General features: G+C 46.8%; 5 protein-coding genes across 6 annotated transcripts; 3 read left to right on the top strand and 2 right to left on the bottom strand.

Annotated features, from left to right (window-relative positions):
• Window positions 1-4,641: 4,641 nt before the first annotated feature.
• LOC308674227 (ER membrane protein complex subunit 6) lies at window positions 4,642-13,995 on the bottom strand. Its single transcript, XM_081338546.1, has 2 exons — window positions 13,867-13,995; window positions 4,642-5,329 (listed from the first exon to the last, which is right to left on the bottom strand). The coding sequence occupies exon 2, from the start codon at window positions 5,277-5,279 to the stop codon at window positions 4,947-4,949; it is 333 nt and encodes a 110-aa protein (XP_081194672.1). The 5' UTR covers window positions 5,280-5,329; window positions 13,867-13,995; the 3' UTR covers window positions 4,642-4,946.
• Window positions 13,996-14,177: 182 nt separating this feature from the next.
• On the top strand, window positions 14,178-36,118 carry LOC308674208 (tax1-binding protein 3). The gene is made up of 4 exons (XM_081338515.1): window positions 14,178-14,451; window positions 30,362-30,481; window positions 31,568-31,645; window positions 34,801-36,118. Exons 1-4 carry the CDS (start codon window positions 14,413-14,415, stop codon window positions 34,948-34,950), a joined length of 387 nt encoding a protein of 128 aa, XP_081194641.1. The 5' UTR covers window positions 14,178-14,412; the 3' UTR covers window positions 34,951-36,118.
• Window positions 36,119-39,929: 3,811 nt separating this feature from the next.
• LOC308674044 (cystinosin-like) lies at window positions 39,930-63,849 on the bottom strand. 2 transcript variants are annotated; one of them, XM_081338200.1, is made up of 11 exons: window positions 63,798-63,849; window positions 56,906-56,989; window positions 54,509-54,593; window positions 53,331-53,418; window positions 51,635-51,738; window positions 50,865-50,996; window positions 49,823-49,922; window positions 49,615-49,734; window positions 46,590-46,760; window positions 43,362-43,479; window positions 39,930-40,645 (listed from the first exon to the last, which is right to left on the bottom strand). In XM_081338200.1, the coding sequence occupies exons 1-11, from the start codon at window positions 63,832-63,834 to the stop codon at window positions 40,515-40,517; spliced, it is 1,170 nt and encodes a 389-aa protein (XP_081194326.1). In that variant the 5' UTR covers window positions 63,835-63,849; the 3' UTR covers window positions 39,930-40,514. The 2 variants fall into 2 exon arrangements, with proteins under 2 accessions (XP_081194326.1, XP_081194327.1); XM_081338201.1 differs by having other exon boundaries at window positions 63,663-63,814.
• Window positions 63,850-64,160: 311 nt separating this feature from the next.
• Window positions 64,161-81,606, top strand: LOC308674022 (sedoheptulokinase-like). The gene is made up of 8 exons (XM_081338169.1): window positions 64,161-64,293; window positions 66,857-67,064; window positions 69,054-69,195; window positions 72,666-72,849; window positions 75,498-75,650; window positions 76,344-76,519; window positions 79,381-79,581; window positions 80,335-81,606. Exons 2-8 carry the CDS (start codon window positions 66,885-66,887, stop codon window positions 80,766-80,768), a joined length of 1,470 nt encoding a protein of 489 aa, XP_081194295.1. The 5' UTR covers window positions 64,161-64,293; window positions 66,857-66,884; the 3' UTR covers window positions 80,769-81,606.
• A 9,367-nt stretch (window positions 81,607-90,973) lies between these two features.
• LOC308673887 (transient receptor potential cation channel subfamily V member 1-like) lies at window positions 90,974-119,927 on the top strand. The gene is made up of 16 exons (XM_081337933.1): window positions 90,974-91,330; window positions 92,820-92,986; window positions 94,975-95,127; window positions 96,622-96,762; window positions 98,115-98,413; window positions 99,199-99,375; window positions 102,741-102,905; window positions 103,849-103,944; window positions 104,952-105,022; window positions 105,961-106,126; window positions 107,783-107,849; window positions 109,764-110,080; window positions 112,000-112,127; window positions 112,873-112,991; window positions 113,835-113,964; window positions 119,827-119,927. Exons 1-16 carry the CDS (start codon window positions 91,038-91,040, stop codon window positions 119,837-119,839), a joined length of 2,502 nt encoding a protein of 833 aa, XP_081194059.1. The 5' UTR covers window positions 90,974-91,037; the 3' UTR covers window positions 119,840-119,927.
• The last annotated feature ends 4,105 nt before the right edge of the window (window positions 119,928-124,032 follow it).

Here is a 124,032-nt window from a genome sequence, read left to right as displayed (position 1 = left end):
ATTGTCCACGCTGAATTATTATTATTGTTCATCATGCAGTCAGCCAGATGTTCAGACTGGATTTGGCATCCACCTATTGAGTCCTTCCCAAGGACCCGGGATAGGAAGATGTGGATATTTGATGGGTGTTTAGAGATATTGTTGCAGGATGTCAGCTGTTCCCAATCAAGCTGCCTTTTGCAATTGACCGATGGCCAGTTTGTCAGTTCAAGGGGTGCTCCAGATGTTTTGGATTTGCTTATTATGGTTCTTTGCAGAGTCAGCCAGATGTTCAGTCTGGATTGGGCCTTTTTGTCCGCCCAAGGACCCGGGATAGGCAGATGTGGATGCTTGAATGGGGTTAAAGTTTCATCACAGGATTTAAGCTCTTTTGAGTAAAGCTGCCTTTTGCAATTGACCGATGGTGAATTTGTCAATGGCAGTGGCATTCAAGGGGTGCTCCGGATGTTTTGGGATTGCACCCAAAGGGCCCGTCGCTATTGGTACTACATTTGCTTTCTTTTGCCATAATCATAATCATCATCATCATTATTTATTTGCCATTCATCTTTGCCCTTCAAAGCGACTCTGAAAATAATCCCATTCTGGGCATCTCGTCTGCAATTATATGATGAATAAGATTTTAATCATTCTGCTATCCGTTTTGGATCTCTCCCTGCAAAATTGTTAAGCCTGTGGGATTATGCCAGAATTCGAAATAAAATTCTTGCAAGCTGCGTAAACATTTCTCCAGCCTGTGGGATGAGGCAGGAATTCTGAATAAATCCCTGCAATGTGCATAAACAATTCTCCAGCATCCAGCCAACTCATGAAAAATAGATCACAATGAAGATAGGTAGTATTGTGGGTTGGTCACTGGTGTGTCTCGAATCTCTACTTCAGGGGAAGGAGACAGACTGAATTTTATATTTTTCTGACTATGGCATGAATTTACATACAAACCCAGGTCTCGCTTTATGACCCGTGCACAGGGTGGGCAAGTTGCAGGAATTAAATTAGAAGGTTACCTGTGCAACCACAAGCCATATTCCTGATTGTTGCTTCACCAGGAATTTCTGCACGTTTTTAAAAAAAAATAAATGAAGTTTTTTTAAAAATAAACACGATTTCGATGAGAAGAAATAGATCGTAAAGATTTTTTTAAAGAAAACTATAGAGTAAGAGATAATGTTGCATTTGTGTTTATAATTGCTGCAAAGAAAATTGGAAGCTACTTCTATTGTTTTAATTTTGTTTCTTTTTGCAGTTTGGGCCTTTTTTCCCCCCTCATTTCCTTTCCTGTCTTTCCTTCACATCCTCACGGGATTGTTGTTGTTAGGAAAATAGGAGGAGGAAGCAGTATTGTTTGGCGCCTTGAGTTATTTATAAGAATAATGAAGGAGGAACATATTACCCCCAGAAGAAATCGTGGGCGCTCCCATCACTGGAGATTTTTAAGAAGGGACTAGACATTCACCTGTCTGATATGGCATAGGTTCTCCTGCTTGAGAACAGGGGGCTGGACTAGAAGACCTCCAGGATCCCTTGTAGCTCTATTCTACTTGCTCAACAGTAGCATGTGTGAGAGGGATCTCGGAGTCCTAGTGGACCATCCCTTAGATAGGAGCCAGCCGTGTGCTGCAGCTGCCAAAAAAGCCAACACGGTGCTAGGCTGCGTCAACAGAGGGACAGAATCGAGATCACATGAAGGGTTAATACCACTTCAAAACCCCTTGGTTGCCTGTCTGAGATCATATAGGTCCTCTTGCTTGAGCAGGGGGCTGGACTAGAAGACCTCCAAGGTCCCTTCCAACTCTTTTCTATTCAGTGTCTGAAACCGGAAGTAAATGGCAAAAATGTCGTAAATCAGGGCCATGTAACCACAGGATACTGAAAATCACGTAAATGAGGCCTGGTTGCCGAGCAGCTAAAAATTCAGTCATGTCTGTCTGTCTGTCTGTCTCTCTCTTTGTGTGTGTGTGTGTTGCATTACAACTTCAGAACTGGATCATACGTTTCGCTGGAGAGGCCATATTCACAGTCATAATTTCGGTCGTAAAGCTAAAACTCAGGACCAAGCTTACGTTTTTGTAAGCTTTTTTTAAAAAAAGGATTCCTATAATTAGGCATAATTAGCAAGATGAATTGTGCGCCAGGAGAATAAAGCAGTTTTCTAAGATCTGGAGAATGATTATCAATCTCAAACCAAAGCAGTAGAGCGGGGATGTCCAATCTTGGCAACTTTTAAGACTTGTGGACTTCAACTCCCAGAATTCCCCCGCCTGGGGGAATTCTGGGAGTTGAAGTCCACAGGTCTTAAAAGTTGCCGAGATTGGTCACCCCTAACATAGACCAAAGTTTACAGTTTCTTTGCTAAGACACAGAAGCAATGAATGCAAAGGGGAGATTGCGACAAAAAAACCGCACATATTCCCCCCAATTTTATTTCATGAAAATAGCAGTGAAGAAGCAATTGACGCAGTTGGAAAAGGAAGAACTTTTTGATATATTTTTTTCCCCAAGATCATTGACGCTCTGTGTCTCCAAATGGACCTTGCAAAACTATGCGCGCATGAAAAAGTTATTTGCTGTGTCTTTATGAAAGTTGGATTATGAATGTAAAGAATAAAAGGAAGTATGTGAAACATTTGCAATCGTTTCTGTGCAACTTCGACGTTTCCTAAAAAGGGAACTGTCGAAAAAAAAACCCCAAAAAACAATTTAACAGCCTGTTTCTCATCACATCCAGCCAGGATCCTCCATGAAGCCTAGACAGAGAACGCAACATCTCGGTCTGTTGTTGATCTGGACAAATAAGCCTGTTTCATGGCACTGTTGTTACTAGCAGCCATTGATTAACTCAAACTAGAGCAGTGTTTTTCAACCTTTTTTGGGCAAAGGCACACTTGTTTCATGAAAAAAATCACGAGGCACTCCACCATTAGAAAATGTTAAAAAATTTAACTCTGTGCCTATATTGACTATATATAAAGTAATTCTCTTGAATAGGAATCAAATAAACACAAAGAAAGTATTTTATAATTACTTTTCAATTTTTCCCACGGCACTCCAGGCAACATCTCGCGGCACACTAGTGTGCCGCGGAACAGTGGTTGAAAAACACTGAACTAGAGATTCATCTGTTCCTCCTTTAAGGTAAAAAAAAATCTGGAGACTGGTAGTACCTTTCCCACCCACATTTAAAATTAAAAAACGTACGTTTTGTTTGGGTCTTTTTAATATTTCTCAGGGAAAAAAAAAAAGCAGATACCAAAAGAAGCCTCGTTTTAGGTGCCCAGAAAAAAATTGCTTTAGGCTAGAGATTTTTTTCTTGCGTGTCACCAGGTCTGAGAGGGAAATTCAATGAATTTTCACTGCCTTAATATCTTCGTCCAGAAATCCCTATGCAGAGAATACTAAATACACAGAAATATAGGAGGATTTCCTCCCCAAATCTCAAAAAAAAAAAAAAGAACGAATGAAAACTAAAACTGTGGCACATGAAACCGTGACTGTGATGTAACTATAGCCAGAGAACTTCTGCGAAGCAGTTAAAGGTGTTTTTTTAGTTAAAGGATAAAAAAAAAATGTAAACAGAGGAAGAGGGATGCATGATTAGACAAAGTAAGAACATTTAACCCAACCTGAGTTCTTCTACTAAGGGGAAAAAAAATGTAAGACGATTGTAAAAAATAACACACAGAAGAACACACACGAGTGAGAGTATTGGTAGCTGAGGGTTGAATTGTGGGGTCCTTGGCGCTCTCCGAGTTTGGCGGTTTTCTTGCAGACATTTCGTGACCCAACCAAGGAACATTATCAGTGTGACGGTGAGGATTGTTCCCTATTTATGTATATAACCATCAATATACAGGTAGAGGTAAAGCACATTTAAGCAACGGATGGAAACTCATCAAGGAGAGAAGCAACCTGGAACTAAGGAGAAACTTCCTGGCAGTGAGAACAATTAACCAGTGGAACTCCTTGCCTCTAGAAGTTGTGGGTGCTCCAACACTGGAAGTTTTTAAGAAGAGACTGGACAGCCATTTGTCTGAAATGGTATAAGGTTTCCTACCTGAGCAGGGGGTTGGGCTAGATGACCTCCAAGGTCCCTTCCAACTTTATTATTATTATTGATCATCGCACAGCCAGCCAGATGTTCAGACTGGATTTGGCATTTTCTATGTGGATGTGGATGTTTGATGGTATTACAGATATTATTATTATAACTTTAGAGCTATCGTGGCATGAGAGTTAAAAGGATAATAGAGAGTAATAAATTATCTTTCCGATTCTTTTTCTTGAATCCAGTGCATGTAGGCTGCAGTCCTACATGCACTACTAGCCCAGGGGTCTCCAAACTTAGCAACTTTTTAAGATGTGTGGACTTCCAACTCCCAGAATTCCTCAGCCATGGCTGGCTCAGGAATTCTGGGAGCTGGAAGTCCACAAGTCTTATAGGTGCCAAGTTTGCAGAGCCCTGTACTACGTTGGGCGGCGATGAGAAATCTGGGTCTCCACGGGTCTTGAACTGATGGACATTGAACGTTAAGATCCAGCATCAATTGCCTTCCGCCACACTGGCTGGGTTGTGAACATGGAGACAGCTACAAATGGTCCCCCCCCCCTCCCTCCCTCCCCTCAATAAAACTCCCACTGAACTCGTTGCAAATGTTTACTTGGTAGTAAGTAGTAGCTCCAGGCCACATCCTCTGGATTGGAGGACAGGTGTTTTTTTACATGTCACTTTTAAAGGTTTTTTTTTGGGGGGGGGGAAAGGGTGTTTCACATTCTGTTTAATTAGCAGGATTCTACATAAGTTAGGGAGCGTGCGAAGAGGGCAAGCAGCGAACCAGGATCCTCAGCGTTAGGGCATCAGAGAGGAAGGATCTGTCTGGGGCCACGCTCCTCAGAGGTGTCCTGGCTATAGCTTCATCTTCTTCTTCCTCCTCCTTCTCCTCCTCCTCCTAGTAAACGTGCACCATGCCGTAGAGGAAAGTCCAGAAAAGAATATATGTGAATAAGCCTCCGATCAGCCCGCCGGTAAAGAGTGGCCGTCGGGATTTAAAGTACTTGCTCCATCGCCGCCCGGCTTTTAACACCAAAAGCAGCGAGAGCAAAACGGAGGCCAGGAAGTAAAAGATGAAGCCGCAGAGGCCATTGAGGCCGAGAATGCCGGCCGTGGCTCCCGACAGAGCCGAGACGGAGGTCCTGCAATAATCCAGGATGGCTGCGTTGCCCCGGACGGCTGCTTCGCTGATGAACTGGGGGCCTTCCCGTTTGGCCACTACGGCGGTCATGGCTTCGACTGGGTGGGGCAGCTCTCCTCCTCCTTCAGGACCGTGGCTTCCTGCGAGGAAAAACAGAACCGTTCACGGAATGCAGATGCGTTTCTCGGAAACCCAAGATACTACCGTCCCTTCAACCGAGCCAGGCAGAACAAACGAGAAACAGATTTTATTCATCTTTACTAAAGAGGTCAAGGCGGCAAACATATCCAAAACATTTTTTTTTCTATTTTCCCCCTCAACTGTCACTCCCGAGAGACAGGTTGGTCTAAGCCAGGACTTTTCAACCTTTTCACCCACTGTGCCCCTTTTAGGATAGGGCAACATCCGACGACCACCAGTCGCCTAGCAAGGGGTCAAAAACTTGATGACCCCCCCCCCAAAAAAAGAAAAAAGTGATGAAGCACAGGTAGTCCTCGACTTACAACAGTTCGCTTAGTGACTGCTCAAAGTTACAATGGCCCTGAAAAAAGCGCCCCCCGAGCCACAGCCGAGCAAGACGCCTGCCTGCCTGCCCGCCCGGCGGCGCTCTTCCTCCTGTCCGAGGTTTTCATGGTTGGGAGCATTTCTCTTGAGGATTGGCAGCGGGGGTAGGGTGGGGTGGGTGTTTGCTTTTTATTCTCCCCCCGCATCTGCTGGGTGGTTGCAGCAGGTTTTGGCCACTTCACCTGACCCTGGGACATTGTGACCGTCATAAACATGAATCAGTTGCCAAGCGTCTGAATGTAAATCACAAGACCCTGGAGATGCTGCAACATTCCAGCTGATCGGCGCTTCTTCTGGGCTCAGCAGAAGCGCCAGGATCAGTGCCGAGCTCCAGCCGGATCCTGGTGCTGATCCTGGCGCTTCCGCTCAGCCCCGACAGCCCAGCAGCTCCAGCCGTCTCTCGCTCAGGCTTGGGCGGTGCTGCCACCGGTTCAGCTCATTCCCCTCCCCCGCTACCACTTTCCTAGGATGGTCACGAAAGGGGGCAGGAAAAGCCACTCCCAATAAAGGGGAATATTTGTAGCTGAGGGTTGACATGAGGAGTCCTGAGTGTTCTCTGAGCTTGTTTTTCTTGCAGACGTTTCATGACCCAACTAGGTAACATCATCAGTGCTAATGTAAATGGGGTTTGCTCTCAATTTATATTCTAGTTCTAATTTATATTCTAATTGTGAGCAAGCCCCACTCCCTTGTACACCCGGTTACATTCCCTAGTTTGGTCATGAAACGTCTGCAAGAAAAACACTTAAGCTCAGAGAGGACCCCCATCAATATATGAATAATGTATAAAACCACATTGAAATACAAGTTAAAACTAAAGATGGGGAGGGAGGCATAACACATCGGAAAGGCCGCGGAGGGAGGAACAGCCCCTGCCCTTCCCTGCCCCTCCAATCAATCCCAAAATTAACCAGAAGTGGTGCATGCTCCAACAATGGAGGTTTTTAAGAAGAGATTGGATGACCATTTGTCTGAAATGGTACTATAGGGTTTCATGCCTGAGCAGGGGGTTGGACTAGATGACCTCCAAGGTACCTTCCAAATCTGTTATTCTGTTATTAACGCTGGAGGTTTTTAAGAAGAGACTGGACGGCCGTTTGTCTGTAATGGTATAGGATTTCCTGCCTGAGCAGGGGGTTGGACTAGATGACCTCCAGGTTCCCTTCCAACTTTTTTATTAGTGTTACTTTTTGCGACCTTATGACCATCAAAGTCAATGGGGATGCCAGATTATTATTATTATTTAAAACTTTTATTCATAAAACATGAAACTCAGTCAACCGAACACTCAAATTGACTGGCACTAATGGTTGACACGGGTTGCTGCCAGCATCTTAGGTCTCAACCAGGTACCTCCTTAAAATGTAAGATGTTCCGAGCAGCGCAGTTTTTTTTTTTGTAGCTTTGCTGGAGTTATTACAGGAAGCTGCCATTTGTATTTTGCAAAGTTTTGTTGCATAGTTCCCAGTGCCCCGATGAATGTTATTATTATTATTCTGACAGGCAGAAATTCAACAGGGCTGCTTCATGCTGACTTAATGCAAACTTTCAGGTCTTCCTTATACAGGTCGTCCACGACTTACAGCCGTTCATTTGGGTGACCGTTCAAAGTTACAAAGGCACTGAAAAAAGTGACGCGTGACAGGTTTTTCACATTCACAACCATGGCAGTATCGCCACGGTCATGTGATGGAAATTCTTTTTTTTTATTGAAAAGTTTTAAAATACATTTTAGAAACATAAACTCCTTTCCTCCCCCTTCCCCCCCACTTTCCCTCCCTCCCCCCCCCCCTCGGACTTCCCAGAGCTGAATACAGGGTATTAACTTTTACCAACTTAAGCTAAAATATGCTAACTAAAAAAAACATTTTAAATTCTATCACACTTTAACTCCTCTTAAACATAACTAAATAACTAAACAATATTAACTAATTAATAATACATCATATAATACTAATACCTATTCATAATGCTAAATGAAACTTTTTTAGTCCCATATTTATTCTGAATATAATCGATCCGTCTTCTCCATTCCAAAATATATCTCTGTTGCGATTGTTCTTTCAAATATGCTGAAATCTTTGCCATTTCCGCCAGGTTTGAAACTTTCAAAGTCCACTCTTCTATAGTAGGCAGTTCCTCCTTCTTCCAATATTGCGCTACCAAAAGTCTTGCTGCCGTAGTTAAATTCAACATCAATTTAGTATCTATCACAGTACAATCTGTAATAATACCCAACAGAAATGACTGTGGAGAAAACCTTATCTTTTTCTTAAATATCTTCTGCATATTCCACCAAATTTTAATCTTTTTTACAAGTCCACCATATATGATAATACGTTGCATCATCACAACCACACCTCCAACATTTAGGCTGGTAATTCAGATACATACATGCTAATTTTTTAGGATCTAAATGCCGCCTATAAAACATTTTATAAAAATTCTCTCTTAAATTTTGTGCCTGTGTAAATTTTACATTTCTGACCCATATCTTTTCCCAGACATCCATCGCTATGGGCTCCTGAAAATTCTGGGCCCATTTTATCATACAATCTTTAACAAGTTCCGCTTCTGAGTCAATTTCTATCAATGCATTATATATCCTTCTTATATGCGCTGGACTTTGATCTCTTATTTGTTTAACCAAATTTTCATCAGTTGTCGAAATACCAACTTTCTGCTCTGCCTTCCATCTAGCTTGTAACTGCCCATACTGGAACCAAGTCCGCACTATTCTTTCTTCTTTTAAAATATTAAACGGCTTTAATTGCCATACATTCCTTTCCCTTCTAAGAGTTTCTTTATATGTAGTCACATCGTGTTTAAATCCCACACTTATATTTTCTATTGCATGTTTAGGTATTGCCCAAATTGGTATAATTTAGCTTATATCGATATTTTTTCCAGACTCGCAACAGGGCATACCTTAATATATGTATCTTAAAAACATTATCCACCTTCTTATCATACAATAAATATGCATGCCAGCCAAATAATAAATCACATCCTTCAATATTCAATAATCTCCCTTGTGTTAGATTAAACCAATCACTAATTGATGATAAAGCAGCAGCCTCATAATATAGTTTAAAATTGGGCATTTTAAGACCACCTCTTTCATGTACATCTTGCATTATCTTAAATTTTACTCTTGGTCTTTTCCCTGCCCAAACAAATTTATTACCTTTCTGCCATTCTTCCAAATTTGAATCTTTTTTCAGTATAGGTAACATTTGAAACAAAAATAAAAATTTTGGTAAAACATTCATTTTCACTGCTGCAATTCTTCCCAATAAAGATAACTGTATTTTTTTCCAACTATCTCTTTTTGTATTTTTAACCATAACAATTCATAATTATTTTTATATAATTTCACATTTGAAGCTGAAAGATATACCCCCAAATATTTAGTCTTCTTAACTATTTCAAATCCCAAAGCATACAAGTAATTCAACAAAACAATGGCTTCAACAGAACAGAATACGCCTTCTGGAGTGGCCCAGTCAGAGTCCTGACCTCAACCCGATTGAAATGCTGTGGCGTGACCTTAAGAGAGCGATTCACACCAGACATCCCAAGAATATTGCTACACTGAAACAGTTTTGTGAAGAGGAGTGGTCCAAAATTACTCCAGATCGTTGTGCAGGTCTGATCTGCAACTACAGGAAACGTTTGGTTGAGGTTATTGCTGCCAAAGGAGGGTCAACCAGTTATTAAGTCCAAAGGTTCACATACTTTTTCCATCCTGCACTGTGAATGTTTACATCTTATGTTCAATTAAAACATGACAACAGCTAATGTTTGTGTAGTATTATTTTAAGCAGACTGTTTTTCTATTGTTGTGACTTACATGACGTTTAGAGCATATTTTATGGCCAATTCATGCAAAACTCCACGTAATCCCAAAGGGTTCACATACTTTTTCCTGCAACTGTATTTTGCCAGTAGTGCTGTGGAACATCCAGGTGCTCTTTTGCAAACTTCAAACGTGCTGCAATATTTTTTTTGGACAGCAATGGCTTCCTCCGTGGTGTCCTCCCATGTACTCTATTCTTGTTTAATGTTTTCCTTATTGTAGATATGTCAACAAAAATGTTAGCGTGTGCCAGAGATTTCTGTAGGTCTTTAGCTGACACTCTAGGATTCTTCTTTACCTCATTAAGCATTATGCGCTGTGCTCTTGCAGTCATTTTTACAGGACGACCACGCCTAGGGAGAGTAGCAGTAGTGCTAAACTTTCTCCATTTGTAGACAGTCTGTCTTACTGTGGACACATGAACATCAAGGCTTTTGGAGATACTTTTGTAACCGTTGCCAGCTTTATGCAAGTCAACAATTCTTGATCGTAGGTCTTCTGAGAGCTCTTTTCTACGAGGCATGGTTCACATCAGACAGTGCTTCTTGAGACCAGTAAACCCAAAACAGGTGTGTGTTTTTAAAGGGCAGGACAGCTGTCAGCAACACATCCAATATCATCACACTGATTGGAGTCAAGGTTGGCTCACTCCTGGCTTCAATTAGCTCTTGGAGAAGTCTAGGGCAGGGGTCGGCAACCTGAAAAAGGAAAAGAGCCACTGGGAACCGGTTCCATCACACATAAAAAAAGTGGGAGCCGCGTGCGTGCATCCATGCACACGCATGCGCAAAAAACATTTTGCGCATGCGCAAAACATTTTTTCTTGCGCATGCGCGGACACTTGCCATTTTTTAATGTATGATGGAACCGGTTGCGCGACGGCGACGGCCCGTTTGGAGAGCTACCGCCTTCGGAGGAAGGCGGCAGCTCTGCAAACGGGCCGCGGCACCTTTCCTAACAAGCGGCGCCACTGCCCGTTCTGAGAGGTGCGCGCGCACCTCCGCCCGAACGGGCAGTGGCGCCGCTTGTTGGGAAAGCTGCCACGGCCCGTTTGCAGAGCTGCCACCCTCGGCAGCCTGCAAACGGGCCACCGCAGCTTTCCCAAAGAGTAGCGCCGCTGCCCGTTCAGGTGGAGGTGCACGCGCACCTCGGAGAACGGGCAGCGGCACCGCTGGTTGGGAAAGCTGCTGCGGCCCGTTTGCAGGCTGCCGCCTTCCTCTGAAGGCGGCAGCTGTGCAAACGGGCCGCGGCAGCTTTCCCAACGAGCGGCACCACTGCATGTTCGGGCGGAGGTGCGTGCGCACCTCTGCCCATTCGGAGAGGTGCGCGCGCACCTCTCCAAACGGGTGGTGCCACTCTCCATTTGCAGAGGTGCGCGCGCACCACTGCCCGTTCGAAGAGGTGCGCGTGCACCGGGCGGCTGGGAGCCGCAGGAGATGGCTCAAAGAGCAGCATGCGGCTCCGGAGCCGCAGGTTGCCGACCCGTGGTCTAGGGGTTCACATACTTTTTCCACCCTGCACTGTGAATGTTTACATGTTATGTTCAATTAAAACATGACAACAGCTAATGTTTGTGTAGTATTATTTTAAGCAGACTGTGTTTTTCTATTGTTGTGACTTACATGACGTTTAGAGCGCATTTTATGGCCACTTCATGCAAAACTCCACATAATCCCAAAGGGTTCACATACTTTTTCTTGCAACTGTACAACCGACTGAGTCGGTTGGCTTAATGTAATAACCAAGTCATCCGCAAACGCTCTCAATCTGTAATCTTGATCTTTTATTTTAATTCCCTTAATTTTATTTGAGTCACGTATCTTAATCAATAATATTTCCAGTGTTAAAACAAACAACAAAGGTGACAACGGACACCCCTGTCTTGTACCCTTTTCAATATTACATGCTTCTGTCAGACTACCATTAATTATTATTTGCGCTGTTTGCTTCTGATATATTGCTCTAATAGGTTGTAAAAACTTATCCCCAAACTCCATCTTCTCTAATACTTTAAATAAAAACTGCCAATTCAATTGATCAAAGGCCTTTTCAGCATCCAAAAAGATCAGCGCTGCAGAGACCTGGTTATTTCTCTCCAAAAATTCCAATAAATCTACAATATGTCTCACATTATTTTTCATTTGTCTACCACTTATAAACCCTGTTTGGTCACTATGAATCATTTGCTGCATAACCTTCATTAATCTATTTGCTAAAATTTTAGGAAATATCTTATAATCAGTATTTAAAAGCAATATTGGTCTGTAATTTTTGGTTTGGGTAAGATCTTGATCTTCCTTTGGAATCAACGATATAAAAGCTGTTTTCCACAATGGAGGCACTTCTCCTCCAGATTGAATTGTTCTAAATAATTCTTTTAAAGGTTCCACCATTTCTAACTGTAAATTTTTATAATAAATGGCAGTCAAACCATCTGTTCCTGGTGCTTTACCCACTTTTAATTGTTTAATTGCTAAAATAATTTCTTCAGCATTTATCAATTGATTCATCCCTTCCCTTTGCTCTTGTGTAAGTACAGGGATATTCACTTCTTGTAAATATCTATCTATATCTAAACCTTGAGTTATATCCCTAGCATATAACTTAGAATAAAATTCAACAAAAGCCTTTTCAATATAATTTTGCTGAAACACCTCTTTTCCCTTATATTCTATCTTATCTATGTTACGTGACCTTTGTTTTTTCCTTAACAAATAAGCTGACCACCTACCTGGCTTATTAGCATTGCAAAAAGTATTGTGTTTAACATACCGTAGGTTAGTTGCCACTTGATCTGCCATCAACATATTAAACTGACCTCTTAACAAAGTAATTGCTTCTTTCACCCTCTTATCAGATGGGTTCAAAATCAGAGCCTTCTCTTTCCTCTTAATTTCCTCCTCTAACTCTTTACGCTTATATTCCAATCTACGTCTATATTTATTATTCAAATATATTAACACTCCTCTCATATAGGGTTTACTTGCATCCCAAACCATTTCAATAGGGGTACCCTTATGCATATTTATATTAAAAAAAAATTTCATCTGTTTTTTACATTCATCCACATTTTCTTGATATCTAAACAAATTTTCATTTAATCTCCAAGACCTCCTATCTTCCCTCTCCTTATCCAATTCCAACCATACTGGACTATGATCTGATAAAATTCTTGGACATATCTTAATCTTCTTAACCCTAGGAAAAAATATCATTAGTAGTTAATACAAAATCAATCCTAGAAAAAGATTGATGTCTATCAGAAAAAAAGGTAAAATCTTTTTCTTCCAAATTTCGTTCTCTCCAAACGTCTCTCAGTTCCAAATCATCTTTCATCTCAAAAAAAGATTTAGGCAATCTGGTATGATTTGGAGTACTTTTAAAAAGACCTTTTTTTATCTTTCTGTGTGTCCAGCACTCCATTCCAATCTCCCATCAAAATGCACGATTTATAATCCCATTGAATTATTTTGTTAAGTACAAGTTTATAAAATTCTCCTTGTTGTTGAGTAGGTGCATATAGTCCAACTAAAAGTATTTTCTTGCCTTCTATTAAAAGTTCAATTATAATATATCTTCCTTATCAGCTTCAATTAGATTAGCTGTTAAATTCCTCTTCACATAAATAACTACTCCATTTTTCTTATCTGGAGCAGACGCACTAAACTGTATACCCAGTCTAGAATTTATCAAATATTTTTGGTCTGATACGCCAATATGCGTTTCCTGTAAGCACACAACATCATTTTTAAATTGTTTCAAATAGTGAAATATGTGATGGAAATTCAAGACACTTGGAAACTGGTTCATATTGATGAAGGTCACAGCGTCCTGGGATCATATGACCCCCTTTTGCAACCTTCCAACAAGCAATGGGGAAGCCAGATTCACTTAACAACCGTGTTACTAATTTAACAATTGCAGGGATTCACTTAACAACTGGCATGAAAGGTCGTAAAACGGGGCAAAGCTCCCTTAACAAGTTTCTCACTCAGACACGTTGGGCTGGATTTGTGGTCGTACGTTGAGGACTACAGTAGCAGGAAATGCAAAGGGGACATTAAATCTTTGTTCTTAAGGCAGAGAAGGCCCCCTCTGCCCAAGCCGGACCCCCTTTCAGGCCCCTGTGATGACGTCAGACCCGTGGGAAAGTTCTCACTTAACGACCTCGACGCCGCCCCAATTTATAAAAATGAAAAGCCTCCTCTTTTTTTTTTCCTTTCCTTCCGCGTTTAAACCCAAAATTCCTCTTACCTCGCTCCGTATTTTCTCCTCCCAGCTCTGGCCCAACCGGTTTCGCCTTCTCCGACCTCACCGTAAAAAGGCAGCCGGCGCCATCTTGAAACGGAAAGGATCCTGGGAGCGACGGCGTCCCACGCTCAGACGTCGCGGCCGTTCTCTCCGCGCGTCTTCCATAGAGTCTTGGCAACACCCCCCCCCTCCCTCCCCTGCCCTCGATGGCCCTTTTGCGTCTGAGGCGTTTGGAGCCGTCGAGAATGACAGAGGCCTAGAGCGTCGCCGGATTTCCTTCCTGTGAAACGTGGACACGTCCTGGGGAGAGGGAGGAAAAAAAAAAAAAGCTTAGGCTCCGCCCACTGTGTTAACCCCCTCCGAGGAGGCTGGAAAGGAAGAGTGAGAAGGGGGCGGGGCCGGCGGGGACGAGGGGGCGGGGCCTGACAGGGCGGTGGGCGGGGCCGCCAGGGGAGGGGCGGGGCTCCGCCGCCCCGCTCCCTCCGCTTTTGTTCCGCCGGAGGCGAAGCGACCGGAGCGGCTTTAGCACCGGCGACGACTCCCGGAGCCATGTCCTACATCCCTGGCCAGCCCGTCACGGCCGTGGTGGTAAGCCGACCTTCCCGCCCGAGCCCACCCCAAACCCCACCCCCGTCGGACTACAAAGCCCATCCTCCGCGGCCGGCGGGAGAGGGTGATGGGTTGTTAGGGTCCAAAGCCCTCGAGGCGGCGGTCTCGGGAGGGGTGTGTGTGTGTGTGTGTGTTTCCGCGACGGCTCTGGGTTTAGTTTGCGCCTTCTACCCCCTTCCAGCCCGTTCCCACGACCGGCAGACACGTGTCAGGCTTTCCCGGCGTGGGGAAGGGAACCCTGGCGTGCGGGCGTGGTCCACACGTGGAAGGAAGGAGGGAGGGAGGGGAAATCCGGCTTGTTGGGGGCGGGAGAGGAGCCCGAGGAGGCAGCCCCGTCCCCACAACCTGCCGGGAAGGGGACCCCGCAGCCTGGCCGGGCAGGCGCTGGCTCTCCGGCTTAGCAAAGTTGAGGACGGGTGGACTTTAACTCCAGCCTGTGATTAGTCACCTGCCGACCTTTTGGAGGGGAGGAATGGGAAAAAAATCCGGCCGTCTGAAAGCGGCTGAGGTTGAGCAAGTCCCGGGACAGATTTCCTGGCGGGGCTTTTTCCCTTCAGTGCCCGCAGCTTTTCCCCTTTCTTTGGGGTCCTCCAGAGAGCCTTCCATCCCCCTCCCCTTTCTCCTTCCTCCTGCTCTGCTCCCTCCTTTCCTCCCTCCCTTCCTCCTCTGCTTCTTTTCTTCCTCCTTTCCTCCCTTTCTCTTTCCTCCCTTCCTCCTCTGCTTCCTTTCTTCCTTTTATCCGTTTCTCTTTTCTTCCTCCCTTCTTTCCTCTCTTCCTCCTCCCGTTCTCCTTCCTTTTATCTTCCTTCCTTCCTCTCTACTTCCTTCCTTTCTCCCTCCTTTTCTCCCTTCCTTCTGTTCTCCCGTTCTCCTTTCCTCCCTCCCTCCCTGCCTTTCTTTCCATCTTTCTTTCCCTTTCTCCTCCCTCCCAGCCTTTCTCCTTCCTCATGTTCTTCTTCCTCTCTCCTTCTCTCCCTTTCTCCTTATTTCCTCCCACGAAAACAACCCCATCATCTGGGTTGGGCTGAGATAGAGGGACGGGCTCAGAGTCACCCATCGGGCTTTCATGCCTAAGGCAGGACTAGAACTCACATCTCCTGGGTTCTTGGGGCCTCCCTTCCATCCTCTCTTCTCCCCACTGAATCCCCCTTTGAAGACCCCGCCTCATCATGGCCGCTGTCCTCGCTTCAACCCGCCTTGAGATGTTTTGATTCGCATCTTGTACAGCTAATTTCCCGGCATGACGGGGGTTAAAGGCAGCTGGTCCTCAGCTTAGCGACCGTTCGAAGTTCCGACAGCACTGGAAAAAAGTGAGTTACGGCCATTTTTCACCCTTAACGACCATCTCAGCAGCATCCCCCTGGTCACGTGATTCACATTCGGCTGCTTGACAACCAGCTCACTTATATGACAGTCGCAGCGTCCCCGGGGTGGTGGTTGGGGGGTATCACGTGATCCTCTTTTGCGAACTTCCGACGAGGAAAGTTAATGGGGGGGAAGAAAGCCGGATTCACTTAACGACCGGGTTGCTAGTTTAGCCACCGCCGCGATTCGCTTAACGAACTGCGGCGAGGAAAGTCATAAAATGGGTCAAAACTCACTCGACACGTTTCTTCTCCCTTGAAACACTTCTCACTCGACGTAAATTTTGGGCTCCATTGTGGTCGTAAGTTGAGGACTGCCTGGCTTCCACTCTGTGCAAGAAGATTAACTCGACCATTCCCAGCAGGTGGCTGAACAGTCTTTCTTGAAAAACTCCCATTTCTGCAATGGAAGGCTATCCAATGTCTTTTTAAAAACCTCCAGTGATGGAGCGCCCATGATTTCTGGTGGCAAGTACTTTGGAGAATAGCTTGACTCCCTCTTCTTTGGGGCAGCCCCTGAGAGATTGGAAGTCTGCTATCATGTCCCCCCTCATTCTTCTCTTCATTAAACTAGGTAAAGGTAAAGGTTCCCCCGCACATGCGTGCTAGTCGTTTCCGACTCTAGGGGCCGGTGCTCATCTCCGTTTCAAAGCCGAAGAGCCAGCGCTTGTCCGAGGACGTCTCCGTGGTCATGTGGCCGGCATGACTAGACGCCAAAGGCGCACGGAGCGCTGTTACCTTCCCACCGGAGTGGTCCCTATTTTTCTACTTGCATTTTTACGTGCTTTCGAACTGCTAGGTTGGCAGAAGCTGGGACGAGTAACAGGCGCTCACTCTGCTACGCGGCACTCGGGATTCGACCCGCCAAACTGCCGACCTTCCGATCGACAAGCTCAGCATCCTAACCCACTGAGCCACCGTGTCCCTTTCATTAAACTAGACATACCCAATTCCAGCAACCGTTCCTTATATGTTTTAGCCTCCAGTCTCCCGATCATCTTCGTTGCTCTTCTCTGTACCCTTTCTAGAGTCTCAACCTCTTTTTTACATCGTGGTGACCAAAACTGGATGCCGGATTCCAAGTGTGGCCTTACCAAGGCCTTGTAAAGTGGCATTAATACTTCACGTTGTCGTCCACCAGGCTATTTGGCTATTGACAAACTCCACCCTTGTCCTGCCTTGGGGCGCTTTGGAGAATAGCTTGACTCCCTCTTCTTTGGGGCAGCCCCTGAGATATTGGGACACTGCTATCATGTCCTCCCTCATCCTTTCCAGGACCGTTGTAACTTTGAACGGTCACTAAACGAATGACTGTAAGCCGAGGACTCCCTGTACTTCCATGTTTTAATTCTTGCAAGGAGTCTTCAGCAGCCTCGGGCAATTTAATCATCGTCATCAAGTTGACAGGGACCTTGGAGGTCATTTAGTCCAACCCCCCGCTGAGGCAGGAAACCTATACCATTTCAGACAAATGTTTGTCCAATCTCTTATTAAAAACTTCCAGTGTTAGACCATAGGGACGCGGTGGCTCAGTGGGTTGGGATGCTGAGCTTGTCAGTCAGAAGGTCGGCAGTTTGGCGGGTCGAATCCCGAGTGCCGCGTAACAGAGTGAGCGCCTGTTACTCGTCCCAGCTTCTGCCAACCTAGCAGTTCGAAAGCACGTAAAAATGCAAGTATAAAAATAGGGACCACTCCGGTGGGAAGGTAACAGCGTTCCGTGCGCCTTTGGCGTCTAGTCATGCCGGCCACATGACCAGGGAGACGTCCTCGGACAAGCGCTGGCTCTTCGGCTTTGAAACGGAGATGAGCACCGGCCCCTAGAGTCGGAAACGACTAGCACGCATGTGCAGGGGAACCTTTACCTTTAGTGTTGGACCATTCACAACTTCCACTGATTAATTGTTCTCACTGTCAGAAAATTTCTCCAGTGATGGAGCGCCCACGATTTCTGGTGGCAAGCAGTTCCACTGGTTAATTGTCCTCACTGTCAGGAAGTTTCTCCTTAGTTCCAGGTTGTTTCTCTCCTTGATCAGTTTCCATCCGTTGCTTCTTCTCCTGCCTTTGGGCGATTTGGAGACTAGCTTGACTCCCTCTTCTTTGGGGCAGCCCCTGAGATACTGGAAGACTGCTATCATGTCCCCCCTCGTCCTTCTCTTCATTTGACTAGACCAGGGGTAGGCAACCTCGGCTCTTTTATGACTCATGGACTTCAACTCCCAGAATTCCTGAGCCAGCCATTGTGGCTCAGGAATTCTGGGAGTTGAAGTCCATGAGTCATAAAAGAGCCGAGGTTGCCTACCCCTGGACTAGACATTCCCAATTCCAGCAACCGTTCCTTGTATGTTTTAGCCTCCAGTCCCCTGATCCTCTTTGTTGCTCTTCTCTGCCCTCTTTCCAGAGTCTCAACATCTTTTTGACATGGTGGCGACCAAAACTGGATGCTGTATTCAGTTGTTACGATTGTCCCAAAGGTGTTTTTCCAAAAAAAAACCCCACCCCAATAGGACTTTCTTGTTTTGTTTGGGTTTTTTTCCTTTAAAATGTTTCGCTTCTCATCCGAGAAGCTTCTTCGGTTCTTTTTGAAAAGCGCCTTTGGGACCCCTTCTTCATAAGCAAAGTCTGGAGTGAAAGTCATTTACAGGCAGTCCTCTGCTTACAACCGTTCATTTAGCGACTGTTTCAAGTTACAGCGGCATTGAAAAATGTCAACGGTGACCGCTTTTCACAGCGGTGACCTTCGCAGCCTCCCCGTGGGCACGTGATCCAAATTCAGACTGCTTGGCGAATGGTTCGTACTTATGACGGTTGCCACGTTCCGCAGTCACGTGATCCCGTTTGGCGACCTTCTGACAAGCAAAGTCAATGGAGGGGGGGGGGAGGGGGAAGCCAGATTCACTTTAACAACCGGGTTACTAAGTGAACAACTGCAGCGATTGCCTTCACAACGGTGGCAAGCAAGGTCGTAAAATGGGACAGAACTCACTTAGCAACTGTCTTTTTTTTTATTGAAAAGTTTTATAAAAGTTACAATATTATCCCATCCCCAACCCACCCCTAAACCCCCCTCCCCCTCCCCCACTTCCCAAAGCTGATTACAGGGTTACAAATATATAATAATCATAATCTAACTAACATTAACCAACTATATAAATAACCAAATACATAATTTTTTTTATTTTTTTTTTTTATTTTAATTCCATTTATATCCCGCCCTTCTCCGAAGACTCAGGGCGGCTTACAAGCTTAGCAGTAGCCTTCATTCTATGTATATGCCTGCTTATTAGGGCTTTCACACACACCCAAGCGGCATTATTACAAAGTCAACTTAATTGCCCCCAACAATCTGGGTCCTCATTTTACCTACCTGGGAAGGATGGAAGGCTGAGTCAACCTTGAGCCTGGTGGGACTCGAACCTGCACTAATTGCAGGCAGCTGGGGTTACTTAAGGAGGCATCAGCCCACTGCTCCACCAAGGCTCTTTTAATGCACTTTAACCCGCCTATAACATAATTACAAACAATCTAAAAGTATTCAACTTATACTAATACAATAATAATACCATATAATATATATATTATTATAACTAATTAAAAAAATAAGTTATAACAATCTAAAATTTACTCCTAAGCTAAATGGAACTTTTTAGTCCCATGTTTTTTCAGCAACTGTCTTAGCGATGGAAATTTTGGGCTCGGATTGTCCTTATAAGTTGAGGACCACCCGTAATTCCTTCCTTAGAGGTTGTTTTGGTTTTTTTTAGGGGTGGGGGCAGGAGAGCTGTTCAGTCTTGACCTAGATGGCCTCTTTGACCCCCCCCCCTCTTTCAAACCAGCGGTCCTCTCTGTCCAAAATGTGGACTTTGCTGTCTTCGAAAGAGCGGCCTTCGTCTTTTAAAGGCAGATGGACCGCTGACTCTTGTCCTGAGGGGTTTGTTCTGCTATGGTGTGCCACGCGGTTGTGAAGTGGTTGTTTTGTTTTGTACAGATCTGCCCCGTGCCAGGGGTCTTCCAACTTGGCCCTTTTGATGACTTGTGGACTTCAACTCCCAGAATTCCTCAGCCAGCGTGCCTGACTGAGGAATTTTGGGAGCTGAAGTCCACAAGTAGGGGTCTTCCAACTTGGCCCTTTGATGACTTGTGGACTTCAGCTCTCAGAATTCCTCAGCTAGCGTGCCTGACTGAGGAATTCTGGGAGTTGAAGTCCACAAGTCATCAAATTGGAAGACCCCTGTCTTAAAGCATCCTGGCTGAGGAATTCTGGGAGTTGAAGTCCACAAGTCCTAAAAGGGCCGAGTTGGAAGACCCCTGTCTTAAAGCATCCTGGCTGAGGAATTCTGGGAGTTGAAGTCCACAAGTCCTAAAAGGGCCAGGTTGGAAGACCCCTGTCTTAAAGCATCCTGGCTGAGGAATTCTGGGAGTTGAAGTCCACAAGTCATCAAAGGGCCGTTGGAAGACCCCTGCCCTATGCTTATCCCCACTCGTTTCCCTCGCCTGCTTGAGTTTCCTTTAAAATCCTGAATTTGGATCTTGAGTTTGCCTGCCCCCACAATCCAACTCTTAAGCCTCCTTCTCTTCATCTCTGGAGGATTGGATCATTTTGAACCCAGTTCCTCTTTTAAACTCCTCTGGGGGGGGGACCGTCTGGTTTGCTTCACGCAATAGCCGGGAGGAATGAAATGTGTTGCAATCATGAGACGGGAAGGACTTTATCGTGTGTGAGCTATGATTAGTTGTGTTCGCTTTTCTGCATGCAGCAGATTAAACACATGTTTTGTTCTAACCTAAAGGAGTGAATTATGCGTTGGGTTAGTTAGCTCAACCGGAGGAATGTTGTTGCTTGCCCCAAAACCTTGTGCATGCTTAGGTGCTGATTCCCTTACCTGTGGGATTAAAACAAACAAAAATGATTTGATATCTGTAATACGAAAGATTAGACATAAAAAAAAAATCCAGGTTGTAAAAAACCAACCCGGCTGCAAAATTCAGGGAAGAGCTATTAGCGAGAGACTCAGCTCAAATCGGTCCTTTTGGTAAATGGGTAGTTTTTATTAATTTATTTATTCAGAGCTGTTGAAGAGAGGCTTAGCTCGAGTTCATTATTTTGGCAAAGGGGTGGTTTTATTCATTTATATTTTAACAGCTGCTAGGGAGGGGCTGAGCCCAAAGTAGCTCGGTGAGTAGATGAGTGGTTTTATTTATTATGAGCTATTAGAGACTCAGCCAAGATTGGTAATTTTGATGGGTGGTTTTTATTAATTAATTTATTAAGAACTGTTAGAGAGCTCAAAATCATTTTACATGATTGGTTTTATCAATTTATTTATTAAGAGCTATTAGGGAGAGAGTCAGCTCAAAATCATTTTACATGAGTGGTTTTATTAAGGAGAGAAGCAACCTGGAACTAAGGAGAAACTTCCTGACAGTTAGAACAATTAACCAGTGGAAGTCCTTGCCTTGAGAAGTGGTGAATGCTCCAACACTGGAAGTCTTTAAGAAGAGACTGGACAGCCATTTGTCTGAAATGGTATAGGGTTTCCTGCCTGAGCAGGGGGTTGGACTAGATGACCTCCAAGGTCCCTTCCAACTTCTTCTTCTTCTTCTTCTTCTTCTTCTTCTTCTTCTTCTTCTTCTTCTTCTTCTTCTTCTTCTTCTTCTTCTTCTTCTTCTTCTTCTTCTTCTTCTTCTTCTTCTTCTTCTTCTTCTTCTTCTTCTTCTTCTTCTTCTTCTTCTTCTTCTTCTTCTTCTTCTTCTTCTTATTATTATTATTATTATTATTATTATTATTATTATTATTATTATTATTATTATTACCGGTATTTATTAAGAGCTATTAGGGAGAGAGTCAACCCAAATTAGTTATTTTGGTAGATGGGTGGTTTTTATTTATTTATTTATTTAATTGAATTTTTATACCGCCCTTCTCCTTATTTATTTATTAAGAGCTATCAGAGACTCAGCCAAGATTGGTAATTTTGATACGTGGGTAGTTTTTATTAATTAAGAGCTATTAGAGACTCAGTCAAGATTGGTAATTTTGATAGGTGGGTGGTTTTTATTAATTAATTTATTAAGAGCTGCTAGGGAGAGAGTCCTCTTAAAATCATTTTACATGACTGGTTTTATTCATTTATTTATTAAGAGCTATTAGGGAGAGAGTCAGCCCAAATTGGTTATTTTGGTAGATGGGTGGTTTTTATCAATTTATTTATTAAGAGTTATTAGGGAGAGAGTCAGCCCAAATTGGTTATTTTGGTAGATGAGTGGTTTTATTTATTAAGAGCTATTAGGGAGAGAGCTCAAAATCATTTTACACGAGTGGCTTTATTTATTTATTTATTAAGAGCTATTAGGGAGAGACGCAATCCAAATTGGTTCTTTTGTTAGAGGGGCAGTTGATACCTTAAAATTTGTTTAATGAATACACACTTGGAGGGCAAGGAAAGAGGAACTACTTTGCCCGCTGCTGAAAATCATAAAAATCAGGATTCATGAGAAAGTCTTAAAAACTCCCATTACCTGAAGGATTTGAAACTTTAAAATAACCCAGTTAAAGATTTCCTTAGTGATTACATCTATGATCTGTTTTTCAGTTGATTTTGCCAGCTTTTCTCTCCAGCTCCCCCCTCTCTTAGAAGTTTGACAACGAAATAAATCAAACTTGGTACCTGCAAATGTTTTTTTTTTTAATTTTAATTCCATTTATATCCCGCCCTTCTCCGAAGACTCAGGGCGGCTTACAAGCTTAGCAGTAGCCTTCATTCTATGTATATGCCTGCTTATTAGGGCTTTCACACACACACCCCCAAGCGGCATTATTACAAAGTCAGCTTAATTGCTTAATTGCCCCCAACAATCTGGGTCCAAGATGTTCGAGATGTATTGGACTATCTGTAATGGTACTGCGTGCATGATGTATCTTTATATACATTTGATTTTTAATGACCTCACATGGCCAGACTGGGACAGCCAAAGGGCCGGAGGTGGCTTGGAGACTGTAAAATGTCCAGGTCTAGTCTAGATCAAGTGATCCCTAAGCATTCCTGGCCAAATAGGGGCTTATAATCTGGCTTTTTGTGGTCCCAGGCCAAGAGTTTCACTCTGACATGGTCCCTTATCTTGTCAGTAAAGTAGGGAGAAGCAGAGAGAAGGTTGAATCCTGGCCAGAGAAGAGAAATATTGCAGAAGAGTACTAAAGACATTACAGCCATGTTTTTCAAACTTGGCAACTTTAAGATGGGTGGACTTCAATTCCCAGAATTAAAGCATGCTGGCTAGGGAATTCTGGGAGTGGAAGTCCAACCCTCTTAAAACATGCTGACTGGGAGATTCCAAGAGTTGAAGTCCACTTATCTTAAAGCATGCTGGCTGGGGAATCCTGGGAGTGGAACAACAACCCTCTTAAAGCATGGCTGGCTGGGGAATTCTGGGACTGGAAGTCCACCCCTCTTAAAGTATGGCTGGCTGGGGGATTCTGGGAGTCGAAGTCCACCCCTCTTAAAGCAGGCTGGCTAGGGAATTCTGGGAGTGGAAGTCCAACCCTCTTAAAACATGCTGACTGGGAGATTCCAAGAGTTGAAGTCCACTTATCTTAAAGCATGCTGGCTGGGGAATCCTGGGAGTGGAACAACAACCCTCCTAAAGCATGGCTGGCTGGGGAATTCTGGGAATTGAGCTCCACCCATCTTAAAGTTGCCAAGTTTGTAAAACACTGCTTTATAAACAAAGTGAATAGGTGAGTCTCACCCTCTAAACCTCTTTGTTAAATTTAACTTTTGCAGTATCTAAATGGCTGATACGGTTGCTAAAGATAGAACGGGCTTATCTTATCCTACAAGGGTGAACCACCACAGTCCTAAAAAGGCACTTGCTGCACAGATTTCTTTAAGAAAGTATTTCTCCCACAACACCGGAGACCAATCCCTTGTGTGTCTAATCACACTTGGCCAAATAAAGCTGTTCTGTTCTGCTCTACAAGTAGTCCTCATCTTGCAACCGCAACTGACCCCCCAAATTTTTTGGTTGCCAAGTGAAACATTTGTTAAGTGAGTTTTGCCCCGTTTTATGACCTTTTTTGCCACAGTTAAGTGAATCACTGCAGTTAAGTTGTTAAGTTAGTCACACTGTGGTTAAGTGAATATGGCTTCCCCACTGACTTTGCTTGTCAGAAGGTCGCAAAAGGGGATCATGTGACTCCGGGACACTGCGTCCGTCATAAGTATGAACCAGCCAGGCATCTGAATTTTGATCACGTGGGGATGCTGCAATGGTCATATCTCTGAAAAACGGTCATAAGTCACTTTTTTCAGTACCGTTGTAACTTTGAACAGTATTCTATTCCAAATTCTATTCTATTCCAAATTATATTCTATTCCAAAATTCCTATTCTATTCTATTCTATTCTATTCTATTCTTATTCTATTTTCTATTCTATTCTCTATTCTATTCTCTATTCTGTTTTATTCTAACTATATTCTACTCTGTTTAATTCTTATTCTATTCTATGCTATTTGTTCTATGCTTTTTTCTATTCTGTTCTATTAATATTATTCTATTCTACCTCATTGTTCTATTAATATTCTATTCTATCCTATCCTTTTCTATTCTATCCTTTTTTATTCTTTTTCCCTATTCTGTTCTGTTCTGCTCTGCTCTGCTCTGCTCTACTCTACTCTACTCTACTCTACTCTACACTACTCTACTCTACTCTACTCTACTCTACTCTATTCTATTCTCCATTCTATTCTATTCTCCATTCTTATTCTCCATTCTTATTCTTCTATTATTCTATTCTATTCTATTCTATTCTATTCTATTCTATTCTATTCTATTCTATTCTATTCTATTCTATTCTATTCTATTCTATTCTATTCTATTCTATTCTATTCTATTCTATTCTATTCTATTAATTTTCTACATTCTATTCCTGTTCTGATTCTCTTCTCTTCTAGTCTACTCTAATTCTCTTCTAATTCTATTATGCATCTTAAGTCTTGTACCTCAAGACGAGCGGTTTTGCAGGATTTGGATGCCCCCAAACTTCAGGGTTTCTTTATTTTTTTAAATAATAGATTCCTCTACTCCCTTGGACTTCCATGAGAGACACCTTCCAGCTTTTTTTTTTCTTTCTCCAAAAAAAAAAAGCACATCCAACTCCAAAATGAGAGGAAAGTTGGCATTCTGGAAGCCGGCCGCTTGCCAGCCCTTCTGGCAGCCATCTGGTTTGAAATGCCCCCGCAGGATTCCTCGTCTTGTTTCAGATGCTTCCAATTTGCCAGCCGTCCGTCCGCCCGTGCTGCCAAGGGCCTCGTCTGCTTTTATCTTTCTCTCCAGTCAGTTCCCAATTTATTTGAGCCTCCGGGGAGGAAACACATAAATGGGTCCTTTTTTACAAGAAGCCAAAAAAAAAAAAAACCACCGCCCCAGCTTCTTCTTAAATAGATATTTGGCCTCCCTGGGGGGGGAGGGAGGAAAAAAACCCCATCTTCTCTAAAGAAGAAGAAGATGGGGCGGGAAAGGGGGCACGTTGCAAAAAAAAACACCCAATTGATCCTGATGGTTAGGATGCCACAGAGTGCCCACAGTCCTTGCGGCAGTCTCTTGTCTGACCCACATGAACTGGGGACAAAGGGTCTCTGTGAATTGTAGCGGGGGTGGTGGTGGTCTTCCCCGCTGTCCTATAGATAGATAACTCTTCCGTTGGGGGCTACAGGATTCTTGGTGCCTTCCGCATCCTTTTGCACGTCTGGCCTCCGTGTACGGGGCTCAAAATGTCCAACTATTATATAGCAATAGCACTTAGACTTATATACGGCTTCATAAAGCCCTCTCTTTACAGAGTCAGCCTATTTGCCCCCAACAATCTGAGTCCTCATTTTACTGACCTCAGAAGGACGGAAGGCTGAGTCAACCTTGAGCTGGTCAGGATTGAACTGCTGGCAGTGGGCAGAGTTAGCCTCCAATATGGCATTCTAATCACTGCGCCACCATGGCTGGCTTGCTTCCTTCTTTCTTTCTTTCTTTCTTTCTTTCTTTCTTTCTTTCTTTCTTTCTTTCTTTCTTTCTTTCTTTCTCTCTCTCTCTCTCTCTCTCTCTTTCTTTCTTTCTTTCTTTCTTTCCCTTTCCTTCCCTTCCTTCCTTCCTTCCTTCCTCCTTTCTTCCCTCCCTCCCTCCCTTCCATACTTACCTACTTATTTACTTGCTTAGCAGTAGACTTACTGCCTCACAATGCTTTACAGTCCTCTCCGAGAGGTTTACAGAGCCGGCCTATTTGCCCCCAACAATCTGGGTCCTCATTTTACTGACCTCAGAAGGATGGAAGGCTGAGTCAACCTTGAGCCGGTCAGGATCGAACTGCTGGCAGTGGGCAGAGTCATCCTGCAATGCCGGATTCTAACCACTGCGCCACGACAAGGAAGGAAGGAGAAAAGGGAGGGAGAGAAGGAAAGGAAGCAAGCAATAACAATAGAACTTAGACTTATATACCGCTTCACGATGCTTTACTGCCCTCTCTAAGCAGTTTACAGAGTTGGCCTATTTGCTCCCAACACTCTGGGTCCTCATTTTACCGACCTCCAAAGAACAGAAGGCTGAGTCAAGCTTGAGCTGGTCAGGATCGAACTTCCTGGCTGTGGGCAGAGTCAGCCTGCAATACCGCACTCTCACCACCGCGCCACCATGTCTCTAGGCGGGATTCTAACAGCCTGGCCTGGCTCCAAGTCAGGCAGCAGCAGGATGGCCCAAAGTTCAGGTAGTCCTTGCCTTACGACCACAGCTGAGCCTCAAATTACTGCTGCTAAATAAGGTGACTGTTGTTCAATGAGTTTTGCTCGCTTTTACCACCTTTCTTGCCGCAGTTATTCAGTTATCAGCAGTTGACGGATGGTAAATTTGTCAATGCCCGTGGCACACAAGTGGCACTCCAGATGTTTTGTGACTGCCCCCAACTCCTCTATTCCTAGCGATGCTACCTCTCTGCTTTCTTTTGACACCGTCGTCCTATTTCTGTTTGCCGGCCTTTGCATTTTGCTCTGTTTTGCTTTCTCTTTCTCTTCTTATTCTGCCTCCAGAACTTGCCACATTCCACTATCCAAGACTTTTTGGTCTTTCTTATTGACAATTGTTCAAGTCTGGGGTGTTGTGTAGCAGGGGCCTCTCTCTGTTTGAATTCTAAAACCCCAGAGCAATTTAAGCTTGTTCTCAGGGGCTGCCCCAAAGAAGAGGGAGTCAAGCTGTTCTCCAAAGCACCCGAAGGCAGGACAAGAAGCAACGGATGGAAACTCATCAAGGAGAGAAGCAACCTGGAATTAAGGAGAAACTTCTTGACAGTGAGAACAATTAACCAGTGGAACTCCTTGCCTCCAGAAGCTGCGAATGCTCCAACAGTGGAAGTTTTTAAGAAGAGACTAGACAGCCATTTGTCTGAAATAGTATAGGGCTTCCTGCCTGAGCAGGGGGTTGGACTAGATGACCTCCAAGGTCCCATTCCACCACCACCACCATCATCATCATTATTATTATTATTATTATTATTATTATTATTATTATTATTATTATTATTATTATTATTATTATTAAAGAACCTGCCTCCAGAAGCTGTGAATGCTCCAACACTGGATGTCTTTAAGAAGAGACTGGACAACCATTTGTCTGAAATGGTATAGGGTTTCCTACCTGAGCAGGGGGTTGGACTAGATGACCTCCAAGGTCCCTTCCAACTTTAATAATAATAATAATAATAATAATAATAATAATAATAATAATAATAATAATAATCATCATCATCATCATCATCATCATCATCATCATCATCATCATCTTGTTTTATGGTCCCACCAATTCCTACTTATTTTATACATACGGTAATTATTGTGTTTGTTTGTTTTTTAAAATTTGTTGGATGACCCCAAGGATGTTGAAAGTGGTGGATTTAAATTTATCGTTTTAAAACATTAAAAGACCTGTCCATCTTCTAACCAGCTCTGAGCCTTTCCCAGTGCGACGCTAAACCGGCATACAAAGCCATATTAAAACTATAAAAACCCGGCCCATTAAAGACATGAAAAGCATTGGCGCCGAGCCAGACGTCTGATGCGCAGCATCTAATAAGGTTCTCGCAGCGCTCCGAGGAAAAGCCGGCACTTCAAAGCTTTACCGAAGGCTATAAAGGGTTGAGGCTGTGTAGTGGTTGCTTGCCAGAGTGACAAGGCTTCACCAGATGGGTTGACCACCAACCACGCTTCAGTTCCTTTCTTATTACTGAAAAGACTCTCACTGTTTTCAAAATGGCTGTACGGACAAAATGAGGACAACTCCCCCGGTTGTTTTCCAGTAGAATAGAGAATAGAGTGGAATGGAGTGGAATGGAATAGAATTTAGAATGGAATGGAATGGAATGGAATGGAAGACTATAGAATATTACAAAATATTACAGAATAGAATTACAGGATAGAATATGGAATATGGAAAATAATAATAGAATAGAATAGAATAGAATAGAATAGAATAGAATAGAATAGAATAGAATAGAATAGAATAGAATAGAATAGAATAGAATAGAATAGAATAATAGACAAAATGGAATGGATGGAATGGAATGGAATGGAAGAATATAGAATAGAATATTACAGAATATTACAGAATATTATAGAATAGAATTACAGGATAGAATATGGAATATGGAAAATAAAATATGGAATGGAATGGAATGGAATAGAATCTGGAAGGGACCTTGGAGGTCTTCTAGTCCAGCCCCCTGTTCAAGCAGGAGAACCTATACCATCTCAGACAAGAAACTGTCTAGCCTCTTCTTAAAAACCTCCAATGATGGGGCGCCCACAATTTCTGGAGGCAGGTTGTTCCACTGGTTAATTGTTCTAACTGTTAGGAAGTTTCTCCTTAATTCCAGGTTGCTTCTCTCCTGGTTGAATTGCCATCCGTTGCTTCTTCTCCTGCCTTCAGGCACTTTGGAGAATAGCTTGACTCCCTCTTTAAAAAATTTTTTCATGTCTTGGGCTACAAATGTACAGGTAGTCCTTGACTTACAACCACAGTTGAGTCCAAAATTTCTGTTCAGTTAGTCAATCTGGCTTTCCCACATTGACTTTGCTTGTCGGAAGGTCGCAAAAGAGGATCACGTGACCCCGGACACAACAACCCTCAACTTACGACTTTAGTTGAGCCCAAAATTTCTGTTGCTAAGTGAGACAATTGGTAAGTGAATTTTGCCCCCTTTTGTAACCTTCCTTGCTACAGTTGTTAAGTGAATCACTGCAGTGCTTAAGTTAGTAACACGGTTGTTAAGTGAATCTGGCTTCCCGGTTGACTTTTTTGGAAGGTTGCAAATGGGGATCACATGACCCCAGGATGCTGCAACCGTCATAAATACGAGTCAGTTGTCAAGTGTTTGCATTTTGATCACGTGACCACGAGGGATGCTGCAGCGGTTATAAATGTGAAAAATGGTCATCAGTCACTTTTTCCAGTGTCGTCGTAACTTTGAACGATCACTAAATTTACTGTAGTAAGTCAAGGACTACCTGTACTCCCTCAATTGTTTTCCTGGGGTGTTTTTATTTTTATTTATTTTTCAAGTTTATATATAAAATTGATATAGTCCTCAACTTCAACCATCACAATTAGGGCCAGAATTGAAGTCGGTTTTACAACGGTCATAGGTTACGACGGTGATGGATGGTCTTCATTAATGGCTGTTACTTGAGCACTACGTATACAGTCCTTGACGTACGACCACAATCAAGCCCCAAAATTCTATTGTTAAGGAAGTGAGTTTTGTCTCATTTGACGACCTTTCTTGCCACAACTGCCCTCCTCCACTCCGGAAACACCATTTCCTTCCAGTCCTAAAGTTACCTACTGTGTTTCCCCAAAAATAAGACCGGGTTCTTTTTTTTTTTTTTTGGCCTCCAAAAGAGGCACGAGGTCTTATTTCTGGGGTAGGCCTTATCTCACCTCCAGCACCACCCAGCCGGTCCACTTCTTCTGGGGCCGAAGTTCTGCAGCTGCATTCGGGCCTGCATTTTACAGTCAGGCCTTTCTGGAAGGCCTAAGCAGCCGAGTACCGAGCTATGGCCTTCCAGAAAGGCCTGTGACTGAGAAATGCAGGCCTGGCTGTAGAAGAGACCTCAGAAGAAGTGGGCCGGCAAGGGGAGACTTGGCCGCAAGGTTGTTAAGTGAATCCGACTTCCCCCATTGGCTTGTCTTGTCATGAGGTCGCAAATGGGGATCACGCGACCCCGGGACACTGGAACTGTCACAGGTACATGCCAGTTGCCAAGGATATGAATTTTGATCACGTGAACACCGGGATGCTGCAACGGTAAAAACTGTAACTGTAAAAAGAGGTCGTAAGTCCCTTTTTTCAATGCCGTTGTAACCTTGAACGGTCACTAAACAAATTGTAAGTCGGGGACGCCCTCTGTAGCACTCAAGACCACACTGCTTGTGTTTTGAGCTGTGATGGAGTCATAGATGAGTGCTCAGATTTGGCTCTTCTTTTCTTTCCTTAGCAAAGGGTTGAAATCCACAAACTCCGTCAAGGCGAGAATCTCATCCTGGGCTTCAGCATCGGAGGTGGGATCGACCAGGATCCTGCTCAGAATCCCTTCTCGGAGGACAAGACAGACAAGGTTGGCACGGAGCCTCCTTTAGGGATGGATATAATAATAATAATTAATAATAATAATAATAGTCACCAAGCATCTGAATTTTGATCATGTGAACATGGGGATGTTGTAATGGGCGTAAGTGTGAAAAACAATCACTTCTTTCAGTGTCGTCGTAAGTTTGAACTTACAAACGTTTGTAAATGAATGGTTGTTAAGTCACAGACTTACCTGTATATATAAAAAAGAGGACAGAATGATTGCCTGAGTTGGTCTTTCCCAACCTTAGCAACTTTTAAGATATCTGGACTTCAGCTCTTAGGAGTCAATCAGCAAGAGACAGTGAGAAGGCGAGTTCTAATTCCGTTTTAGGCAGGAAGGCTGATTGGGTGATTTTGTGCCAATCGCCAGGAGATGGTGAGTTCTAGTTCCACCTTAGGGTTGAAACCCAGCTGGGTGACTTTGGGCCAATCGCCAGGAGACGGTGAGTTCTAGTCCTGCCTTAGGTAGGGAAGCCAGCTGGGTGACTTTGGGCCAATCGCCAGGAGATGGTGAGTTCTAGTCCCGCCTTAGGTAGGGAAGCCAGCTGGGTGACTTTGGGCCAATCGCCAGGAGACGGTGAGTTCTAGTCCCGCCTTAGGCCTGATACCCAGCTGGGTGACTTCGGGCCAGTCAGTAGGAGACTGGGAGTTCTAGTTCCGTTTTAGGCAGGAACTGAGCGATTTTGTGCCAATCACCAGGAGACGGCGAGTTCTAGACCCACCCCTAGACCTGACGGCAAATTGGGTGGCTTTGAGCCAGTCCTTCTCTCTCACAGTCCAACCCACCTCACAGGGTTGTTTTTTTGTGGGAAAAATAGTAGGGTGCAGGAGCATTAGGTGCGGGTTCCCCAACTTGAGCTACCTAATTAAAAAGAATAAAGACCGGAACAAAAATAAAATGACATAAAACGGAACCTCCCACGTTGTATTCCTATTTATATGTCTAACAATGGCTGGAGAAAGAGGGCAACAGAGTAAGCAACCTGTGGGGGAGGGGGGAAGAACAGTTTCATGAGATATCATCCAGGCAGTGACCCCCCCCACCTCCTGTTTTTTCCCCCTCCTCCAGGGCATATATGTCACTCGCGTGACAGAAGGTGGACCGGCAGAAATGGCTGGGCTTCAAGTCGGCGACAAAATCATGCAGGTAAAATTCTGTTCTGATTAAGGGCCAGCTGGACGCTTTGCCCTGCTCTCCCCCTCCCTTTAAAGCCAAATTGATGGAGATTTTTTTATTATTATTAGCTCGCTCCCCCAGAATTTGGGGACTTGGCTGGGCTGATGCAGGTGTCTCAATGCTGCTAACATCGGATGTTCTTGCTTGACCACATAGGGAGATGTAGCCTTCTTTTAACTCGTATATTACTTTTAGAGCTAGAATTAGTGGACGCTGGTGCGGGGCGGGGGGAGTAGGGAGAACGCATCTCCAGACTGTTTGTAATAAAGAGAAGAGAAGAATTTGGCGGGTTGTTAAACAGGAGGGGAAGCTTTGCCTTTTCAACGAATTGGAGAATGTGATTTAGGACGTTTCAATTAAGGGAGGGAATTGTGTTTGACAGGAGATGTTCAGGGGAGGAGAATTCAGACTCTGGCTTCTAATATGTACCTGCCGAAGCTATGCAATTATAATAAAAGATTCTTTAAGGTAAACAATGCCTTGACGGTCTTTGAAGCACTGCATTTGTCGGAACCAGGACAGCAGGATTTAAATTATATTTTAATATAGTTTGCTCTCTTTGGGAAGAAGAATTGTTCACGGTGTCGCAAAAATCAGGAGGAGCCGCAGTGCCTGTTCTGACTCCCACGTTTTTATGAAACAAATCACTTTTGGTGAGCCGTTGTGAAGGGGTTCTAGACTAATTTGGGGCTTCAAATTATATTAATTGAATTCATTGCACTTAAGAGTCGCTTTGAAATGAGATGGGTGGCAAATCAATTTAACAATAATAATAAAAATAATAATAACAATCTTTTGTTCATGGTGTTTTGCTCACCTTCTCGCAAAGAAGAGTCCCTGATCCATTTTTGCCCAAAACCAGAAAGGGTTTGATAGCTAGCAAACCATTTCTGGTTTTGGGCAAAACGATCGGGGACTCTTCTTTGCAAGAAGGTGAGCAAAACACCATGAACAAAACATCGTTCTTTTTTCCAACAGAGCCTCTTATTTACCACAGAGCCCAGAGTCACTTTTTTAACGGAGGTAGACATTTTTTTTATTTTAATCCCATTTATATCCCGCCCTTCTCCGAAGACTCAGGGCGGCTTACACTCTAAGCACAAATCAATGTGCTTAGTAATAGCCTTCATTCTATGTATATGCCTGCTTATTAGGGCTTTCGCCCCCCCAAGCGGCATTATTACAAAGTCAGCTTAATTGCCCCCAACAATCTGGGTCCTCATTTTACCTACCTCGGAAGGATGGAAGGCTGAGTCAACCTTGAGCCTGGTGGGATGCGAACCTGCACTAATTGCAGGCAGCTGGTGTTACTTAAGGAGGCATTAGCCCACTGCTCCACCAAGGCTCTTTTCTAAATTTGATATATATTTTATTTGAGGGAATTGACTATTATTAAGAGCTTAAAGTTTCTTTAGAAAAGGTACCGCCTGATTTTTAGCTACTATAGTCTAATATAGCGCTTCTGGAAAGTCCATAAAGTCCAGAGATACTTGCGCCCTCCTGATTTATTTATTTACCTACTTACGCAGCAGGAAATGCAGTGGTCTTAATGTGGTAGGCAGCTAATTTCACCAAGGGGCTACAGGAGAAAATGGGCTGTTGCAATTGGGTTGCAAAGGATGATAGGAATGCATGCACTCACACCTGTAAATTGCAAAAAAATAACATTAAAAAAAACATAGTCACCTTCAAAAATAGTCCTCAACTTACAACCACAATTGAGCCCAAAATTTCTGTTGCTAAGCAAGGCAGTTGTTCAATGAGTTTTTGCCCCATTTCACGACCTTGCCGCCATTATTAAGGGAATCACTGCAGTTATTAAATTGATGATGATGATGATGGAAGGGACCTTAGAGGTCACCTAGTCCAACCCCCTGCTCAGGCAGGAAACCCTATCCCATTTCAGACAAATGGTTGTCCAGTCTCTTCGTAAAAGCTTCCAGTGTTGGAGCATCCACAGCTTCTGGAGACAAGGAGTTCCATTGATTAATTGTTCTAACTGTCAGGAAATTCCTCCTTAGTTCTAGGTTGCTTCTCTCCTTGATGAGTTTCCATCTGTTGCTTCTTCTCCTGCCTTCAGGCGCTTTGGAGAATAGCTTGACTGCCTCTTCTTTGGGGCAGCCCCTGAGATACTGGAAGACTCCTATCATGTCACCCCAGGTCCTTCTTTTCATTAAACTAGGTAAAGGTAAAGGTAAAGGTTCCCCCACACATGCGTGCTAGTCGTTTCCGACTCTAGGGGTCGGTGCTCATCTCCGTTTCAAAGCCGAAGAGCCAGCGCTTGTCCGAGGACATCTCCGTGGTCATGTGGCCGGCATGACTAGACGCCAAAGGCGCACGGAACGCTGTTACCTTCCCACCAGAGTGGTCCCTATTTTTCTACTTGCATTTTTACATGCTTTCGAACTGCTAGGTTGGCAGAAGCTGGGACGAGTAACAGGCGCTCACTCTGTTACGCGGCACTCGGGATTCGACCCGCCAAACTGCCGACCTTCTGATCGACAAGCTCAGCGTCCTAACCCACTGAGCCACCGCGTCCCTTTCATTAAACTAGACATTCCCAATTCCTGCAACCGTCCTTTATATCTGGAATTAAGGAGAAACTTCCTGACAGTGAGGACAATTAACCAGTGGAACAGCTTGCCACCAGAAATCGTGGGTGCTCCGTCACTGAAGGTTTTTAAAAAGAGGATAGACAGTCACTTGTCTGAGATGGCATAGGTCCTCCTCCTCCTCCTCCTCCTCTTCTTCTTCTTCTCCTCTTCCTTCTTCCTCCTCCTCCTCCTCCACCTTCCTCTTCCTCCTTCCTACTCTTCCTCTTCTTTTTCTTTTCCTTTTCTTCTTCCTCCTCTTCCTCCTCTCCTTTCTCCTTCCTCCTCGTTCTTCTCCTCCTCCTCCTCCTCCTTCTTCCCTCCAGTCCCCCCCCTCCTGTTTGTTGCTCTTCTCTGCACTCTTTCTAGAGTCTCGACATCTTTTTTTACTCCTTTTCAAAATAAAAGCAATCCATGCAGGCCAGACAGGGACAGCCAAAGAGCCAAAGGTGGCCTGGGGTGGTGGTGGTGGTCATGAAATACCCAGGTTTTGATCTTGAGGCTTACCATAAAACCACTCTTGAATTCTTGCAGGTGAACGGCTGGGATATGACCATGGTGACTCACGACCAAGCTCGCAAGCGGCTGACCAAGCGGAACGAGGAAGTGGTCCGCCTCCTGGTGACCAGACACTCTCTGCAGAAAGCGGTCCAGCAGTCGATGCTGTCCCACCCGTGCCACTGAGTGGCAGGGGGATGGGGGTGGGCGCAAGCGATGGTCTTCAGGACAAGGCGGAGAGATGTCGAAGGGTGGACCACAGCTCTATCCTCTGTTGACCTGAGAAACTTCTTTTTTTTTTTTTTGAAAGACACCTCCCAACACACCTATGCAAAGATGGCTCTCGTCCATTCCAGGGGTTCCCCCACAGAGGGGGCAGTTTGATGCCCACCTGGATCGGAGACCGTGGGCATCAAACCGCAACTAGGGGAAAACCTGGTTCTGATCCACGGTGAGCACCTTCCGCCTGAGAGGGCTCGGCCTTTTGTCCCAGGAGTTCTCCAGCGGATACGAGTCCGTTCTTAAATTCCGTTTTTTGTCAGGTGGCCATTTTGATAAGACGAGATGGCCTATGCAGGGTGCTTCTTGCAGTCCTCCTTATCTAAACCAAAGTTTTTAATGCCAAGAAATCTAGAATCCTGCCCCGGGCTGTGTTTGTAGAGGCAGCCAACCGTTGGCTTGTGTCTTCGGATCCTTAGCGGAAGGCCGAGAAGCCAGGCATTTCAAATCAGTTCCTCTTTCCGGAAGGGCTTGGCAAGTCCTCAAATGAAGGCAAACAGTTTTGGTGGCCTTAAGCCTTCATTTGCCTGGCCCTCTGCTCAGCCAGGATTCCTGTTAACCGTCATCTGTTGGAAACGGGCCGATGCTAGTGACTTCCACGCTTACGAGACGCCCTTGAGCCCCGTTCTGTCCGAAGGCTGCGGTTTCCACCCTCGAGTGCGTCTCTCGGCTTTCCCAAAGTTTTAGCTCCCCATCACGACTGTCGTGCCGATTTCTCCTTTTGTACGTCTTGTAAATAACGTCCCTTCCGACCTTTTGTATCACTAACTTATTTCAGTATATTACTGCCGTTTTGACTCGTGCGCTGGTTCTAACGTCCGGGCCCTTGAATCTCGGCCCGTCTTGTGAAGAAGATGTGTCACAAGACTCACAACTCTCCTTACCTGCTTCTTCATCCCTGTGGTTTGTCTTTTCGAAGTGGAAACGGCGGTGGGAAAGGACGGCCCCTTTCGACAAAGCCTTGTGGTTTGTTATTTTTTTGTACCGCCTGATCACATCAATTTAATTTGGAGGTTAAAGCGACCAACTTGCTGCTCTGGATTGTTTTACACAAAATAAACCAAGCTGGACTTCTGATCTGTCTCTTCCTTTTTTTAAAATAATAATAATAATAATTAAGCTAGAAGCCTGGAGCCAATAGAAAAATTGCATATATGTCCAAGTAGATTAATGAGAAATGTCTCATTCTGTGGAAACATTGTAGAGGTACAAATAGTTCTCGACTTACAACCGTTTGTTTAGTGACTGAAGTTACGACAGGGACTTATGGCTGTTTTACACACTTGACTGTTTCAGCATCCCCGTGGCCACGTCATCAAAATTTGGATGCGTGGCAACTGGCACGTACTTATGGCAGTTGTAGCGTCCCAGAATCATGTGATTTCCCCTTTTTGCGACCTTGTGACAAGCGAAGTCAACGCATGTCATTAATTTACCAACTGCAGTGATTCAGTTCACGGTGGCAAAGAAGGTCATAAAATGAGGGCAAAACTCACTTAACAATTATCTTCCTTAGGAACGGAAACTTTGGGCTCCGTTGTGGGCATATGTTGGGGACCACAGACAATTCTTGACTTAAAGCCACAATTGGCATCAGAGTTTCCGTTGCTCAGCGCGCGCCCCCCCTCCCCCCAGGGCTTTGTTAAGTGAGTCGTGACTGACTTTACAACCCTTTTTTGCCATGGCTGTTAAGCAAATCATTGCAGTTGTTAAATGAATCGTGCGGCCATTAAGCAAATCCAGCTCCCCCACTGACTTTGCTCAATAGAATAGAACAGAACAGAATACAATAGAAAAAAGAATGCAGAATAGAATAGAATAAGAATATAATAATAGAATAGAATATTAGAGTAGAACAGAACAGATTAGAATAGAATAGAATACAGAATAGAATAGGGAATAGAATAGAATATTAGAATAGAACAGAATAGAATATTGAATAGAGTAGAATAGAATAAAAATAGAATTAGAATAGAATAGAACAATGAAAGAATAGAACAGAACAGAATAGAATAGAATAGAACTGGAAGGGACCTTGGAGGTCTTCTAGTCCAGCCCCCTGCTCAAGCAGGAGAACCTATACCATCTCAGTATAAGTGAAGATGGCTGAGAATGTCACAAATGGCAGTCACATGAGCCAGGATACTTTAACCAGGATAAATCCATGGTTAGTGACCATTCGAAGTTACAGAAGCACTGGAAAAAAAGTCACGAGCAGTCCTCACACTTAATGACCATCGCAGCATCTTCAGACACGTTAAAATTCGGGCAACGTGGCAACCAGCATGTATTTATGAGCATCGCAGCATCTCGGGTCACCATTTCTGGCCTCTTGCACCTGGCTTCCAACAAGGAAAGCCAAATCAATCAACAGTCGCCCGATTCACTTAACAACTGCAGTGATTCGCTTAGCAACCGTGGCGTGATAAAAGTCATAAAATCAGTCGAGAATCAATTAACCAGAGCCCCGATTAAGAATCGTAATTCCGGTCCCAATGATTTTATTTTAAGAAATTTACACAGCAGCCCAATTCCCACATAAGTGACACCGGATGGCTTATGACATGGTCGTAAGTCGAGGACCACCAGTCCTGAAGGTTCCCTCCTAAATTAAAGGCTTTTGAGGTTGAAAGAGCTCAAGTGCCATTTCATGCTAGAGAAGAGGTCCCCAACTTTTTGGGCACCACCAGAGGCCCGTTACATGGAGAGAGGTTTTTCCACGGACCGGAGAGCGTGTGGTTTTGTGTGCTGCCTGCATCCCACGGATGGAGCTTTGCTTCTTTGTGTGAACCGGCTGCTGGCACGCTGTGGCCCGGTACTGGTCCACAGTCTGGGGGGGTGGGGTTTGGGACCCCCGTGCCAGAGAACATCTGAAGGAGGGATGGTTGGAAGGAAGCCATATTGGCGAAATATCAGGATTCTGGAGGCAGCTTTTTGAACTGACAGGTAACCTTGGATAAAATGATGTCTTTGACTAATTCTTTGAAAAGATTCCTCTTGATTTGATCCCAAAGGAAGCGACCAAGCTTTCATCTGGAGCGGCTCTGTCCGGGATTTATCCTGGACCCAGCTTTTCCCCACAGCCTGTTGGGCTCTAGGATGGGCTTAGCATCCCAGCTGAGTCTTCCTGAAGTGGAAAGTCAAAAGGCCCATCCTCCCCGCCCCCACCTTGGCTAGGCCACAATTAAGCCCAGATAGGGATCTTCCAGATCCCTTTGTTCCTAATCAATTGCAACAGTAGAAGAGCCTATTTGTAGCTCAGGATTGAACTGTGGGGTCCTTGGTGCCCTCTGAGCCTGGTGGTTTCCTTGAGGACGTTTCATGACCTGACTAGGTAACATCATCAGTGGCAGAAGGGAGTGGGATTTGCTCCCTGTTTAGATACCAATGGCTGGCCCTGTCAGGGCAATACTGCAATCAAGGAATTATCAACTCAAGACACACACGTTGCCAACAAGTAAACAACAGCCCAGTCAAAGAACCATCAAGAATATTCCTACCATAACTTGACAGGGCAAGCCGTTGGCAATTCCCCACTCCCTCCTAACACTGATGATGTTACCTAGCTGGGTCATGAAAGGTCTGCAAGAAAACAACCCAGCTCAGAGAGCACCTGGGACCTTCCTCTTATCCATCCATGTCTCTCCTCCTCCACCACCACCACCACCACCATCTATCCAACAGCCTAATCAAGGAACCACGAAGATAGTGATGGCGAACCTTTTAGAGACCGAGTGCCCAAACTGCAACCCAAAACCACTTACGTATCGTCGGGGCCCAGGTGGGCGTGGCTGTAGTAACGGAAGACTGGGTGGGACTAAAAAGTTCAATCAATCAATTCCAACTTTGGAAGATATTTTTTTCCCCGCGAGAAGTTGAAATTGATTGAATCCTTTTTTATTTTTGCACACAGCGGCGAAGGCCTAAAGCGAAAAGATTTTATAAAACCCAGCTGAAGGCCTAGGACTGGGATGATGGCGTGCGTGCGTGCCCACAGCGAGGGCTCTGCATGCCACCACGGCACTAAGAACATTCTCACCAACAGTGACAGGGCAAATCTATAAACAGCAACCCTCCGCCCCCTTCTAGCACTGATGATGTTACCTAGTTGGGTCATGAAACGTCTGCGAGAAAACCACCCAGCTCAGAGAGCACCAAGGACCCCACAGCTCTCCTTCTCATTCTTCCCTTCTTCCTCATCACTCCCTTTTCTTCTCCTCCTCCTCTCCATAAACTCCTCCTTCCTTCTAGCACTGATGATGTTCCCTAGTTGGGTCATGAAACGTCTGCAAGAGCCTTGGTGGAGCAGTGGGCTAATGCCTCCTTAAGTAACACCAGCTGCCTGCAATTAGTGCAGGTTCGAGTCCCACCAGGCTCAAGGTTGACTCAGCCTTCCATCCTTCCGAGGTAGGTAAAACGAGGACCCAGATTGTTGGGGGCAATTAAGCTGACTTTGTAATAATGCCGCTTGGGGTGTGTGTGTGTGAAAGCCCTAACAAGCAGGCATATACATAGAATGAAGGCTACTGCTAAGCTTGTAAGCCGCCCTGAGTCTTCGGAGAAGGGCGGGATATAAATGGAATTAAAAAAAAGAAAGAAAACCACCCAGCTCGGAGGGCAGTAAGGACCCCACAAACTGCAACACCATCCCCCTGAGCAGATCCGTGTCTTCAATCCCGGTTAGGTCAAGTGGGTCTTAGTGAAACCCAACTACAGGCTTGTCACGGTTACAGACGGGGACTCTGCGATCCCTTCTGGAGGGACCCACAATCTCTCTCAGCTTTTCCTGAACCTCTTCAAACCTCACTCGGGTTTCCTGATCCCCTTCAAACCACAACCAGACCACCTCTCCTTTCAAAAGGAGCCTTCATCAACCACGTGTCAAGAACCTGTTACACACTCTTTAATAATACCAATCCCTGAATTCAGCCATTTCACATAGGTTAGTGCGCTGTTCTTTGACGCCAATGTAAAGCTTTTCGAGGTAGTCCCACATCCTCCATCCATTTCTCCCACTGCGCAAGAGAAAAGGGGACACCGGAGGGTCCTGAAGTCACGCGGGATGTCTTTCAAGTTTAACTGATTTAAAGAGGACAACCGTTTTTCCCTTCCTCGTAGCCAGCCTTCTCCTAAAGCCCGTTCTCGCTGGCTAAGATGCCTTCAATGTAGGGTTCCTGTCGCACCTCTGTAAGAAATTGGATGGCAAAACAGGTGCATTTATTCTTCTTTTGCAGACCATGACTTCCCCGGGAGCTTTTGAGGACTTCACGCCTGAGGAATTCAGGGGAGGAGGATGACTTTGGCAAGGCCGCACTGCCGGATTGCAAGACGCAAAGGCACAAAGTGGAAAAGGAGTTTTGGTGCAATTAAGGTGGCGCAGAAACTCGAGTCGTAGCAATTTTGCCAGTCTTGGTTTTCTTTGGAATAAAAGCTTCCCGATGCAGCGGGCACCCTTGGGACAGGCTACCGAGCTACTCAAACTGATCGTAAACCTGGGTGCGATACAAGCAGTAATGTTGGATCATAAAGACAATGTCGAAGATGATGGAGAAGAGGCCGAGGCCAAACTTGGTGGGGTCTCCAAAAATCAGCTTCCATGCGTCTGAAGAAGAAGAAGAAAGAGACAATGAGAGCTTACAAGAAGTGGTTGAGTTAACCGTCGGAGACTAATAAATACTTGGAAAAGCATAAATAGATTTCCCCCCCTATTTATAATTCACCGTGCAATGAAAATTTTGGGCATTTTCCTGAACAGTCTGTAGTTTTGTAAGGGGAATTGCGCAGCAGGTGTCCAAGTGAAGTCAGAGAAGCTGACATGAACTTTTATACAAATAAATATATTTTACATCTGCATATACAGAAAACTAGATAGTCAGGGGCACTGTGAGTAAATCAACCCAGGAGGAGCATCATGAGGTAAATCACAGCGCACAAAAGGGCTCGCAGAAGAAAAAGGCGGGAAAAAAGGGAAACTCCCCATCCACACCCACAGCAACCAATCACAGCACAAACTACCTCATGCAGGAGCCAGCACTCTCCAACCAATCAACTGCAAGATGCCAATATTAAGCTAAGTTAACTAAGACAGTTGTTCTTCGCTGTTAACAAAGGAAGGATAGGAAGTAACTTGAGATCTACTAGATTATTAGTTATGAATATGTGTGTATCCATCATTTTTCTCTCCTTTTCAAAATGGATAAACATAAGTGCATCTCTTTGCCTCAGGGATATGTCTCCCACCATACTTTTGGAAGGGACCTTCTCCAATCTCTAAACTGTCAGGGAATTGCTCAGCCGGTGTCCGAATGCAGTTTAGAGACACTGACACAAACTTGTAGCTTTATATAAATAAATATGTTTTACATCTACATATACAGCAAACTAGAGAGTCAGGCAAACAGGAGCATCGTGAGGTAAATCACAGAGCACACAGAAGAAAAAGGCGGGAAAAAAGGGAACCCCCCCCTCCACATCCACAGCAACCAATCACAGTGCAGATTGCCTCATGTAGGCACCAGCACTCTCCAAACAACCACAACTGTGGTCACTGCACAGCCCCACTGCTCCAACTACTAAATTCTTAAATATCTTAACAAATTTCTACTGCTTTCCTGAGGAATTTACAAGCAGGATTAATCCATCACCAAAGAGTGCAGATGGTCCTCAACTTACAATCGCAATTGATACCAGAACTTTCATGGTTAAGCAAGGCGGTTGTTAGGCTACAAAAGCACTGAAAAAAGTGACCTACAACTGGTCCTCACACAACCACCGCTGCGTCCCCACAGACACATGATAAAAAGTCAGTTGTTCGGCAACTGACATGTATTTCTGATGGTTGCGGTGTCATGTGATCCCCCATTTGCGACCTTCCCAGTCGGCATATGACAAACAAAGTCAATGGAGGAAAAGCCAGATTCGCTTAAAGACCATGTGATTCACTTAATGACTGCAGTGATCTGCTTAGCAACAGTGGCCAAAAAAAAAATCATAAAATTGGGCACGCCTTGCTTAGTAATGCAATTTCTGGTCCTGACAGATCATAAGTTAAGGATTACCTTTAGCTATGCAGTGAAGAGGGATTATGGATAGCTCCTGAGGGATGCATACTAGACCCACAAAGTATAAGTAGTCCTCAACTCACGACTATTCATTTAGTGACTGTTCAAAGTTGCAACTGCACTGAAAAAAAGTGACTTATGACAGGTTTTCTCACTTATGACCTTTGCAGCTTCCTCGCAATCAAGTGATCAAACTTCGGACGCTTGGCAAATGGCATGTACTTATGACGGTTGCAGTGTCCTGGGATCATGTGATCCCCTTGTGTGACCTTCTGACAAGCAAAGTCAATGGGGGAAACCAGATTCACTTAACGACTGCATGATTCACTTAACCATGGCGATTCATTTAAGAAAGGTCGTAAAATGGGGCAAAGCAAACTTAACAGCTGCCTCACTTAGCAACAGCATTCTGGGCTCGATTGTGGGCGTAAGTCGAGGACTACCTGAATGTCACTGTCATGCCTCCATCTGCGGAGGAAAATGAGCTGGAATGGGACCCTATGGAGGTCGAGGGAAGAGGTGTCTGTGGTTTCAGAGGAACGTGGGGAAGAACAGGCCGAGGCAGGCCAGGGCCCTTCAGGATTGGGACAGGATGAACAGGGGAGACAGAGTTCAGGTGATGAGCAAGGGCCACCCCCACCTGATCCTAGAGCATGGAGAGCGGAGAAAACAACGCAGGCAGGCTCAACTACTCGGGAGGAGAGCGTCCTGCCCCTCTCCACAAGACACACCTGTAGACTGAGACTTAAGGAGACACTGTGGAGAGAGGCATTTGTCGGGAACAAACGCTGATTCCTTGGAGCGTTGTGTGTTGTTGCTGATCTCTTGTTCTGTGACTTCTGCTTGGAAACCTGGAACCTCTGACCATTGGACTGACTGACAACATGGCTTAGATGTTCAAAGACCTTGGACTGTATTTTGGCTTCCCTTCTGAAACTGCTCAGGCCAGCTTGTATTCACACAGACTCGTTAGGTTGACGGTGTATGTGTCATTCCTTGTTATCTCCGTGGCCTGGAGTAAATTCCCCTTCTAATCAAGACTGTATGCGAAACTACTTGAAGCCAGAGGTGGCTGAAGGTGTGTGTGTGTCTTCCTTTGTTCGGAGGCTTGCCAGAAAAGTGGGAGCATTTGGGGAAAATTTGGAGCAATTAAAGGGCGGTTTGAATTGCCGGCTGATTGCATTGCCTTTGTGCTGTACGCCCTGGGTCATCACAGTCATCTTTTCTGACTTGTCCGACTCAACGGGCCACTCTTACCGTTGTTGTAGGATTGGAGGAACATCTGCATGAGACTGAAGGCACCTCCAGTGAAGTCCAGCAGAACGTTGCCAATGCTCCACCCCATGGTACTCTTCCGGCGAAAGTTTAGATAGGCCTAAAACAGTGATGGCAAACCTTTTAGAGACTGAGTGCCTGAACTGCAACCCCAAACCCACTTATGTATCGTCGGGTGCCGGGTGGGCATGGCCCATTGGGTGGGTGTGGCCATTGGGTGGGCGTGGCTACGGTGGTAACAGCAGACTGGGTGGGACTAAAAAGTTCAATCCATCAATTCCAACTTTGCGAGATCTTTAATTTTCACGCGAGAAGCTGAAATTGATTGAATGATTGAACCTTTTTTTTTTTTGCACACGGCGGTGGAAGCCTAAAGCGAAAAGGTTTTATAAAACCTAGCTGAAGGCCTAGGACTTGGGTGATGGTGCGCATGCCCACAGAGAGGGCTCTGCATGCCACCTGTGGCACGCGTGCCATAGGTTCGCCACCACAGGCCTAAAACAAGACCAGGATGTTGGATAAGTAGGAAAAGAACACCTCTTCCACAAACAAGATTTCAAACAAGTTAGCATCTTGTCTACAGAGCCTTGGTGGAGCAGTGGGCTAATGCCTCCTTAAGTAACACCAGCTGCCTGCAATTAGTGCAGGTTCGAGTCCCACCAGGCTCAAGGTTGACTCAGCCTTCCATCCTTTCGAGGTAGGTAAAACGAGGACCCAGATTGTTGGGGGCAATTAAGCTGACTTTGTAATAATGCCGCTTGGGGTGTGTGTGAAAGCCCTAATAAGCAGGCATATACATTGAATGAAGGCTGCTGCTAAGCTTGTAAGCCGCCCTGAGTCTTCGGAGAAGGGCGGGATATAAATGGAATTAAAATAAAATAAATAAAATATGGAGCTTCTCTCTCTTCCAGGTCAGGGTTGTCCCAACGGTGCTTTTTCAGGAGGCAACTGGACTTTCTTGTTTTTCTCTGAAGACGTTTCGCTTCCCATCCAAGAAGCTTCTTCTGCTCTGACTGGATGGCGGGGAATGGGAGGATTTATACTCCTTGCAGACAGCCGGTCGTTTGCCTTCTTTTAGAGAGAGGACACAGGGAAACCTCCAAGTGGCTTCAACGACTCTCCAAAAAAAGGCAAATGACCAGCTTTCTGCAAGGAGTATAAATCCTCCCTTTCCCCACGATCCCGTCAGAGCTGAAGAAGCTTCTTGGAGGAGAAGCGAAACGTCTTCAAAAAAAACCCAAGGAAGTCCAGTTGCCTCTTGAAGAAGCACCGTTGGGAAAACTTAGCGTTTTGTTTTCTGCAATGTCACACAATGCGCCAGAGAGAAAAGGCCTTCAGGTAGTCCTTGACTTATGACTACAATCGAGCCCCAAAATTCTGTTGTTAAGTGAGACGGCTGTTGAAGCGAGTTTTGCCCCATTTTACGACTTTTCTTGCCACCGTTGCTAAGTGAATCATTGCACTTCTTAAAAATTAGCAACTCGGCTGACTTGGCTTGCCAGAAAGTCACAAAGGGGGATCGCTTGACCCCAGGACACTGCAATCGTCATTAAATGTGAACCCGTTGCCAAGCATCAGAATGCTGATCACATGACCCTGGGGATGCTGCAACGGTCGTACGTATGAAACAACGGTTAGAAGTCACTTTTTCCCATGCCGTTTTAACTTTGAACAGTCACTAAGTGTATCATAAGTCGACGACTACCAGCATCCCCACGATCAAAATTTGGACGCTTGGCAACTGACTCATATTTATGACGGTTGCAGTGTCCCCGGGATCACGTAATCCCCTTTTGCGACCTTCTGACAGGCAAAGTCAATGGGGAAACCGGATTCACTTAACAACCGTGTTGCCAACTTAACAACTACAGTGATTCACTTAAGAGCTGTGGCGAGAAAGGACGTAAAGTGGGGCAAAACTCACTTAGCAATAGCAACAGCACTTAGACTTATATACCGCTTCACGGTGCTCTTGCAGCCCCCTCTAAGCCGTTTACAGAGTCAGCTTAATTGCCCCCAACAATCTGGGTCCTCATTTTACCGACCTCGGAAGGCTGAGTCAACCTTGAGCTGGTGAGAATTGAACTCCAGGCAGTGGGTGGAGTCAGCCTGCAATGCTGCATTTTAACCACTGCGCCATCGTGAGAAGGAAGGAAGGAAGGAAGGAGAAAAGGGAGGGAGAGAAGGAAGGAAGCAATAGCAATAGCAGCTAGACTTATATTCCGCTTCCCAGAGCTTTTACGGCCCTATCTAAGCGGTATATAGTCACCATATTTGCCCCCAACAATCTGGGTCAGCAGAGGAAGGCGAGTGCCATGGGGGCAATTCCTTCCTTCCTTCCTTCCTTCCTTCCTTCCTTTCCTTCTTTCCTTCCTCCCTCCCTCCCCCAATCTTCTTCCTTCCTTCCCTTCCCTCTCTTCTCCTTCGTTTGCTCCCTCCCTTTCCTTCTCTTTCCTTCCTTTTTCTCCCTTCTCCTTCCTTCCTTCCTTCCTTCCTTCCTTCCTTCCTTCCTTCCTTCCTCACCCTTCATCCCCCAATCTTCTTCCTTCCCTTCCCTCTCTTCTCCTTCCTTCTTTCCTCCCTCCCTCCCTCTTTCCTTCTTTCTTTCCTTCTCCTTCTTTCCTCCCCCCAATCTTCTCCTTCCTTCCTTCTTTCCTCCCTCCCTCTTTCCTTTCTTTCCTTCCTTTTTCTCCCCTCCTTCCTTCCTTCCTCCCTCCCTCCCAGTCTCCTTCCTTCCTTCCTTCCTTCCTTCCTTCCTTCCTTCCTTCCTTCCTTCCTTCCTTCCTTCCTCCCTTCCTCCCCCCAATCTTCTTCCTTCCTTCCCTTCCCTTCCCTCTCTTCTCCTTCCTTTCCTCCCTCCCTCCCTCCCTCCCTCCCTTTCCTTCTCTTTCCTCCCTTCTCCTTCCTTCCTTCCTTCCTTCCCCAAGCAATAGCACTTATATACCTCTCCACAGGGCCTTTTACAGCCTCTTGCGCCCCCCCCAAACAATCTGGGTCCTCGTTTTACCCACCTCGGAAGGACGGAAGGCTGAGTCAACCTTGACCAAACGTCTCACTTAGCAACAGAAACGTTGGGCTCAGTGGTGGCTGTAAGTCGAGGACTAGCTATACCCCTTCTCAGTGGGGGTCCCGGAGCCCATGGAGGAAGAGCGTCGGGCGGAACCCGAGGACTCAAGGAAACAACGGAGAACCGATCCCTCCTTCGCTCACCTGGGGGAAGTATTTGATGAGCGTGATCCCCAGCTTGATGTAGGAGAAATAAAACAAGAATTGCAGCCAGGTGATTATTTGGGCGACCGTCACAGCCAGAGTGGTGAAGATGAAGAGCCACGCAGCCACCAGGAACGCAATGGCAACTCGGGACACCTTCTGACTTCCTCTCTGCGGGGGGAAGCAAAGAGAGAGAGAGAGGAGAGAGAAGAGAGAAGAGAAAAAGAAGAGAGAGAGGGAGAAGAGAGGAGAAAGGAAAGAGAGGAGAGAGAGAGAAAGAGAAGAGAGAGAGAAGAGAGAGAAGAGAGGAGAAAGGAGAGAAGAGAGAGAGAGGAGAGAGAGAGAGAAAGAGAAGAGAGAGAAGAGAAGAGAGGGGAGAGGAGAGAGGAGAAGAGAGAAAAGAGAGGAGAAAGGAGAGAAGAGAGAGAGAGAAGAGAGAAAAGGGAGGAGAGAAAGAGAGAGGAGATAGAAGAGAGGAAAGAGAGGAGAGAGGAGAGAGAGGAGAGAAAGAGAGAGGAGAGAGAGAGGACAGAAAGAAGAGAGAGGGAGAGAGAGAGGAGAGAAAGAGAAGAGAGAGAAGAGAGGAGAAAGGAGAGAAGAGAGAGAGAGGAGAGAGGGGAGAGAGAGAGAAAGAAGAGAGAAAAAGAGAGAGAGGAGAGGAGAGAAAGGAGAGAGAGAGAGAAGCAGAGAGAGAAGAGAGGAGAAAGGAGAGAAGAGAGGGGAGAGGAGAGAGGGGAGAGAGAGAGAAGAGAAAAGAGAGAGAGAGAGAGAGGAGATAGAAGAGAGGAAAGAGAAGAGAGAGAGAGAGAAGAGAGGAGAGAGGAGAGAAGAGAGAGAGGAGAGAAAGAGAGAGGAGACAGAGAGGACAGAAAGAAGAGAGAGGGAGAGAGAGAGGAGAGAAAGAGAAGAGAGAAGAGAGAGAAGAGAGGAGAAAGGAGAGAGAGTCAACCTTTTCCAGCCAGAATTTGGCCTCAGAAATCAGTTCCCCAGTGGGCATCAATGGACGGAATTGACGAGTCAACTCAAGGGTGGCTGAGGAATTTGCCACTGGGCGGCCCGTGGGCAGAAGAACGCTTGCAGTCTGACAAACATGCCTGCTGAATTGGAGTAAAATCCGGCCTAACCCCCAAATCCTCAGTTTCCTTCTAAAAAATCTCTAAGCTGTGCACAGAATACAGAATAACAAGAGTTGGAAGGGACCTTGGAGGTCTTCTAGTCCAACCCCCTGCTCAGGAAGGAAATCCTATACCACAGAGGTCCCCAACCTTTCGGACACCACCAGGGACCAGTTCCACGGAGAGAGGTTATACGTGTTGCCTGCATCCCACGGATGGGGCTTTGGTTGTTTGTGCGGACCGATTGCTGGCATGCCGCGGCCCGGTACCGGTCCACCGACCGGGAGATTGGGGACCCCCGCCTTACAGCATTTCAGATACGTAGTCCTCGACTTACAACTGTTTGTTTAGAGACTGTTCAAAGTGATGACAGCGTTGAAAAAAGGGACTTATGACCGTTTTTCACACCTACGACCGTTGCAGTATCCCCCGGGGTCAGGTGCCTAAAATTCAGATGCTGGGCAACTGACTCGTATTTAAGACCGTCGCAGTGTCCTGGGTTCACGTGATCGCCTTTTGCGGCCTTCTGATGAGCAAAGTCAATGGGGGGGGGGGGAAAGCCGGTCATAAAATGGGGTCAAATTCGTTTAACGACTGCTGAATTCTGGTCGTAAGGTAAAAGAGGACTTGGAAAGGATAGACAGACACCCATGAGGTCCTTGGTGCCCTCTGAGCTTGGGGGTTTTCTTGCAGACATTTCATGACCCGACTAGGTAACGCCATCAGTGCTAGAAGGGAGTGCGGGGTGGAGGAGGAAGAGGGGAGAAGAGGAAGAGGAGAAAGAGATGGAGGAAGAAAAAGAGAAGGAGAAAGAGGACTGTGGGGTCCTTGGTGATGTTTGAACTTGGCTGTTTTCTTACAGATGTTTCATGACCCAACTAGTAACACCATCAGCGCTAGAAGGGAGTGGGGTTTGCAAGGAGGAGGAAGAGGAGGAGGAGGAGGGAAGAAAAGGACAAGGATTGTGGGTGCTCACTGCTCTCTGAGCTGGGTGGTTTTCTTGCAGACCTTCCATGACTCAACTAGGGAACACCATCACTACTAGAATGGAGTGGGGTCTGAGGAAGGGAGGAGGAAGAGGAAGAGGGGGGAGGAGGAGGAGGAGGAGGACTGTGGGGTCCTTGGTGCCCTCTGAGCTGGGTGGTTTCCTTGCAGATGTTTCAATACCCAACTAGGTAACATCATCAGTGCTAGGAGGGAATGGGGTGTGAAGAGAAGAGGAGGAGGAGGAGGAGGAGGAGGAGGAGAGGAGGAGGAGGAGGAGGAGGAGGAGGAGGAGGACGGTGGGGTCCTTGGTGCTCTGAGCTGGGTGGTTTCCTTGCAGACCTTTCATGACTCAAGTAGGGAACACCATCACTACTAGAATGGAGTGGGGTCTGAGGAAGGGAGGAGGAAGAGGAAGAGGGGGGGAGGAGGAGGAGGAGGAGGAGGAGGACTGTGGGGTCCTTGGTGCCCTCTGAGCTGGGTGGGGTCTGAGAAAGGGAGGAGGAGGAGGAGGAGGGTGGCTGTGGGCTCCTTAGAGCTTTCTGGTGGTTTTCCTGCAGACGTTTCATGACCCAAGTAGGAAACATCATCAGTGCAAGAAGGGAGGGGGATTTGTGGAGAGGAGGAGGAGGAAGAGGAGGAGGATGACGACTGTGGGGTCCTTGGTGCCATCTGAGCTGAGTGGTTTTCCTGCAGACGTTTCATGACCCAGCTAGGGAACATCACCAGTGCTAAAAGGGAATGGGAGGAAGAGGAGGAGGAGGAGAGGAGGAAGAGGAGGAGGGGGAGGAGAGGAGGAGGAAGAGGAAGAGGAGGAGGAGGAGGAGGGGAAGGAGAGCTGTGGGGTCCTTGGTGCCCTCTGAGCTGGGTGGTTTACCTGAAGACGTTTCATGACCCAACTAGGGAACATCATCAGTTGCACCTACCTCATAGATTAAGCACTGGAAGATGATGAACAAAGTGAGGGCTACAGCGTGGAGGCTGAAAAACACATCGTTGCTGTCCACGGGATTCACACCATTGGGATACAGGCGCAGGAATTGCTCCTGCGGAGGAAGGCAAAGCCGTTACACTAAAATGGGTGGCCCAAGGTGGCCGATGGCAACCCGGCCGAGGAAGATGGGACCTGGGTACCTTTACAGGGACGATCCAAAAGAGTCCAATGTTGAAGACGCTGTAGGCAATGAAGCCGGTCAGGTTCAAGGCGATGAAGTCGAAACTGAGTCCCACAACACTGGCAGAAGGAACCGAGAAAGGCGCGGGTGAACACTTGTGGGAACAACCTGGGTAGTTTTCAGGAATTTCACAAGGGTGCTAAACTCTGGACCTTGCAGTTGCCGTTGTCAGTGAGCTGGAAAAATTCAGTTTCTAGACCAGCGTTTTCCAAACTTTAAGATGAGGGGTGGATTTCCGCTCCCAGAATTCCCCAGCCAGCAGGTTTTAAGAGGGGTGGACTTCCACTCCCAGAATCCCCCAGCCAGCCTGATTTAAGAGGGGTGGACTTCCACTCCCAGAATTCCCCAGCCAGTATGCTTTAAGAAGGGCGGACTTCAATTCCCAGAATTCCCCAGCCAGCATGCTCTAAAAGGGGTGGATTTCCGCTCCCAGAATTCCCCTGCCAGCCATGCTTTAAGAGGGGTGGACGTCAGCTCCCAGAATTCCCCAGCCAGCCTGCTTTAAGAGGGATGGACTTCCTCTCCCAGAATTCCCCAGCCAGCCTGCTTTAAGACATGACCACAATTTGTTTTCCAGCAGAAAATGGCAAAAAAAGCACCCAGGGGATATGCCGGATTCACTTAATGACTACATGTTCGCTTAACAACCACCCTGATCTGCTTAAGGACCATGGCGACTCACTTTACCAGCGTCCCAAAAATGGTCCTAAAATTGAGCGTGATTACTTGATGCCTCAATTTAGACCATAATGACTTAACGACGAAAATTCTGGGCTCCGTTATCGTCGTAAGTTGAGGACTACCTTTTTGGGGAAAACAAAGGGGAAAGTGAAGCTGGCCAATTTTTACTCGGCTTCAGGGCAACCTGTTGGAAACAGTAAAACGTGCGGAATTGGGGGGGGGCGTGTGCCAACCACTGTTGGGCCTTCTCAGTGTCATCTTACATGGTTAACACCGGCAACTCCCAGAGCACGGAAACCGAGGACCGTTGTGTCTTTTACCTTTTGCGTCTCCAGTTCTCAAACACCTGTGGATAGAAGGAAACCGACCAGGCTAGGAAGTAGATCCAGCCTATCAATTGGTCCACGATCCTGACGGCCTTGCTGTGAATCACAAGGAAGCGGATTCTGGGCCTGCAAAGGAAAGAGAGCGAGCTATCTTTGTGGGAACGTAGTGATTCTAAACTGATGGCTCGCTTGACGCCGCTCCCCCCGGGCTCTGCCTCTTTTCCTCCTATGACTCCACCCTTGGTGCCAATTTTAAACGTAATTAATTCTTGAGAAAATCCTAACCAGTAAAGAATATCTAGAATTCGGTGGGAGAAATAAACTAAAATAAGGACTGTCACAGGATCTATGATAAGACAACCAGAACGATTGAACAGAAAAGAAATATTATACCGATATGATTATTATTTTTTTTAGGAATGTTGGGGGAAAAATTATATATTTCACTGTTACCCATCAAAACAATCAGAATTGTATGAACTCAAGAGGATATGTTGGGAAAAGAGGAAATCAGCTAAAACTATTATGTGAAATATGGTTTATAGAAATCAGCTGTTAACGATTGTTTTACAATTGTAACCCAGACAACACACCGTTCGCCAATTATTAAGTGATGTGTGTCTTCAAAAAAAAATCAATAAAATATAAATTTGGGGGAAAAAAAGGTTCCAAAAGTTGGGAAACGGGAAAAATGGCCAGTGAGTGAAATTACATCTTGACGAATGGAATTACCGGCTAGACATGGCTCGGTTATGGACGCTTACCCGATCTGGTGGGATGTGTTCACCTGCAGATATACCGTCACCTGCCCGACTTCTTTAGCGCTTACAAGGAAATGTGCCTCCTTTTGGCCTGCTGGAATTATGACCTGTCAGAGATGGAGACATAAAACGTATGAACTGCCGATGAGATTCAAGGGATTCAGGCTGATCCTGATGGATCAGGACTCCACCTTGTCTTGGGGCCTAGAGTTTTTCAACCCTGGCAAGATGGGTGGACTTCAACTCCCAGAATTCTCTGCCCAGCCATGCGTGTAAGCTGGGGAATTCTGGGAGTGGAAGTCCACCCCTCTTAAAGCATACCGGCTGGGGGATTCTGGGAGTGGAAGTCCACCCCTCTTAAAGCATACCGGCTGGGGGATTCTGGGAGTGGAAGTCCACCCATCATAAAACATGTGGTTGGGGAATTCTGGGAGTGAAAGTCCACCCTTCTTAATGTTGCCAAGGTTGAAAACCACAATCTAAGGCAGTGATGGCGAACCTTTTAGAGACCAAATGCCCAAACTGCAACCCAAAACCCACTTATGTATCTTGGGATGCTGGGTGGGCGTGGCCCATTGGGTGGGCGTGGCCCATTGGGTGGGTGTGGCTGAGGTGGTAACGGCAGACTGGGTGGGACTAAAAAGTTCAATCAATCAATTCCAACTTTGTGAGATCTTTTTTTTCCCCTGTGAGAAGTTGAAATTGATTGATTGAATCTTTTTTTTTAAAGCGAAAAGGTTTTATAAAACCCAGCCGAAGGCCTAGGACTGGGGCGACGGTGCGCGTGCCCACCGAGAGGGCTCTGCGTGCCATAGGTTCACCATCACAGGTCTAAGGATTTTGCCCCTTCAATCTGAGTTAGACCAGAGATATTCAGGTAATCCTCAAGTTACGACTGTAATTGAGCCTGGCAATTACAGTTGTAAGTAGTTGTGACAGTTGTAAAGCAGCTGACCCTGTGACCAATTTTATGACTTTTTTGTAGTGGTGGTAAAGTGAATAGTAGGTTGTTAAATGAACACCGCAGTTCTTAAACCCATTATTTGCTTTGGGATATTTTTTTTGCTGAAAACCAGACGTAGATGCCAATTGGCAGCAAAAACTGTCATAGGTCATAGTCACGTGGCTGCAGGGCGCTGTGACTGACATAAGCCAGTTGCTGGGCGTCCAGAATGTGTCATGTGAACATGGGAGGGGGGGCAACATCAAAACTTTAAATAGTTGCTAGGCAATCAGTCGTAAGTCGAGGACCACAGATGGAGCTCAACTCCCAACCACAATTGAGTCCCAAATCTCCCTTGTTAAGCTGCTAGACAGTTGTTTCGTGTGTTGTGCCCCGTTTCGCGACCTTCCTTGCCGCAGTTGTTAAGTGAAACGCTGCAGCTGTTAAGTTAGTAACACGGTTGTTAAGTGAATCTGGCTTGCCCATTGTCAGGTGGTCGCAAAAGGGGATCACGTGACCCTGAGACCCGGCAACCGTCAGTAAGTACATGCCAGTTGCCAAAGCGTCCTAATTTTGATCAAGTGACCGTGGAGATGTTGCGACGGGCGTTAAGTGTGAAAAACCCGGTGCCGTTAGAACTTCAATCGGTCACTAGCCCGATCGTCGTAAGTCGAGGACCTCCTACATTTGTTCTGCAAAGCGTAACAGACTGAACACACCGATCTAATCCAACCCAGGCAGGCCTCTAAAACTCACCTGGTCGGGCAATTCAACAATGGTGACGTTCTTTTTGGACGTAAAAGTCACGTTGAAGCTTACTGCCATAGTCTCATTGGCTGCAGCCCTGCAGGGACAACATAAAAAAAAGGCCACATGGGCTGGGAGAATTCGCACCCTCCTCCTTCCCAGCTGCCATGGGCCCAGCCCTCTAATACCGGCCAGGATGACCTAAGATATGCAGATGATACCACTCTAATGGCAGAAAGTGAAGAAGAACTAAAGAGCCTCTTGTTGCGGATGAAGAAGGAGAGTGCAAAACTTGGGTTGAAACTAAACATTAAGAAAACCAAGATCATGGCATCTGGCCCTCTCAATTCCTGGCAAATAGATGGGGAAGAAATGGAGGTAGTGACAGATTTTATTTTCCTGGGCTCCAAGATCACCGCAGATGGGGACTGTAGCCAAGAAATTAAAAGACGCTTGCTCCTCGGGAGGAAACCCATGGCAAATCTAGACAGCACACTAAAAAGCAGAGACATCACCCTGTCAACAAAAGCGTGTATAGTCAAGGCTATGGTCTTCCCAGTTGCAATGTATGGCAGTGAAAGTTGGACCATAAGAAAGGCTGAGCTCCAAAGAATTGAGGCCTGGTGCTGGAGAAGACTCCTGCGAGTCCCTTGGACTGCAAGGCAATCAAACCGGTCGGTCCTAGAGGAGATCAATCCTGACTGCTCTTTAGAAGGCCAGATCCTGAAGTGAAAACTCAAATCCTTTGGCCACCTAATGAGAAGGAAGGACTCACTGGAGAAGAGCCTCATGCTGGGGAAGGTGGAGGGCAAGAGAAGAAGGGGACGACAGAGAATGAGGTGGCTGGATGGAGTCACTGAAGCAGTAGGCGTGAGCTTAAATGGACTCCAGAAGATGGTAGAGGACAGGAAGGCCGGGAGGAACGTTGTCCATGGGGTCGCAATGAGTCGGACACGACTTCGCAACTAACAACAAATGACCTAAAAAAGTAGGACTCACCGTACGGCGCGACATTATCTTGTGGGGAACGCCCAGTCCGGAAGCCCCAACGTAACCAAAGAAAATTGCATTTTTATCCCTGGGGGAATGACTGCGCCCCGAGGGTGTTGCCTGATTACCTAGCACTTCCTGTTTTTTCCCCCCAGGTGTGTTTACCTTGGAGGTGGAAGGTGAAAAATAGGGCTTACCTGAAGGCGAGCATGATGGTTTGCACGCTGTGGTTTTCCAGGGAAACTTCTTCCGGAGCAGAGAAAAGAGAAGGCCCATCTTCAACTGGGAAGAAACAAACAAACAGACAAAGATCAGGAAAGTTTGAAGTCCCTTTTCCATCCCAGGTTTCCGGCTTCGGACAAGAATATGTTGATTTGGCAGAGGGGGGAACCCACAGAATCCGGTCCGTTTCAGAGACTGGCATGTGAGCCCCCTCCCCACCCACCCACCCCGACTGATCCAAGCTCAAGGCTTGGATCACCTGCCATTTGGGGTGTAACACTTCCAATTTTCCACGTCACCCTTCATTGCTTGTGGCCCAGGGGCGTCTAACCTTGACAACTGTTAAGACCTGTTGGACTTTCATCTCCCAGAATTCCTCACGGCGTAACCTTAAATTAAGGCAAGGCTGGAGATCCCTGATCTAGATCAGTGGATTTCAATCTTGGCAGCTTTAAGATGAGGGGATCTCAACTTCAAAGAAGGAAGGAAGGAAGGAAGGAAGGAAGGAAGGAAGGAAGGAAGGAAGGAAGGAAGGAAGGAAGGAAGGAAGGAAGGGGGGAGGGAGGAGATGAGAAAGAAGGAAAATAGGAGGCGAGGAGAAGGAAGGAAGGGAGCAGAAGTAGGGGGCCAAGGGGAAGGAAGGAAGGGAAAGAGAGAGAAGAGAGGAGGATGAGAAAAAAGGAAGGAGGAGGAGGGAGGAGAGGAAAAAGGAGGAAAATGGGAGGAGAGGAGAAGGAAGGGAGAAGAAGTAGGGGGCCAAGGGGAAGGAAAGAAGGAAAAGAGGGAGAGGAGAGGAGGACGAGAATAAAGGAAAAGGAGGGAGGAGGTTAGAAAGAAGGAAAAAGGGAGGAGAGGAAGAAGGAAGAGAAAATAAGGAGGGGGGAGGGAGGGAAAGAAGATGCTGGCTGGGGAATTCTGGGAGTTGAAGTCTACAGGTCTTCAAGTCGCCAAGGCTGGACACCCCTGCTATAACCCATGTAGACATAAGAGAGATGCTCAATTTTGTGCAGCAACTTTAGGGATATAGTTTAAAAACATCTCACTTGCATCCATGAATGCATAAACAAGGGGCAGGGTGCTGAAAAGGAAGTGATGAACCTCACCAGCTGGTTTATCTAAAGCGGTGTTTTTCAAGTATGGCAACTTTAACCTGGATAAACCTCCACTCCCAGAATCCCCCAGCCAGCCATGCTTTAAGAGGGGTGGGCTTCCACTCCCAGAATCCCCCAGCCAGCCTGCTTTAAGAGGGGTGGACTTCCACTCCCAGAATCCCCCAGCCTGCATAGTTTAAGACGGGTGGGCTTCCACTCCCAGAATCCCCTAGCCTGCATGCTTTAAGAGGGGTGGGCTTCCATTCCCAGAATCCCCCAGCCAGCCTGCTTTAAGAGGGGTGGACTTCCACTCCCAGAATCCCCCAGCCTGCATAGTTTAAGACGGGTGGGCTTCCACTCCCAGAATCCCCTAGCCTGCATGCTTTAAGACGGGTGGGCTTCCACTCCCAGAATCCCCCAGCCAGCCTGCTTTAAGACGGGTGGGCTTCCATTCCCAGAATCCCCCAGCCAGCCTGCTTCAAGAGGGGTGGGCTTCCACTCCCAGAATCCCCCAGCCTGCATAGTTTAAGACGGGTGGGCTTCCACTCCCAGAATCCCCTAGCCTGCATGCTTTAAGACGGGTGGGCTTCCACTCCCAGAATCCCCCAGCCAGCCTGCTTTAAGAGGAGTGGATTTCCAATCCCAGAATCCCCCAACCTGCATGCTTTAAGAGGGGTGGACTTCCACTCCCAGAATCTCCCAGCCAGCCTGCTTCAAGAGGAGTGGATTTCCACTCCCAGAATCCCCCAGCCAGCCTGCTTTAATAGGGGTGGACTTCCACTCCCAGAATCCCCCAGCCAGCCTGCTTTAATAGGGGTGGGCTTCCACTCCCAGAATCCCCCAGCCAGCCTGCTTCAAGAGGGTTGGGCTTCCACTCCCAGAATCCCCCAGCCAGCCTGCTTCAAGAGGAGTGGATTTCCAATCCCAGAATCCCCCAACCTGCATGCTTTAAGAGGGGTGGGCTTCCACTCCCAGAATCCCCCAGCCAGCCTGCTTTAAGAGGAGTGGATTTCCAATCCCAGAATCCCCCAACCTGCATGCTTTAAGAGGGGTGGACTTCCACTCCCAGAATCCCCCAGCCAGCCTGCTTTAACAGGGGTGTAAGTCTGCTGGCTGGGGAATTCCGGGAGTGGAAGCCCACCGGCCTTAAAGCGCCCAAGTCTGAAAAACTCTAAAGCACCTCTTAAAAAAACAGGAAGCACATCTTGAACGGGTTCAAAAGGCAGACGGGAAAGCTGGCCCACCTCTGGATTTCTGCTGTTTCGCAAACAAATCACTTACCGCAGGCTGCGAAAGAGAGCAAGGACAGGAACAGCAGCGAGAAAAGGCCGCGTCTCTCCGCCATCGTGCCGACACAGCCAACAGCTGCAAAGCAGAACAACACAAAAGGGGAAATTCTCAGTTTTTCTAAGGAAAAAAACCCCAAAGGGGAAAAAAACCAACAAAAAAAACCACCCCGGTCTCAAAAGGACAAACCCGCTGGTTTGAAAATGCAGTTATCGCCAAAGCAAATCGTTGCCTCTTAGCGGACGATCACATGATAAAACATACGTGGTGCCGCTTGCCGGTGCGGTTTTTACAGTGAAAGGAAGAAAAAAAAAACAATCTGTACTCGTGACTTGTCCCAAATCGGCGGGGAAAGTTTGCCAACTGCCCGATGACAAGTCGGTCCTCATCTGGAGCCGATGGATCCCGAGAAAGAGGATCGCAAGGGGTGGGAGGGTGTCAAGGCTGTCCCCACACTGCTCCAAACTAGAGGTCAAAAAAAAACAACGACGGAACGATGGTTTGTCCCATCAGATTACTCCACAATGCAGGCTATGTTAGATGTTTTGTGCCAGCCATGGCAGTTCCCCCAAAAGGTCATCAGATGGGAGCAAAGAGGCTTCTTTGCTTCCACTGATGGGTCAGGGGTCCCCGGCCCCTGCAGCCCCACTGGCGAGAGAGTTTTATGGTTAGGGAGGGGCTGAGACCCCCCATAAATACCTCTGCTCAAGGGGCTGCTCTTCGTCTACATCTAGTCTAGTCCAGCTATGCTATGCTTGCTTGCTCTCTGTTCTCTCTTCTGCTAGCTTACAATCCAGGCATGGAGGCCTACATGCCAAGTAATTCTTTCTCTCTAATCTATCGTTGAATAAAGCTTCATATGATTGCATCTCTGCGTTCTGCCTTTCACTTGGAAGCACCTTAACGATCCATCGACCTCGTGAGACCATTTCACAGGCTAGCTGCTCCTCCACACAAAGGCTTCTGCGTCACACAAATGCCTTTTCTGAACCATCATTATCTTCTCGCACCTCCCTGTGTCCCTGCCCCACCCCGCTGCTGTTTGTACATACGCAACGAGGCTCTCTTTTCCTGGATGATCTCCAGCTAGTCCTGAGACCCAAATTTCCACGGCGAAGCAAATGGTGGTTCAGCCACCACCCGATTTTATGAATGAATGAATGAATGAATGAACCTTTCATTGTCAAAGTACAACCATGTATACATTGAGACTGGCTGAGCCTCCCTTCGTGCCCCCACTCCCCCAGCTTACAGTGACACAAACCCTCCATCTTATTACACCCTGTGAGCTAATTGCACAACGCACCAGCCTCGCAAGTCAATCATGCATAAAGTTTATAAAAATTATTTCCCGTTCAAGAGCCTGACAGCCCACGGATAAAAGCTGTTCTTCAGCCTGTTGGTGCGGCTGGCTACACTCCTGTATCTCCTACCCGACGGTAGTAGAGTAAAGAGATACCGTCCAGGGTGTGAGTCGTCCCTGAGAATTTTCCTCACTCTTCCAAGGCAGCGAGCCCTGGCGAGGTCATCCAGTGGTGTCAGGGGACAGCCCACAATGTCTTGTGCTGTGCTCACCACCCTCCGTAATACTTTCCTATCCACGGCTGCCAGACCAGCATACCAAACCACAATGCCATACGAGAGGACGCTCTCTATAGTAGACCGGTAAAAGAGGGTCATTAGCCGTTGTTCTACCCTGTTCTTCTGCAAGACCCTGAGAAAGTGAAGTCTCTGTTGGGCCTTTCTGGCCACCTGGGTTGTGTTAACTTTCCAGGTAAGATCTTCGCAGAGGTAGACTCCCAGGAATTTAAAGGATGAAACTCTCTCCACACAGTCCTCCCCGATGTAAAGTGGGGCAGGTTCCTCCTTTTTCCTCCGGAAGTCTAACACCATCTCTTTCGTCTTGCCGATGTTTAGGTGCAAGTTGTTGTTACTACACCATCTGGATAGTTTTTGTACCTCCGCCCTGTATGCTGTCTCATCCCCACCTGTAATAAGACCCACCACGGTCGTATCACCTGCGAACTTAATTATCGCAGTAGATGGGTCAGATGATACACAGTCATATGTGTATAAAGAGTACAGGTAGGGACTAAGCACGCATCCCTGTGGTGAGCCGGTGCAAAGCTTCAGGTGGGTGGACAAAGCAGACCCGACCCTCACTGTTTGTAACCTGTCCCTAAGAAAGTCTTGAATCCAATCGCAGATGGAGGGGGAGAATTTCAAGTCAGTCAGCTTCTCGATGAGAGTGCTCGGCAAAATGGGTGTTGAAAGCCGAGCTATAATCGACAAAAAGCATCCTGACATAACTTCCAGGTTTTTTCAAGATGACTTGCTACAGAGTGTAAAGCAGTAGCTATGGCATCGTCTGTCGACCTGTTCCCCCTATAGGCAAATTGATGTTTATCAAAATCCAGTGTTGGCCAGCGTTGTTAAGTAAATCGCTGCAGCTAAGTGGATCACTTAGTCGTAAACCGAATCTGGCTTTTCCCACTGTCTTTGTTGGAAACTAGCTGGGAAGGTCGTAGATGGCAAATGAGGTGAGGCCTGGGTCTCTGCGGGCAACAGGGAGATTCCCAAGAAGAGGTTGACATTGTTGTTGTTGTTAGTTGCGAAGTCGTGTCCGACCCATCGCGACCCCACGGACAACGTTCCTCCAGGCCTTCCTGTCCTCGACCATCTTCTGGAGTCCATTTAAGCTCACGCCTACTGCTTCAGTGACTCCATCCAGCCACCTCATTCTCTGTCGTCCCCTTCTTCTCTTGCCCTCAACCTTTCCCAGCATGAGGCTCTTCTCCAGTGAGTCCTTCCTTCTCATTAGGTGGCCAAAGTATTTGAGTTTTAGCTTCAGGATCTGGCCTTCTAAAGAGCAGTCAGGGTTGATCTCCTCTAGGACCGACCGGTTTGATCGCCTTGCAGTCCAAGGGACTCGCAGGAGTCTTCTCCAGCACCAGAGTTCAAAGGCCTCAATTCTTTGGCACTCGGCCTTTCTTATGGTCCAACTTTCACTGCCATACATTGCAACTGGGAAGACCATAGCCTTGACTATATGCACTTTTGTTGATAGGGTGATGTCTCTGCTTTTTAGTGTGCTGTCTAGATTTGCCATGGCTTTCCTCCCCAGGAGCAAGTGTCTTTTAATTTCTTGGCTACAGTCCCCATCTGCGGTGATCTTGGAGCCCAGGAAAATAAAATCTGTCACTACCTCCATTTCTTCCCCATCTATTTGCCAGGAATTGAGAGGGCCGGATGCCGTGATCTTGGTTTTCTTAATGTTTAGTTTCAACCCAAGTTTTGCACTCTCCTTCTTCACCCACAACAAGAGGCTCTTTAGTTCCTCTTCACTTTCTGCCATTAGAGGTTGACATAGAAGGGGGGAATTGAAGGGGAATTTGCAGATGACACCAAACTGGCAGGAGTAGCCAACACCCTGGAAGACAAGCTCAAGACAAGATCTTGACAGACTGGAACCATGGCCCCTGTCCAACAAAATGAGTTTCCGTGTGGAGAAAAGCAAAGTTTTACATTTAGGCAGGAAAAAAATCAAAGGCACAAATACAGATTGGGCGAAACCTGGCTCAAAAACAGCAACCGTGAGAGGGATCTTGGAATCCGAGTGGACGATCCCTTAACCGTGAGCCAGCCCTGTGCGGCAGCAGCCAAAAAAGCTAACACAATCCTGCGTTGTATGAACAGAGGCATAGAATGAAGATCACGCGAGGTATTAAGTCCCGCTTTACAAAACCCTAGTGAGGCCACACCTGGGAATACTGCAGCCAATTTTGGTCATCGTATCACAAAAAAGATGCTCGAGAGTTTGGAAGAAGTTCAGAGAAGAGCAACTAAGATGATCCAAGGCCTGGAGACTAAATCATACGAAGAACGGCTGCGGGATTTGGGTATGGGCAGTTTAAAGAAAAGAAGAAATAGGGGAGACATGATAGCAGTATTCCAGTATTTCGGGGGCTGTCACAAAGAAGATGGGGTCAACCTACTCTGCAAACCATTTGAAGGCAGGACAAGAAACAACGGATGGAAACTGATCAAGGAGAGAAGCAACCTGGGATTAAGGAAAAACTTCCTAACGGTGAGGACAATTAACCAGCGGAACAGCTTGCCACCAGAAATCATGGGCACTCCATCACTGGAGGTTTTTAAGAAGAAACTGGACATTCACCTGTCTGAGATGGTATAGGTTCTCCTGCTTAAGCAGGGGGCTGGACTAGAAGACCTCCAAGGTCCCTTGCAGTTCTATTCTATTCTATTCTATTCTATTCTATTCTATTCTATTCTATTCTATTCTATTCTATTCTATTCTATTCTATTCTATTCTATTCTATTCTATTCTATTCTATTCTTATTCTATTCTATTCTATTCTATTCTATTTTCTATTCTATTCTATTCTATTCTATTCTATTCTATTCTATTCTTATTCATGTGATCCCAGGATGCTGCAATTGTCATAAATACATCCCAGCTGAATTTTGTCCATGTGATTGAGGGGATGCTGTGACAGTTATAAGTATGAGGACTGATCATAAATATTTTTTTTCCAGTGCTGTTCTAACTCCCAACAGTCCCAAAAACGAATGGTTGTAAATTGAGGACTGTCTGTATTCCACCAATCGGATACACTCTTATGATTCGCAAATGCAAAGGGCCACCATTTGCCCTTTTGTTGGCAGAAAACGATCTGGTCTTCTAGAAACGTTTCCTTGTGTGAAACATTTTGCAAATGCAGTGTAACAGAAATCTGATGATGTCAGAGTCAACGGACACCTTTATCTCCACAAGATGATGGTTTATCCATAAACCGCTATGGCTAATGTCAAAACTTTTTTTTTTTAAAAAAATTAGATTACGATCCTAGTTGCCACGTACAATCTTGAGTTTTAATGGATTGAAAAGGTCCTGGGGGGGGGGGGGTTGGGTTTCCTGCTTGAGCAAGGGGTTGGACTAGAAGACCTCCGAGGGCCCTTCCACAACTCTGTTATTCTGTAAAAAGGACCTCCGACTACAAGATAGGATTAAGGTGTTGATATCTTATACGAAATACAACAAATGCAAATCTTGTACCAAAAGAAGGCAAATGTGATCAACCAAGTGTGAACGCTAAGCTTATAAATCACATAGACTGACACGGTGTAAAGTAAAAAAAAAGAAAAAACCTTTCTGTATGAATATGCGAGCTGACTTTTACCCTCGCACACTTGACTTGGATCGACTTTTGCAACAATAAACAGCTAAAATAATTGCCTTCCTCATTCCACCCTGATTTATTGACTATTCACGCTGGGAAAACAGAACTCAGCTGACCTCCAGCCAACAGCTGCTTAAAGGATTTATTTTCTTATAGATAAGAGAGCTCAAGAAACGAAATAAAATATTTTTTTCCTCTTAATTAGTACATTAAATCTCATCTACTGAATTCTCACTTGAAGTCTCGGCTCAGTATAAAGCTTCTGCATCAGCAATAATGGTCTTTTTTTTTTTTAAAAAAAGGTATACATTTAGATATCATTTAAACCAGGGGTCTTCCAACTTGGCCCTTTTATGACTTGTGGACTTCAACTCCCAGAATTCCTCAGCCAGGCACACAAGTTTGAAGACCCCGGATTTAAACATAAACAACGACCGTTAAGAGTCGGACACTTGGCAACTGACTCATATTTAGCCCGGTTGCAGTGTCCCGGGGTCACGTGATCCCCTTTTTATATTTATATTTTTTTATATTTTAATTCCATTTGCGACCTTCTGCCCAGCAAAATCCATGGGGGAGCCAGATTCACTTAACAACCATGTGATTCGCTTAACAAGCGTGGCAAGAAAGATCCTCAAATGGGGCAAAACACACAGTAACAACTGTCTCGCTTAGCAACAGTAATGTTGGGCTCCATTACGGTCATAAGTCGAGAACTACCTGTATGCCACTGCATGCGTGTGATCTATTCCTTGCCCTGCTTTTTCTCCTTACCGTTCGTTTCTGTTGCTTTTTATTGAAGTAATAAAAATAAAAATGTTTACAAAAAGAGACTGGATTCGTCTGCCAAGCAGGAAGAGAAAGAAGAATGGAAAAATACAACAATCCGAAACAAGTTACTGATTTGAAAATAATTCTTGGAAAACATTTTCCCTGCGATTAACAAATTCTTCCCAATTTTAAAAAAGTATAAGAGATAAAGCCTGTGAAAGGTGCTCATGTGATTGTTATTGCTATTATTACATTATTGTTATTATTATTATTAAATTCCTTGGGTTGTTACTGTTGCTATTACTATTAACTACTACTACTACAACTACTATTACTACTACTACTACTACTAATATGCTCCCTGAGTTAATGTCCAAAGCTACATATCCCACCGTCCACTCCACAAACAATGGGAACTGTAGTCAAAGGCATATGGGAAATGTGGGCTCCATTTCCCCCCTCCAAACACCCCCAGGATTCTCGGTGTCCGAGAGCCCATGAACTCTGTCCATGCTCAGGGGCTCTATCACTCAAGAGGGGCAGCCGTTCTGGGAGGGAGGGGAATCTTAGGGTTTGGGGAGGGCATAAATTTCTACGACTAATGGGGGAGGGTCGTCCTTTCTCGCCCCTATCCTCCTTGGGGTTCTGGACTACAACTCCCATCGTGTAGGAGGGCGCCCAGTTGGAGAAGGGTACGCTAGACAGATGGAGGGGGCGCTCACTCTCCCCGAAACCACAACCCCCGTAATGCAATGCGGCAGCTAACCGTCGAAGCTCACAATGAGACCTCGCGGGGCACGCTGGGAGCGGTAGTCCTCCTCACTCCCTTTCTCACAGATCGCTCCGTCCCTCTCAGATTGGACCCCGGGGCTTCGTCTCCGTCCCCGCCGGCTCCCGAGGGGGCGTCCGCTTACCCGGAGAAGCAGCGCCGCTGCTCCATCCCGCGAACATGACTCCCCGCCCCTCCCTATCGCCCCGTTCTTGCCGTTGGTCACGAGATCGGCGCTATATAATGACAGGACGGGCATTTCCCCCTCCCCTTTCGCTTGCCGTAGCGGCCATCTTGGGTGGGTAAAAGGGTGGCTGTTTCCGTGGCAACGAGTGCCTCCCACGCATGCGTAAAGGATCCAGGGCTTCCTAGGTGGGAGGTGATTAAGAGGGTGAGAGGGCCAGGGCACGCCCAATATGGTCTTAGCCCGCCATATTGGGTGTGGCGAAGCGATTCATGCAGCACAAACAGGGTGTGACCTCTTTAACATGGCTGCCGCGCCCGGGCCCCCGCCATGTTGAGTGTGGCAGGCTTCCTCTTTGCTCCAAAGTTCATTTTAAAGCCGATTTTTCTGCCTTCGGAGGTGCTTTTCGAGCCCAGGCCTTCTTGGGCGCCGTCCACCCAACTTTAACCGTCTCAAGGTGAAAAGATCTGCTTGGAAAACGAGGGCCCAAAGCTATTTTGCATTGCTCCAGCTGCCTGCTCCCTTTTAATTGCATTTCTGCTCATTGTGGTTTTATTACTTTATTGCATGTAGCTGTGCAGCTGCGCTGGGGGGGGAGGGGTTAAAGGCTGTGGAATCTCCTCTTTTTTTTGGCTTATCTTTGAAGTTGCATTTCTCTTCCCCAGCCTCTTTGGGCCCTTTCTTCTCCAGATGTGCAGGACTCCAATGCCCATCCTGCAGCACGGCCTGGGAGGATGGGAATTTGGCACATCGGAATAAATTAGCGAGGCTTGCCAACCTGCTTGCAGGTAGTCCTCACTCACGTGAGGCAGTTGTTAAGTGAGTTGTATCCAATTTATGACCTTTTTTTGCTGCGGTTGTTAAATGAACCGCAGGAGTTGGTAAGTGAATCTGGCTTCCCCCACTGACTTTGCTTGCTGGAAGGTTGTTTGTAAGCTGCCCAGGGTCACTGACATTGGGAGGGGGTGTGTGTGTGGCCAAATAAATTCAATCAATCTGTTGGGAGAATTCTCCTGGGTTCCTTTCTTCCGCGCTGGGAGCCTTAGCACAGGGCTTTTCAACCAGTGGTACGGGTACCACCCGTGGTACATTAGCACCTGGCAGGTGGTACGCGACCATCCTAGAAAAGTGGTAGCGGGAGAGGGGATTGAGCTGAACCGGTGGCAGCACCGCACAAGCCTGAGTGAGAGACGGCTGGAGCTGCAGGGCTGTCGGGGCTCAGCGGAAGCGCCAGGATCAGCACCAGGATCCAGCTGGAGCTCAGCACTAATCCTGGCACTTCTGAGCCCAAAAGAAGCGCCGATCAGCTAGAATGTTGCAGCATCTCCAGGGTCTTGTGATTTATATTCAGATGCTTGGCAACTGATTCATATTTATGACGGTGACAGTGTCCCAGGGTCATGTGAAGGGACCAAAACCTGCTGCAACCACCCAGCAGATGGGGGGGGGAAATAAAAACCAAACACCCCCACCCCACCCCCGCTGCCAATCCTCAACAGAAATGCTCACAAGAATGAAAACCTCGGACAGGAGGAAGACGCCGCCGGGCAGGCAGGCAGGTGTCTTGCTCGGCTGTGGCTTGGGGGGCACTTTTTTCAGTGCCATGGTAACTTTGAACAGTCACTAAACGAACTGTTGTAAGTCGAGGACTATCTGTGCTTCATCACTTTTTTTCCTTTTTTGGGGGTGGGTCATCAAGTTTTTGACCCCTTGCTAGACGACTGGTGGTACTCGGATGTTGCCATATCCTAAAAGTGGTACAATGGGTGAAAAGGCTGAAAAGCTTTGGGAAGGCTGCTTGGGAAGGAGGTCTCGGGGGAGGGGGGCAGGGGCGTGGTGTGGTATGGTGTGGTCCTTGGTGTTCTCTGAGCTTTCATTCATTCAGTCAGAACAGCTGGAAGGGACCTTGGAGGTCATCTAGTCCAGCCCCCTGCTCAGGAAGGAAATCCTACACCACAGAGGTCCCCAACTTTTTCGAACCTGTACCATTGCTTGGAGGTCTCCACTGTTTCATCCAAAAACAACACAGGTAGTCCTCGACTTACCGACCACAAGCGAGCCCAACATTTCTCTTGTTCAGCGAGACATCTGCTAAGTGAGCTTTGGCCCATTTTACGACCTTTCTTGCCACAGTTGTTAAGTGAATCCCTGCAGTTGGTTAAGTTGAATAACCCAGGTCGCAAAAGGAAATCACGTGACCTTTTGGACGCTGCAACGGTCAGAAATATGAATCAGTGGACAAATGTCTGAATATTAATCATGTGATCAGGGGATGCTTTAAAGGTCGTAACTGAAAAACGGTCATGAGTCTCATTTTTCAGTGTCATCGTAACTTTGAACGGTCATTAAACAGACTGTTGTAAGTTGAGGACTACCTGTACACGGTTTGGCCTTGGGGCAGCTGGCTACAGACCGGAACATTGGCAAGATTTTTAGAATAGAAGAGAAGAGAAGAGAATTGAGAAGAGAAGAGAAAATAGAATATAGAAGGGAATAGAATATAGAATAAATAGAATACAAAATAGAATAGAATAGGAAATAGAATACAGTAGAATATAGAATAGATTAGAGTCTCCTGCCTGAGCAGGGGGTTGGACTAGAACAGGGGTCTTCAAACTTGGCCCTTTTATGACTTGTGGACATCAACTCCCAGAATTCCTCTGCTGGCTGAGGAATTCTGAGAGTTGAAGTCCACAAGTCATAAAAGGGCCATGTTTGAAGACCCCTGATCTACAATATCATACACCAGGAACATACATGTGTTAATACAGCAGTCTCCAACACAGAACAGTTACAGCAGGAAACAGAAGCACATCTGAGGAGCCTTCCCTTTTATACAAAGCTCTTAAAAGGACACAGACCCTGCTGACATTGCCATCATTATATCATACGTCTCACATTACATCAGCTGGTTAGCTTCTAAATCATTACCTTGACAGCTGTGCATCCCCCGCTCCTCCTCCCCTTTTTGAGCAGATGCAGGACTGACCTGGTTTCATTTTTCCCCGGTGGTGATCCAGACTGCAGGCCTCAAGGCAGAAACCTCGGATGGCGCAGGAAAGACGGAGGTCCGTTGGGCTGCCCGCCCCGTGCATCCTGGGCATCGATCTGGGCACCACATCCGTGAAAGTGGTCCTGGTGGAAAAAACGGAAAAGGGCCCCACCCTGGTTGCCAGCTGCACCAAGCCGGTGCAGGCCGACGTGCACGTCAAAGAGGCTCAGTTGCGGGTAAGGTGAATAGAGAATACTAGTTGGAAGGGACCTTGGAGGTTATCTAGTCCAACCCCCTGCTCAAGCAGGAGAACCTATACCATTTCAGATAAGTGACTGTCTTTTAGTCTCTTCTTCAAAACCAACAGTGATGGAGTGCCCACAACTTCTGGAGGCAATCTGTTCTGCTGGTTAATTGTCCTCACTGTCAGGAAGTTTCTCCTTAGTTCTAGGTTGCTTCTCTGCTGGATTAGTTTCCATCTGTTGCTTCTTGTCCAGATTTCATCTGCTTTGGAGAATAGCTTGACCCCCTCTTCTCTGGAGCAGCCCCTCAAATACTGGAATACTGCTATCATGTCCCCCCTAGTCCTTAGAGTAGAGTAGAGTAGAGTAGAGTAGAGTAGAGTAGAGTAGCCTAGAATAGAATGGAATGGAATGGAATGGAATGGAATAGAATACAGAATACAGAATACAGAATACAGAATAGAGTAGAATACAGAATACAGAATAGAACGGAACGGAACGGAAAAGAACAGAATAGAATAGAATAGAATAGAATAGAATAGAATAGAATAGAATAGAATAGAATAGAATAGAATAGAATAGAATAGAATAGAATAGAATAGAATACAGAATTAATAGAGTAGAGTAGAGTAGAGTAGAGTAGAGTAGAGTAGAATAGAATAGAATAGAATAGAATAGAATAGAATAGAATAGAATAGAATAGAATAGAATAGAATCTGGCAGGGACCTTGGAGGTCTTCTAGTCCAGCCCCCTGCTCAAGGAAGAGAACCTATAATATCTGAGACAAGTGACTATCCAGTCTCTTCTTAAAAACCTCCAGTGATGGAGCCCCCACGACTTCTGGAGACAAGTTGTTCCACTGGTTAATTGTCCTCGCTGTCTGGAACTTTCTCCTTAATTCCAGGTGGTTTCTCTCCTTGATTATTTTCCATCCGTTGTTTCTTCTCCTCCTCTCTGGTGCTCTGGAGAATAATTTGAGCCCCTCAAGCACTGGAGTACTGCTATCATGTCATCACGTTTTAATAACCAGTGGAAAAAGACATCCACCCGAGAAAGACTCTTCATTTGTCTTTCTCCTGCGTAAAACATTTCATTCTCTCTTCTTATTTGTCCCAAAGGTCCTTTTTTCAGGAGGCAACTGGACTTCCTTGTTTTTCCTTTGAAGACGTTTCGCTTCCCCTCCCAGAAGCTTCTTCGGCTCTGACTGGGATGGTGGGGACTGGGAGGATTTATACTCCTTGCAGAGAGCCGGTCCTTTGCCTCCTTTTAGAGAGTCGTTGAGGCCGCTTGGAGGTTTACCTGCGTCCTCAGGGTCACCTGAATGGTGCAAATAGGTGTGGGGCCCTCTTGGCTACAGTATGTTTTCTGCCCTGGGTCCCTTCCCTGTTGGAGATGAGTTGGGATGAGTCTGTGCTGCCTGCATCTCCAACTGAAGCGCAGATGTTTTTTGTAGTCTGCCATGTTTTCTGGAAATCCGTTCATCCTCTCGCACCATCCGAAGGGTGTTCGTCCCAAAGCGCACAGCTAAATGTCCATGGACACTCTCCATCATCGAGGTCAGGGTTGTCCCAGAGGTGGTTTTTGAGGAGGCAACTGGACTTTCTTTGTTTTTCCTTGAAGACGTTTCACTTCTCATCCAAGAAGCTTCTTCAGTTCTGACCGGATGGTGGGGAATGGAAGGATTTATACTCCTTGCAGAGAGCTGGTCCTTTGCCTTCTTCTAGAGAGTTCTTGAGGCCACCTGGAGGTTTATCTGTGTCCTCAGGGTCACCTGAGTGGTGCAAATGGGTGGGGAGCCATCTTGGCTGCAGGATGTTTTCTGCCTCGGGTCCCTTCAATGTTGAAGGCAGAAAAGGTGTTGGGGACGAGTCTCTTTCTTCTCCCTTATTTTTCCTCAATGTATTCTTTCCTCCCACCTAGAGGTAGTGAGGTAAGCGTCATCTAAGTTTAATAAATAAATGAATTCTTTCTTTCTCTCACAGGAGAATGAGCAGGACGTCCACAGAATCATTGAAGCTTTGAACAGTTGCCTCGTGTCCTTTTCTCCGGCTTTTGTGCAAAGAGTTTGCTGCATTGGCGTTTCTGGGCAAATGCACGGGGTGATGTTTTGGGAAGCTGGGAAAGGTAAGACCTAGAACACAGAAAGTAGAATAAAACATGACCGTCTACTGCCGGGGACGACTTCCCATCGCCCGGTGCGCTCACACAGGGAGGGTCTCCTCAGGGTGCCATCGGCCAGACAATGTCGGCTGGCGACCCCCAGGGGGAGGGCCTTCTCTGTTGGGGCGCCGGCCCTTTGGAACCAACTTCCCCTTGAGCTCCGGATGGCCCCGGATCTCTGGTCCTTTCGCCGCGGCCTTAAAACATTCCTTTTTCATCAGGCTGACCTGGACTGACGACGGGGTTTTAATTTTGTTTTAATTTTTGTTGGTTTTTAGTGGGGCTTCGTAAAATTTAATCGCTTTTAATATTTGTATTCATTGTTTTTATTGTTGTTTTATTGTTGTTAGCCGCCCTGAGTCCTTTGGGAGATAGGGCAGCATACCAGTCCCATAATTTAATTAAATTAAATTAAATATTAAAACAGCCAGGAGGGATTTTGGTGTTCTTCTAATCCAATCCCTAGAATAGGAATAGGAATAGAACAGAACAGAATAGAATAGAATAGAACAGAATAACTAGAATAGAATAGAATAGAATAGAATAGAATAGAATAGAATAGAATAGAATAGAATAAGAATAAGAATAAGAATAAGAATAAGAATAAGGAATAGAATAGAATAGAATAAGAATTAGGAACAGAACAGAATAGAATAGAATAGAATAAGAATAAGAATAAGGAATAGAATAGAATAAGAATTAGGAATAGAATAGAATAGAATAGAATAGAATAGAATAGAATAGAATAGAATAGAATAGAGAATGGAACAGAAGAGCACAGAATAGAATAAGAACAGGAATAGAATAGAATAGAATAGAATAGAATAGAATAGAATAGAATAGAATAGAATAGAATAGAATAGAATAGAATAGAATAGAATAGAATAGAATAGAATACTTTATTGTCACTTTAAATGTACATTGATCAGCATACATTAAAATGAGATTTTGTTTCATACAGCTTTCAAAGGATAACTGCCTCCAGTATGCACTGCATAAACATGATAATAAAATAAAATAAAATAAAAATAATTATGCATATAACCACCCCCCCCCCCCCACACACACAAGACCCAGTGAAACAACACAGTCTAGTTTGGATGTAAACATATACTTGGCGAGAAAAATGAATCTTGCGAGTTTACCAGAGAGACAGCATAAGCAACAAAGCTGTTACAGCAGGGGTCCCCAACCACTGGGCCGTGGACCGATACAGGGCCGTGGCATGCCAGCAACCTGTCTGCACAAACAAGCAAAGCCCCATCTGTGGGATGCAGGCAGCACACAAAACCACACACCCTCCGGTCCGTGGAAAAACCTCTTTCCACGGAACCGGTCCCTGGTGCCCAAAAGGTTGGGGATGTCTGTGTTACAGAATCTGGTAGTCCTGCTAAAAATACTTTGAAACCGCTTCCCAGAGGGGAGCAGGGGAGCCACACAAACAGACTGTGAAGTGGGTGTCCGAGCTCTAAGCACATGTAAGCGCTTACAAGCAGTGTCCTAAAAGGAGATCTTATATACCATTTCAGATAAATGGTTGTCCAATCTCTTTTTGAAAGCCACCAGTGATGGAGCACCCACAACTTCTAGAGGCAAGGAGTTCCACTGGTTAATTCTTCTTACTGTCAGGAAATTTCTCCTTAGTTCCAGGTTGCTTCTCTCCTTGACTAGTTTCCATCCGTTGCTTCTTGTCCTTTCAGGTGCTTTGGAGAACAGCTTGACTCCCTCTTCTTTGGGGCAGCCCCTGAGATATTGGAAGATTGCTATCATGTCCCCCCTCGTCCTTCTCTTCATTAAACTAGACATGCCCAATTCCAGCAACCGTTCTTCATATATTTAAAGCCTCCAGTCCCCTAATCATCTTTGTTGCTCCTCTCTGCACATTTTTTTAGAGTCTCAACATTTTTTTTTTACATCACAGTGACCAAAACTGGATGCAATATTCCAAGTGTGGCCTTTATCAGGTGCTATAAAGTGACATTAACACTTCAAACTGTGTTGTGAACTTGATAACACGCAAAAACTGTTCTGGAAAATAAGCATTTGAAGCTGGTGTCCAAGACTTTTATTTTCCATAATTGTGAACGCTAGGGGAAAAACAGAACAGATTGAACAGAACAGAATAACAGAGCTGGAAGGGACCCTGGAGGTCTTCTAGTCCAACCCCTTGCTCAGGCAGGGAAATCCTACAGTATACCATTTCAGACATGTGCTTATCCAATCTCTTCTTAAAAAAACTTCCAGAGTTGGAGCACCCACAATTTTGGTGGCAATTTTGGTTTCACTGAATAATTGTTATTGGACCCAGATTGCATCTCTGATCAGCTTTTGATTTTTGATTCATACTCTGGAGAATCCCATTTTCAGTTTGATGCACTGCATCCTGAAATGACTCTAAATGGGGATTAATTTGATAACCCCCTCCCGCTTTGATTTCCCTGCCGCTGACTTTTTAAAAAAGAATATTATTTATTACATGCTTTTGTGTGCAACTGTTAAGTTCCTAATTACTATATTTCTAAAGCCTTATCTTAATTCTTCCTGGGGTTCTTCTTGGCTGTTTTTATGAGTGAGTTCCCTAAAAATCAAAAACAGACTCTAAATTTTTGTGGCATTTGAAGACTTTATCCTTTATATGCTGAACGATTATGTGTTTTTGCTTTTTTGCTTTTTAATGCCTTTCATGTTCATTTTTCTATTGCACAGACAGATCAGGACGGTAGCAGAGTGGAAATATAATTGAAAGCTGGTTGTAGAACTTCTCCATGGGAGAAAACAAAAATCAATCTGGCTTATCTATGCATTTGGGGAAAAAAACTCTTTTCCTATTTTTTTTTTAAAACACGTATTTGTGTTTTAAGAACCATCAATAGTTCTTTCTAAAGTCAAGGCCGCGGAGATTTTGTGTTCCATCGAAGGGAAGAAAAGGGTCGCCTTTTAAATTTTCTTTTCTTTTAACTTTGATTTGAATTAATTCAGTTCGGTTCAACTCGTTTCTGTTATTAAGCGAATCCGTCGTTAAATGCATCTCACCCCGTTTTATGATGTTTCTTGCCACGGTTGTTAAGCAAATCACTGCAGTTAAGTCGGTCGTTAAGCGAATCTGGCTCCTCCCCCCCATAGACTTTGCTTATCAGAAGGTCGCAAAAGGGGATCACGTGACACACACACCTCCGGGACACTGCGTCATAAGTACGAGTCGGTTGCCAAACGTCTGAATTTCGATCATGTGGCAACGGTCGTGCGAAAAACGGTCGTAGGTCACTTTTTTCAGTGCTGTGGTAACTTCAAATGAATCTGTTGTAAGTCAAGGACTGCTTATACGGGTCTGTTTAGTGCTACACGGGCCTTTGTGTGTCAAGGACAGCTGACACAATTCCAAGCATGGTTGCAGTCACCTTGGTCCCTGGTGGACCTTCATCTGCCTCTTCCAGGTTGCAGGTGGACCGAAAATGGAGGCCGGTGGACTTTTCAGCCAGACAAAGCCAGCCAGCTGATCACCTGGCAAGATGGCCGCTGCAGCCCCCAATTCCTGTCTTCCCTCCCGGCGCCTCAGTCGCACCTCAGCGTGGCTTCTGGGTACGGCTGTGCCACCATCTTCTGGCTCTTAAAGAACAGGTAACTGCGGCCTAGTGGACCATCGCTTAAGTAGGAGCCAGCCGTGTGCTGCAGCTGCCAAAAAAGCCAGCACAGTTCTAGGTTGCATTAACAGAGGAATAGAATCAGGATCACGTGAAGTGTTAATACCACTTTACAAGGCCTTGGGAAGGCCACGCTTGGAATACGGCATCCAGTTTTGGTCACCACGATGTCAAAAAGATGTTGAGACTCTAGAAAGAGTGCAGAGAAGAGCAACAAAGATGATCAGGGGTCCGGAGGCTAAAACATACAAGGAAGAGTTGCTGGAATGGGGTATGTCTGGTTTAATGAAGAGAAGGACGAGGGGGGACGCGATAGCAGGGTTGCAGTATCTCAGGGGATGCCCCAAAGAAGAGGCAGTCAAGCTGTTCTCCAAAGCGCCTGAAGGCAGGACAAGAAGCAACGGAGGGAAACTCATCAAGGAGAGAAGCAACCTGGAACTAAGGAGAAACTTCCTGACAGGGAGAACAATTGACCAGTGGAACAGCTTGCCACCAGAACTTGAGACTCTAGAAAGAGTACAGAGAAGAACAACAAAGATGGTCAGGGGACCGAGGGTTAAAACATATAAGGAATGGCTGCTGGAATTGGGCATGTCTAGTTTAGTGAAGAGAAGGACTAGGAGGGGGACATGATAGCAGTCTTCCAGGAAGGAAGGAAGGAAGGAAGGAAAATGAGAAGGAAGGAAAGTAGCTGTGGTAGAACAGTGGTTAGAATGCAGTATTGCAGGCTAGTTCTGCTGACTGCCGGCTGCCGACATTTCAGCAGTTCAGTTCTCACAGGCTCAAGGTTGACTCGGCCTTCCATCCTCCCGAGGTCGGTAAAATGAAGACCCAGATTGTTGGGGGAAATACATTGACACTGTAAACCGCTTAGAGAGGGCTGTAAAAAGTCCTGTGAAGCGGTATATAAGTCTATTGCTTGGGAAGGAAGGAAGGAAGGAAGGAAGCCAGCCATGATGGCACAGTGGTTAGAATGCGGTATTGCAGGCTGACTCTGCCCACTGTCAGGAGTTCAATCCTCACCAGCTCACAGTTGACTCGGCCTTCCATCCTTCCAAGGTCGGTAAAACGAGGACCCAAATTGTTGGGGAGCAAAATGCTGACTCTGTAAACAGCTTAGAGAGGGTTGTAAAGCACTGCGAAGCGGTCTATAAATGCCATTGCTAGTGCTAGACAATTTATGCTGGTTTGCCAGATGGCTGATTTTTTTTTTAAATTGAATTTATTATTTAAAACATTGGACACGGTGCAAACGGACTGACATACCTTCTTGTCTACAATATTTTTTTAAAATTTGCATATATGTATATATACACATTTAATTTAATTTAATTTAATAATATTTGTATACCGCCCTTCTCCCTGAGGACTCAGGGCGGTTCACAGGGCAGAATAAAATACTAAATACAAACGTTAAAAAGAGATTAAATAGTTGCCCATATTAAAACAGTTAAAATAGAATTCTAAAACACCAAGTTAAAAACTAAACCACCAAAAATAAAAAAAACCCCACCAATCCCCATCAGGCTAGGCCGGCTTGTACAAACAGAAAGGTCTTGAGATCGCGACGAAAGGAGCGAAGATCGGGCGCCATCCGGAGCTCTACCGGTAGCTGGTTCCACAGCTCCGGAGCGCCCACAGAGAAGGACCTCCCCCTGGGGGCCACCAATCGACATTCTCTGATCGGTGGCACCCTGAGGAGGCCCTCTCTGTGGGAACGCACAGGGCGCAGGGAGCTTGATGCCGGCAGCAGATGTTACATAAGATACACTTAAAATACATATCAGTTATATATAATAATACAATACTTAGAGCAATCAACCAATCTATAAATTCTAATAGAGACCTTCCTTTTGTTCCTGCCAGAAATAAAACTTATTCCAAATTTTATAGTAGCCTGATTGATCTTTATTCTTAATTTCCAAAGTTAATTTGTCCATTTCTGCGCATTCCCAGATTTTCCTTATTACCTCGTTTTCTACTGGAATTTCACTCCTTTTCCAATTCTGGGCAAATGACATTCTTGCTACCGTAATAATATGAATCATCAGATGCAACTCTTCTTTGGGGTATTTCTCTTTTATTATGCCCAATAGGAAAAATTCTGAACTAAACTCAACTTCTTGTCTTAGTATTTCTTTTAGCCAGGTCCAAATCATTTGCCAATATCTTTGCAGATGGCTGAATTTTGATCACATGACTTTGGGTTTGCTGTGACGGTCATAAATGCAGGGACTGATGGCAAGCAGCATTTTAAAATGCCATTGTAACTTTGAACGGTGGCAAGCAGGATACCGGTAATTCAACTTTAACTACGGTTGAATTTATTCCATTTAAATTTAATATCCCATTTGTACGCCGCCTATTCCCCTAAGCAGATGCTGGTCTTCACGGTTCCCAGAGGGTTGTTTTTCCCCCCCAATATAATTATTTATATATTCCATTTATAGGCCACCCATCTCCCTGAGACGGTCTTAATTGTTCCTAGACCTTTTCTATTTTATATATATTTGTATAATATTTTTATGCCAGTCAGTTTTTCCAATAGATGTAGAGCTGTACATCTATCCATCCGTTCTGTCCGTCTGTGTGTCTCTGAACTGTTTCTATTTCCTCTCTGCTTAGGCCAGATTTCATGGTGCCCTACACCACTGCTGGCACCATCCAGGACTATGTCGTAGCCATGCTGTGTGGCCAAGAGAAGCCAAAGATGTCCGTGCAAAATGCCGCTGCCTGGGGATACTTCAGTACCATAGAAAAATCCTGGAACACTAAACTGTAAGTCTACGGATGGCCTCAAGGGGGCCCTGGGCACCCTGTACACCATTTACACTACAATCTTTGCACTATGGTTTCATCTCAACCACTTGGAAACTTGAAGAAGGGTGGACCAACTCCCAGAATTCCCCAGCCAGCCTGCTTTAAGAGGGGTGGAGTTCCACTCCCAGCATTCCCCAGCCAGCCTGCTTTAAGAGGGGTGGACTTCTACTCCCAGAATCCCCCAGCCAGCCATGCTTTAAGAGGGGTGGGCTTCCACTCCCAGAATTCCCCAACCAGCCTGCTTTAAGAGGGGTGGACTTCCACTCCCAGAATCCCCCAGCCAGCCTGCTTTAAGAGGGGTGGACTTCCACTCCCAGGATTCCCCAGCCAGCATGCTTTAAGAGGGGTGGACTTCCACTCCCACGATTCCCCAGCCAGCATGCTTTAAGAGGGGTGGACTTCCACTCCCAGAATTCTTCAGCCAGCCATGCTTTAAGAGGGGTGGACTTCCACTCCCAGAATTCCCCAGCCAGCCTGCTTTAAGAGTGGTAGACGTCCACTCCCAGAATCCCCCAGCCAGCCTGCTTTAAGAGGGGTGGACTTCCACTCCCAGAATTGTGCTTATATGTTAAGGACGGCTTGTGTTATTCAGCCTCAACACACACACGCACACGCACACACACGCTGGTTCATTTGTACTTCTCTTTTTAGTTTGGAAGACTCTGGCTTTCCCATTCATTTGCTTCCTGAAGTGGTCGATTCCGGAGACCTTGCTGGGGAAACCTGCCAGGCATGGCACCGGGTCCCAGCCGGAACCAAGGTTGGGACAGCTCTGGGAGATTTCCAATGCTCAGTTTACTCTTGCATGTCTGAAGACAGCGACGCAGGTAGCTGCCTCTGAAATCAACGGAAAGGTTGAACTTGACTAAGGCAAAATGATTTTGCGTTGCAGGAAAATGTCGGCTTGTAGAGACACTTAACTCGGTGGGGTGCTTGGTGCCCTCTGAGCTTGATGTTTTCCTTGCAGACGTTTCATGACCCAACTAGGTCAGCGGTCCCCAACCTTTTGGGCACCAGGGACCAGTTCCGTGGAGAAAGGTTTTCCCGTGGGTGCGTGATTTCATGTACTGACTGCATCCCGCGGATGGGGCTTTGCTTGTTTGCACGGACCGGTTGCTGGCTTGCTGCGGCCCGGTGCTGGTCCACGAACCGTTGGGGCTGGAGACCCCTGAACTACCACGTTTCCCCAAAAGTAAGGCCTACACCAACTGTAAACCCTAGCTTGATTATGGGGTGGGTGGGCCTAATATAAGCCCTACTGTTCTGTACCAGCCTGCTACCGGCCCTGCAGAAAAGGCAAGAAGGCAAGAGGCTGGAATTACGCCTACCAAATTTATTGCTACAAAAACAAACAGAACAAGACAAACCAAGAAACAGGAGCTTTAAGAAACAGGAACTATCCAAGCGGTTGCCTTCAGCAAACCAGCCCTCCCACACATTCCCCTTATATAGAGTTCAGGGCGTGGCTTCTCTCTGCCTCCTTCCGAGGAGCCCCATTGCCTTCCTCTGTTTACTCCTAATTGACTGCGTCGGGCATCCTTGAACAGGGCCAGCTGTGGGTCATCTTCATCCACGCTGTCAGGCTCACACAGCTGGGTCTCCGTGGTGACCAAGTGGGAGGGGCCTGGCTGAGGGCTCTCATCAGCAAGATCTTCAACCCCCTCAGCAAGGTCTTCAACACCCCCCTCCTCCTCCTCTGAGTCGTCCGACCCAACTGCCGAACCCACAGGCTGACCCTGAATCACAACACCTACCCCAAAAATAATCCCTAGTTTAGGGGCAAGGCACACACCTAAAAATCAAGCTAGGGCAGGGGTGGGGGTGTGGAGCTGCCCCATGCGCCCCGCACCTGCTTCCCTTGCAGCCAGGCCTCCCCTCGACGGTCCACTTCTTCTGAGGCCTCTTCTGCAGCCAAGCCTGCATTTCTCAGTCATAGGCCTTTCCGGAAGGCTGTAGTTCGGTACTCGGCTGCTTAGGCCTTCCGGAAAGGCCTGACTGCAAAATGCAGGCCCGAGTGCAGCTGCAGAACTTTGGCCCCAGAAGAAGTGGACCGGCTGGGTGGTGCTGGAGGTGAGGTAAGGCCTACCCCGAAAATAAGACCTGGTGCCTGTTTTGGAGGCAAAAAAATAATAATAAGACCTGGTCTTATTTTCGGGGAAAAGCGGTAGGTAACATCAGGACTGGAAGGAAATGGGGTTTCTGGACTGGAGGAGGAGGAGGAGGGCAACTGTGGCAAGAAAGGTGGTCAAATGGGGCAAAACTCGCTTAACAGCTGTCTTACTTAGCAACAGAAATTTTGGGCTCCTTTGGGGCGGTCAGTCGAGTACTATTTGTAAAAATAAATAAATGAAATGCTTTGGCACTTGATTGAGTTGAGGAAGGGTTAGGTAGGGCAGCTGTGGAAAACTCATTTTCTAAAATGAGGGGGTTGGGAGTGGGGGGCACTGTTCTCCAGTGGTTCTCCTCCTACCTCCTGGGATGTTCGCAGTCGGTGTTGGCAGGAGGGCAGAGGTCGGCCCCGAGGCCTCGTTTGTGGAGTTCCTCAGGGGTCGGTCCTCTCGCCTCTCCTGTTCAACATCTACATGAAGCCGCTGGGTGAGATCATTCGTGGTTTTGGAGTGGGGTATCATCAGTACGCTGATGGTACCCAACTTTTTTTCTCCACCCCGAACCAACCCAGTGATGCCCTCGATGTGATCTCCCGTTGCCTAGAGGCGGTTCGGGTCTGGATGGGGAGGAACAGGCTTCGGCTCAATCCCGACAAGACTGAGTGGTTGTACGTGCCGGCATCTCGGGAAATTCGGTCCATTCCATCTTTAACCATGGGGGGTGAGGTGTTACCCCCCGTAGATAGGGCTCGCAACTTGGGTGTCCTCCTGGACTCACAGCTCAGTTTGGAAGACCATGTAGGATCCGTGACCAGGGGGGCTTTTGCCCAGGTTTGCCTGGTGCGCCAGTTGCGACCCTATCTGGACCGGGATGCCCTACGCACAGTCACTCATGCGCTCGTGACCTCCTGTTTAGACTACTGCAACGCTCTGTACATGGGGCTGCCCTTGAGGACCACTCGGAGGCTTCAGCTGGGGCAGAATGCGGCCGCGCGAGTTGTGTTGGGGGTCTCCCAATACTCCCATGTAACGCCTCTTGTCCGTGAGCTGCATTGGCTTCCGGTTGCCCTCCGGGTGAGATTCAAGGTGCTGGTGATGACCTCTAAAGCCCTAAATGGCATGGGTCCGGATTACCTCAGGGAGCACCTGCTGCCGGTGTCATCTTCCCATCGTCCTGTGCGCTCCCACAGAGAGGGCCTCCTCAGGGTGCCGTCGGTCAGAGAGTGTCGGCTTGCGGCCCCCAGGGGGAGGGCCTTCTCTGTGGGCGCGCCAGACCTTTGGAACCGTTTACCGGTTGAGCTCCGGATGGCTCCCGACCTTCGCTCTTTCCGCCGGGATTTGAAAACCTATTTATTTGAACAGGCCGGCCTGGTTTAAGGGTTTGGGTTTTTTAATTATTTATTGTTAGGGCTTCATTAATTTAATTTACTTTTAACTTTTGTAACTTTTGTAGTGCTTTTATTGCCCTGTACACCGCCCTGAGTCCTTCGGGAGAAGGGCGGTATAGAAATTCAATTAATTAAATTAAAAGGCAGCTCATTTTTTGATTAATTCTTCTCTCTTTCTTCCCCTCTCCCAAGTTCTCAACGTCGGCACCTCTGCCCAGCTGGCGGTCCCCCTTCCTCCCGGGTTTCAGCCTGTGGAGGCTCCAGATCCCAAATCGCCTGTGCAATATTTCCCGTATTTTGACAACCGGTATCTGGCGGTGGCTGCTTCACTAAACGGCGGGAACGTGATGGCCGCGTTCGTGAAGATGGTGGTTGGATGGATGGCTGAGCTGGGTAGAGTCTTTCAGGAGGGGGATGGGCTTGGCCTAGCTCTGGGAACGCAATCCTTCCTTCCTCCCTTCCTTCCTTCCTTCCTGCCTGCCTGCCTGCCTGCCTGCCTGCCTGCCTTCCTCCCTCTCTCCCTCCCTCCCTTTTCTCCTTCCTTCCTTTCCTCTCTCCCTCCCTTTTCCCTCCCTCCCTTCCTTCCTGCCTGCCTGCCTTCCTGCCTGCTTGCCTGCCTGCCTTCCTTCCTTCCTTCCTTCCTTCCTTCCTTCCTTCCTTCCTTCCTCCCTCCCTCCCTCCCTTTTCTCCTTCCTTCTTTTCCTCTCTCCCTTTTCTCTTCCTTCCTTCCTTCCTTCCTTCTCCCTCCCTTTTCTCCTTCCTTCCTTATTTCTTCCCTCCCTCCCTTTTCTCCCTTCTCTCCTCCCTTTTCCCTTCCTTCCTTCTTCCCTCCCTCCTTTCCTTTTCTCCCTTCCTTCCTCCCTTCCTCCCTTTTCTCCATTCCCTCTCTTCCTCCCTTTTCTCCTTCCTTCCTTCCTTTCCTTCCTCCCTTTTCTCCTTCCTTCCTTCCTTCCTTCCTCCCTTTTCTCCTTCCTTCCTCCCTTCCCTCCCTCCCTTCCTTCCTTCATTCCCTCTCTTCCTCCCTTTTCTCCTTCTTTCCTTCTCTCCCTCCCTTTCCTTCCTTGGGCTTCATTGTGGTCGTAAGTCGAGAACTAACCCGTAGAATCTGAACTCCTGCTCCATCTTCTCCTCTTCTTTCTTCCGCAGGGCTGGAAGTCTCCGAATCGGACGTCTACCGGCCGATGATAGAGGCCGGGTTGACTCATGCCGATAGCCGTCTCCGCGTCTGCCCCACCCTCTTCGGGGAAAGGCACGCGCCCACCACTCTGGCTTCGGTGACGGACATCGCGGCCTCCGAAATGTCCCTGGGGCACGTGGTCCGGTCCTTGTGCCGGGGGGTGATCCAAAACCTGCTCTCCATGCTCCCCTCCCGTAGCCTGAAGGAAGCCGGGGCCAAGCAGATCGTGGCCAGCGGAAGCGGGCTGTGCCGAAACGAAGTGATGAAGCAGGAAGTGGAGAAGGCCTTTGCGCTCCCCGTGGTCCATGGCCAAGTCGCCGATGCTGCCTTGGGGGCGGCTTGCGTGATGCTGAAGAGAAATCACTGGATAACAGAGTTGGGAGGGACTTTGGAGGTCATCTAGTCCAACCCACTGCTCAGGCAGGAAACCCTATACCATTTCAGACCAATGACTGTCCAGTCTCTTCTTAAAAACCTCCAGGGTTGGAGCATCCCGCAAACTCTGAAGTCAAGCCATTCCGCCGATAAATTAGAATCGAATAGAATAACCGAGATGGAAGGGACCTTGGAGGTCATCTAGTCCAACCCACTGCTCAGGCAGGAAACCCTATACCATTTCAGACCAATGACTGTCCAGTCTCTTCTTAAAAACCTCCAGTGTTGGAGCTTTCACCGCTTCTAGAGGCAGGTTGTTCCACTGGTTAATTGTTCTCACTGTCAGGAAATTTCTCCTTAGTTCTAGGTTGCTTCTCTCTTTGGTTAGTTTCCCCAGAGTAGGGATCCACATTAACCTTGGGAACGTGATTGGATGCTGAGGTCAATCAGGAATCATAGGATCTTAGACCCAAAGGGCTGGAAGGGACCTTGGAGGCCATCTAGTCCAGCCCCCCTGCTCGAGCAGGAGGCCCTACACCATTTCAGTTACAAATTGGCTGTCCAGTCTCGAGAGCCTTGGTGGAGCAGTGGGCTGATGCCTCCTTAAGTAACACCAGCTGCCTGCAATTAGTGCAGGTTCGAGTCCCACCAGGCTCAAGGTTGACTCAGCCTTCCATCCTTCCCAGGTAGGTAAAATGAGGACCCAGATTGTTGGGGGCAATTAAGCTGACTTTGTAATAATGCCGCTTGGGGGGGGGGGCGAAAGCCCTAATAAGCAGGCATATACATAGAATGAAGGCTATTGCTAAGCACATTGGTTTGTGCTTAAATTGTAAGCCTCCCTGAGTCTTCGGAGAAGGGCGGGATATAAATGGGATTAAAATAAATAAATAAATAAATAAATCTTAAAAACCTCCTGTGTTGGAGCACCCACCACTTCTGGTGGCAAGCTGTTCCGCCGGTTAATTGTTCTCGCCCTTGGGAAATTTCTCAGTTGCTTCTTCTCTCGAGTGCTGATAGTCCTCGACTTAACAACATTTTGTTTAGTCATCAAAGTTACCCCAGCACTTTAAAAAAAAGTGACTTAGGACCCGGTTTTTTTTTACCCTTACCACCGTCGCGGCCTCCCCGTGGTCGGCCACCTGATCAAAATCCAGACGCTTGGCAACTGACTCGTATTTATGATGGTGGCAGCTTTCCAGGTATGTGTGTGTGTGTGTGTGTGTGTGTGTGTGTGTGTCTTGTCACGTGATCCCCTTTTGCGACCTCCTGACAAGCAAAGTCAATGTTCGGTCACCCTCCATGTTACTTAACTTAACCCCTGCAGTGATTCACGTAACAAACGGGGGGGGGGGGCAGAAAAGTCGTAACGTGGAAGAAACGACTCGCTTAGCAACAGATACTTTGGGGCTCCGCTGTTGCCGGGGTTCGAGGACCACCTGTAGTAGTTTCCATCCGTTGCTGCTTCTCCTGCCCTGCTGGGCGAAGACCCTGGTGTAAATATACTGGGGGTGGGTGGGAATGGACAGGGGAAGCCCCCTCCCCTTTCAGAACAAAGATGACCCCCAAATTGACCAGCAGGATGGCCGAGAAAGTTGCGAAAGTCGGATTCTGCTGGCCGGATATTTGGGGAGTCTCTCGTTTGAGTCTTTAACTGGTGGGGGGGGAGTCAAGGCAAAGACGTTTCCCTAGAAATTGGAAGCCCCTTCCCACGGCATCGGCAGGGACTCCGGTTCCTTCCTGAATGCGCCGAGAAAGAAGAGGCTCTTTGCCGCTACGTACTTGTGTCTGGATTAAATATCAGCATCCAGCATTAAAATGCAACCTAGCATTGAAGGGAAAGAGAATTCAAAAACAAATGAAAATTGGACCGAAACAAATAGACATTAAAGCAATTTATAAGAAAGACGATTTCTGACTTTCTCTTAGGACACAGTTAAATAATACCACAGTGACTTTGAGTGCACTAGGGATGTCGCCTAGCTGGGTCATGAAACGTCTGCAAGAAAACAACCAAGCACAGAATGCACCCAGGACCCTACAGTTGTTGTCGTCGTCATCCTCCTCCTCCTCCCTTCTAGCACTGATGATGTTACCTAGTTGGGTCATGAAACATCTGCAAGAAAACAACCAAGCTCAGAGAGCATCAGGGACCCTACAGTCCTCCTCCTCCTCCTCGTCCTCCTCCTCCTCGCACTGATGATGTTACCTAGTTGGGTCATGAAAGGTCTGCAAGAAAACCCCCAAGCTAAGAGTGCACCAAGGACCCTGCAGTCGTCGTCGTCCTTCTCCTCCTCCTCCTCCTCCTCCTCCTCCTCCTCCTAGCACTGATGATGTTACCTAGTTGGGTCATGAAGGGTCTGCAAGAAAACCCCCAAGCTAAGAGTGCACCAGGGACCCCACAGTCCTCCTCCTCCTCCCTTCTGGCACTGATGATGTTACCTAGTTGGGTCATGAAACGTCTGCAAGAAAAGCCCAGAGTGCGCCAAGGACCCCACCGTTGAAGCCTGAGCCAGAAACATCCTCTTCTATTGAGACTGTGCACATCTGGCCTTTCATCTTCCTCCTGAAAGTTTCCCTCCCTTGCTGGGGAAGGGTTACGCCTACCTCGGTCAAGCTATGCTGGCTCAGGAATTCTGGGAGTTGAAGTCCACGAGTCATAAAAGAGCCAAGGTTGCCTACCCCCGGTCAAGGGCTTGGGGTAAAAGACGCACGCCCCTTCCAAACCTAGGATTCCATGAATTTTGCGGGTGGGCAAATCGGATTCCTGTTTTTTCCCACTTTCCCGGGGCCGAGCCAGCTTTTGGACGTGTGAACGTTGCAGGAAGTAATTGGATGAAATCTCATCCGAAACTGCCTTGATGGCCCAAGTTTTCCAGTAAATTTGGATGACTCAAAAGCAAATTGCAGAGCCGTTGGAACAGCTCTGAGCAATTAGCCCGGTCCTTAAAAGCTGCTCAGTTCTGTTTGGGTTTTTTTTTCCTGTGACTTAATTGTGGGAAATTGAGCAAAAAGAAACAATCTCACTGTTGTTTATGGAGCCAAAATAAAAGCCCACATCCCATTGTGGTTCCTTTAAGCCAGAAATCAATTGCCTTTTTTTTTTGAGCCAATGGACATATTTGAAGCATTTGGGTGGGCTGTTCCCCAAAATCCGAGGGGTGGTGGTGGTTATAAAAATCCAAATGGTGGCTGCAACAACAGGATCAACGCTGTGCCCCTTTTTAACCCTAAACACACACACACACACACACACACACACACACACACCACACACAGGGAGCCTTTTGGGTCAGAAAGCAGTTAACTATTAAATGTGGCCAGCTCAAATGCGCCCATTGCTCAGAAGGCAAAACTGATCCGGGATCCATCACAGTTTTTAAAAGTAAGGAATGGTATACAATATTCCGAAGAAGATTGATCTGAAAAGATTTATAGGCAGATAGCAGAATGTTAGATTATTTGATGATCTTTTCAGGGCATTTCCCAAATACAGATAGTCTTTTAGAATAGAATATAGAGTAGAATTATAATAGAATGGGATGGGATGGGATAGAATAGAATAGAATAGAATAGAATAGAATAGAATAGAATAGAATAGAATAGAAAATAGAATAATATTTAGAATAGAAAATAGAATAGGAATAGAATAGAATAGAAAAACAATAGAATAGAAAACAACTGGGTTACTAAATAGCTGCAGTGATTCACTTAACAACTGTGGCAAGAGAGGTCATTAAATGGGGCATTTAACGAATGTCTCGCTTGGCAACCATGCTGGTCGTAAGCCAAGGACTTACCTGTATAAGAAATGAATTTGCAGGAACTTTTCCGTTTTCTCATTAGCCCTAAAAACAGATTTCATATTCCAATTTCCGATCAAAACTCGACGCAGAACTAATGCCGCATTTCCACCGTGTGTTGTTTTTGAAAGAAATCTGTTTGTATTGTCCTCTGTTTGTGCGTGCGTGTTTGTGTGTGTGTGTTTGTGTGTGTGTTTTAAATTCCTTGGAGAGTTTTTATGGCTATGTTTTATTTCCCAGCAACATTTTGCAGCGAACTCTGGCAACAGCAAAACAAAAAAACCCCAAAAAAGACGGTTTTGCTGATATTGTAGCTTCCTTGACCGGCTGTGTGAAGTGGAAGTGAGGTCACATCCAGAGATGGTCTGGTTTTTTTCCTACCGTTTTAAAAAAACACCAGACCCTAAAACCAGTAAAGCTAAACACAATTTTATGGACATTTCCGAAGCCGTTGCTAGAAGCCAAATTAGCATTTGTTATCTTTCTCTTCCTGGAATTAAAATTCCAGGCTGCAAAGATTCAAAACTTTGAATTTCCTATTTCCCAAGATGGTGCCATATACCGGAATAACAAGAGTTGGATGGGACCTTGGAGGTCTTCTAGTCCAACCCACTGCTCAAGCAGGAAACCCTGTACCATTTCAGACAAACAATTCTCCAATCTCTTCTTAAAAACCTCCAATGTTGGAGCACCCACAACTTCTGGAGGCAAGTTGTTCCGCTGGTTAATTGTCCTCGCCGTCAGGAAATTCCTCCTTATTTCTAGATTGCTTCTCTCCTTGATTAGTTTCCATCCTTTGCTTCTTGTCCTGCCTTCAGGTGCTTTGGAGAACAGATTGAGGCCCCCTCTTCTTTGTGGCAGCCCTGATAATAATAATAATAATAATAATAATAATAATAATAATAATAATAATAATAATAATAATAATAATAATAATACACCTTTGCTCCGCGAGCTGCATTGGTTACCAGTTGTCTTCCGGGTGAGGTTCAAGGTCTTGGTGATGGTCTTTAAGTCCTTACATGGCATGGGTCCGGAATACCTCGGGGACCACCTGCTGCTGGCGTCGACTCCCCTCCGCCCTGTGCGTTCCCACAGAGAGGGCCTCCTCAGGGTGCCTCCGGTCAGAGAATGCCGGCTGGTGGCCCCCAGGGGGAGGGCCTTCTCTGTGGGCGCCCCGGCTTTATGGAACCAACTGCCGGTTGAGCTCCGGACGGCACTGGATCTTCGCTCCTTCCGGCGCGGGCTAAAGACCCATTTATTTGAACAAGCTGGCCTGGCCTGATGGGGGAACGTTAGGGTTTTAATGGGTTTTATATTGTGATTAAGGGACGCGGTGGCTCAGTGGGTTAGGACGCTGAGCTTGTCGATCAGAAGGTCGGCAGTTTGGCGGGTCGAATCCCGAGTGCCGCGTAACAGAGTGAGCGCCTGTTACTCGTCCCAGCTTCTGCCCACCTAGCAGTTCGAAAGCACGTAAAAATGCAAGTAGAAAAATAGGGACCACTACGGTGGGAAGGTAACAGCGTTCCGTGCGCCTTTGGCATCTAGTCATGCCGGCCACATGACCACGGAGACGTCCTCGGACAAACGCTGGCTCTTCGGCTATGAAACGGAGATGAGCACCGGCCCCTAGAGTCGGAAACGACTAGCACGCATGTGCGGGGGAACCTTTACCTTTACCTATATTGTGATTGTTTTAATTGGGCAATTATTTAATTCTTTATATCCCCTGTTCACCGCCCTGAGTCCTCCGGGAGAAGGGCAGTATATAAATTTAATAAATAATAATAATAATAATAATAATAATAATAATAATAATAATAATAATAATAATAATAATAATAATAATAATAATAATAATAATAATAATATAATGTTGGAAGGGACCTTGGAGGTCATCTAGTCCAACCCCCTGCTAAGGCAGGAAACCCTATACCATTTCAGACAAGTGGCTGTCCAGTCTCTTCTTAAAAACTTCCAGTGTTGGAGCATTCACCACTCCTGGAGGCAGGTTGTTCCACCGGTTAATTGTTCTCACTGTGAGGAAGTTTCTCCTTAGTTCTCCTTAGCCCCTCAAATATTGGAAGACTGCAATCATGTCACCCCTAGTCCTCTCTTTGTTATATTAGACGTACCCAATTCCTGCAACCGTTCTTCATATGTTTTAGCCTCCAGACCCCTGATCATCTTTGTTGCCCTTCTCTGGGCTCTTTTTCAGAGTCTCAACATCCTGGATGCTTCATCACTGGAGGTTTTTAAGAAGAGATTGGACAACCTTCTGTCTGAAACGGTATAGGGTTTCCTGCCTCAGCAGGGGGTTGGACTGGAACAGGGCTTTTCAACCAGTGGTACGGGTACCACCTGTGGTACGTTGGCACCTGGCACTTGTGGTAAGCGACCATCCTAGGAAAGTGGTAGCAGGGGAGGGGAATGAGCTGAACCGGTGGCAGCACCGCACAAGCTTGAGCGAGAGACGGCTGGAGCTGCAGGGCTGTCGGGGCTGAGCGGAAGCGCCAGGATCAGCGCCAGGATCCAACTGGAGCTCGGCACTGATCCTGGTGCTTCTGCTGAGCCCAGAAGAAGCGCCGATCAGCTGGAATGTGGCAGCATCTCCAGGGTCTTGTGATTTACGTTCAGATGCTTGGCAACTGATTCATGTTTATGACGGTCACAGTGTCCCAGGGTCATGGGAAGTGACCAAAACCTGCTGCAACCACCCAGCAGACGGGGGGGGGGGGAATAAAAACCAAACACCCACCCCACCCCACCCCCACTGCCAATCCTCCACAGAAATGCTCACAACAATGAAAACCTCGGACAGGAGGAAGACGCCCCCGGGCAGGCAGGCAGGTGTCTTGCTCGGCTGTGGGTTGGGGGGCACTTTTTTCAGGGCCATTGTAACTTCGAATAGTCACTAAGCGAACTGTTGTAAGTCGAGGACTACCTGTGCTTCATCACTTTTTTCCTTCTTTTTTTTTTTGGTCATCAAGTTTTTGACCCCTTGCTGGGCGACTGGTGGTACTCGGATGTTGCCATATCCTAAAAGTGGTGAAAAGGTTGAAAAGCTCTGGACTAGATGACCTCCAACGTCCCTTTCAGCCCTATGATTCTATTGTAATCAGTGGAAGGGCTTGCCTTCAGAAGTTGTGGGTGCTCCAACGTTGGAGGTTTTTAAGAAGAGATTGGACAGCCATCTGTCTGAAATGGTATAGGGCTCCCTGCTTGAGTAGGGGGTTGGACTAGATGACCTCCAGGGTCCCTCCCAACTCTGTTATTTCTGTTATTTTGTTAAATGTGTTCGGTTGGTTTTTTTTCCCCTTTGCAAAAAGCCTTTACAGGCCTCCTGGGAACAGCCATCATTTCTGAATTTGCTTTCTCCATTATCGTATTAGTCAAATCCAGCGTTTTTCTTCGGCATTACCGCTTGCCTATCAAATCTTCCTTGACATGGTCTACTCCACCAATAAATGATTCCAGAAGAGAAAAAAAGCTGATTTTTTTTCCCCCACCAGGCAACGCCTAAGGCAGGACGTCCCTCGCAGAAAATATTAAAGACCATCCAGAATAAGGTGCAGTGAGCAGAAGGCAAACCTTGGCTACTTCTGTAAGTCCTGGGGATTTTTATTTTTTTAAAAAACAAATTTTGATTTGAAAAGTTCAGTCTGGGTTTGTCTAAGCCGGGATGCTGGTTTCCATCACACACCCTTATCGGAGTGATGCTGTTTGAAATTTATCTAATTCTGACATAGGGGCATAAAGCTAAAAGTTTTTTTTTTAAAGTCAAAAATGGGACTTTTTGTATTAAGCCAACATGGCAGAGGGCTAACGTTATTTTTTTAAAAAAAAAAATAAATTAGAAGAGGTTTGCAACCTGTTGTTGCTTGGTAGTAACTTGGAGAAGAATTATGGAATTAAGACAAGCCAAAGTCATTTGGCTGGAAACGAGGTTTAGGCGTTCAGTCCAATTTTTAAGAAAATAATAATAAAGAACTAGGATTCTATGATTTTAAACATTGGATGGTTAAGAAAAAAAATGGACCTATTTATGGCCCAACCTTCTGTAGGGATGTTTATTTAAGCTTTTGCAGGCAAACTGAAGAAAGAATGCAAAACCATTGCGTGGTCATTTGTTTTCTATTAAATGCAACTTAATTTAATTTCTATATAAGAGGCGTTATTTTCCCTCTTTTTTTGTGCCTGAATATTAAATGAATATTCCAAACGAAACGCCATCCGAAAAAGAAATGTTTTATTATTACTGGCAAAAAAAAAAAGAACCACGACTTTATTTTCCGAAATGAAAAAAAGGGGACCTCAACATTCTTGAATTTGGCTAGGCCAGGGGAAGGCAACCTTGGCCCTTTTATGGCTTGTGGACTTCAACTCCCAGAATTCCTGAGCCAGCATGGGGGGACTATGGCCCCTTCATGACTCATGGACTTCAACTCCCAGAATTCCTGAGCCAGCATGGGGGGACTATGGCCCCTTCATGACTCGTGGACTTCAATTCCCAGAATTCCTGAACCAGCATGGGGGGACTATGGCCCCTTCATGACTTGTGAACTTCAATTCCCAGAATTCCTGAGCCAGCATGGGGGGACTATGGCCCCTTCATGATTTGTGGCATTCAACTCCCAGATTTCCTCAGTCAACATGGGGGGACTATGGCCCCTTCATGACTTGTGGACTTCAATTCCCAGAATTCCTGAGCCAGCATGGGGGAACTGTGGCCCCTTGATGACTTGTGGACTTCAACTCCCAGAATTCCTGAGCCAGCATGGGGGAACTATGGCCCCTTCATGACTTGTGGACTTCAACTCCCAGAATTCCTGAGCCAGCATGGCTCTGCTTGGAAACCTCTCCATTTCTCCTCAGCATGGTTGGCTCAGGAATTCTGGGAGTTGAAGTCCATGAGTCATAAAAAAGCCGAGGTTGCCTACCCCTGGGCTAGGCTAACCAAATTCAGAAAAAAAAGAGAAACATTTCTGTAATGAAAACAGTCACTATCCCTTAGCTCAGCGCCTCTAGAAATCCCTGTTTCTTACAGAAACAGCAAAATTGAACATGGATATTTTTTTTTTTGCAGGCAAGAAAAAAAAATAACATTCATAAAGAGATGTTACAGGTAATCTTCAAACTTACGACCACAATTGAGCCCAAAATTTATGTCGTTAAGTGAGAAATTTGTGATGTGAGTTTTGCCCCATTTTACCCCAGAATGCTAAGCAAGGTGGTGGTTACATGAACCGTGCCCAGTTTTACGACCTTTTCTGCCCCGGCTGTTAAGTGAATCACTGCAGTTGTTAAGTGAATCACAAGTCTTTAAGTGAATCTGGCTTTCCCCACTGACTTTGCTTGTTGGAAGCCAGCTGGGATGCTTCAACCCATCATAAATACATGTCGGTTGCCAAGCGCTCAAATTTGATCATGTGGATGCTGCGATGGTCATAAATGCGAGGACTGGTCCTAAGCCATTTTTTTTTCAGTGTCGTAACTTCAAACGGTCCCTAAACAAATGGTTGTAGGTTCTCTTAATGACTCTTACAACAAACGTTGTAACATATAGTTGTCGTGTGATCATCTCATTTTATGACCATACGGTCATAAATGGCAGACTCCATTAGGGTCAAATGTCTACCTATATTATGACATCCCAGCACTTTAACTCACCCTCTGCTCTTTCTAAAAAAAGATATTTGCGAAGGATACGGATAAAGGAGAATATTTATAGATCAGAGTTGAACTGTGGGGTCCTTGCTGCTGTCTGAGTTTAATTGTTTTCCTGCAGATGTCTCATGACCCAACTAGGCAATATCATCAGTGCTAGGAGGGAGTGAGGGTTGGTTTCAATTAGAATATATATTAGGACTAGAATATAAATTGAGAGCAAACCTTGCTCCTTTCTAGCACTGAAGATGTTACCTGGTTTGAGTCATGAAATGGCTCCAAGCTCAGAAAGCACTACAGTCCTCCTCCTCCTCCTCCTCCTCCTCCTCCTCCTCCTCTCCCCAAACCCTTCTCCCTTCTAGCACTGATGACTTTGCCCAGTTGGGTCATGAAACATCTGCAAAAATACAGCCATCTCAGAGAGCACCAAGGACCCCGCAGTCCTCCGCTTCCTTCTCCTTCCTTCTAGCACTGATGACATTGCCTAGTTGTGTCATGAAATGTCTGCAAGAAAACAACCAAGCTCAGAGAGCACCAAGGATCCCTCAGTCTTTCTCCTCCTCTTTCTCCTCTTTCTCCTCTTTCTCCTCCTCCTCCTCCTCCTCCTCCTCCTCCTCCTCCTCCTCCTCCTCTTCCCCTTCTCCTTCTTCTCCTTCATTCCAAAAACCCCGCCCCCTTTCTATCACTGATGATGTTCCCTAGTTGGGTCGTGAAACTTCTGCAAGAAAACCACCCAGCTCAGAGAGCACCAAGGACCAATGTTTCATTTGCGAACGATGTTTCCTTTGTAGCTTCCAGGTGAGATCGGTCCTTTGTTGTAACCGGCCATGTCGAGTATCCTGGGGAAGATGAGAAAGCTGGGTAGCTCAGATCTGGAGGAATCTGAAACCACGGATGATCACACGGATGGTGAAGACTCTGCAGCCGGCACACCCAACAGTAGCACCAAGGGGACCAAGCATGGCATCTTTGCAAGACGAGCGCGGTTCGGGATTGGCGATGGTGACAAGGACATGGCTCCCATGGACTCCTTCTACCATATGGAGCAACTGGCCTCCAACCCCATCATAAAGTTCAGCCTGAGCTTGGAAAGAGGGCGGTGTGGGAACCACTGTCCCAAGTAAGAGGACTCATCTACTCTCAACTTTGCTCAGGATGAGGTTGCATATTTAGATTTTAGGGTAGAGAACATCCTGGACAAAACGTAACGTAAACGTTGCATATTGTTTAGAGACAGTTTAGTTTAGTGCTTAAGACACTGGGATAGAAACCAGGAAGTGGGGAGTTCTAGTCTTGCCTTAGGTAGGAAAGCCAACTTTCGCCAATCACCAGGAGACAAAGAGTTCTAGTCCCACATTAGACATGAAAGACAACTGAGTGACTTTGGGCCAATCACCAGGAGCCGGTGAGTTCTAGTTCCACCTTGGGCATGAAAGCTGGCTGGGCAACTTTGGATCAGTCCCTCTTTCTGAGCCCAACCCACCTCCTAGGGTTGTTGTTGTTGTGGGGACAATAGGAGTAGCAAGGAATGTTATGTACGTTTGTTGCCTTGTGTTACTTATAAATATAATAAAAGTAGGATATAATAAATAAATAAACAATCTGGGCATTTCCTTTCTCCAGTTGGAACGAGGTCCAACAATGCCGTACTGGAAAAAGAGAAACATCAAAGATTTGGGGGCATTTGGCAGTTTTATTTTCAAATAAGTCACTTTTTTTCCAGTGCCCTTGCAACTTTGAATGCTCACTAAACGAATGCTCACTAAGTTGCAGACTCCACTGGGTATCAGCTTGAAAAGTGGTTATCAGACTCACGATTTTGGCGGCCACGGAGGAACATGATTATCTTATCAGTGATGTAGGGAAAGTGGGCTTCCGGTTACCCCTTACAATCAGCAGAGTCACTTCAGTAGTGTGATGGGAGGCATATAAATTTAATCAATCAATCAATCAGTAAATCTCAACCCCATTCCTCCCTTTTCCTTTGGCAGGCTACTGTCCACAGCATCCATCAGGGTATGTGCTGGGAAAGCTTTCAAGATATACAATCAAAGGAGTCTCTTTAGACTCGTGATTTTGGCGACCACGAAGTGACATGACTCTCCTATAAGAGATGTAGGAAAAGTGGCCTTCCGGTTACCGCCGACAATCGGCAGAGTCGCTTCAGCAGTGTGCTGAGAAGCATATACATTTAATCAATCAATCAATCAATCAATCAATCAATCAATCAGTAAATATCATCCCCTTCCCTTCAGCAGGAGGTTGGACTAGATGACCTCCAAGGTCCCTTCCAACTGTATGATTATTATTAATCAGCAAATCTCATCCCCTCCCCTTCCCTTCAGCAGGCTACTGTCCACAGCATCCATCGGGGTATGTGCTGGGAAAGCTTTCAAGATATACAACCGTAGGAGTCTCTTTAGACTCGTGATTTTGGCGACCACAAAGTAACATGACTCTCCTATAAGAGATGTAGGAAAAGTGGGCTTCCGGTTACCGCCAACAATCAACAGAGTCGCTTCTGCAGTGCAATGGGAGGCATATACATTTAATCAATCAATCAATCAATTAGCAAATCTCATCCCCATTCCTCCCTTTTCCTTTGGCAGGCTACTGTCCACAGCATCCATCGGGGTATGTGCTGGGAAAGCTTTCAAGATATACGACCGGAGGAGTCTCTTTGATGCCGTAGCACAAGGAGACCCGAGTCAATTGGACGATTTGCTGATCTTCCTGCTGGAATCGCTAAAAAACTTGACCGATGCAGAGTTTAAAGGTGAGTGAGAGAAACATTGGTGTGCGCACATCACAATGAACGTGATATCCTGTGGAGACAACATTCTCCAGAAAGACCCAGGTTGGCTTTAGCAATTACAGGTAGTCCTCAACTTACGACTGCAACTGAACCCAACATGTCTGTTGCTAAGTGAGACAATTGTTAAGTGCCCAAATTTTACAACCGTTCTTGCCACGATTGTTAAGTGAATCACTGCAGTTGTTAAGTTGATCATATGGTTGTTAAGTGAATCTGGCTTCCCCTTGGATTTTCTTTGTCAAAAGTTTACAAAAGGGAATCACATGTTTCCCCGGGACACGACGACCGTCATAAAAATGAGCTGGATGTTGAGCATCTCAATTTTGATCATGTGATCATGGGGATGCTGCAATGGTTGTGAGAGTGAAAAACGGTCATAACTTACAATTTTCAGTGCCGTTGTAACTTCACTAAATGAACTGCTGTAAGTCAAGGACCATCTGTTTGTACATTTTCAGCAAGAGATTGTTTTTCTATTCTTCCCTTTTTTAATAAACACCTTTTTCTCAGGAGAGTTAGAAGAAGGTAAAACTGACAATCTGTTGTTTTTGTTTTAATCTGGCTCATGACGGGCTCATTTTGCAGAATCTTTTTGCCAGATTCAGGATCTTTGCTCTCATTTGCAATCTCTCTTTTATTTATAAAAGTGATTTATTGCCCAGGCTGGATGGGGGAATTCTGGGAATTGAAGTTCACACCTCTTAAGGTTGCCAAGGTTGAGAAACACACAGGGTGATTGGAAATATCTCCCTGCTGTCACTGCAACAAAAGAACTAAGGCAGGACAAGAAGAAGCGACAGATGGAAACTAACCAAAGAGAGAAGCAATCAAGAACTAAGGAGGAATTTCTTGACAGTTAGAACAATTAACCAGTGGAACAGCTTGCCATCAGACATTGTGGTTGCTCTAACACTGAAGGTTTTTAAGAAGATTGGACAACCTTTTGTCCGAAATCGTGTAGGGTTTCCTGCTGAGCAGTGTTGTGGCCCTGACCCCCAAGCCTGTCCTACCCGAGGAAGAGGACTCTGAGGATGATGGGGAGGAACTGGCAAGGCCTCCCTCTCCGGGACCCTCCCCTCTGGCAAGGCCTCCATCTCCATCTGAAGGCCGACAGGAGCAGCCTGTGATTAGCCAGGCTGGGAGTGAGCCAGAGCAGCTGCAGCAGATGGAGAGTAGTGGAGATGAATCATGGCTAGATCCCCGAGAACGGTGCAGAGCCAAGCGTTTACAGCAGCGTAGGAAGAGTAGGAGGGTCAGGGATTAGCTGAGTCACTGAGCCACACCCCACAAGGTACAAAAGGGGGTGTGGCTGCTCTCAGGACTTTGTGACGAACAATAATTTAATCAACTTCTGGTCACATCTTCAGAATTCTGTTGGATTTACTACCTGTTTGAAACCCTGGCCTGAATTCTTGACAATGCTTCTCTACTTTTGTTTCTGGACCGTTTGCTTGTTTGCTTGGACTCATTTTGAGTAATTGTTTGGAAGTTATCTCATTCCAGCCGACGCTTGAGGTAACCAGCCTATTTTGGCTGACTGTTTGTATTTTGCTGCCAAGGCCTTATCAGGAGGCAATTAGTAAAGCCTAAGGAATTAACCCTTGCTAGTTGTGCCTGCTTGTCTGTCTGTTTGTACCCCAGGAGGGGGGAACAGGACAAGCAGGGTGTTGGACTAGATGACCTCCAAGGTCCCTTAAATCATCATCATCATCATCATCATCATCATCATCATAACCATTATTACTATTATCTCAAAGGGATTTAACAACCAAATGTGAAATGAATTGAGTGGAAAACCAGGTACAAAGGAGAGGAAGGAAGTAATAATATTTACAATAAGATTTGAAAATCTTGAAAAATTGGACTCTTTCTTTCACCCTGGAAATAAGGCTGTTGAGTTGTTATTTTGGAAACAACCATTTTCTCCCATCCTGTTTCTCGATTCCCAGAGCCCGACACCGGCAAGACCTGCCTGCTGAAGGCCATGCTCAACCTTCACAATGGCCGCAACGACACCATCCCTGTCTTGCTGGAGATTGCGGAGAAGACGGAGAACCTGATGGAGTTTGTGAACGCCGGATACACGGACAGCTATTACCGGGGTAAAGACGGTGTGGAGGAGAGCCGTTTCTCTGGGGTTGCTAAGGCTTTGGGAGCTGTAGCATGGGAGGGGACCTTAAAGGTCATCAAGTCCAACCTTCCCACATCACTGCGGTAGAAGGTACCCCTCGCCTCGCAGGCATAATGCAGCCTGCCCGTTGTGGTTGTAACATGTGACGGTTGTAAACCAGGTCACCGGTTTTTGGAATGGGCATCAATTGGGTCATTCCATGACCGATTTTTGTTGTCAGTCGTTAAGCAAAAGCTAGGGTCATTAAGAGAACCAGCAGGATTTTGCTGCAAATAGGGAGCAAAACTCATCAAATGTGGTCACGTGACCATGGAACGCTACAAATGCGGGGGGGGGGGGCGGAGGCCGTCGGGATTTTGAATCTGGGTCATACATATTCCCAGGGAGGTCCATTGCAACTTCAGATAGTCATCATTAAGTGATTGGGCGTAAGTCGAGAACTACCTGTTAGATACACCTGCCTCCAGAAGCGGTGAATGCTCCAACACTGGAAGTTTTTAAGAAGAGCCTGGACAGCCATTTGTCTGAAATGAGTAGAGTTGCCTGCCTGAGGAGGGGGTCAGACTAGAAGACCTCCAAGGTCCCTTCCAACTTTATTATTCTTAGTAACAACCTGCCTCCAGAAGCTGTGAATGCTCCCACACTGGAAGTTTTTAAGAAGAGCCTGGACAGCCATTTGTCTGAAATAAGTATAGAGTTTCCTGCCAGAGGAGGGGGTTGGACTAGATGACCTCCAAGGTCCCTTCCAATTCTGTTGTTGTTGTTACCTACGGCACCCTGACCAATTGACAGCCACCCAGCCTCTACCTGACACAATTCGGCTGTGATCTCAAATTTTCTAATCACCTTGGGGTCTCCTTTCCTTTATTTTTCTTCATCATGAGGCCATCCTTCCTTCTGGGGCTCCAAAATGTGCCTTAACAATGTGGCTTTTGGATACCTTTCCCTTCAAACTTCAGGTGGGGTGAAAAGCTTAGATTGACCCCCTCTGACAAGAAGGTGACAGATTGTGTGAAATAATGGGGTCCTTGGAGGTCACTTAGCTGTGCTGGCTGAGGAATTCTGGGAGTTGAAGTCCACAAGTCATAAAAGGGCCAAGTTGGAAGACCTCTGCTAGTGGACCTCAACTCCCAGAATTCTGGCTGAGGAATTCTGGGAGTTGAAGTCCACAAGTCATAAAAGGGCCAAGTTGGAAGACCTCTGCTAGTGGACCTCAACTCCCAGAATTCCTCAGCCAGGCATGCTGGCTGAGGAATTCTGGGAGTTGAAGTCTACAAGTCATAAAAGGGCCAAGTTTGAAGACCCCTGAACTAGACCTTCAGACATTGAGTGAGAAGGACCGCAGCCAGCAGAATTCTGGGAGTTGAAGTCCACAGATATTGGCTGAGGGATTCTGGGAGTTGAAGCCCACCCTTCTTCAAGCTGCCAATGTTGAGAAACCCTGATCTAATGGATGCCTTTGCAGGTCAGACGGCCCTCCACATCGCCATTGAGAGACGCAACATGTACCTGGTCAACCTCTTGGTCAAGAATGGGGCGGACGTCCATGCGAGAGCCCACGGGGAATTCTTCCAGAAGATCAAGGGGAAGCCAGGATTTTATTTCGGTAAAGTCGGGGGCCACGTTTGGAATTCTTGTGCCTTGTCCAAAAAACCCCCTTAATTTGCCTTTAAGACCCTATGATTGATGCCTCTGTTCTGATCAGCCTGATTTGAGGAAGTTGGGAACAGTTGGGTTGGTCTAGCTGACCTCTGAGGTCCCTTCCAGCCCTGTGATTCTATGTTCTAAGGGATTCCCGCGCAAGTCTCCCAGACTTCCTTCCTTCCTTCCTTCCTTCCTTCCTTCCTTCCTTCCTTCCTTCCTTCCTTCCTTCCTTCCTTCCTTCCTTCCTTCCTTCCTTTCTCTCTCTCTCCCTTCCTTTCTCTCTCCCTCTATTTCCTTCCTTCCTTTTTGTCTCTCTGTCTCTCTCTCCCTTCCTTCCTTTCTCTCTCCCTCTATTTACTTTCTTCCTTTTTCTTTCTGTCTCTCTGTCTCTTTCCCTCCCTCCCTTCCCTTCTCTCTTTCCTCCCTTCCTTTTTCTCTCTCTCTCTGTCTCTCTCCTTCCTTCCTTCCTTCTTTTTTCTCTCTCTCTCTCTCTCCCTCTCTCCTCCCTTCCTTTTTCTCTCTGTCTCTCTCCTTTCCTCCCTTCTTTTCTCTCTCCCTCCCTCCCTCTCTTTCCTTCCTTCCTTTCTCTCTCTCTTTCTCTCCCTCCCTCCTTCCTTCCTTCTTTCCTTCCTTCCTTTCTCATTCTGTCTCTCCCTCCCTCCCTCCCTCCCTCCCTCCCTTCCTTCCTTCCTTCCTTCCTTCCTTCCTTCCTTCCTTCCTTCCTTCCTTCCTTCCTTCTGCAATATAATTCCACCGCCCCAGTTTACTGGTCTCTCTATATGGGCCACCAGGGACACGGTGGCTCAATGGGTTAGGACGCTGAGCTTGTCGATCAGAAGGTCGGCTCTTTGGCGGGTCGAATCCCGAGTGCTGCATAGCAGAGTGAGCGCCTGTTACTTGTCCCAGCTTCTGCCAACCTAGCAGTTCGAAAGCACGTAAAAATGCAAGTAGAAAAATAGGGACCACTCCGGTGGGAAGGTAACAGCGTTCCGTACGCCTTTGGCGTCTAGTCACGCCGGCCACACGACCACGGAGATGTCCTCGGACAAGCGCTGGCTCTTCGGCTTTGAAACGGAGATGAGCACCGGCCCCTAGAGTCGGAAACGACTAGCACGCATGTGCGGGGGAACCTTTACCTTTATATGGGCCACCAGCTTAGCATGAAAGTTTCTGAAGCTCAGCCAACATTTGCTGAGGGAAAGGGAAATCGGCCCTGAATAACAATTATTATACCTACAGACGTTCCTTCTGTTTAAGTCACGATTCTGCTCATTGTTTCACCCGCCTCTCTCCCGGCTGGTTTTCGGCCTGCAGGAGAGCTGCCTCTCTCTCTAGCCGCCTGCACCAACCAGCTCAACATCGTCAAGTACCTGCTGGAGAACCCCTACCAGGCGGCCAACATCGCCGAGCAGGACTCCATGGGCAACACCGTCCTTCACGCCCTGGTGGAGATCGCCGACAACACAGCCGACAACACCAAATTTGTCACCCGGATGTACAACGACATGCTCATCCTGGGAGCGAGGATCAACCCCACCCTCCGGCTGGAGGAAGTCGCCAACCGCAGAGGGCTGACCCCGCTCACCCTGGCAGCCAAGATGGGGAAGATACAGGTAGTCCTCGACTTACGATCGTTCCTTTAGCGACTGTTCGAAGTTATGACGGCACTGCAAAAAGTGACTTGCGACTGTATCGCAGCATCCCCATGGCCAATGTGACTAAAGTTCAGTCACTTGGCAACTGACTCATAAAGAATAGAATAGAATAGAATAGAATAGAATAGAATAGAATAGAATAGAATAGAATAGAATAGAATAGAATAGAATGGAATGGAATGGAATGGAATGGAATGGAATGGAATGGAATAGAATAATAGAATAGAATAGAATAGAATAGAATAGAATAGAATAGAATAGAATAGAATAGAATAGAGTAGAATAGAATCTTTAAATAGAATAGAATAGAATAAGAAATAGAATCTATATAGAATAGAATAGAAGATAGAGAATAGAATAGAATAGAATAGAATAAGAAAGAATCTTTAAATAGAATAGAATAGAATAGAATAGAATAAGAAATAGAATCTATGTAGAATAGAATAGAATAAGAAATAGAATCTTTATATAGAATAGAATAGAATAGAATAGAATAGAATAGAATAAGAAATAGAATCTTTAACTAGACTAGACTAGACTAGACTAGACTAGAATAGAATAGAATAGAATAGTTGAAGTCCACCCTTCTTAATGCATGCTGGCTAGGGAATTCTGGGAGTTGAAGTCCATGAGTCATAAAAGAGCCAAGGTTGCCTACCCCTATTGTAGTCCAACCCCCTGCTCAGGCAGGAAATAAAATCCAGGCGTCAGCATCCCGCCTCCTGTCTTCCCCTCTGCACCAGGTCTTCGCCTACATCCTCCGGCGGGAGATGAAGGAGCCGGAATGCCGTCACCTCTCTCGCAAATTCACCGAGTGGGCCTACGGACCCGTCCACTCCTCGCTTTACGACCTCTCCAGCATCGACACCTGTGAGAAGAACTCCGTCTTGGAGATCATCGCTTACAGCAGCGAAACCCCGGTGGGTCAAAGCTTTCGCCACTGGGCATGCTCCCGGGACCTTAGGACTCCCACTCCCAGGATCCTCCAGGCCTGGAATTCTGGGAATTTTGGGGTCCAACCTCTGGGGAAGGCCCCCTTGGGAAGCCTGGCTGGGGGCTCCCGGGATGAGGGGCTGATTCAGGAGGGTCACCTGGTTTCCTTTCCCCTTTATTAGGCCGTCATACTTGGAAGGACTTAGGTATTCAGAGATTCAGAGATTCAGATATTTGGATTTGGATTTGGATTTGGATTTGGATTTGGATTTGGATTTGGATTTGGATTTGGATTTGGATTTGGATTTGGGTTTGGGTTTGGGTTTGGATTTGGATTTGGATTTGAATTTGGATGATTTGGATTCGGATTTAACTGATGATTTAGATTTCGACTAAGGGACGCGGTGGCTCAGTGGGTTAGGACGCTGAGCTTGTCGATCGGAAGGTCGGCAGTTTGGCGGGTTGAATCCCGAGTGCCGCGTAGCAGAGTGAGCGCCTGTTACTCGTCCCAGCTTCTGCCAACCTAGCAGTTCGAAAGCACGTAAAAATGCAAGTAGAAAAATAGGGACCACTGCGGTGGGAAGGTAACAGCGTTCCGTGCGCCTTTGGCATCTAGTCATGCCGGCCACATGACCACGGAGACGTCCTCAGACAAGCGCTGGCTCTTCGGCTTTGAAACGGAGATGAGCACCGGCCCCTAGAGTCGGAAACGACTAGCATGCATGTGCGGGGGAACCTTTACCTTACTTTTTTTTAGATTTCGATTTGGATTTGGATTTGGATTTGGATTTGGATTTGGATTTGGGTTTGGATTTGCATTTGCATTTGCATTTGCATTTGGATGATTTGGATTTGGATGATTTGGATTTCGATTTAACTGATGATTTAGATTTGGATTTGGATGATTCGGATGATTCAGATGATTCAGATGATTCGGATTCGGATTTAACTGATGATTTAGATTTGGATTTGGATTTGCATTTGCATTTGGATTTGGATGATTTGGATTTGGATGATTCGGATTTGGATTTAACTGATGATTTAGATTTGGATTTGGATTTGGATGATTCGGATGATTCAGATTCGGATTCGGATTTAACTGATGATTTAGATTTGGATTTGGATTTGGATTTGCATTTAGATTTGGATGATTTGGATTTGGATTTGGATTTGGATGATTCGGATTCAGATTTAACTGATGATTTAGATTTGGATTTGGATTTGGATGATTTGGATTCGGATTTAACTGATGATTTAGATTTGGATTTGGAGTTGGATGATTCGGATTTGGATAATTTAGATTTGGATTTGGATCTGGATTTAGATTTAGATGATTTAAATTTTATTTGTTAAATTTATTTCCTCCCTTCTCACTCTAAAAAGAAGGTTTTGGTTTGGGATTTGGGTTTTTTTTGTTCATTTTTCTGCAGTAAGATGGGAAAGGAATGATTGGATTTAAATATACAACTCTGAGTGCAAAGAATAGATTTTATTTGCAAATGGGAGGAATTATTGATTTTAGTAGTGGGCTGCCTTATTTAGCCTGTCTCAATTCCAGCAAATGTATTTGATAAGTAGTTAGTAATCTTTATATTGGTACATTAATATACAGTAATATATTACTTTCTCTTTATCATCAATCTGTTTGACTGTCCCTCTGTCCCTCCATCCATCCAGGCAGCCTTATATCCATCCATCTCCCTCTGTCTTTCCTTCCATCCATCTGTCTATCTGTTTTTCCCTCTCCCTCCACCCACCCATCCATCCATCCATCTGTCCCTTCATCTCTTCGTCCCTCCCTTCCTCATTCCCTCCCTCCCTCCCTCCACCCACCCATCCATGCATCTATCCATCTATCCATCCATCTGTCCATCCATCCATCTGTCCCTCCATTCCTTCATCCCACCCTCCCTCTTTCCGCCCCTCTCTCCATCCATCCATCCATCCATCCATCCATCCATCCATCCATCCATCCATCCATCCATCCATGGGACATACAAACATATGTATGTATTTGCACATACAAAATCAATCCATAAATTTGTTTGGAGGTCAGTAGAGAAGAAAATAACTAGTTTTTGTTTAAGACGGATCCTGGTAACCCTTGACTGACCAAGTGGAAAAACTGAGCATTGCTCTTTGTGTGTGTGTGTGTGTGTGTGTGTGTGTGTATGTGTATTGTGAATCTCTTTTTTAGCAAAGCAAAGAAGGGCAGATGGGTTTACATCCAGCGTTGTCTTCCTTTCCGGCGATCATAATAGGTTCTTCCGCACGTCTCTGTGTGCAATTGTGGATTGTTTTCGTTTCCTTATTTATGAAAAGGCAAGGTCCGTCTGTCATCCTGGGGAATTGCAGGGCGCAGAAAAAAAAAGGACAATAAAATGAAAACTGCTCGGCGTAGCCCATCCATTCTCATACAACACTAACACTAACACAGCAGCCGAGTCATCAAACTTCCCAAAACAAAGAGGCAATAACAGTTGTGTTTAAAACATCTGGACAAACCAAAATCATTTGTCCTGGTTGCCAAAAAGACCTTGGTGCGCTCTCTTCTGCAATTTCCATTTCCCGAGTCAGGATTCCATCAAAGATTGGCATGAAAGCTGGCTGGGTGACTTTGGGCCAAACACCAGGAGACAGTGAGTTCTAGTCCCGCCTTAGACATGAAAGCCGGCCAGGTGACTTTGGGCCAATCACCAGGAGATGGTGAGTTCTAGTCCCGCCTTAGACATGAAAGCCGCCCGGGTGACTTTGGGCCAATCACCAGGAGACGGTGAGTTCTAGTCCCGCCTTAGGCATGAAAGCCAGCTGGGTGACTATGGGCCAGTCACCAGGAGATGGTGAGTTCTAGTCTCGCCTTAGGCATGAAAGCCGGCCGGGTGACTTTGGGCCAATCACCAGGAGACGGTGAGTTCTAGTCCTGCCTTAGGCATGAAAGCCGGCTGGGTGACTATGGGCCAGTCACCAGGAGACGGTGAGTTCTAGTCCCGCCTTAGGCATGAAAGCCGGCTGGGTGACTATGGGCCAGTCACCAGGAGACGGTGAGTTCTAGTCTCGCCTTAGGCATGAAAGCCGGCCGGGTGACTTTGGGCCAATCACCAGGTGACTATGAATTCTAGTCTCGCCTGAGGTGTAAAAGCCAGCTGGATGAGTTTGGGCCAGTCTCTCTCTCTCTCTTTTAGCCCAGCCCACCTCACAGGGGTGTGTGTTGTGGTGAGGAAACCAGGAGGAGAAAAGTGTGCTGAATTACATTCGCCGCCTTGAATTATTTGTAAAAAAGAATAAAGGTACGATGCAAATAAATAGATAAACGAATATAAAATAAACCCTCGGGGGGGTCTTTTCTTCCTAGAACCGCCACGAGATGCTCCTGGTTGAACCCCTCAACCAGCTCCTGCAGGATAAGTGGGACAGATTTGTGAAGCATCTCTTCTACTTCAACTTTTTCACCTACGCGGTGCATATCCTGATCCTCACCGTCGCTGCCTACTACAGACCCACCAAGAAAGAAGGAACGGTGAGACCACACCTCATTAAGCTTCTAGGGTTTGATTTTTTCTCTCTCTCTTTTACAGGTAGTCCTCGACTTACGACCACATTTGAGCCCAACGTTTTCATCGCTAAGCAAGACAGTGGCTTACCCGGGTTTCCCCCCATTTTTTACGACCTTTCTTCCCACCGTTGCTGGTCCTCCATCATCTCAGGGTCATACCTGATCACCCTTTGCGACCTTCCCAGCCGGATCCCAGCAAGCAAATTCAAAGGGAGGAAGCTGGACTCATTTAACGACCATGCAAAAAAGTCCTCAATGTACAACGACCCCAATTGAGCCCAAAGCTTCCGTGGCTAAGCGGAATTGGTCGGTGAAGTGAATTTGGATCCGTTTTACGATCTTTCTTGTGCCGGGTTGTTAAGTGAATCCCTGCAGTTGTGAAGTTAATCAAACGGTCGTTAAGTGAATCTGGCATCCCGCCCCCCCCAGATTCAGAAGGTCAGAAGGTCGCAAAAGAGGATTGTGTGAGCCCCGGATCCCTGCCACCGTCATAAATAGGAGCCCAGCCTCTGAATTTATGATCACGTAACCTCAGGGATGCGGCAACAGTCGTTAAGTGTGAAAAACGGTCACCGGTCACTCTTTGCAGTGTTGTGACTTTGAATAGTTGCCAAAGGAACGGTTGTAAGCCGAGGACCACCTGTAACTCACTGAAAAACCGGCAGTCATTCCCTTAGAAAGGTGGCTAAATGGGGCAAAACTCACTTCACCCATGTCTCGCTTAGCGACATAAATTTGAGGCTCCATTGTGTTCGTAAGTCGAGGACTATCTGAATTTGAAAATAGCAACCAGGATACTTCATCAGAGCTTATTCTCAAGCTGAGTGATCCGGTTTTTCCTTTCGGCAGTCCTCAATTTCGAATTTTGAATTTTCACGGTGTGTCTCTGCTTGCTCTCCGTTCACAGCCTCCATTTGCCTTTCGTCACACGACAGGCGAGTATTTCCGGGTCACTGGGGAGATCCTCAGCGTCTTGGGAGGTGCCTACTTCTTCTTCAGAGGGGTAAGAGTTTGGACCGGGCCCCCAGAGACCCCCTCCCACCCACCCCAAAACATGGGAGCACAAAAAAAGAGAGAACGGCACTTGGGACTCATCCATTCCTGCCCAGGGCATCGAAAGCTTGCAAATACGCGGAATCCTTGACTTACGGCTACCACCGAGCCCGTTGCTAAGCGAGACAGTTCTGAAGTGAGTTGTGCCCCAACGGAGGTGGGAAACAGGCAGTGGTGGGATTGAAATAGGTAAACCACCGGTTCTCTGCATGGATGCTGTTTCCGGAAGTCTGTTCTGGGCGTAGGTAACAAAAAATGAGCTACCGGTTCTTGCTGAAGTGGTGCGAACTGGCTGAATCCCACCACAGGAAGGAAGGAAGGAAGAAAGAAAGGGAGGGAGGGAGGAAGGAAGGGAGGGAGGGAGGAGTGGTGGGATTCAAATAGGTGAACAACCGGTTCTCTGCATCGATGCCGTTTCCGGAAGTCTGTTCTGGGCCTGAGCAACAAAAAATGAGCTACCGGTTCTTGCCGAAGTGGTGCGAACCGGCTGAATCCCACGGAAGGAAGGAAGGAAGGAAGGAAGGAAGGAAGGAAGGAAGGAAGGAAGGAAGGAAGGGAGGGAGGGAGGGAGGGAGGGAGGGAGGGAGGAGTGGTGGGATTCAAATAGGTGAACAACCAGTTCTCTGCGTGGATGCCGTTTCCGGAAGTCCGTTCTGGGGCTGGGCAACAAAAGATTAGCTACCGCTGGTTCTGCCAAAGTGGCACGAACCGGCGGAATCCCACCACTGGAAAGAGGGCAAAAAGCTGTGTGGGTGAGCCTCAGAAAAGGGGCCTTAGAGGTCATGTAGATCAGGGGTCCCCAACCTCTGGGCTGTGCACCGATACCGGTCCGCAGCCTGTTGGGAACGGGGCCGCACAAGCAGCGGGTGAGCGAGCGAGGCTTTATCCGCACAGGCGTGGGATCGAGCTGGCGTGTTTCTCGTCCCACTTTCCTCTCCTCTTTCTCCGTCCTTGCAGATCAAGTATTTCCAGCAGAGGCGCCCCTCTTTGAAAGCCATATTTACCGAATGCTACAGTGAGCTGCTTTTGTACGTGACTCGGAGAGATGCTTTGCTTTTCGGGGTGGGGGGTGAGGGGGGGTGGGAGGAAGGGAAGGGGGCAACTCTTCATTTAGCTAGTTTTTTTCCCCCTTTGGGTTCCGTGGGGTCTCTGAGCTTGGTGGCTTTCTTGCAGACGTTTCATTACCCAACTGGGTAATGCCTTCAGTGCTAGAAGGGAGGGGGATTTGCAAGGAGGAGGAGGAGGAGGAGGAGGAGAAAGGGGAATAAATGTGGGGTGCTTGGTGCTCTTTGAGCTTGGTGATTTTCTTGCAGACGTTTCATTACCCAACTGGGTAATGCCTTCAGGCCTAGAAGCGAGTAGAGTTTGCAAGGAGGAGGAGGAGGAGGAGGAGGAGGAGGAGGAGGAGGAGGAGGAGGAGGAGAAATGTGGGGTCCTTGGTACTCTCTGAGCTTGGTGGTTTTCCTGCAGATGTTTCATGACCCAACTGGGTAATGCCTTCAGGTCTAGAAGCGAGTGGAGTTTGCAAGGAGGAGGAGGAGGAGGAGGAGGAGGAGGAGGAGGAGGAGGAGGAGGAGGAGGAGGAGGACTGTGGGGTCCTTGGTGCTATTTGAGCTTGGTGGTTTTCTTGCAGACGTTTCATTACCCAAGTGGGTAACGCCTTCAGGGCTAAGGCGAGTGGAGTTTGCAAGGAGGAGGAGGAGGAGGAGGACTGTGGGGTCCTTGGTGCCCTCTGAGCTTGGTAATTGGCTTGCAGACGTTTCAGGACCCAGCTAGGGAACATCATCAGGGCCAGAGAACATGGGAATTACAATGAACGGTCACCGAGGTCCCAAACGCCGAGCGATAGAGAGGAGAGCAGAATTTCACGAGTTGCCCCCTTGCCCTCCCCCGATTATCCCAAAAGCTGAACGAGATGCCGGTCGGTCACTCCGGTCCTCTCTTCCTGCCCTGCTCCTCCCTCCAGCTTCGTCCACTCGGTTCTCTTGCTGGGCTCGGCCGTCCTCTATTTCAGCAGGCAGGAAGTCTACGTGGTGCTGATGGTCTTCGCCCTGGCGCTGGGCTGGTCCAACCTGCTGTATTACACCCGAGGCTTCCAGCAAATGGGCATTTATTCGGTTATGCTGGAGAAGGTGAGTCTGGAACGGAGGAGAGGGCTGGGCGGGCGGGGTTGCCTCGGATTAGGAGGGCAACTTCAGATTAGGAGGGCAGAAAGGGGCACGGGATTAGGTGCTCCAGATTAGATTCTGAATAGGAGGGCTGAAAGGGGCACGGGATTAGGTGCTCCAGATTAGATTCTGAATAGGAGGGCTGAAAGGGGCACGGGATTAGGTGCTCCAGATTAGATTCTGAATAGGAGGGCTGAAAGGGGCACGGGATTAGGTGATCCAGATTAGATTCTGAATAGGAGAGCTGAAAGGGGCACGGGATTAGGTGATCCAGATTAGATTCTGAATAGGAGAGCTGAAAGGGGCATGGGATTAGGTGATCCAGATTATATTCTGAATAGGAGGTCTGAAAGGGGAATGGGATTAGGTGATCCAGATTATATTCTGAATAGGAGAACAGAAAGGGGCACGGGATTAAGTGATCCAGATTATATTCTGAATAGGAGAACAGAAAGGGGCACGGGATTAAGTGATCCAGATTATATTCTGAATAGGAGAACAGAAAGGGGCACAGGATTAAGTGATCCAGATTGTATTCTGAATAGGAGGGTGGAAAGGAGCACGGGATTAAGTGATCCAGATTATATTCTGAATAGGAGAACAGAAAGGGGCACGGGATTAAGTGATCCAGATTATATTCTGAATAGGAGAACAGAAAGGGGCACGGGATTAAGTGATCCAGATTGTATTCTGAATAGAAGGGCAGAAAGGGGCACGGGATTAAGTGATCCAGATTAGATTCTGAATAGGAGGGCAGAAAGGGGCACGGGATTAAGTGATTCAGATTATATTCTGAATAGGAGAACAGAAAGGGGCACGGGATTAAGTGATCCAGATTATATTCTGAATAGGAGAACAGAAAGGGGCACGGGATTAAGTGATCCAGATTGTATTCTGAATAGGAGGGTGGAAAGGAGCACGGGATTAAGTGATCCAGATTAGATTCTGAATAGGAGAACAGAAAGGAGCACGGGATTAAGTGATCCAGATTATATTCTGAATAGGAGAACAGAAAGGGGCACGGGATTAAGTGATCCAGATTGTATTCTGAATAGAAGGGCAGAAAGGGGCACGGGATTAAGTGATCCAGATTATATTCTGAATAGGAGGGCAGAAAGGGGCACGGGATTAAGTGATTCAGATTATATTCTGAATAGGAGAACAGAAAGGGGCACGGGATTAAGTGATCCAGATTATATTCTGAATAGGAGAACAGAAAGGGGCACGGGATTAAGTGATCCAGATTATATTCTGAATAGGAGAACAGAAAGGGGCACGGGATTAGATGCTCCAGATTAGATTCTGAATAGGAGGGCGGAAAGGAGCACGGGATTAGGTGCTCCAGATTAAGAGGGCATTTTCAGATTAGGACGGCAGAAAGGGGCATGGGATTAGGTGCTTCAGATTAAGGGGGCTTCGGATTAGGATCCCTTCAGATTGAGACATCTTCCAGATTAGTGTCTGATTAGGAGGCCAAAGAGGATAACGGGTTTAGGTGCTCCAAATTAGGAGGGCTTCCAATTAGTTTCAGATTAGGAGGGCACCTTGTGCCACCTTTCTGCCCTCCTAATCTGCCACACCTGAAAGGGGGCCACCCCCATTTCCTCCTATCCTTGACAGATGATGCTACGAGACCTGGGCCGTTTCATCATGGTTTACCTGCTCTTCCACCTGGGATTTTCGACAGGTAAGGGAGGGTCAGACTGTAGTTGGGGGGGCGGGCGAGAAGCAAGACGGAAGAGCCACCCCCCGGCTGTGCGGTGTATAGGTTATGGCAGCGTTTCTCAACCTTGGCAACTTGAAGATGGGTGGACTTCAACTCCCAGAATTCTACGCTGGCTGGGGAATTCTGGGAGTTGAAGTCCACCCATCTTCCAAGTCAGGGCTTTTCAACCAGTGGTACGGGTACCCCCCCAGGGTACATTGGCACCTGGCAGGTGGTACGTGTCCATCCTAGAAAAGTGGTAGCAGGGGAGGGGAATGAGCTGAACTGGTGGCAGCACCGCACAAGCATGAACGAGAGACGGCTGGAGCTGCAGGGCTGTCAGGGTTCAGCGGAAGCGCCAGGATCAGCGCCAGGATCCAGCTGGAGCTCAGCGCTGATCCTGGTGCATCTGCTGAGCCCAGAAGAAGTGTCGATCAGCTGGAATGTTGCAGCATCTCCAGGGTCTTGTGACTTACATTCAGATGCTTGGCAACCGATTCATATTTATGACGGTCACAGTGTCCCAGGGTCATGTGAAGGGACCAAAACCTGCTGCAACCACCCAGCAGATGGGGGGGGGAACCAAACACCCCCCACCCCACCCCCGTTGCCAATCCTCAACAAAAATGCTCACAACAACGAAAACCTCAGCCAGGAGGAAGAACACCGCCGAGCGGGCAGGCAGGTGTCTTGCTTGGCTCTGGCTTGGGGGGGGCACTTTTTTCAGGGCCATTGTAACTTCGAACAGTCACTAAGCGAACTGTTGTAAGTCGAGGACTACCTGTACTTCATCACTTTCTTCCTTTTTTTTTGGTTATCACGTTTTTGACCCCTTGCTAGACGACTGGTGGAACTCGGATGTTGCCATATCCTAAAAGTGGCACAATGGGTGAAAAGGTTGAAAAGCCTTGTTCCAAGTGGCTAAGATCGAGATACAATGGGTGATGGCATCAAAGTCCTTCGGGAGAAGGGCGGTATAGAAATCAAATTAAATTAAAAATTAAATTAAAGTGTTCCCCCAGTTCAGGGAGAAGTCTACCCGCAATTTTCCCAAGGAAGAAACGATTGAAGAAGGACAAAATGGAGTGGGTTTTAATTTCATTTATTAAATTTATTCACCGCCCATTTTGCTGTCACACGACAGTAGGACTTCAGGGAAGTTTAAATACAGGTAGCTCTCGACTTTACAACCGCTTGTTTAGTGACCGTTCGCAGTTACAACGGCCCTGAAAAAGGGGACTTAGGACCATTTTTCACACTTATGACCCTTGCAGCATCCCTGTAGTCATGTGACTAACATTCACATGCCTGGCAACTGATTCATCTTTACGACGGTCGCAGCGTCCCGGGGGGCGGGGTCACGTGATCCCCTTTTGCGACCTTCTGACAAGGAAAGTCAACGGGGAAGCCAGGCTCGCTTAACAACCTAATTTAACAACCGCAGAGTTTCACTTAACAACAATGGTGAGAAAGGTCATAAAACGGAGCCAAACTCACTTAACAACTCTCTAGATGAACTAAGAAGAAATTTCCTGACAGTGAGACCAATTAACCCGTGGAACTGCTTGCCACCAGAAGCTGTGGGTGCTCCATCACTGGAGGTTTGGAGGAAGAAATCGGACAGCCGTTTGTCTGAAATGGTATAGGGATTCCTGCCTGAGTAGGGGGTTGGACTAGATGACCTCCGAGGTCCCTTCCAACTCCGCTATTCTGTCCTGTTCTGTTCTATTCTCTCGTTTAGCGACAGAAATTTTGGGCTCAGGGGTGGACTCGCCCGTGAGCATCTAAGCAAAGGCAGAGGGGTTGGTCTAGATGACCTCTGAGGTCCCTTCCGATGCTCACTTTCACGCCTTTTGGTCCTCTTTCCCACCGCCGTGATGTTCCCTTTCGGGACAGCCGTGGTGACCCTGATCGAGGAAGACAACGAGGGCCGTCCGGAGATGGCCCAGCCGCTGGACGTCTGCCCATGCCCCGTGAAGGCCCGCCCGTCCTACAACAACCTCTACACCACCTGCCTGGAGCTCTTCAAGTTCACCATCGGGATGGGCGACCTGGAGTTCACCGAGAACTACCACTTCAAGTCCATCTTCATCATCCTCTTGCTGATCTACGTGGTGCTCACCTACATCCTGCTGCTGAACATGCTGATCGCCTTGATGGGCGAAACCGTCAACAAGATCGCCCAGGAGAGCAAAAGCATCTGGAAGCTGCAGGTGGGTAGCAGCCCCCCGCCCCCGAATCCCTCCCCAGGGTTTGGTTTCGAGGCGCAAGTGTGGGTCAGTTTTCAGGGAGGAGAAGCAAGAAGGCTGAAGGGTGTTGCGTCTTGCTTTGGACATAGTCACGCATACGAAAGCTGGCTGGGTGACTTTGGGCCAGTCACCAGGAGATGGTGAGTTCTAGTCCTGCCTGAGCCATGAAAGCCGGCTGGGTGACTTTGGACCAATCACCAGGAGATGGTGAGTTCTAGTCCCACCTTAAGTACAAAAGCAGCTGGGTGACTTTGGGCCAATCACCAGGAGACAGTGAGTTCTAGTCCCACCTTAGGCATGAAAGCCAGCTGGGTGAGTTTGGACCAATCACCAGGAGACGGTGAGTTCTAGTCCCGCCTTAGGCCTGAAAGCTGGCTGGGTGAGTTTGGGCCAATCAGCAGGAGATGGTGAGTTCTAGTCCCACCTTAAGCACAAAAGCAGCTGAGTGACTTTGGGCCAATCACTAGGTGACTATGAATTCTCTGGGGATTTCCAGAAACGCTAGGACATTTATTTATTTATGTATTCTTGTGTGTTTATCTTCTGCCTTTATTATTTTTATAAATATGGTAACTCAAGTCAGCAATCATAACTAATTCTCTGCCTTCCCCCTATTTTCCCACAACAACCCTGAGAGGTGGGTCGAGTTGAGAGAGAGTGAGTGATTGGCTCAAAATCACCTGGACAGCTTTCATGCCTAAGGCGGGACTAGAACTCACCATCTCCTGGTGATTGGCCCAAAGTCACCCAGCTGGATTTCATGTCTAACGCGGGACTAGAATTCACTGTCTCCTGGTGATTGCCCCAAAGCCCACAGCTGCTTTTGTGCTTAAGGTGGGACTAGAACTCACCGTCTCCTGGTGATTGGCCCCAAGTCACCTGGCTGGCTTTCATACCTAACGCGGGACTAGAATTCACTGTCCCCTGGTGAATGGCCCAAAGTCACCCAGCTGCTTTTGTGCTTAAGGTGGGACTAGAATTCATCATCTCCTGGTGATTGGCCCAAAGTCACCCAGCCGGTTTTGTGCCTAAGGCAGGACTAGAATTCATGGTCTAGTGGTGATTGGCCCAAAAGTCACCAAGCTGGCTTTCATGCCTAAGGCGGGACTAGAACTCACTGTCTCCTGGTGATTGGCCCAAAGTCAACCAGCCAGCTTTTGTGCTTAAGGTGGGACTAGAATTCACCATCTCCTGATGAATGATCCTAAGTCACCTAGCCCCTGATGTGTGCTAGAATCTTTATTATTAAATCAAAAATCATCAGTCAGGAAATATAGCGGTGCCTGTCTAAACTGCATCTGATTCCAGGGTTGGCTGTTTTTGCATCCACTTTTAGGATATGTTAAGCGAATCACCATAGGTGTTAACTGATTCATATGGTGGTTAGGTCAATCCAGCTTCCCCTTGGACTTTGTTTGTCAAAAGCCAGCAGGGGAGGTTGTAAATGGTGATGACATGACCCCGGGACAAACCTTGTAAATATAGGCTGGTTGCCAAGCACCCAACTTTTGATCCTAGGATTGCGGGGATCCTGCAACGGTCACAAGTAGAAGGAGCGGTCGTAAGTCAATTTTTCCGTACCGTTGCAGCTTAGAACGTTCGCTAAATGAATGCTTGTAAGTCGAGGACTACCTGTATAATTTTATAATTATATAGTAGTAAACCTGCATGACTTTGGTTTCCAGATTGGGCCTACCTCAGTGGTGGGATTCAGCCGGTTTCACACCACTTTGGCAGAACCGGTAGCTCATTTTTTGTTGCCCAGGCCCAGAACGGACTTCCGGAAGCGGCATCCATGCAGAGAACTGGTTGTTCACCTATTTGAATCCCACCACTGGCCTACCACGCAGGGTTGATCTGTTCTCTCTTGTTTCTGCACACAGCGAACCATCACCATTTTAAACATCGAGAACAGCTACTGGAATTGCATCATCAACTCTTTCCGGTCCGGGAAGCGGGTTTTGGTGGGGACAACCCCGGATGGCAAGGATGATTATCGGTGGTGTTTTCGGTAATTGGAGTTCTAAATTTGGGAGGTGGGCATCCTTCGAACTGGTGCCCATCAAAAAACCCTGCCCATCGCGTATACCTGTGGAAGAGTGTCGGCCTTACGAGGTAGACCAGATTGGAAACATGACTGATAAGCTAATTCTTATCGGGAGGGGACGGCCTCCATGGAAAACACGGTTAGTTTCAGAAAAGGTTCGTCTTGTACGGTGCTCAGGCTGTAAAAGAGGCAGCGGGTGTTTCGTACTTTCAAATCTGCGAGATTCTATTCCTGTAGCCTTAGAGCAGGGGTCTTCAAACTTGGCCCTTTTATGACTTGTGGACTTCAACTCCCAGAATTCCTCAGCCAGGCACGCTGGCTGAGGAATTCTGGGAGTTGAAGTCCACAAGTCATAAAAGGGCCAAGTTTGAAGACCCCTGCCTTAGAGTGAAATGAAATTATGTCGCCTGGTCTGTTTCCTCTCTTCCTCTCTCTGGGAAGGCTGACCCACCGTTAAAAGATGCCCATTTGTTTAAAAAAAAATTAAGTGAGAGCTGCCATCTTGACTTTCTTGCCTGCTCTCCTCTGTGGAGGTCCCTTTGAGAAGCTAAAGGTATCCCCCCTCAATTTGACGATCCTGTTTGTACATCATAAAAAGGAAGAGAGGGGGAATGGTCATGTATTCTGGGGGATATTTGCCAGCCAATTAATTGGCTGGCTAAATTAAAATTGTAATTTTTCCCTTGGTGCTTCGGACGTGCATGAGCAGGGTGGACGAGGTGAATTGGTCAACATGGAATACCAACCTCAGCATCATCAACGAAGATCCCGGAGGATGCACAGAAGAGCTGAAACGCAACCTGAGTTTTTCTTTCAAATCTGGCAGAGGTGAGAAGGTGGTCAAAGAGGCTAGTCCTCATTGTTATTCTGTCAGCTAACAGGGAGGATTCCTGTGTGAGTGAGGGGCTGAAGTACAGAAGTACAGATAGTCCTCAACGTACAATTGGGATAAGAATTTCTGTTGTACAGCAAGATGGCTGTTAGGTAAGTTGTGCCACCACCAAAAGACCATCTCGAAAAGAGATCACCTCTTGTGGATTGTTTAACACGCTTTCCTGCGCAGCAGGGAGAGTTGGACTAGATGACTTTGGGGGTGCCTTCCACCTGGATAATTCCATAATTATTCCTCTTCTTGAAATGATGATTAGGAAGGATTTTGTGGGATAATAGTAACTCAGGTTTTGGGGGCCTCCTTCAATTGGGGTTTGTCTGGCTTCAGGACATCAACCCTATAGGGAGAGATCCCAATTTTTGCAGAGCAACGTCTGCAAAAATTAAGATCTCTCCTTGCAGTGTTTACTAATCTCTGCAAAAATTGGGGTCTCTCCTTGTAGGGTTGACCAATCTCTGCAAAAGTTGGGATCTCTCCTTTTAGGGTTGACCAATATCTGCAAAAATGTGGATTTCTCCTTGTAGGGTTGACCAATGTCTACAAAAATAGTGATCTCTCTTTGTAGGGTTGACCAATCTCTGCAACAATTGGGATCTCTCCTTGAAGGTTGACCAATATCTGCAAAAATTGGGATCTCCCCTTTGGGTTTATTTTCTACAAGCAGGAGAACCCCAACCAAACAACGGCTGATTAATCTTGCAGATGCTCGCTAGGGAAACAGACTTGGGTTCAAAGGATCAGGCAAGCGACCTAACATTATATCTTAATTATTGTGTCAGTTTCAGGGAAAAACTGGAAGACCTTGGTGCCGATTCTAAGAGATGGAAAACGAGAGGGATCCCTCAAACCGATTTCGGAGGTTTATGCTGATTCAGACGAGCAAGATGTCCGGAAAAAGTCCCTTCCCAAGTTGGTCTAATTTTAATATTTGTTCCTTGCCTGTCTCTCTTTTGTGGTCCTGACTGAGTTATTACAGGAAGTCCTCAACATACGACAACAATTGAGCCCCAAATCCTCCAGAAGCAGTGAATGCTCCAACACGGGAAGTATTTAAGAAGAGACTGGACAGCCATTTGTCTGAAATGGTCTAGGGCAGGGGTGGGCAACCTTGGCTCTTTTATGACTCGTGGACTTCAACTCCCAGAATTCCTGAGCCAGCCATGCTGAGGAGAAATGGAGAGGTTTCCATACTGAGCCATGCCGGCTCAGGAATTCTGGGAGTTGAAGTCCACAAGTCATAAAAGAGCCATGGCTAAGCATGGAAACCTCTCTCTTTCTCCTCAGCATGGCTGGCTCAGGAATTCTGGGAGTTGAAGTCCACGAGTCATAAAAGAGCCAGCGTTGCCTACCCCTGGTGTAGGGTTTCCTGCCTGAGCAGGGGTTTGGGGTTGGACTAGATGACCTCCAAAGTCCCTTCCAACTTTATTATTATTATTATTATTATTATTATTATTATTATTATTATTATTATTATTATTATTATTATTATTATTATTATATTGCTTCGCAAGACAGTCATTAACTGAGTCTTGTCCCATTTTTACGACCTTGCTTGCTGCAGTTGTTAAGTGAGTCACTGCAGTTGTTAATAATACTGTTGTTAAGCTTCCCAGAAGGTCACAAAAGTTGATCACATGACCCCGGGACACGGCAACAGTCATAAATATGAGTCAGTTGCCAAGTGTCTGGATTTTGATCACGTGACCTTGGGGAGGCTGCAACCCTTGTAAGTGTGGGAAATGGTCATAAGTCCCGTTTTTCAGTGCAGCTGTGACTTCGAATGGCCACTAAACAAATTGTTGTAAGTCAAGGACTGCCTGCATTTATATCCCCTTGAAGGGTGAGGAGTGGAAGGTTCCCTAAACTAGAACAAAATTCAGGCAGACTTTCTCAGGAATGGTCAAAAAAATCAAGAGGGCAGCCCTGATAATCTGATTGAAGCCCTGCTTATTTTTTTATGTCAATTGTCGAGACTTGGTCGAGGGTGAGCAGGCTGACCTGGCTTGCATCACGGAAACTTGGTTGGGCCCAGAGGGCGGCATTCCTCTGGTTGATCTTTGCCCACCAGGTTTCCGGGTGCTGCACCGGCCTCGGGCTCAGGGTAGGGGTGGGGGAGTGGCTGTTGTTATGAGGGAGACCTTGTGTCCGCGGGAGGCCACCGTTCCCCAGATAGTCGGGTGTGAGTCTCTCTTTTTGAGATGCGGCCCTGGTGCGCAGTTGGGCTTGCTGCTGGTGTACCTTTCGCCTAGTCACGCAGCAGCAGCCCTGCCTGAGCTGCTCGATGTCCTCTCTGGGCTGGTGGTTGAGTTCCCGAAACTTATAGTTTTGGGGGACTTCAACCTACCATCGCTGGGAGGATCATCTGAGTTGGCTCGGGAGTTCATGGCTTCCATGACGGCCATGGACCTGACGCAAGTAATTTTGGGACCGACTCATGAAGGAGGCCACACCCTTGACCTAGTTTTTTTGTCTGGACGGTGGTTAGATGATCTTGGTGGGGGCTCTCCAATTATTATGCCCCTGTCATGGACCGATCATCATCTCCTGCGGCTGGTCTTCCGTTTTGCCACCCCCCGCCGTGGGTGTTTGGAACCACTTAGATGGTACCGCCCCAGATGCTTAATGGATCCCCAGAGGTTCCAGGCGGCGCTGGGGTCCCCACCTGCCTTCCTTGCTCACAGCTCGGCCGATGCCTTAGTGGAAGCCTGGGAAAGGACGGCCACTGAGGCTCTTGACCGAGTTGTACCCCTGCGGCCCCTGACCCGGTGCAGATCCCGTCGAGCTCCATGGTTCTCTGCGGAGCTCCGGGAGATGAAGCGTCGGAGACGGGGCCTAGAGAGCGGTTGGAGGTCCAGCCGATCCGAATCCGACCGATTGCGACTAAGAGCCTACATTAGGTCTTATCTCGCTGCAATAAGGGAGGCGAGGTCTAACCACTTCGCCACCCTTATTGCGTCCGCAGATAATCGCCCGGCCGCCCTGTTTAGGGTGACTCGCTCCCTCCTAAATCAGGAGGTGAGGGAGGATCCCTTGCAGGGTCGTGCCGAGGAGTTTAACCAACATCTGTCGGACAAAATCGCTCGGATTCGGACCGGTCTGGACTCTGACTGGGCAGAGTCTGACGATCAGGACACGGGTGGTCTTGTCGATATCACTTGGGAGGAGTTTGATTCTGTGACTCCGGAGGAAGTGGACAGGATCATGGGGAGGCTGAGCACCACCACATGTTTATTGGACCCGTGCCCTTCCTGGCTGGTCTATGCAGCCCGGGAGAGGACACGCAGCTGGTTCCAGGCAGTTATATCGGCTTCTTTGAGTGAGGGTATCTTCCCCGCCGTCTTGAAGGAGGCGGTGGTGAGGCCTCTCCTCAAGAAGCCTGCCCTGGACCCAGCTGTATTGAACAACTTTCGTCCTGTCTCCAACCTTCGCTTTCTTGCGAAGGTTGTTGAGAGTGTGGTGGCGCATCAGCTCCCTCTGGTCCTGGATGAAGCGGATTATCTAGACCCGTACCAATCGGGTTTCAGGCCCGGGCACAGCACGGAGACGGCATTGGTCGCGCTGGTGAATGATCTCTGGAGGGCTCGGGACAGAGGGCACTCCTCTGTTCTAGTCCTATTAGACCTCTCGGCGGCTTTCGATACCATCGACCATGGTATCTTGCTGCGGCGTCTCAGGGGACTGGGAGTGGGAGGCACAGTTTTACAGTGGTTCTCCTCCTATCTCTTGGGACGTTCGCAGTCGGTGTTGGCAGGGGGGCAGAGGTCGACCGCGAGGTCTCTCATTTGTGGAGTTCCTCAGGGGTCGGTCCTCTCGCCTCTCCTGTTCAACATCTACATGAAGCCGCTGGGTGAGATCATTCGTGGCTTTGGAGTTGGGTATCATCAGTACGCTGATGATACCCAACTTTTCTTTTCGACCCCAAACCACCCCAGTGATGCCCTCAACGTGATGTCCCGTTGCCTGGAGGCGGTTCGGGTCTGGATGGGGAGGAACAGACTTCAACTCAATCCCGACAAGACTGAGTGGCTTTGCATATCTTCATCCCGGGTTTATTCGGACATTCCACCTCTGGCTATGGGGGGTGAACTATTACCCCCCGTAGATAGGGCTCGCAACTTGGGAGTCCTCCTAGATTCACGGCTCACTCTAGAAGACCATATAGGAGCTGTGACTAGGGGGGCCTTCGCCCAGGTTCGCCTGGTGCGCCAGTTGCGGCCCTATCTTAGCCGGGATGATTTGTGCACGGTCACTCATGCGCTCGTGTCCTCTCGTCTGGACTACTGCAACGCTCTCTACATGGGGCTGCCCTTGAGGACCACCCGGAAGCTCCAACTGGTACAGAATGCAGCCGCGAGAGTGGTGTTGGGAGTTTCCCGATACTCCCACGTTACACCTCTGCTCCGTGAGCTGCATTGGTTGCCAGTTGTCTTCCGGGTGAGATTCAAGGTACTGGTAACGGTGTTCAAAGCCCTCCATGGCATGGGGCCGGAGTACCTCAGGGAACATCTGCTGCCGGCATCAAGCTCCCTGCGCCCTGTGCGTTCCCACAGAGAGGGCCTCCTCAGGGTGCCACCGATCAGAGAATGTCGATTGGTGGCCCCCAGGGGGAGATCCTTCTCTGTGGGCGCTCCGGAGCTGTGGAATCAGCTACCGGTAGAGCTCCGGATGGCGCCCGATCTTCGCTCCTTTCGTCGCGATCTCAAGACATTTTTGTTTGTACAAGCTGGCCTAGCCTGATGGGGATCGGTGGGGTTGTTTTATCTTTGGTCTTTTAATTTTATCTTGGGGTTTTTTAGAATTGTACTTCTATTGTTTTTAACTAGGGCAATTGTTTAATCTCTTTTTAATGTTTGTATTTGCTATTTTATTCTGCCCTGTGAACCGCCCTGAGTCCTCAGGGAGAAGGGCGGTATATAAATGTTATTAAATTAAATTAAATTAAATTATTTACTTATTTATTATGAAATATATTTTCCACCCTTCTCAAATCCAACGACTCTAGGCGGCTTACAACATAACAATTTAATGTAAGGATTTAATATTGGTTGAAGAGAAGAGAGGAAAAAGATATTTTAGATTTGTTCAGCTACTTGAACATACAATACTGGGGTTGGAAGGGACCTTGGAGGTCTTCTAGTCCAACCCCCTGTTCAGGAAGGAGACCCTATACTAGACTTTAAGACTTGTGGACTTCAACTCCCAGAATTCCCCTGGGAGTTGAAGTCCACAGGTCTCGAAGGTGCCAAGGTTGGACACTTCTGCCCTACACCATTCCGGACATATTTTGGAACAATCGTTCTTGAAAGATGGCGGGCTATCCTTGGCATGAGTTGTTTTATCAGGGAATTGTTCAGCAGGTGTACCAATGGAGTCAGAGATGCTGACACAAACTTGTAGCTTTATGTAAATAAATATATTTTACATATACAGAAAACTAGATAGTCAGGCAAACAGGGCATCAACACAGCGGGAGCATCATGAGGTAAATCAACACAGCAGGAACCTCATGAGGTAAATCACAGAGTACAAAAGGGTGCGCAGAAGGAAAAGGCGGGAAAAATGGGAACCTCCCCCTCCACACCCACAGCAACCAATCACAGCGTCTTCTAGTCCAACCCCCTGTTCAGGAAGGAGACCCTATACTAGACTTTAAGACTTGTGGACTTCAACTCCCAGAATTCCCCTGGGAGTTGAAGTCCACAGGTCTCGAAGGTGCCAAGGTTGGACACTTCTGCCCTACACCATTCCGGACATATTTTGGAACAATCGTTCTTGAAAGATGGCGGGCTATCCTTGGCATGAGTTGTTTTATCAGGGAATTGTTCAGCAGGTGTACCAATGGAGTCAGAGATGCTGACACAAACTTGTAGCTTTATGTAAATAAATATATTTTACATATACAGAAAACTAGATAGTCAGGCAAACAGGGCATCAACACAGCGGGAGCATCATGAGGTAAATCAACACAGCAGGAACCTCATGAGGTAAATCACAGAGTACAAAAGGGTGCGCAGAAGGAAAAGGCGGGAAAAATGGGAACCTCCCCCTCCACACCCACAGCAACCAATCACAGCGCAGATTGCCTCACGCAGGAGCCAGCACTCTCCAATCAATCAACCACAACTATGTGTTCTGGCGCATTGCACAACCCCCACTGCACCAGCTGCTAAATTTATATATCTTAACATATTTAAACACAGATTTGCTGGCCATCAGTTGGGGAGCCAGTAGTACTGGGTTCCTAACTGGGCAGTGGGTTGGACTAGTTGATCTCCAAGGTCCCTTCCAACTTTCTGTTCTATGACTGTCTGATACAAATCTAATTACGGTAGTCTTCAACTTATGACCACAATTGGGCCTGAAATTTTGGTTGCTAATTGACACAGTTGTTAAGTGGGTCGTCCCATGACCGGACCTGATTTCACGACCATTTCTACCATGGTCCCCAAGTGAATCATGCGGTCGTTAAGTGAGTCACAGAGTCATTAAGCGAAGCCAGCTTTCCCAATTTACTTTGTTTGTTGGAAACTGGCTGAGAAGGTTGCCAGTCACAATCAGGTGACTTCCAAGGTGCTGCAACCATCGTTATTCAGAGCCGGTTGCCAAGAACCCAGGTTGCGATCATGTGTTCACGGAGGTGGTGTAATGGTCATAACTCCGAGGATGGGCCGTTAGCCCCTTTTCCCAAAGCTGTCGTAACTTTGAGCTGTCTTGAAACGAACAGTTGTAAACCATGGACGGATGGGTTTATTTCTCCTTGTTTACTTGCAGCCCTGTCTTGTAATCCTTTGGATGGAAGTCTTGATGGACGACGTGACTCGTGCTGCTTCGACGCAGCGCGGCGCAATGCATGCACGCCGGAGGTCTTTCTCTTCTCCCGGGAGCATCAGATCTCATCCACACCAAACGTCTCTATTATCTATCTCCTGCCGTCTCAGCCTCGTGACCCCCATCTGAGTCATTCATTTCAGTGTTTTTCAAAAGTCCCCGAGAAAAACTTGCAAATTGCATTAAGTTGAGGGTGAAGGTTCGTCCTCCGAGCTTGTGGGTTGGTTTCTGAACATTTTGTTACCAGGCTAGGCAATGTCTCCAGCAGAGTTTAGAGGGTGTCGGTGTTCTGTTTATAAAGGATTCGGGGGTGGGTGGGTTGAGGGAGGGTCTTGGGATGGGTCTGGTGATGGGTCTGTTGTGAGTCATCAGTGAGAGTCTTGTGATGGGGAGGCTACCTCAGATCAGGATCATTGGGAGGTGAACTGCTAGTGATTGGGGGATTGTGCGGGATGGTTGAGGGGTTGGTGCTGTCTCGGGCTGGCTGTGTGGTGGATTTGGATTCTGAGGGGATTGTCGGCTGGTTGTCGGCCGATGTCTCTGTTGATGGAATGGCTTGTGGAGGGCTAGGCTTCTATGAACTCACAAGCGTTGACAGGTGGTAGCCCGGCCGGTGAGTTTTGCATTGCTCCGATCGAACCGGTGTTATTTGGTGTCGGTGTGGGTAGAGATTAAGGATTTGGCATCGTGGCATTGGACTGCCAGCCGGTGTTCGTGGATCCTGGTTTTCGACATACGTGATGTTTGTCCCACGTAGAATTGGTTGCAATTGTCGCAGTTGATTTTGTAGATTATATTGTTTCTTTCATCCTTCTGTGCCTGGTCTTTGGTTCTGGATAACTCTTGGTGGAGGGTGGCCCTGGGTTTGTGGCCTATTGCTATATTCCTAGGGATTGGAGAATTCTGGCAGTCATTTCCGACACCTCTTTTGGGTATAGTAGGGTTAGTTTTTGCATGGGTGGTTGGCTGTGCGGTGCGTTGTGGTTTGAGTGCTGTGTTATCTAGCCTGGTAACAAAACATTCAGAAACAAACTCACGAGCTCAGAGAATTAACCTTCACCCTCATCATACACCCGAGCTACCGATATTTGCCACTATTGCATTAAGTTCCCAACCTGAGCATCTTTAAGATGTGTGAACCTCAACTCCCAGAAGTCCACACATCACCAAGGTTGGGAAACCCTGCATGAAGCCATCAGCAAGCAGTCTGTAAAACCATCATTTCAGTGTCAGTCGTTATAAGTTCAGTGTAATAGTTATCGAAAAGCTTATTAAAAATATCGTCCTATGCTTGCATTATAGCCCTCAGCACCTTTTGCCTTGACTTTATTCAGCAGTAAATCTTGTAAGAAGGGGAACAGAGAAAATGCCTCCGCTGTAGCAACTGGGAGAGGGATCTAAGGATCCTGGTGGACAACCACTTAAATATGAGCCAGCCGTGTGCTGCAGCTGCCAAAAAAGCCAACACAGTGCTAGGCTTCGTTAACAGAGGGAGAGAATCAAGATCACTTGAAGAGTTAATACCACTTTACACCGCCTTGGTAAGGCCACACTTGGAATACTGCGTCCAGTTTTGGTCATGATGTAAAAAAGATGTTGAGACTCTAGAAAGAATGCAGAGAAGAGCAACAAGGATGATCAGGGGACTGGAGGCTAAAACATATAAGGGACGGTGGCTGGAATTGGGTATGTGTAGTTTAATGAAGAGAAGGACGAGGGGGGACAGGATAGCAGCCTTCCAGTATCTCAGGGGCTGCCGCAAACAAGAGGGAGTCAAGCTATTCTCCAAAGCACCTGAAGGCAGGAGAAGAAGCAACGGATGGAAACTCATCAAGGGGAGAAGCAATCAAGAACTAAGGAGGAATTTCCTGACAGTTAGAACAATTAACCGGTGGAACAACCTGCCTCCAGAAACTGTGAATGCTCCAACACTGGAAGTTTTTAAGGAGAGACTGGACATCCATTTGTCTGAAATTGTACAGGTTTTCCTGCCTGAGCAGGCGGTTGGACTAGATGACCTCCAAGGTCCCTTCCAACTTTATTATTATTATTATTATTGGGTATGTCTAGTTTAATGAAGAGAAGGACGAGGGGGGACAGGATAGCAGCCTTCCAGTATCTCAGGGGCTGCCCCAAAGAAGAGGGAGTCAAGCTCTTCTCCAAAGCGCCTGAAGGCAGGAGAAGAAGCAACGGATGAAAACTAGTCAAGGAGAGAAGCAACCTGGAACTAAGGAGAAACTTCCTGACAGTGAGGACAATTTAACCAGTGGAACAACCTGCCTCCAGAAGTGGTGAATGCTCCAACACTGGAAGTTTTTAAGAAGAGACTGGACAGCCATTTGATCTGAAATGGTATATGGTTTCCTGCCTGAGCAGGGGGTTGGACTAGAAGACCTCCAAGGTCCCTTCCAGCCCTGGGCTTCGTTGTTCTAGGGAAATTCAAAGACATGTTAGTCTTATATACCGGTATGTCTCAGTTGCTTTCAGCAAAATCTTCACTGCCACTAGATGGGTGTACAAGATTAGGTTTCCCTTTGCTGCTGACAACTAGTGAAATTGAGATATTTCTAAGACAGACGCCATTTAATTAGTCTCTTCCTCCTGTACCATGGGCTTCTGCTCTAGTTACACCATGGAAAGGAGGCAATTGTGCTACCCATGTCTAAAACTGGCTTAATATTAGTAGTAAAAGGGCAGGTTGGTGTGTGCCCGCACATGGGTGTGCTACAACACTTGGGTAAAAACAGCCAGCAAAAGCACCTGCTTAAACTTAGACTAGACTAGACTAGAGTAGACTAGAGTAGAGTAGAACAGAACAGAATAAGAATTAGGAATAGAACAGAATAGAACAGAACAGAACAGAACAAGAATAAGAATTAGGAACAGAACAGAACAGAACAGAATAGAATAGAATAGAATAGAATAGAATGGAATAGAGCTGGAAGTGGGGTCTTAGAGGTCTTCTAGTCCAGCCCCCTGCTCAAGCAGGAGACCTTACACTCAAACAAGTGACTGTCTAGCCCAGAGGCCCCCAACTTTTTGGGCACCAGGGACTGGTTCCATGGAGAGAAGCATTTCCGCGGACTGGAGGGTGTGTGGTTTTGTGTGCTGCCTGCATCCTGCGGATGGACCGGTTGCTAGCATGCCATGGCCCAGTACCGGTCCAGGGACTGGGGGTTGGGGACTCCTGGTCTAGCCTCTTCTAAAAAATCTCCAATGATGGAGCGCCCACGATTTCTGGTGGCAAGCTGTTCCCCTGGTTAATTGTCCTCACTATCAGGAAGTTTCTCCTTAATTCTAAGTTGCACTTTGCTTAGTGCTCCTGTTGCAAGCGGCTATTCACAATTTTTATCTCTAAATTCTGTCATCCTTGACTTACAACCATTCATTTGGTGACTACTCAAAGTTACAGTGGGACGCGGTGGCTCAGTGGGTTAGGACGCTGAGCTTGTCGATCTGAAGGTCGGCAGTTTGGCGGGTCGAATCCCGAGTGCCACGTAACAGAGTGAGCGCCTGTTACTCGTCCCAGCTTCTGCCAACCTAGCAGTTCGAAAGCACGTAAAAAATGCAAGTAGAAAAATAGGGACCACTACGGTGGGAAGGTAACAGCGTTCCGTGCGCCTTTGGCGTCTAGTCATGCCAGCCACATGACCACGGAGACGTCCTCGGACAAACGCTGGCTCTTCGGCTTTGAAACGGAGATGAGCACCGGCCCCTAGAGTTGGAAACGACTAGCACGCGTGTGCGGGGGAACCTTTACCTTTACCTTTACAAAGTTACAACAGCACTGAAAAAAGTGACCTGTGACCGTTTTTCACACTTATGACCATTACAAGCATCCCCATGGTCACGTGATCCAAATTCAGATGCTTGGCAGCTGGCTCGTATTTATGATGGTTGCCGTGTCCCGGGGGTCACATGATCCCATTTTGCGACCTTCTGACAGACAAAGTCAACAGGGAAGAAGCGGGATTCAGTTGAGCAACCGTGTTACTAACTGAACAACGGCAGTGATTCGCTGAACAAGGCTGGCAAGACAGGATGTAAAATGGGGCAAAAGTCGCTTAACCAGCGTTTCACTTAGCAACATAAATGTTGTGCTGCCTCACTCAGCAACAGAAATGCTGGGCTCAGTTGTGGCCGTAAGTC

This window comes from Vipera berus (genome assembly GCF_964194415.1).
Source record: "Vipera berus genome assembly, chromosome: 1".
NCBI lineage: Eukaryota > Metazoa > Chordata > Lepidosauria > Squamata > Viperidae > Vipera > Vipera berus.
The sequence above is the reverse complement of the archived record's forward strand: the minus strand, read 5'-3'. Positions and strand labels throughout refer to the sequence as shown.

Excerpts from the sequence above, each read along its gene's own strand:
- LOC308674227 (XM_081338546.1), bottom strand. The coding sequence starts at position 5,279 with ATGACCGCCGTAGTGGCCAAACGGGAAGGCCCCCAGTTCATCAGCGAA.
- LOC308674208 (XM_081338515.1), top strand. The coding sequence starts at position 14,413 with ATGTCCTACATCCCTGGCCAGCCCGTCACGGCCGTGGTG. Across the intron at positions 14,452-30,361 it reads AGCCCGTCACGGCCGTGGTG|CAAAGGGTTGAAATCCACAA; the intron begins GTAAGCCGACCT and ends TTCTTTCCTTAG. Across the intron at positions 30,482-31,567 it reads CGGAGGACAAGACAGACAAG|GGCATATATGTCACTCGCGT; the intron begins GTTGGCACGGAG and ends CCCCTCCTCCAG.
- LOC308674044 (XM_081338200.1), bottom strand. The coding sequence starts at position 63,834 with ATGTTCGCGGGATGGAGCAGCGGCGCTGCTTCTCCGG. Across the intron at positions 51,739-53,330 it reads TTGTTGAATTGCCCGACCAG|GTCATAATTCCAGCAGGCCA; the intron begins GTGAGTTTTAGA and ends CATCTCTGACAG. Across the intron at positions 43,480-46,589 it reads TCATCAAATACTTCCCCCAG|GCCTATCTAAACTTTCGCCG; the intron begins GTGAGCGAAGGA and ends TCACTGTTTTAG.
- LOC308674022 (XM_081338169.1), top strand. The coding sequence starts at position 66,885 with ATGGCGCAGGAAAGACGGAGGTCCGTTGGGCTGCCCGCCCCGTGCATC. Across the intron at positions 69,196-72,665 it reads GTTTTGGGAAGCTGGGAAAG|GTTGCAGGTGGACCGAAAAT; the intron begins GTAAGACCTAGA and ends TGCCTCTTCCAG. Across the intron at positions 79,582-80,334 it reads TGGATGGATGGCTGAGCTGG|GGCTGGAAGTCTCCGAATCG; the intron begins GTAGAGTCTTTC and ends TTTCTTCCGCAG.
- LOC308673887 (XM_081337933.1), top strand. The coding sequence starts at position 91,038 with ATGTCGAGTATCCTGGGGAAGATGAGAAAGCTGGGTAGCTCAGATCTG. Across the intron at positions 96,763-98,114 it reads GAAGCCAGGATTTTATTTCG|GAGAGCTGCCTCTCTCTCTA; the intron begins GTAAAGTCGGGG and ends TTCGGCCTGCAG. Across the intron at positions 98,414-99,198 it reads CCAAGATGGGGAAGATACAG|GTCTTCGCCTACATCCTCCG; the intron begins GTAGTCCTCGAC and ends CCTCTGCACCAG.